The sequence below is a fragment of the Salmo salar genome, chromosome ssa01, assembly GCF_905237065.1.
Source record: "Salmo salar chromosome ssa01, Ssal_v3.1, whole genome shotgun sequence".
NCBI lineage: Eukaryota > Metazoa > Chordata > Actinopteri > Salmoniformes > Salmonidae > Salmo > Salmo salar.
Window position 1 is genome coordinate 16771806 of NC_059442.1, and position 144179 is coordinate 16915984.

The 144179-nt window shown below is 45.4% G+C and overlaps 3 protein-coding genes across 19 annotated transcripts; 1 reads left to right on the plus strand and 2 right to left on the minus strand.

Moving 5' to 3' along the window:
* Nucleotides 1-10974: 10974 nt before the first annotated feature.
* Nucleotides 10975-13944, minus strand: LOC106569215 (E3 ubiquitin-protein ligase TRIM35-like). The gene is made up of 5 exons (XM_045694353.1): nucleotides 13939-13944; nucleotides 12128-12358; nucleotides 12018-12040; nucleotides 11808-11926; nucleotides 10975-11588 (listed from the first exon to the last, which is right to left on the minus strand). Exons 1-5 carry the CDS (start codon nucleotides 13942-13944, stop codon nucleotides 11431-11433), a joined length of 537 nt encoding a protein of 178 aa, XP_045550309.1. The 3' UTR covers nucleotides 10975-11430.
* Nucleotides 13945-22897: 8953 nt separating this feature from the next.
* On the plus strand, nucleotides 22898-106727 carry LOC106567792 (kinesin-like protein KIF13B). Of its 10 annotated transcripts, none has more exons than XM_014138060.2 (40): nucleotides 22898-23086; nucleotides 23693-24053; nucleotides 38948-39041; nucleotides 59861-59873; nucleotides 61476-61536; nucleotides 62130-62222; nucleotides 62364-62544; nucleotides 64346-64433; nucleotides 65003-65137; nucleotides 71615-71727; nucleotides 71898-72009; nucleotides 72244-72456; nucleotides 79045-79155; nucleotides 79364-79498; nucleotides 79594-79724; nucleotides 80272-80358; nucleotides 80583-80776; nucleotides 81041-81320; nucleotides 81435-81597; nucleotides 81746-81892; nucleotides 82262-82411; nucleotides 83663-83788; nucleotides 83978-84151; nucleotides 84499-84671; nucleotides 86268-86400; nucleotides 88808-88957; nucleotides 89529-89558; nucleotides 89820-89919; nucleotides 90448-90574; nucleotides 90694-90749; nucleotides 92343-92467; nucleotides 92757-93032; nucleotides 93308-93460; nucleotides 93729-93806; nucleotides 93928-93981; nucleotides 94114-94228; nucleotides 95689-95822; nucleotides 99045-99107; nucleotides 99540-100246; nucleotides 101731-106727. In XM_014138060.2, exons 2-40 carry the CDS (start codon nucleotides 23984-23986, stop codon nucleotides 101732-101734), a joined length of 5349 nt encoding a protein of 1782 aa, XP_013993535.1. In that variant the 5' UTR covers nucleotides 22898-23086; nucleotides 23693-23983; the 3' UTR covers nucleotides 101735-106727. The 10 variants fall into 10 exon arrangements, with proteins under 10 accessions (XP_013993535.1, XP_013993046.1, XP_013993468.1 ...); XM_014137571.2 differs by having other exon boundaries at nucleotides 99540-100236; XM_014137993.2 differs by having other exon boundaries at nucleotides 95722-95822; nucleotides 99540-100236.
* Nucleotides 106728-110617: 3890 nt separating this feature from the next.
* LOC106568224 (homeobox-containing protein 1) lies at nucleotides 110618-133649 on the minus strand. 8 transcript variants are annotated; one of them, XM_014138491.2, is made up of 10 exons: nucleotides 130982-131136; nucleotides 126573-127133; nucleotides 120320-120405; nucleotides 119933-120043; nucleotides 117928-118084; nucleotides 117074-117156; nucleotides 114881-114976; nucleotides 114391-114485; nucleotides 111709-111792; nucleotides 110618-111264 (listed from the first exon to the last, which is right to left on the minus strand). In XM_014138491.2, the coding sequence occupies exons 2-10, from the start codon at nucleotides 127130-127132 to the stop codon at nucleotides 110896-110898; spliced, it is 1641 nt and encodes a 546-aa protein (XP_013993966.1). In that variant the 5' UTR covers nucleotide 127133; nucleotides 130982-131136; the 3' UTR covers nucleotides 110618-110895. The 8 variants fall into 8 exon arrangements, with proteins under 8 accessions (XP_013993966.1, XP_013994048.1, XP_013994270.1 ...); XM_014138573.2 differs by lacking the exon at nucleotides 130982-131136 and adding an exon at nucleotides 132661-132960 and having other exon boundaries at nucleotides 110619-111264; XM_014138795.2 differs by lacking the exon at nucleotides 130982-131136 and adding an exon at nucleotides 133343-133649 and having other exon boundaries at nucleotides 110622-111264; nucleotides 114391-114482.
* Between the last annotated feature and the right edge of the window lie 10530 nt (nucleotides 133650-144179).

Consider the following 144179-nt stretch of genomic DNA (forward strand, 5'->3'; position numbering starts at 1 on the left):
TGATTGCGAGGGTCAAATACTTATTTCCCTCATTAAAATGCAAATCAATTTATAACATTTTTGACATGCGTTTTTCTGGATTTTTTGGTTGTTATTCTGTCTCTCACTGTTCAAATAAACCTACCATTACAATTATAGACTGATCATTTCTTTGTCAATGGGCAAACGTACAAAATCAGCAGGGGATCAAATACTTTTTCCCCTCAGTGTACAGTGCCAGCTGTCAGAGTCAGATACATGCTTATTGCTGAGAACAGTCCCATACCTTTGGGGCTGTACAACTTATTCAACAAGCTGGCAAACTAGCTACCATAGGGATATTCAAACAAGCTTACACTAGGCTGCTAGCTGGAGCAAGTTTAGTCAACTGATCGCACATTGCTTGCTGTAGTAGCCAGTGAGTCATAGCTACCGAGAGCGGAGTGATTTTAATAATTAGGAACTAGTGTTAGGCGGATGAGAAAAATCAACAACATAAGAATCCCTACAAGACAGATTGGTTGAGGGAAGAGCTTTGCGTAAGAGTGACGCCATCTGACGTGAGACAATGATGGAACCCGGTGTTTGCTTTACACTGCTCTTCCCCACCCTATATAGGCTAATTTGTCCAACTGTAAACTCCCATCTGTGCAGGAGTGATAAGTCACCTCTAAGCCTCCTGTCCTCATTTAAGTCACTTTCAGGAATCCTCCTGAAAGAAGAGAAGAAGTCCTGATTTGGAGGCTGTTATCACTGCTTTAATGCAAACACCAATTTAGGTCTGGTTGGTTGGCAGCACAACAGTGGGTGTCTGCAGTAGAGTGCAGCAGAGCGGTGAATTGCAAAGCTTGAGAGCTAAAGTGTGTTATAATGATGATTAAATAATTATCCACCTCAGGCCTTCTCTAGGCTAAACAGAACTGCTGGGTTGCAGAGCTGAGGTACTCCAACGATGAGGAAAATAATGTTCATTCACAGAAGAAGGAAAGACATTTCGTTACTGACAGTGAGACTTTCTGCTTGGTGTGCTGCTCCTTCGTTCTATATTGTGTCAGCAGGGTAAAACTTAGAGACAACGATCGCTAAAAGACAACAGAAATCAATGCTAACAGTTCTGAAGTTTGTGTGTGCGCATGTGTTGGAAGAGGACAGTTGTGTGTTGCGTTGGCTGCTCGGTGGGAGGTGTAGGTTGACTAGTGGAAAAGGCCAACCCTCTCTCTTGTCTCTCAGGACAAAATGTCACAGGTGTGATTAATTTAAAAGGTGCCCAAGTGTGTTATCTTCCCATCTTCCACTAGCCATTGCAGAAGCCCAAAAGGTTAGTGTCCCTGCCCCTTCCTCCCTCACCCAGACATTTCCCATCTATTCCTGTCTCAACGACCCACTCTCCATTAGGTTAATGGTGCCTTGCTGACGGCGGCCATATTTCTGGTCAGCTAAAGGCAACCGAAAAGAGTGATAGCAGGAAGGTGATGAATAGGCACTGTACAGGGATTCTATAAGAATCTACAAATCAACAGTCTTCTTCTGTGATGTAACAATGGTTACATAGTAGTGGTGACCTGAGCTAGTTAATCCCCCTTGAAACAAGTTGTAATGAGGATATGCAATGAGTGTACAAAACATTAAGGACACCTACTCTTTCCATGACATATGCTGACCAGGTGAATCCAGGGGAAAGCTCTGATCCCTTATTGATGTCACTTGTTCAATCCACTTCAATCCGTGTAGATGAAGGGGAACAGACAGGTTAAAGAAATATTTTTAAGCCTTGAGACAATTGAGACAAATCAAATCAAATGTAATCAAATCAAATGTTATTGGTCACATACACATGGTTAACAGATGTTATTGCGAGTGTAGCAAAATGCTTATGTTTCTAGATCCGACAGTGCAGCAGTATCTAACAGGTAATATCTAACAATCCCACAACAAAACCTAATACACACAATCTAGTAAAGGACTTGGATGAGAATATATAAGTATAAAATATATGAATGAGCAGTGACAGGACAGCTAAGATGCAATAGATAGTAAAGAATAGATAGCGAAGGATACAGTATAGAGTATATACATATGAGATGAGTAATGCGAGATATGTAAACATTCTTAAAGTGACTAGTGGTCCATTTATTAAAGTGGCCAATGATATCAAGTCTGTAGGTAGGCAGCCGCCTCTCTGTGCTAGTGGTGGCAGTTTAACAATCTGATGGCCTTGAGACAGAAGCTTGAGATAGACATGGATTGTGTATGTGTGCCATTCAGAGGGTGAATGGGCAAGACAAAAGATTTAAGTGCCTTTGAACGGGGTACAGTAGTAGGTGCCAGGCGCATCGGTTTATGTCAAGAACTGCAGCGCTGCTGGGTTTTTCACGCTCAACAATTTCACCTGTGTATCAAGAATGGTCCACCACCCAAAGGACATCCAGCCAACTTGATGCAACTGTGGGATGCACTGGAGTCAACATGGGCCCGCATCCCTGTGGAACGCTTCAACAGTCCATTGAACCCTTGTAGTGTCCATGCCCCGACAAATGGAGGCTGTTCTGAGGGCAAAAGAGGGGCTGCAACTCAATATTATGAAGGTGTCGTTGATGTTTTGTGCACTAAGTGTATATTTCTGAACACATTCTAGTTGACATGTCACCTTTCCTGAGACTTAGAGATACTTAAATTATTACATTTTCTGAGTATAAACTTATCAAATGTGAACTATCCCTTTAAGTCAACTGTTGCCACGACAACCACAACAGCCCAGCTTTTTTGGGTCAGAGGTATCAAACCGTCTTCTTGAAGTGCGAATAGACTACTACTGTGAGCATCGTATCGAATCCATGAACAAGTTGATACACGTTTCAACAGCAGGACTGAAATGAAGATCCTCAGAATGGCATCCTCCCAGTGAGCACAAGACCATCAAATGTATATTTTTCTCATATGGCTATCTAGGCATGACCTAGAGAGGATTTAGAGACATGCATCCTCATTTCAACGTTTCATGACCTCAAATTGATTTATATCGCTAAACATATAGAGTTTCCTCACGTCGACCTTGTTCCAGACGGTTGGGTTGGAGTGTGGTAAACCCAGTCTGCCTCTTATCTACCCCTTGATGGGAGCTTCCTTCATTTAAATATCTGACTCAGAAAAAGAAAACGCTATGATTTGCTTTGCACAATTGAATTTGAATAATATTACCACCACTACATAGCCTTGAACTACAGAAATATGGCGTTTGATCTTGCTTATTACTCTGAGAATTATGATGCAAAGTTTCAGAGCCATTCTTTCCCCTGCGAAACACAGTCGGAAAATGTCTTCCTCAAAATGTTTCAAAGTAGAGACAGCAAACTGCTGAAAGGTAGCAAATGGAAAATAGATTGTGAATTGTACAATTACATGACTGCTATGACCACTGTTGCTTTTGTTGCCAGGGACGTTACAGTAAAACACCAATATGTCCTACCTTTCAATGAACCTAGGATAAATGGATAGATGGACAAAAGGGAGGATGAGGGGAAAGGGGCTACTGTTTTCTCCTAACTCACTGCTTTTCTCCGAACTCACAATAAGACATTGATCACAAAGCTATGTGAATCAGCCAAGCGGGAGATATTTTGTTGGACGATGACGTCTCAGTCAAACCCGATAACCTTCTCTTCCCATTTCCCACGTGGGACTGAGCTCAATGAGGGGAGAATGGTGCCATTAGTCCCACATACGTACACAAATCCCAGGAGTCATAGCACTGACGAGCCTGGCGTTCTAGCTCACGCCTTGCAATGTCCTTCGGAACTGGCCAGTGGGTAAAAAGAATCAGATGACTCCTCTCCTTCTCTCCACTCCTCTTCCCCTCTCCTCGAGGCAGGTCACACGTGACACAAGTCAGTATTCGACGGCCATCCATTTCTGAGGACGTTGGGAGATGATGTGGAAACCGGCCACTAGGGACAACAGTGAGCACTGTTACGTTCAAGTAGGATTTGGTTTTGCTAGGGTAATGTGGACAAGGATGGCAGAAGGCTGTAAGCATCTGCCTGTGGTTCCAAGGATTGCATGTTTGAATCCAGCAATAGACAGTTGTTTTTGATATTTTTGTTTTAAGCCTATCCCAAACCTTAACTCTTACCTTAACCATTCTGAGTTAATGCCTTAACTTAACCTTGGAATGATAGAGAGAAGTAACCAAACACTTGGAAATGTAATGTTTGGAACAACTTCAAAATTTGACGTTTTAGAAATATGGATGAACGTCTAATTCTGACGTGAGACTGTGAGAGCTCGAAGCTCTTCTTCTTTTCTCTCCTCTAATCTTCTCTTCACCTCTCGTCTCCTCTCCATTCCTCTTCTCCTCTCCTCTCCCATCCTCTCCTCTCCCATCCTCTCCTCTCCCATCCTCTCCTTTCCTGTTTCCCTCTTCTCTTCTCTCCATTCCTCCTCTCCTGTCTCTTCCTCTTCTCCTCTAATCCACTCTCCTCCTCTCTTAAACCTTGCTTTGTGGTTACCATCATCATAATTCTATAAGATAACACATTGGTAATTGACCAGCTGATGTGTGTGTACACTATAAAGCCAATCCATGAACTCTGGGTAAGGGTTTACTGCCTCCCTCATATTCTCTGTCATCATTACCACCTCACGGGCTCCCGTAGGGCTCGCACACAGACACACACAAAAGTCAGGATATAGAAATGTACCTATCCCCTTTATTACCAACCATTTGTCATCAGTAGCATTTGTTACACTGTGCCTTTTACAGAGCAGTAAATCATTGTGTATTTGATGCAGTGTGCAGGCCAGGATTGAAATGTAATTGGCTATTGCTTTTGCCAAATGAACAGAGAGAAGCCCATGAAGAAAACATTGCTATCTTGTTCGTTTGGGCCCCTCGTGGTTTTTACGCGGTAGATGTTCCGGGAAACATCGTCATGGCGATAACCAGTCTTCGTGCCCAGGCCTTGATTGGTTCTGTCATCTAATCATGTGACTTGTTCTCTTTCAGAATCTATAATGAGCCATTATAACCGACAGATCAGTGAGAGAGAGAAAAAGACTGAATAGCTGGGAGACCTTATGACATCACAGATCCCTCAGGCTGACTAATGGATCATCAGATCAGCCATTGTTGGGTTCTGCCTAGCAAGACGCTCTGGCCCTAAGTCCACCCCTGAAGGAGAAACGAAGAGTAAAAGAAGGGAAAGAGCAGAGGGAAGGAGATGAGGAGAAAGGGAAGGAGAGAAGCTTGGGATGAGAGGAGGGCATCAGCAGAAGAGGAGAAGAAGATGAGAAGAGAGGAGATGAGGGGGGGAAATAGAACAGGAGGAGAGGAGGTAAGCAGAGATAGAGGAGAAAAGTAAGAGATGAGAAGAGGAGACAGGGAAAGCCATGTATAAAGGGAGAGATGGAGACAAGAGGAGAGTTGAAGAAAGGAGGAAGAGAGTACAAGGAAGCAGGAAACGATAGAAGAGAAGACAGGCATAGAGCATCCCAAATCAACCCCAGCACTCAGACACGGGAAATGCGGAACACGCGATAACACGAGTGCCACCGAAAGAGTCCTCATAGTGATTTCGTGATTCCTATCACTTAATTAAACAACAAAGTACATTAATGCAATTAACTCTAACTTCCACTTTATGGGCCTACCAAATTATTAAAAGAGCAGAGTTAAGGAGCTTCGATCGAAAATACATGTTGAGGAAACTCATATCTGATTTAAGTTAATACGTTTAAGAGAGTACAAGGAAGGAACTTTAGGACAAGCTTCAAGTGATTTGCTAGTTGTTCATTTTTTGTTTGTTGAATCACAAGCTTAATGTAGTCATTGGTGCAAGCAATATGGGACCAAATAGGCCTACTAACCTTTAGACTACTTTAACAAACTTTAAGTGAATTTGTTCAAGTACATATGATTTCTTCAAATGAGGGGACTAGATACATAAAGTGCTTTTATGTCAAAATAGTAAAACAGATATGTATGAAAATTCCCTCAACTAAAAGGTGACATTTTGTACTATTGTGTCATAATGATAATTTGATCTCAAATCCAAAATGCTGGAGTATGGAGGTGCATTTTTTATTTTAGCTTCACTGTCCATACATGGTGAAGAATACGGCATCCATATTAGGAAATCATCACACAATCCTCCCTGGCGACTTCCTGATATCGACGCCGTAATCCTAGCATCGGTCATATGTCTCATTATAGCTATCAGTGCTAGCAGGGGATAGGGCGAGGGCGTTGTCGCAAGACATGCTACACCTGTCGACACACAGAGACACTTGTTGACACAGAACACCACCCTCTCATTTGGCCCAGCTAACCCCACTAATGGTGCACAGTTGGTGGGTGCAGAACGAGGGATGGGGAGAGGAGGAGAGGAGTGGAGGAGGAAGAAGAAGTGTGATAGAGGCCAGATTAGTCCCAGTAATCTGAAAAGGGAGGGTTAAACTCTGCTGCTCAGAGCTTGAGACAAATGTGCTTGATTTGATGAGCGCATTGGACCAAATTTGAACGATGGGTGAATTCTGTATGTACCCAGTATCTGTCAGTTTTCACACAGAAGAGAGAACAGGTCAGGGAAGAGAGGACATGAGAGAGGAAGGGGAGAAAGAAGAACAGGATGAGAGTAGAGGAGAAGAGAAACGTACAGAGGAGAGGAGAAATGTACAGGGGAGAGAAGAGAGAGTGGTAGGAAGAAGAGAGGGATGATGAAGAGGAAGGAAGGATGAAGAGCAGTAGGAAGAGATAATGGAGGGGGAAAGGAGAGCAGAGGAAGAAGGGAACGGAAAGGATAGAGACAGCCCTCTGATGATGGGTGGGGATTGGGGCTGGTAAGGGGGTTGGGGGAAAGGAAGGGGCACTAATTGGGGTCAGAAGCATTAGTTGTGGATTTGAAGAGGCGGCAGGAGGGCGAGGCCTGTCGGACAGAGCCGTCACAGTGAAAGGGATTGTGGGAAACTAGCCTTGAGGTCTGTCAGAGCTGTGATGAGAAAACGGACCCAAGGATAGCTGACTCAGACCAACAACTGTAGTTTAGCTACCGACTGGGTTTTATTATTCTCAAAAAAGGTAACGTAAACTTTACTTTATGTGTCTAGGACAGTGACACACACAGACACACACCAAACTATATCTCAGACTCACACAAACAATTATCTCTGTCAGACAGAGAGACATACACTCTCGGCACCACACACACACTCCCTCTCTCTCTCTCTGTCACACATACACGTTGTCCTTCCTTCCTGTCCTTATCGGAGCGACAGGAAGTGATTGCTCTCTTATCTCTGAGAGTTCCCTGAACAGCTGGATCGCTGTCCGTGTCCGGCTCCGCATGCACACACACACACACGCAGGCAGACGCAGGCACACACTCATACAGGCACACACAGGTTAGGAGGTACGAGGCCACACAGTGCCTGTGTGGAACAGCTTACCTGAGTTTGGCGAGCAGACAGAGTTTGATATGAAGTTTAATCCTCTTTATTCTCCAAGCGTGAAGATTACCGTGGGATGGCCGGGAGGGAGGAGGCAGGAGACTTACAGTACGTCACGACAAAACTGGAGTGGGGCGGCGTCCAGGAGAAACTTTCAAATTAACTACCAAGGGTGTTGTGGACTTTAGATTTCAACATTTGTAATGACATTTCACTATTCAAATAGTAGATAGTAAAAATAATACAATAATGGGTTTATTTCTATCGTTTATCTCTCTCTCCATCCCTCTCCCTCCTCTCTTGCTGTTCTCCCCCCTTCCTTTTCTCTCTCTCCCCCTCCATCTCTCTGTCAGAGCACGGCTCCAGTCTAAGTTGTGACGTGTGAGCAGGATTTGGCAGGCTGGCGAGTCGATTTGGCAGTCTAGCGAATCGATACGGAAGATCAATCGGATGTCAATACTGTCTTATCACTGTCTGTCTCATCCTACCACACACACACACACACACACACACACACACACACACACACACACACACACACACACTACCTCCTCTGACGGAAGTCATGTTGAGTGTCGCTCCTCCTCCCGATACCACAAACACACACACAGCCCCTAAAAATAAACGATCAATCTTGCTCCTTGATGCGTGGCTGGCTGGTAGACAAAAGGGGGAGAGGAGCAGGTGTCCTCTGCTTGTTCCTTAATGTTACCTGCCTACAATGATGGTGTACATGACAGAGTTACAATAATTATTCCCCTGTGTGTTTCCTCCTAAGACTGGTCAGGTTTACCTTCTGGTGTGAGACCTGAAACGAGGCCTCACGTTTTCTCAAGGAAGATAAAGGAACTTTCTCTTTTCGTTAAGTGTGTGTCCATAACGCTGACAGTGATCCTCCACTCACCTCCCTTTAACCCCACTGTTAGCTGCTGTATGAGACCAATACTGTATGTGCTGTTCAAAATACTGTCTGCATCCGAAATGGCACCCTATTCCCTAATATAGCGCACTACCTTTGATGAGAGGCCCATGGGCCCTGGTAAAAAAAATAGTGCACCATAGGGTATAGGGTGCCATTTCGGACACAAATACTGACTCATGCTGATTGTAACATCCTGCTAGGTCAGAGGTCACACTGTTACTATGGATACCTAATGTACAGTATGTCAAGGTTGCTCATCAAGATGGTTGAATTAACAGGTCGATTTGATAATCAGGACGTTGTGAATTTTCTTTATTAAACAAACTGGGTGACAATAGAGAGAATATAACAGCGTAATTATGATTTTATTCACCTCAGGATCATTTTATATTTATTATGCAAACTACAGACAGCGCATTATCACTTTGATATACTACATCCCACATAAAACAGTAGCCTATGTTCATTTTCAAAAATTGTGAATTTAATCTAATAAAGTGCAGCTTTCAGGAAAGTTAAATTGGTGATTGATGCATATTATTATGTAAAAATAAATAATCCCCAAATTACTATCCTTAGCTCCAGAAAACCAATTTTCCTGCTGGCGGGAAAGGAGACCTAGCCTGAGTACCAGTATCTTTAGCTAACATTCCACTCCTTGTCATTGCCAAAGAGACTGGCTTTTCAGCAATCTTATCCTTTAATATGCAACCGGATTTACGGCATAGTTGCTGATTGGAAATAACATTAATATTTTCCATGACAGTGTTATAGAACATGGGGTGCACAACATTTGGTAATATATGGAATTTCAAGAACAACAACAAACAATACTGTTACGACCTGCTGTGGTCATTCTCTTGTGAGATGGCAGTGTCAATGCAAGACCAATGGTCTTACCGTGCTTCTACATCTGCATTGCTTTCTGTTTGGGGTTTTAGGCTGGGTTTCTGTACAGCACTTCGTGACATCAGCTGTTGTAAGAAGGGATTTATAAATACATGTCATTGATTGGATTGAAGATGTTGTTCAAAGTGGCTAGAGAGGACTCCGTAATATGAGAGAGAAATAATGATACAGAAAATATGAGCCTACAAGATTCAAAGTTTGCTTCAGTTGCAACCAATTAAAGGGGCAATCTGCAGGTGCTACATACATTTTGTTCACTTATGAATTAATTAGATGTGACCATTGACTCTTGAAGAATATAACTTATAAATGCCTCATGAGCTTAGTTTAGCTGTTCTCATCGACGGGGCTGTAGTGGAGCAGGTTGAGAGCTTCAAGTTCCTTGGTGTCCACATCACCAACAAACTATCATTGTCCAAAACACACCAAGACAGTCATGAAGAGGGCAGGACAAAGCCTATTCCCCCTCAGGAGACTGAAAAGATTTGGCATGGGTCCTCAAAAAGTTCTACAGCTGCACCAGTTCTTATTCTTATTTTTAACTGCATTGTTGGTTTGGGGCTCGTAAGTAAACATTTCACTGTAACACCTGTTGTGTTCGGCGCATGTGACCAATACAATTTGATTTGAAATATTGATATAATACCCATCATATCGAAGTAAACTTGGAGTCACGCAATGATATGGTGTGTGGTCCTCCCACTATGACTCTGGAAAGCATGCAGTTTATTAGGCTACATCATAAGTTATGATGAACTTCACAGGGTGGTGAAAGTGCACGGTGATGAGCTTGATGCTCCTTTCCAATAAATATCCAGGGTTTTATTCTGATGACATGATGATTGATACTTGACTGCTGTTGACAAATAAAAAATATTCTCGCTCTTATTAATAATATTCCATCATGTAAACTAGCCTTACCCCACAGCCTACCTTCACAGTCTACCCCACACAGCCTACCTTCACAGTCTACCCCACACAGCCTACCCAACACAGCCTACCCACACTGTACCTGGATTTGATTTGAGCTGTTGGCTAGAGTGCACGTGCATTTTGTGTGCACTACGTCATCACACACTGATTTTTATCCTCAACAAGTCCGTTTGGTGGAACACACCACTGGTGGGAAAATGCACATATTTTCTTTAAGCAGATTTTAGGATAATTGCATGAACATCTGTCAGCAATTGGATGGAAACCTAGTTACTGACAGCAAGAGTCCTGCGACCCCCAGCACATATGACAAAATCAACAGTACAAAACCAAAGATATTCATCTGTTTTATGTTTTGATTTTGTGTTATCGTGCTGACTATAAACTTTTATACTAATTCGATGTGGTCAAAACGGCAGCTTGTGTAATGTGGACATGCTGTCCACATCATGGAAAGTAGTATAATATAGTAAAATAATTAGATATAGCAAAATAATGAAATATCTTAGTTTAGGATGATAGTAAATTAAACAAATTCACAGATTTTTACAATAATCACATATATTTGTTACTGGTTTAACCATTTAGAGAGGTTTCTCTTCTTATGCGCAATTTAACCAGGAGCTTAAGAAAGAGTTCCCATGATTTTCTTTACCTTTATTTAACTAGGCAAGTGAGTTAAGAACAAATTCTTATTTTCAATGACGGCCTAGGAACAGTGGGTTAACTGCCTTGTTCAGGGGCAGAACGACAGATTTGTACCTTGTCAGCTCGTGGATTCAAACTTGCAACCTTTCGGTTGCTAGCCAGCCCAATGCTCTAACCACTAGGCTACCCTGCCGTCCCAAATGACTGTGTAGAAGCCCATTCATTCGCCCTCCCTACTCTAGTTGTGCTGTTCCACTGTTACGGAGGTTTTCACTGGTAAGACTCTTAGTGAATGTGAGAAAGTAGACCAATTAAAGTAGAAGAACAGAAAGACTCTTTCAGTGAAAGTGTGTGTTGATGTGTGTAGGTGTGTGTTGTTATCAGGGTCAGAGAATGACAGCTTTCCTCTGTCCCTGTCCAGTTGTACTCTCACCCTCTGAGGAGCTCTCTGTTTCAGTGTGAATAGGGTGGGGGACGAATATGGCATGTATCCAGCATTACACCACTGTTTTCCACACATTCTAACCCAGTGGCCATGTCCTTTCCTGGAGACAGATTCTGGGGCCACACCTACAACAAAGAATTGACTATCTCCAACCTCAATGACCTTGTCCTGAGCCCAGGGCAAGGTCAGATTTATCAAACCTCTCTGGGTTGTCAGGTAACTTCTGTGTCACTCCAATGCATCTCATACTGGTCAGATCATCAGAGAGGAGGAGACCTGGGTGACCAGTGTTGGGGTCCAGAATCATAGGACCTAAAGAGAGAACGGAAACACAGTATGACTAAAACAAGGACATTTCATATGATGTTTATTTTTTAATAACTACTTTTATGCTATGATTAACATAATACATTGCATATTTTTCAATACAATTATAGATGTACATATCCATGACTGTCTAGTTCTGTTTGTTTATTTGGTATAAATATATAATCATCCATTTTATTTGTATAATCACAACACAATACTCACTGTACTGAACAATTTCCTGCATCTTCTCCCAGACTCTGAACTTCAGGTTGCCCAGGTGTTTGGCCACATCTATCAGCGCTCCTGAGACCAGCTGTGGATCTGGCAGTGTGCACTTGGCTCTGGAAGAACATTGAAGACTCAGTGCTGTTGTGAGGTTGGGTTCAGATTCAGAATCACAGAGAAGAGAGACACAGGAGGGAGATTACTTACCTTTTCACCGTGGCTGTGTAGTTCTGCAGAAGGATAGAGGTTTGTCAATGTTATATCAATCAATTTATCAGACAATCATGTCTACAAAGGACAAATATGTTGGTTCTTACTTGTAGAAATGAGATGTCTTCAGCTCCCAGCTCCTCCTGTATGGCTCGGATTGTGTCTGAAAGGCATGATATCTCTTTACTCATCTCCTCAATCTTCTTCTTCATCCGATGACTCTTCTGCTCCACTTCCTCCCTCATAGCAGCTATCCTGGCTGCCTCTTCCTCTTGTAGCAACTGGTGAAGCTTCTCAAACTCCTTCTTAACTTGCTTTTCTGTAGTCTGGGCCTGGCTCTGGATACAGTGAGAGGAATACGTGGGCAACTGTTTATCCACACACTTGGTGAATTAAATATATACAAAATATTGCATACTAGCAGCATTCAGTAGTCTTACCTTTTTGTGGTCTGCTGTTCTATCACATGTTAATTTAACTATGTGTCATAGGCGTCGAAAGGGACAGACCAAGGCGCAGCGGGTATAGTGTTCATCTTTCTTCTTTATTTTAGAGAACACTCAAAATAAACAGACGACGAAACAGTTCCATAAGGCACGCAGGCTATACAGAAAACACCCACCCACAAAACCACAGGAAAAACAGGCTGCCTAAGTATGGCTTCCAATCAGAGACAACGAAAGACACCTGCCTCTGATTGGAAGCCATACCTGGCCACACATAGAAAAAGAAACATAGAAATAGAAAACTAGAACCAAAATCCCCTAGAACCAAAAAACCCCAAAACACACAAAACAAACACCCCCTGCCATGCCCTGACCATACTACAATTACAAATGACCCCTTTACTGGTGAGGATGTGACACTATGTTAAAGATCTTTAGCTTCTCTTGTAAGGGTTGCAGTGCAGTCTTGAGTTCCTCCTGCAACAAAATAACACAGTGCTTAGCTTAACCATCCTGCGGGGCACCACCGATCCTATAGAGGTTAATGTCAGGGGTGCATATTAACACAGTCCACAAGGTTGTTAGTCCTTCCGATTTTGTTTCTGCATGACACTGATTAATTAATGAAATCAATAGGCTACCTAGGAAATCAATAGCCTTCCAAGACAGGTGTTGTGCACCCCCGGTCTGTATCTGGATAGTGTGGAGTAGCAGGGCTACGTTTTACAACTTCGGATCAGGTGATCTATTTCGTAGATTCAAGTGGCATTTGTTTACTATTCTGACACTGATTTAGCTCGTTTATATTTTTACTTAAATCCACACAATAGGAAACTTACACAGCAGGCTGAACCACCACTGACTATAGGTACAGGATCACGTGGATTTCATTTCTAACACACCCAGTTTGTAGATCAGTATACCAGATTATATTGGTCCTTTTATAAACTGGGTGGTTGGAGCCCTGAATGCTGATTGGCTGACATCCGTGGTATTTCAGACTGTATACCACGGGTATGACAAAAACATTTTTTTTACTGCTCTAATTATGTTGGTAACCAGTTTATAATAACAATAAGGCACCTCGGTGGTTTGTGATATATGGCCAATATACCACGGCTAAGGGATGTATCCAGTCACTCTGTGTTGCGTTGTGCATAAGAACAGCCCTTAGCCGTGGTATATTGGCCATATACCACACCCCCTCATGGCTTATTGCTTAAATAAATCCTCATATAGGTCCATATATGTCCTTATATTCGTTTCTTATATAACCTCATATACATTTACATTTACGTCATTTAGCTCTTATCCAGAGCGACTTACAGTTGTGAATGCATACATTTCATACTTTTTTTTTTTGTACTGGCACCCCGTGGGAATCGAACCCACAACCCTGGCGTTGCACACACCATGCTGGCGTTGCAAACACCATGCTCTACCAACTGAGCCACAGTATACCCTCAGTATACCCTCATTCTGAATGATTAGGTATGTCTTCACAGTTACTTTCTCACCTTATAATCCTGTGCAGCTTCATCTATGGGACAGAAGGTGTGTTTTGATGATCTTCTGCAAATAGGACATTCCTGAGTTTCCTTTCCTTTCCAGCATTGTTGCAGACAGGATTTACAGAAGCTGTGGCTACACGACAGGAGCACAGGATCCAGGAAGATGTCACAGCACACAGGACAAGAGAGATCCTCCTCTAGTAGAGACGATCTGGAAGCCATTTTCTCTGTCTGTAATGGCTTCTGAGGTTATTTCAAATCTACTTTCACAATACAATGATCCTACCTAGACTAGTCTACACCACCACAATACAATGATCTTACCTAGACTAGACTACACCACCACAATACAATGATCTTACCTAGACTAGACTACACCACAATACAATGATCCTACCTAGACTAGCCTACAACACAATGATCCTACCTAGACTAGCCTACAACACAATGATCCTACCTAGACTAGCCTACAACACAACGATCCTACCTAGACTAGCCTACAACACAACGATCCTACCTAGACTAGCCTACAACACCACAGCACAATGATCCTACCTAGACTAGCCTACAACACAATGATCCTACCTAGACTAGCCTACAACACAACGATCCTACCTAGACTAGCCTACAACACCACAGCACAATGATCCTACCTAGACTAGTCTACAACACAATGATCCTACCTAGACTAGCCTACAACACAATGATCCTACCTAGACTAGCCTACAACACAATGAATCCTACCTAGACTAGCCTACAACACAATGATCCTACCTAGACTAGCCTACAACACAATGATCCTACCTAGACTAGCCTACAACACCACAGCACAATGATCCTACCTAGACTAGCCTACAACAACACAATACAATAAGCCTACCTAGACTAGTCTACACCACCACAATACAATGATCCTACCTAGACTAGACTACAACACAATGATCCTACCTAGACTAGCCTACAACACAATGATCCTCCCTAGACTAGACTACAACACAATGAGCCTACCTAGACTAGACCACACCACAACACAATGATCCTACCTAGACTAGACTACAACACAATGATCCTACCTAGACTAGCCAACAACACAACACAATGATCCTACCTAGACTAGACTACAACACAATGATCCTACCTAGACTAGACCACACCACAACACAATGATCCTACCTAGATTAGCCAACAACACAACACAATGATCCTACCTAGACTAGACCACACCACAACACAATGATCCTACCTAGATTAGCCAACAACACAACACAATGATCCTACCTAGACTAGACTACAACACAACACAATGAGCCTACCTAGACTAGCCAACAACACAACACAATGATCCTACCTAGACTAGACTACAACACAATGATCCTACCTAGACTAGACTACAACACAATGATCCTACCTAGACTAGACTACAACACAACAATCCTACCTAGACTAGACTACAACACAATGATCCTACCTAGACTAGACTACAACAACAACTGAGTACAGAATTCTACTCTAGGCTGCAGGGGAAATGTCATGTGAATAACGGTGCAAAAGACCTGTGATAAGTGATTTGAATGTTTCAGTCCATTTAGATCAGTTGTGGGTCTACTCTCGTCAGTTTATAGGGTCTAGAAAGACACAGTAGCAGGCCAGTCTGGCTGTATTTTTTACTTCTGATAATGAGATTTGCTGTCTGTTGCAGATCACCATTCTCCCAAGTCGTCCTATAATAATGTGGCCACATATGCTCCCGGCAAAAAATATATATTTGACAACCCCACCAGTAAATTTCGAGGGAGGGATGTAGGCTTATTTTCTGTTTGTGGAGATTGATTGTGCAGTTGAAAATGCAAACCATGATGTTGAAGTGCCCAAATGTCACATGCGTCGAAAGGGACAGACCAAGGCGTGGCGTGTTGAGTGCTCATCTTCTTTTATTATGAGAGAACACTTAAACAAAATAAACAAATGACAAACGACAGTTCCGTAAGGTACTAACTATATGAAAAACAACCACCCACAAAACCCAAAGGAAAACAGGCTGCCTAAGTATGGCTTCCAATCGGAGACAACGAAAGACACCTGCCTCTGATTGGAAACCATACTCGGCCAAACCTGGAAAACAAAACATAGAAAATGAAAACTAGGACACATTCCCCTGGAAACAAACAAATCCAAAACACACAAAACAACCCCCCTGCCACGCCCTGACCATTCTACTATGGCAAATTACCCTTTTACCTGGTCAGGACGTGACACCAAAGTCGGTATGCTTTGCTTATTGGTTGTGTGGTGTATTGGCACAAAAACCTGCTGGTGGAACAATTGTTGCATATACAGTATTTTATATAATTATAAATATAGCATAAAAATATTGAAAATCCGATTTCTACCAAGCTGATGATTGTCTGCCACCGGCTCTGATCATAGTGTAATGAAACAGGCAGTGAGAGTGATGGTTGGTGAACCCTCAACCTTCTGGCCTGCATCCCTGCGCCACAAAAGCATGCTGAAGTAGCAAAGTCGATATCCACGTTTATAAACACAGGGTCGCTAAAGTTATTGTTATCTGTGGTCGCAAACATGATTTTGAGTTAATTCTATGAGTATGAGGGGGAGGGTGTGCATTGTGTTACAGTAAAAGGTTGGGTCATTTGAAAGTATTTGCAACGGGGGTGCAATTTTTTTCTGACACCTCAATACCATGAATCATACTATCTATCTAGCTAGTCATTTAGCATTAATTGTAACTATGTTCCAGCAAGGCTGGCTGGATGGATGGAGGGAAGGAAGGTTGAAAGGAGGGGAGGGAGGCATGAATAAATGTAGATAGTGATGGAGGGAGATGGAAAGACAGAGGGAGGGCAAGGTAGGAAGACAGAAAGAAAAAAAGACAGACAGAAATAGGAAATAAAGACCTACACGCACGCACACACTCGTTCTTTGTCAAGTGTCTCTGCACATAGACAATCATCACCGTATATACAAGCTCTCACGTTAACACTTCTCAGTCTGACATATGCCGTACATTACCTACAGTACAACACAACTTCATTCTTCCATTACGCTCAAGGGTCTCCCAGGACAACATCCAGATAATGCCTAATTAGTTTGATCATTACTAATATTTAATTTATTTATTTTCACTCAATGCACGATTTGTTGGCTAATGATCGTCACTCACTTTGAAAATTCTCCAGTCACTGTTGTGCTATTACAGATTATAGTGCAGTATTGGATTGAGAATTCTTTATAGGGCAAAAGCACTGTTTTGAATGACACAATGACACTGAAGTGAGGAAGAGACGGTGAGCAGCGTAGAGAGGTTTGAAGAGGGTGAATGGAGGAAAGGATAAGACAACACAGTTACTGTAGAGAGAGCAAACCATCCACGGCCAGGATCAAACTAATGTAACACTCGCAAACACAAAAAAACAGATATTTTCAAGGAGATTTTCTCCACTTTTTTCCGTCTCAGCCATCACCAAACATGTAGGATATTAGCCACTGAAGTAACTGAAAAAATGGCATAGTTTTTTTTCTTCTTTCATATTGAAATGAAATGGAGTTGCAATCAGAAGTTGGGCAATGAGGTTGGATGGAGCGATATGGCCTGAAGATGAAGGGATGGAAATAGGGGATGATGGAGAAAAGGGGAAGAGAGGTTGCCATCCAAGCTTTACATATAGAGGATTAGGAACTGTATCTCTTCCACATATGGATGGCATCTGTGTGCTGTTGTTCAATATGAGTTACCCTGACACAATGTAGAGTGCTTTTGAGACCATATATATACACTCACTCTATCACCTACAGCATACAATAAACACACACACACACACACACACACACACACACACACACACACACACACACACACACACACACACACACACACACACACACTCACTCTCTCTCTCTCTCTCTCTTTTGAATCTTCCTTCATTGTGGGAAGATGAGCATTCACCTCCAGACTCTAAAGGCTTCTGCCTCCAAAACACTAATCTTCTATTTGGACACAGCATGTTGGGCCTGCGTGACTCACTCTGACACACACACACTTGCTCGCTGGCATGCATAGATACATATGCTAGCTCACTTGCAGACACACACACACACACACTTCTGTAATTGCAGTGGAACAAAGTAGCAAAGTAGCATTACACTGCCCGAATGAGATTGTGAAATCCTCCTTGAAATTATGCTGACTTAAAAACCTCTCCCCTCTCTCCTCTCCATTTCCATTTCAGAGCCACAAATAGACTGCGGTTTCTATTTACTTCTCAGGGGTTAATCAAACCATTGACCCGGTTACTTACCACCAATTACAAACCTGGTCTTCAAGGCCAACTCGCTATGTAATTCTCTATTGATCTGAAGGTGCATCAGTTGAGGTTGAATAGTTATTAAGATGGAGAAAGTGGTTCTGCATTCACTGCTATTGGGTCATGCTGCGGGGACAAAGAGAGCTAAAGAAAAACAGATTCACATAAGGAAGAACCAAGCCAAGCTATACTGGCCTGGTTACGCATCCGCCATAGTTGCTGGAACCGTACTGTGCTGAAAACATACAACATTAAACCTTTCACCTGCGCGTTACCCACTGGGAGATATCATGCTGTGGGTGAAGAAATAGTTACATTTGAGTCTGATTTGTAGCTGAGTTTTGAGTGATATTGAAATCTCCGTCTGGCACCCATGTAACTGTCCTTGCTCTCTGGACCGCCAAAGGAAAGACAAGGGTCATTCTTAAAATCAATCAACACCGCCCCTTTCTATGCCCAGCTTACACACACGCACATCCCCTGCCATGCTTCGGTCTGATTAGTGGCCGGAACAATTACTCTAATCATGTATCTTAATGAAGCAGCTGATAAGGAGAGACCACATTGGTCATCTTAATCCAGGAGACCTTCGCCTACGCACAATATCAGCTGCCATCATCCCACATGCGTGCACTGACGCAGACGGGCGCTCGTACGGGCACACCGACGGGCACACACACAGGCATCGAGAGACAGAGAAGAGGTAAACAGAGAGAGAGAGGTAGAATGAGAAAGAGAGGTAGAGGGCCTGAGTGGAAAGGAGACCAGATTCAAAACCCCTCAGTGCTGCTCACATCACAGCCTCTCCAACCAAGGTCCTGCCAGGGAGTCATGGATACCACCGGCTATCCAGAGTGCTACAACAGCCATAACATTTACATTAAATTAGCCAGCTTCAAAGACACTGTCAGAGTCTGTACACACAACATCTGTAAACACACACACACACACACACACAAATGCGAGAGACATTTCATGCGTCTAATCTCTAAACAATGACGCTAATATTTTTAGATTTCTTAATTCCATTATTTAACGTTATAGATTTGTGTGTATTGTTAGATATTACTGCACTGTTGGAGCTAGGAACACAAGCATTTCGCTACACCCGCAATAACATCTGCTAAATATGTGTATGCGACCAATAACATTTGATTTGATTTGAGGTAACTGTGGTAACTGATTTTTGGGTAATTTTGCAAGAAAGAGGGAGATGAACCCTTGAAGCACTGCAGCTACACAAAGCCACTTTAGGTCTATGTTAGTCGAGTTTCACAGACCAACTTTCTATGGCAGAAAGTTGGTCTTTGGTTCAAATTTTTTTTGAGTCATAAGCAGTGCAGGAGAGGATGGAGACACCTCACTGCAATAACACACACACACACACACACACACACACACACACACACACACACACACACACACACACACACACACACACACACACACACACACACACACACAAAGAGAGAGAGACGATGCTTGACATTTCAGAGAGACATAAACTCAGCAAAAAAAGAAACGTCCTCTCACTGTCAACTGCATTTATTTTCAGCAAACTTAACATGTGTAAATATTTGTATGAACATAACAAGATTCAACAACTGAGACATAAACTGAACAAGTTCCACAGACATGTGACTAACAGAAATGGAATAATGTGTCCCTGAACAAAGGGGGGGTCAAAATCAAAAGTAACAGTCAGTATCTGGTGTGGCCACCAGCTGCATTAAGTATTGCAGTGCATCTCCTCCTCATGGACTGCAACAGATTTGCCAGTTCTTGCTGTGAGATGTTACCGCACTCTTCCACCAAGGCACCTGCAAGTTCCCGGACATTTCTGGGGGGAATGGCCCTAGCCCTCACCCTCCAATCCAACAGGTTCCAGATGTGCTCAATGGGATTGAGATCCGAGCTCTTCGCTGGCCATGGCAGGACACTGACATTCCTGTTTTGCAATGACAACAAGCTCAGTCCGATGATGCTGTGACACACCATCCCAGACCATGACGGATCCTCCACCTCCAAATCCATCCCGCTCCAGAGTACAAGCCTCGGTGTAACACTCATTCCTTTGACGATAAACGCGAATCCGACCATCACCCCTGGTGAGACAAAACCACGACTCGTCAGTGAACAATTTTTTTTGCTAGTCCTGTCTGGTCCATCGACGGTGGGTTTGTGCCCATAGGTGACGTTGTTGCCGGTGATGTCTGGTGAGGACCTGCCTTACAAGAGGCCTACAAGCCCTCAGTCCGGCCTCTCTCAGCCTATTGTGGAGAGACTGAGCACTGATGGAGGGATTGTGAGGTGTGAAGTGCGGATGTACCGATCCTGTGCAGGTGTTGTTACACGTGGTCTGCCACTGCGAGGACGATCAGCTGTCCGTCCTGTCTCCCTGTAGTGCTGTCTTAGGCATCTCACAGTACGGATATTGCAATTTATTGCCCTGGCCACATCTGCAGTCCTCATGCCGCCTTGCAGCATGCCTAAGTCACGTTCACGCAGATGAGCAGGGAGCCTGGGCATCTTTCTTTTGGTGTTTTTCAGTCAGTAGAAAGGCCTCTTTAGTGTCCTAAGTTTTCATAACTGTGACCTTAATTGCCTACCGTCTGTGAATGAATGAACAGGTGCATGTTCATTCATTGTTTATGGTTCATTGAACAAGCATGGGGAACAGTGTTTAAACCCTTTACAATGAAGATCTGTGAAGTTATTTGGGTTTTTACGAATACAGGATCCTGAAAAAGGGAAGTTTCTTTTTTTTCTGAGTTTATGTTAAAGAAAGTAGAGCTACTTGTCCCAACCCATGTTGTTTGCAGACCTGAAGAGACAAGCTTCCGCCATTGCTTCCACAGTTCCTTCAAATATGTTCCTTCAAATATATCAACACTGAAGGGGAAAGAAAGAGCAAGAGGAGTTTTCTAAACATGTAGGTGATCATGATCCAAGAATTCTAATCTTTGCAAGATTATGGGGATCCACTAATTGGTTATGGGTGTGTCTAGCACTTTCACACAAACATTTAATTTGAACTATGAGATGAATGACAGCAATAGTTTTCTCTGAAGATGAGAGGAAAAGAATAGCCCTGTTCTGAGTCTGGTAGCATGGCTCCCTCTAGTGCAGTCCAGGGTAGATGCACTGCATCTTCTACTAACTAGTGGAACCAAATGCATTTGGAGAAAAGAGGACACAAGAAATTAAGGAAATACAATTGAGATTCACCGAGTCTGATTCTCAACCTTACATGTGCACTTGTTAACTTCCCCCCATGGAGTGAATTGACAGACTTTCCACTCCAATCTATTCCTTTAAAATGCGTGAAGGGGTGCATACCAGGGTTGAGCTCAATTCAAACCTTAGTGCTTAGAATAGCCCATTTGTTTTCCTTGATCATTCATTTCAAGAGTTTATCCTGAAAATCAATTGTTACAACAATATTTTATATGCATGTAGGCCTATATAACGAAATGTTTTATGTTTTATGTACAATATGTATATTTCTATACACTACACCTAATATGGAAGAGGTATTTGAATTTAATTGAATTTCACAAAATTCAATTATATTTCATTTCATTCAAATTCGAATTGCAATTCTGTATTATGTTTACTACTTCAATTCAAATTCAAGAATATAATTGGAATTTATGGGGCATTCTCAATTCAAAATTGAGTTGAGCCCAACCCTGGTGCTTACTTCACTATACGGCTATCACCAGCAAGTGTTGCCATATCACTGTAAAAATCCCTTCTACTGTATAAACATAAGCAGCAGTTGTCCCATGTCCCCTTCCTTGTTTTGAAACTATTTCTTTAGTTTGCATAGATCTCTTTATCACTGACCCATGCAGGTCAACTACCCAGTTGCATAAGGTGCCAGCAGTCACACCATGTGGTTAACATTGAACCAGGAAGCACCAAAGACCTGCAGAACAGGGCCCTTGAAAATATGACCTTTTGGACCCTGACATATGTTTGCATTGATGAATTATAGGCGTGTTGTAAGGGATGATCCTTCTTTTATAGGCCAGTTGACTCAGTCACAAGTAGGGTGCCAACTAGTTATAATAAATGATTAACTCTGGCGGTCATGGAATTGTGTTTTATGATTGACAGAGAAATGGTGACAACACTGCTTTGTTGGCAGCCAGCTAGCACTGACTGACATTCATCAAATTAAACAGTACAGTAGATGAGGAATGTGGTGGTCAAACACACAACATTATACCTACGATCAACAATGGGCAACATGTAGGCCTAGCCTATTGTAAACAAATCCATTGTAAGCCTAAATAGGTTTGTGTGGCCTACCAACACAAAACCTTACATATGTTTGACCTTATCATTATGGCCAGGGAGTCTGTCGGCCTTTCTTTCTACAATGTTCTTCAACGTTGCACTTTTAAATATAATGTATTTCACGTAAGAAAAACATTTAATTTATTTCAAGTGACAGATAACTAATCATGATACGACTGTTTTCGAAGACAAAAATCACGTTTCTTTCTGCAATGTTAATGCAGTGAAACTTTTGCTCAAGATTTGTTACCGACCTTCCCTACCGGAAGGGGCGGGCAGGAGGTTATCCCCGGTTTCTTTTTGTTATCCTTGGGTTGAGAGCTCGCGGACAGAATCGTCGGAATAGAACACGGTGCTGAGACAGAGAGCTGTTCGGCAAACAGGTGGAAACATTGGCGAAGACAACGGAGACATTCATCTCAAACCACTTCTCCGTTCCGAAGAAGAGTGTAATTTAAAACATGGAACAGTGTCGTTAGCCGGTAGATTGAGCCCTAGCACTTTCTTGTACCTACATCGCGAAGTTGAGTCCCTCGACCCAGCCCGTTAGCTGTTTGGCTAGCCCGTTAGCATTGCATTATTAGCTATGTAGCTCGCTAACTAGCTCATTTTTGTCAGCCAAGGGGCTCGGTCGCAAAGCAAATATATTTCGTTGTTTGCATATGGAAACTGTCATGGTATAAACTATTCAGTTATTAGGTATGCTTGTTGGGTGTGTCCTTTAATCAATAGTTGCTGTCATTCTGTTTGAAGACAGAAAATAGTTTTTTCCGAGGGCAAGATGTCACAGGGTTAAATTAGTGTATCAAAACTAACGATCATTTCGCTTGGTTAGCTCATAGCCAAGGTAACCATGAATATGCAATTTTACGCGTTAGCCGATGAACTATTAATTGAAATTGTTTAGCTGAGTTTTTAACGCTAACAGGTGAATGCCAAATGCATGTCTACATCGCAAAAACAACCGGCATTAGCGACTTAGTTTGCTGCACCAGCTAACGTGTGGACTCTTGTCTTGTGTGAAACTCATCATAGATATTACTTGTTTTCAGCATTTATTGACGTATTTTCTGGATTTTATTTTACAGATTAAACCCCTCGGGACATGCATGATCTGGAGAATAGCTGTTTATTGAAGATTTGCTGAAGGAGATAATTCCCTCCTGGTAGCAAGCCATTGTGTGATGATGGAAAATGCAATATATGAGGACGAACCTTTGTAACTAACTTAGCTGGCTGACCAGGCAGTTGGCACCACATATCAAGGATTCTGGATGATTCTTCGACTGGAGTCCATTGGGGATCATTTATCTTTTGGAGAGGTCCTGTAACTTATCGCCGAGACAGTCGCATTGTCTGTCCGTCTGACAGTGGACACAATGGGGGAGACCAGTCTGAACGACTCTAATGTGAAGGTCGCAGTCCGTGTTCGTCCTATGAACAGGAGAGGTGAGTAGCATTTTCTGGCTTATCGCTAAATTGATGACTTAACACTCGGCTCAGTTGTTGTGAAACGGGCCTAAAATCCACGATACTAAATGGTTTTGGACACCCTGGCCCATAATACACAAACTAGCTGCCTATTCAAGAAGTTAATGTGATCGGCCTGAACATGTGTAGTCACCATTTCATAACATAAGCCGCTATAATAAATGCACAGTGACGTGCCTCCAGTTAATGAATCTGTGCGCGCGCACTGAAATGATTCTTACAATTATAATTCGGGCTATGAATGCCGCTCAGGGGAAGGAAATGACATTTTAGCCGTGTGCCTAGTGGAATTTAGCCGTGGGAGAACATAACTGGAAGAACAGGAGTCTATTGACGCGGAAAATACTGAGTGTAGCTACAATGTAGCGGACCATGTCACGTGCCCTTTCACAGAGTGTAGAAATCGGTCACAAGACGGGGGAACTCGCTCTGGTAGCCTCCAACCAAAGCGGTTTAGCATGCAACGAAACAAGACCAGGGCAGTATCAGTATGTATCCATTCAGACAGTTATATCCCAAAGTACTCGTGTCCTTGTCCATTTTGATAGTAGCCCACTGTCTACGAATGAGTTGGATTCCCTCCAAAACAGATCATCGACTGAAGCCTCTTCTTTGAAGATAAACTGTAATAGATTTGCTAATAACCATATAAATCAGAACATAACATAATTTTCTCTTTCACACTGTTGATGGAACCTTAAGTTTGGTTTATACGTCACTGACATCTCAATGTGTCCCCTGTGTTTTGGCAAGGCATCATATTTCTCTTTCAACCTTGGCGCGTGTGTGTGTGTGTGTGTGTGTGTGTGTGTGTGTGTGTGTGTGTGTGTGTGTGTGTGTGTGTGTGTGTGTGTGTGTGTGTGTGTGTGTGTGTGTGTGTGTGTGTGTGTGTGTGTGTGTGTGTGTGTGTGTGTGTGTGTGTGTGTCAGTCAGTCGGAGCTAGCTGGTCTCTGGCTGTGCTGGACAAAGGCAGGAAGGGAGTCAGTTTGAAAGGACTATTTGCTAGCTTTGCATAACTGACCATGTTCCCATGGCGGTAGAGGAGTTATTGAGAGGCTAGGCCTTCGAAGAACAGCCTCATCGGCTCCATCCCAGTCACAGCATAGACATGGCTTTTCCATTTCCACACTGATGTCATGCCCATTGTGCCACCAACCAAGCCCAGTGTTTCACTTACCGCATGGAAGAAAGCAAAAGTGCCAGTGGAACATTTGCTGGTACTGGAGAGAATCTGGTGAAAGATGAGATGAATACTCATCATTGCATTTTACCTCAGATATTCTTTTTCTATTTCCTTTGAGAAAAGGAAGATCTCAATGTTATTCCTGAAAGTCATTGAACAGTCATAACTGGTTATAACATGATTAGCAGGTGTATGAACACACACTGATCCGTACTACCAGTGAACTCTGTGTGGTCTTAACGTAGCCTTTGCTTAGAGCTGACGCGCACACAAACTAGGGCTGTGACGGTAATGGCATTTTGGATGGCGTTAGTGGAATGAATATAACGGGCGTCCCCATTCAAGTTAATGATGGCATAATGGGTAGACTGGCGGCCATTGCGAGGAGGTTGAAACGGGAAGTGCACCATAAATATGTGCTGTGATTTCTTGATTCAACTCGACTGACATTGCAAAAAATACATTCCATTGCATGAGCCAAATCAGTTAACACCATTTGAAATAGGGCTGGGTGGTATAGCTTATTTTACGATATATCATTATTGATGCACGAACCCATTTGGGTTTTTACTTTACCTTCTATAACAGTATTTGAATGTTTGTTAAATGTGACACGCCGTGTGTAATGTCAATTGTATAGTTTACTCTGCTACTTGAGTCATCTCTATCTGTATATGCTGCTTTCCACACAGACCTTTCCCCTGCCACTCAAGGAGCACGTTTGTTATTCCTCGACCATGAGACACTTGTGTTCAGTCTGCATGGTCAATGCAGCACATGCAACAATTTTCTTGACAAAAATGCTGTTTTCATTTTGCTTCTTAACCTGTTGGGGATGGGGGCAGTATTTGCACGGCCGGATAAAAAACGTACCCGATTTAATCTGGTTACTACTCCTGCCCAGTAACTAGAATATGCATATAATTGTTTGATTTGGATATAAAACACCCTAAAGTTTCTAAAACTGTTTGAATGGTGTCTGTGTGTATAACAGAACTCATTTGGCAGGCCAAAACCTGAGAAGATTCCAAACAGGAAGCGCTCTCTCTGACCATTTCATGGCCTTCTTGATCATCTCTAACCAAAACAGGGGATCTCTGGCATGACGTGACATTTTCTAACGCTCCCATAGGCTCTCAGAAGGCGCCAGAAAGATGAATGGTGGCTTTGCAGGCCCTGGCTGAAAAACATTAGCGCATTTTGTAAGTGGTCGATCTGAGAACAATGAGACTGGAGGCGCGTGCACGAGCCGACACCATGTTTACTTTCTCTCTCTTTGAACGAAAACAACGACTCCCGGTCGGAATATTATCGCTTTTTTACGAGAAAAATAGCATAAAAATTGATTTTAAACAGCGGTTGACATGCTTCGAAGTACGGTAATGGAATATTTAGACATTTTTTGTCACGAAACGCATCGGGCGCGTCACCCTTCTTTATCCATCGGATAGTGTCTTGAACGCACTAACAAAACGCCGCTATTTGGATATAACTATGGATTATTTGGAACCAAACCAACATTTGTTATTGAAGTAGAAGTCCTGGGAGTGCATTCTGACGAAGACAGCAAAGGTAATCAAACTTTTCTAATAGTAAATCGGAGTTTGGTGAGTACCACACTTGGTGGGTGTCAAAATAGCTAGCCTGTGATGGCCGGGCTATCTACTCAGAATATTGCAAAATGTGCTTTCACCGAAAAGCTATTTTAAAATCGGACATAGCGAATGCATAAAGGAGTTCTGCATCTATAATTCTTAAAATAATTATGTTTTTTGTGAACGTTTATCGTGAGTAATTTAGTAAATTCACCGGAAGTGTTCGGTGGGAATGCTAGTCACATGTTAATGTAAAAAGCTGGTTTTTGATATAAATATGAACTTGATTGAACAAAACATGCATGTATTGTATAACATAATGTCCTAGGATTGTCATCTGATGAAGATCATCAAAGGTTAGTGCTGCATTTAGCTGTGGTTTGGGTTTATGTGACATTATATGCTAGCTTGAAAAATGGGTGTCTGATTATTTCTGGCTGGGTACTCTGCTGACATAATCTAATGTTTTGCTTTCGTTGTAAAGCCTTTTTGAAATCGGACAGTGTGGTTAGATTAACGAGAGTCTTGTCTTTAAAATGGTGTAAAATAGTCATATGTTTGAGAAGTTGAAGTAATAGCATTTCTAAGGTATTTGAATATCGTGCCACGGGATTACACTGGCTGTTAAGCAAGCCTCCCACCTAGCCCATAGAGGTTAAATAAATACAAAACTGGATTTTCTTCATCCTCCTGATTCAGAATATATAGTTTTCCTAGTCATGGCCCGCTTGTGTGAGGTCTATTGAAGACTGAAAGCCGTGGAATTTTCTCCACCCGCCCGATTCAGAATATATCATCTTCATAGGTATGGCTTGCTTGGTTCAATAGCGAATGACGAGAGAAGCCGAACATCCACTATAAAACTCATTTTACATAGGTCAAGCAAGTTTGCTTAGCGGTCCTGTTTGCGCTTCACTTTTTAACCAAAATTATTCCGATTGCGACTTAAGTTATATTCGCAAGCCTTAGATATATAGCTCAAACGTTGAAATGTCTAATAATATATTGTAGATTAACACATTTTAAGTTACACTCCGTCATTTAATTAGCAATTGCTGCTTCCTAAACCCGGAAGTAACATTTTTTTGTAAAAGGAAAAAATAGCAACATACGCTGCATCTGAGAAAAATATAAAAAATGATTTTTGTACAAACATTTCATATTAAACAAAATGTAATTTTTACAAAATTATGCTGATGGACATTCAGGACCGGCAATAACTGTATACCATACTCATTAATTTACCTGCGGTAGGTCTGTACCTCAAGATTTCCTCCTTTCCAGTAGTGGATGGGGTGTCTTCACTCTTCTCAAAATGAATCAATCACGGGTCTTTTTGTCATGGCTACCCATGTGTTTCCATGGAAATATGTTTATTTGGAAAGTAATACATATTTTTTTAAAGCATTCATGATTTGCATAAATATAATATACTAACTATTACTCTTATGAAATATATGATATGAAATGGTATTACATTTGGTGAAGAGCACATTATGACTTGTTTACAACTCAACTCAAAGTTTAGGACTTGAGACTTACTTGTAAAACAATGACTTGGTCCCACCTCTGCTAATCGCTAGTTAGCTGGCTAGCTAGCTAATAAATGTACTGAGTCAGAGCAAACGTAACTAGCTATACAGCCTGATAATACCAGGGATGGTGCTACCTAAATCGGCATGTTTGTGCAGCAGTATCTTCTAAATCAAAGAGGAATACGCAAAGCATAAATATGTTAGCTACATGAATTAGCTAAGAGAGAACTTTAAATGTTAGGCAACACTGACAACAATAACGCTTCCCTGATATTTTCATTCGTTGTAATGTCAAGCAACACTGTATTTTAAGTTCGCACTATTAAATTCTAACTATAGAAATAGAAGAAATTGAGGAAAATGCAGAATTTTTGGGGGGGGTGTTTAAGTTGAACTGAACACACCTGATTCGAATCAAAGCCTGATGAGTTGATCATTTTAGTCATCTCTGTAGTGCTAGGGATGAAACAAAAATGTGTTCCCTGGACCAGGATTGAGAACCGCTGGGTTATATGCATGATCCAATATTTTAACATAATTTAACCAATATGTTATTGGGCTCATTTCTGGAGGTGAAAATTATATTTTAGATGGTGTCAGCATAATTTTATTTTAAGTCATTTTGGAGTAGAATTTCCTTTTTAAAAGTCACCAGGATTGAGCTTCTCGGTCCTTCTACATAAAAATTCCTCGCTTACAGTTTCACATGCTTTGTAAACAACAGTGAAATACTTAGTGAAATTCTTATTTACGAGCCCTTCCCGACAGTGCACCAACAATGCAGAGCGAAAAAAAAGAGATCTATAGAAAAATAATAACACAAGGAATAAATACAAAATGAGTAACGATATTTTGGTTATATACACAGGGTACCAGTCGATGTGCAGGGGTACGAGGTAATTGAGGTAGATTCAGTGCAAATGGATTAAATAAATAGTCTCATAAATCTACACACACACTATCCCATAATGACAAAGTGAAAACAAGTTTAGACATTTTTGCAAATGTATTAAAAATACAAAATAGAAATGCCTTTACCTAAATATTCAGACCCTTTGCTATGAGACTCAATTGAGATCAGGTGCATCCTGTTTCCATTGATCATCCTTGAGCTGTTTCTACAACTTGATTGGATTCCACCTGTGGTAAATTCAATTGATTGGACATGATTTGTAAAGGCACATACCTGTCAATATAAGTTCCACAGTTGACAGTGCATGTCAGAGCAAAAACCAAGCCAAGGTTGAAGGAATTGTCCATAGAGCTCAGAGAGGCACAGATCTAGGGAAGGGTATCAAAACATTTCTGCAGCTTTGAAGGTCCCCTAGAACACAGTGGCCATCATTCTTAAATGGAAGAAGTTTGGAACCACCAAGACTCTTCCTAGAGCTGACCGCCTAGCCAAACTGAGCAATCAGGGGAGAAGAGCCTTGGTCAGGGACTGGGAGACTAGTCAGGATCGTGGGAAAGATGAACGGAGCAAAGTACAGAGAGATAAAAACTTGCTCCAGAGCGCTCAGGACTTCAGACTGGGGTGAAGGTTCACCTTCCAACAGGACAATGACCCTAAGCACAAAGCCAAAACAATGCAGAAGTGGCTTTGGGAAAAGTCTCAATGTCCAGCCAGACCCCGAGCTTGAACCTGATCAAACATCTCTGGAGAGACCTGAAAATAGCTGTGCAGCTACACTCCCCAATGGGAGAAGCTCCCCAAATACAGGTGTGCCAAACTTGTAGTGTCATACCCAAGAAGACTTGAGGCTTTTCCTTCACTCCGCGGTCCAACTCATCCCAAACCATCTCAATTGGGTTGAGGTCGGGTGATTGTGGAGGCCAAGTCATCTGATGAAGCACTCATCACTGTCCTTGGTCAAATATCCCTTACACAGCCTGAAGGTGTTTTGGGTCATTCTCCTGTTGAAAAACAAATGATAGTCCCACTAAGCACAAACCAGATGGGATGGCGTATCGCTGCAGAATGCTGTGGTAGCCATGCTGGTTAAGTGTGCCTTGAATTCTAAATAAATCACAAGCAGTGTCACCAGCAAAGCACCATCACACCACCTCCTCCATGCTTCATGGTGGGAACCACACATGCGATGATCATCCGTTCACCTACTCTGCGTCTCACAAAGACACGGTGGTTGGAACCAAAAATCTTCAATTTGGACTCATCAGACCAAAGGACAGATTTCCACCGATCTCTAATGTCCATTTCTCGTGTTGGCCCAAGCAAGTCTTCTTATTATTGGTGTCCTTTAGTATTGGTTTCTTTCTAGCAATTCGACCATGAAGGCCTGATTCACGCAGTCTCCTCTGAACAGTTGATGTTGTGATGTCTGTTACTTGAACTCTGTGAAGCATTTATTTGGGCTGTAATTTCTGAGGCTGGTAACTCTAATGAACTTATCCTCTGCAGCAGAGGTAACTCTGGGTCTTCCTTTTTTGTGGCGATCATCAGGAGAGCCAGTTTCATCATTGCGCTTGATGGTGTTTGCGACTGCACTTGACAAAACTTTAAAAGTTTTTGAAATGTTACGTGTTGACCTTAATGTGCTTATTTGAGCTGTTCTTGCCATAATATGGACTTGGTCTTTTACCAAATAGGGCTATCTTCTGTATACCACCCCTACCTTGTCACAACACAACTGATTGGCTCAAACACATTTAAGAAGGAAATAAGTTAATTTGTGTAACTTAACAAGATACACCTGTTAATTGAAATGCATTCCAGGTGACTACCTCATGAAGTTGGTTGATCACATCACACCAGAGAAGCTTTAGCCATTCAAACTTCCCCGCCAGTTCGTTGTGAACACAAGAGTAAGGTGTTTCTTTCCTCAAATATGTCATTGTCTAATTTGCATAAATATTGTGATTGGATGACAGCTGTGAGGATTATCGAATCAGAATGAAATCCTCTGTCCAAACTTTTGACTGCGACTGTATATTACCCTTAGTACTGTACATTTTATTTTTTATCAGACAGCCCTTATTGTGGTTGAAATGGAATGTGTATGGGTGTGTTTATTAGAGGTCGACTGATTTAATCGGAATGGCCGATTTTTAATTAGGGCCGATTTCAAGTTTTCATAACAATCGGTATTTTTGGACACCGATTTGCCGATGTACATTAAAAAAAAAAGGTTTGTTAAAAAAAAACTTGATTTATAAAAAATGTTGCACCTTTATTTCACTGGGCAAGTAATTAAGAACACATTCTTATTTTCAATGACGGCCTAGGAACGGTGGGTTAACTGCCTTGTTTAGGGGCAGAACAGGACAGATTTTGACCTTGTCAGCTCGGGGATTCAAACTTGCAACCTTACGGTTAACTAGTCCAACGCTCTAACCACCTGCCTTACATTGCACTCCACGAGGAGCCTGCCTGTTACGCGAATGCATTAAGAAGCCAAGGTAAGTTGCTAGCTAGCATTAAACGTATCTTATAAAAAACAATCAATCAATCATAATCACTAGTTAACTACACATGGTTGATATTACTAGTTTATTTAGCCTGTCCTGCGTTGCATATAATCGACTGTCATTGCTCCAACATGTACCTAACCATAAACATCAATGCTTTTTCTTAAAATCAATACACAGAAGTATATATTTTTAAACCTGCATATTTAGCTAAAAGAAATCCAGGTTAGCAGGCAATATTAACCAGGTGAAATTGTGTCACTTCTCTTGCGTTCATTGCACGCAGAGTCAGGGTATATGCAACAGTTTGGGCCGCCTGGCTCGTGGCGAACTAATTTGCCAGAATTTTACGTAATTATCACATAACATTGAAGGTTGTGCAATGTAACAGGAATATTTAGACTTATGGATGCCACCCGTTAGATAAAATACGGAACGGTTACGTATTAAATGTTTTGTTTTCGAGATGATAGTTTCCGCATTCGAACATATTAATGACCTAAGGCTCGTATTTCTGTGTGGTTATTATAATTAAGTCTATGATTTGATAGAGCAGTCTGACTTAGCGGTGGTAGGCACCAGCAGGCTCGTAAGCATTAATTCAAACAGCACTTTCGTGCGTTTTGCCAGCAGCTCTTCGCAATGCCTCAAGCATTGCGCTGTTTATGACTTCAAGCCCATCAACTCCCAAGATTAGGCTGGTGTAACTGATGTGAAATGGCTAGCTATTTAGCGGGGTGCGCGCTAATAGCGTTTCAAACGTCACTCGCTCTGAGACTTGGAGTAGTTGTTCCCCTTGCTCTGCATGGGTAACGCTGCTTCGAGGGTGGCTGTTGTCGATGTGTTCCTGGTTCGAGTGCAGGTAGGAGCGAGGAGAGGGACGGAAGCTATACTGTTACACTGGCAATACTAAAGTGCCTATAAGAACATCCAATAGTCAAAGGTATATGAAATACAAATCGTATAGAGAGAAATAGTCCTATAATAACTACAACCTAAAACTTCTTACCTGGGAATATTGAAGACTCATGTTAAAAGGAACCACCAGCTTTCATATGTTCTCATGTTCTGAGCAAGGCACTTAAACGTTAGCTTTCTTACATGGCACATATTGCACTTTTACTTTCTTCTCCAACACTTTGTTTTTGCATTATTTAAACCAAATTGAACATGTTTCATTATTTATTTGAGGCCAAATTGATTTTATTGATGTATTGTATTAAGTTAAAATAAGTGTTCATTCAGTATTGTTGTAATTGTCATTATTACATTGGTCCTCCAATAATCGGTATCGGCGTTGAACAATCATAATCGGTCGACCTCTAGTGTTTATAGCCTAGCTGTGAATTTGTTTTTGTGTGTTTCTGTCTATGGTAAAACATTTCTGAATTGTCAATATTAGACCCCACAGGCCAAGAGGAAACAAGGGGTGTTGAAAATGATTTACTTTTTGAAATATTACTGCCATGTGACTAAGAATACAGTGAGGAATCATTTTCTACATAGTCAAGTACAGATTAAATCTAGGCTACGTCATAATATGGTAAAAGTGTGCTAATTTTTAATTGTTATTTTACCAGGTAAGTTGACTGAGAACACGTTCTCATTTACAGCAACAACCTGGGGAATAGTTACAGGGGAGAGGAGGGGGATGAATGAGCCAATTGTAAGCTGGGGATGATTAGGTGACCGTGATGGTATGAGGGACAGCTTGGGAATTTAGCCAGGACACCGGGGTTAACACCCCTACTCTTACGATAAGTGCCATGGGATCTTTAATGACCTCGAGAGTCAGGACACCCGTTTAACATCCCATCCAAAAGACGACACAGGGCAGTGTCCCCAATCACTGCCCTGGGGCATTGGGATATTTTTTAGACCGGAGGAAAGAGTGCCTCCTACTGGCCCTCCAACACCACTTCCAGCAGCATCTGGTCTCCCATCCAGGGACTGACCAGGACCAACCCTGCTTAGCTTCAGAAGCAAGCCAGCAGTGGGATGCAGGGTGGCAATTGAAATGAGGAAGCTGAATGTGGAAAGGGATTATTCGGCCTCTAGATGCACCGCTAGGCTACACCATGTACTAACTGACAGGGCCTTAGCCAAAATCATTGTGCATTCAATGTGGCCGTAGAACAGTTTGGGAGTTCAGCAAAGGATATCATGGGATCTCTTTTATTTAATGGGATTTCTTTTTATTCTCTTTCCAGTTTGGCTAAAGTAACATTATTTCTACATGGTCATTGATCAGGTATGTTTCTTGTGGGAATTGAATTCGCAAACTTGGTTTTTGCGACAGTCAGCAACATCTTCCAATCAAGTAAGTAGTACTGAGCCATTTGGCTGAGCCTGAGTGGTGCAAGTGATAGCTGTTGTCTCCAAGGCCAAGTAGTGAGTCATGGTTTGGCATCAGAGGGTCAGGGTCAAAGTGTGGTTGAGTCAATGTCCCACATCACATGAGGTATTTGTGTGAGGAGGAGTAATGGTTTCAGACACTTTGTTCTACAGTTATTGATTGAGTTACAGCTCAACTCTCAAGAGAAAAGGCAACAAGCCAGGGCCTAGGCTACCCAGCACCGGCCACCAATCACTTAACAAAGGTTTCTGCCAAGACTAAATAGCCTCTTTGTACATAGCATATACAGTGCATTCGGAAAGTATTCAGACCTCTTGACTTTTTCCACATTTTGTTACGTTGCAGCCTTATTCTAAAACGGATTAAATCGTTTTTTCTCCTCGTCAATTTACACACAATACCCCATAATGACAAAGCAAAAATATTTTTTTTATAAACTTTTGCTAATTTTATAACCCTGGTTAAATCACATTTACATAATTATTCTGACACTTCACTTCAGTACTTTGTTGAAGCACCTTTGACGGCGATTACAGCGTTGAGTCTTCTTTGGTATTTGGGGAGTTTCGACCTATGGGACTCCCAATCATGGCCCGTTGTGATACAGCCTGGAATCTAACCAGGTCCTGTAGTGACGCCTCTAGCACTGAGATGCAGTGCATTAGACCGCTGCGCCACTCGGGAGCAGCGGTGGGTTATGTAATTAATATTAGAATACTACTAATAATAATATATGGGTAAATCCATTTTAATTCAATCACTTTTTGACATCACCCCTTTCTGATTTGAATTAAATCTTCCATGCATATTTGCCCATTGTAGAAGTGCTCAGAAAGGGTCTTTTTGCACCTGAATGACAAAACATTTGAGATAAAGGTGCTCAACGTTGACCCATTTTGCATACCCCACCATACCACGAAAACATGGTAAAAAAAATTTCCCATGAAAATAGTATCTTTTTTACTTTTAACCATCCATTGTCTAAAAATGTGAACTCAGATTTTATTCATATTCGAATATGTTATAGCTTAGACCCTATTTTACATCATCTAAGGTTTTTTGTGCTGTGCCCACAATCGGTTGAGACACAACATGCTCTTGAATACGTATGTCATGATTTGTCTGATAATTTAACTTTCAAATGGTACCACATATGGTTGATGGTCCACACATCGGAGAATGTTGACTAGAATGGGAATATCTGTTTTAAGTTATACTGTCAATCCTCCATAGGAAACATATTGATAGCATATAAATATTAGAATAGAATAGACATTACTATTTAAGTTGACATTCACCATTTGGTGGACCGGATGTCATCTTTCTGGTAGTAATTAGCATTTAACATTTCAATTTCAATGGTGTACCAGCTAAATTGCATTGGTCTGAATGGATAGGTTTGTTCTATGAATTATATTTCTATGAAATGACACCCACCCAATATTCAAGTTAATGTCACATGCACAAATACAATGAAATGCCTTACTTGCAAGCTCTCACCCCAACAATGCAGTAATCAATAACAATGTAATACTAAAAAAACAAGGGAGACCAAAATCACACAAGATATCGAAATAAGAAGAACACTAAGTAAGCATACTATATACAGAGTTAGTTCCGGTATCATATTTACAATGTGCAGGTATACTAGATAGAGGTAGATATGTACATGGGTAAGGTGAATAGGCACCAGGATATAGAGTGCATTCGGAAAGTATTCAGAACCAATTACTTTTTCCACATTTTTGTTACAGTACAGCCTTAATTAATTTTAGAATACATCAGTTTTTCCTCATCAATCTACACACTATCACATAATGACAAAGCAAAAACTGCTTTTTTGAAATTTTTGCAAATGTATTAAAAATCTAAAACTGAAATCACATTTACATACAGTACCAGTAGTCAAAAGTTTGGACACCTACTCATTCCAGGGTATTTCTTTATTTTCACTATTTTCTACATTGTAGAATAATAGTGAATACATCAAAACTATGAAATAACACATATGGAATCATGTAGTAACCCAAAAAATGTTTAAACAAATCAAAATGTATTTTATATTTGAGATTCTTCAATGTAGCCACCCTTTGCCTTGATGACAGCTTTGCACACTCTTGGCATTCTCTCAACCAGCTTCATGAGGTAGTCACCTGGAATGCATTGTTAATTTGTGGAATTTCTTTACTTAAAGCATTTGAGCTAATCAGTTGTGTTATGACAAGGTAGGGGTGGTATGCAGAAGATGGCCCTATTTGGTAAAAGACAAAGTCCATATTATGTGAAGAACAGCTCAAATAAGCAAAGAGAAATGATAGTCTATTACTTTAAGACATTAAGGTCAGTCAATCCGGAAAATTTCAAGAACTTTGAAAGTTTCTTCAGGTGCAGTCGCAAAAACCATCAAGCGCAATGTTGAAACTCTTTCTCATGAGAACCGCCACAGGAAAGGAAGACCCAGAATTACTTCTGCTGCAGAGGATAAGTTCATTAGAGTTACCAGCCTCAGAAATTGCAGCCCAAATAAATGTGTCTGTTACTTGAAGTCTGGGAAGCATCTCAATATCAACTGTTCAGAGGAGACTGTGTGAATCAGGCCTTCATGGTCGAATTGCTGCAAAGAAACCACTACTAAAGGACACCAATAAGAAGAGACTTGTTTGTGCCAAGAAACATGAGCAATGGACATTAGCCTGGTGGAAATCTGTCCTTTTGTTCTGATGATTCCAAATTTGAGATTTTTGTTTCCAACGGCTGTGTCTTTGTGAGACGTAGAGTATGATCTCCGTATGTGTGATTCCCACCATGAAGCATGGAGGATGAGGTGTGATGGTGCTTTGCTGGTGATTTATTTAGAATTCAAGGCACACTTAACCAGCATGGCTACCAAAACATTCTGCAGCGATACACCATCCCATCTGGTTTGCGCTTAATTATTATTTATTTTTTAACCTTTATTTAACCTCTCTAGGGTATGTGGGACGAAATCGTCCCACCTCCTCAACAGCCAGTGGAATCCCGTGGGGCGTTATTCAAATATCTTAGAAATGCTATTACTTCAATTTCTCAAACATATGACTCTTTTACACCATTTTAAAGACAAGACTCTCGTTAATCTAACCACACTGTCCGATTTCAAAAAGGCTTTACAACGAAAGCAAAACATTAGATTATGTCAGCAGAGTACCCAGCCAGAAATAATCAGACACCCATTTTTCAAGCTAGCATATAATGTCACATAAACCCAAACCACAGCTAAATGCAGCACTAACCTTTGATGATCTTCATCAGATGACACTTCTAGGACATTATGTTATACAATACATGCAAGTTTTGTTCAATCAAGTTCATATTTATATCAAAAAACAGCTTTTTACATTAGCATGTGACGTTCAGAACTAGCATACCCACCGCAAACTTCCGGTGAATTTACTAAATTACTCACGATAAACGTTCACAAAAAACATAATTATTTTAAGAATTATAGATACGGAACTCCTTTATGCAATCGCTATGTCCGATTTTAAAATAGCTTTTCGGCAAAAGCACATTTTGCAATATTCTGAGTAGATAGCCCAGCCATCACGGGCTAGCTAATTTGACACCCACCAAGTTTGGCCCTCACCAAAATCAGATTTACTATTACAAAAGTTTGATTACCTTTTGTTGTCTTCGTCAGAATGCACTCCCAGGACTGCTACTTCAATAACAAATGTTGGTTTGGTCCAAAATAATCCATCGTTATATCCGAATAGCGGCGTTTTGTTCGTGCGTTCCAGAAACTATCCGAAATGGTAAATCAGGGTCGCGCGCATGGCGCATTTCGTGAAATATTCCATTACCGTACTTCGAAGCATGTCAACCGCTGTTTAAAATCCATTTTTATTTAATTTATCTAGTAAAAAAGCGATAATATTCCGACCGGGAATCTCCTTTTCGGTAAACAGAGGAAAAAACACAAAGACGGGGGCGGCCAGTGCACGCGCCTAAGCCCACAGTCCCTTGATCGGCCACTTGAGAAAGGCGATAATGTGTTTCAGCCTGGGGCTGGAATGACGACATTCAGGTTTTTCCCGGGCTCTGAGAGCCTATGGAAGACGTAGGAAGTGTCACGTTAGAGCAGAGATCCTTTGTAATGGATAGAGATGGCAAAGAAGTTCAAGAAATGGTCAGACAGGGTACTTCCTGTACAGAATCTTCTCAGGTTTTGGCCTGCCATATGAGTTCTGTTATACTCACAGACACCATTCAAACAGTTTTAGAAACTTTGGAGTGTTTTCTATCAAAAGCTAATAATTATTTGCATATTCTAGTTTCTGGGCAGGACTAATAATCAGATTAAATCGGGTACGTTTTTTATCCAGCCGTGAAAATACTGCCCCCTAGCCATAACAGGTTAAGTTGGGGACAGACCTAATGGAAGGTTTTATTTTAAGTCATAGGAGATGCTGTCAAAAAGTGATTAAATTCAAATGCCATTCAGAAGACGCTTTTATCCGAAGTGACTTAGTCATGTGTGCATACATTTTTTGCACGAGTGGCCCTGGGAATCGAACCCACAATTCTGCCGTTGCAGTCACCATGCTCTACCAACTGAGCCATTCATGTCCACAATGTAATCAGTAAACAGTGTATGGTTATTCTCCTTTCTAGTCACATGATGATGTGCCCGCATGATGAAGTACCTACCTTGCAATTGGAGGTTGTTCTGAATGTTTGTACAGTACTCTGAACCTTTTCCCTTCTCTCCCTCACAGAAAAGGACCTGAACACAAAATGTATTGTGGATATGGAAGGCAACCAGACCATCCTGCATCCAGGCGGAGGAAACCTGGGCAAAGGAGACTCCAGGTTGGTGTGTGTGTGTGTGTGTGTGTGTGTGTGTGTGTGTGTGTGTGTGCGCGTGCCCACCCACCCACCCACCCATGGGACTCATTTTTCTCCGGCTGACCGTGCTTCTACACCTGCATTGCTTGCTGTTTGGGGTTTTAGGCTGGGTTTCTGTACAGCACTTTGACATATCAGCTGATGTAAGAAGGGCTATATAAATACATTTGATTTGATTTTCAGTTGTTGAGAGTGGGAGTCCAGTGATTTGGAGAGTGTCACATGACTGTTTGCGTGTCGACAGTCTGCCTGTATCACCTGCTGAGTGCACAATGATTTGGGTCAGGAAGATGGGTTGAGCAGGTCTATGTGTGAGAGCTTGTGTGTGTGTCACTCGATGGCCCATTCCTCTCTCTCCCAGGCTGCCTGCTGCTCCTCTCCTCATTCTGTCTGTGTTGGGGCATAACTCTCCTCCGGCTGACTTCTTCTCTGTTTCTCAACCCTTCCGTTGCCCCGACAATGTGGGGGGAGGTCACACAGGGGTCAATACCAGGCGACCACGGGACCCCCTTTTACTTTTAGAGAAGCTAGGGAGCGAGGGACATAAAATAAAAAAAGGGAAGAGAGAGCGAAAGAAGAAGCACACGTTTGCTTTAGCATCTGTTGGCCCTAAAGATCCTCTACTGGCTTTTATGGGGTTAAACAAGGGATGCGCTATCATTTCTCTCTTTCTCTTCCTTCTTTTCTTTCTGTCTTTCTTTCCATCTGGGAGACAATGGGGCGAGAGGTGGTGGGGTGGATGGGGGGGTGACAAACAGGTTTCAAACTTGGAGAAAGACTGAGCCGGCTGCTCCCCATCACACTCCAGACACTTAAACGGTGGAGCTGGGTTCATGTTGTGGGACCTGCTGCTGAGACTCATCCTGGGATGGAGAGATGAATGCTAAAGAGAGGCCCTCCTCACTCACTCCTATAGAGCCTCTACTGACTCTCATGGCACCAGATGCCTTCCTATGGCCCCAGTTCACACGACTGTCTGCAGTATACACAGCTCAGTGTTGTGCCCAGTATCTTTGCTTTATTTAGGACAGAGGCACCTCTCCCACTCCCATAGGCTTTCATTGCCATAGGGCCCCAGATGCCTCCTATGGCCCAAGTTCACATGACTGCAGTATGAGTGGATCTGTGTCTGTGGTGGTGGAGGGGAAGTCCCACTCCCCATGAGCAGACAGCGCTTCCACTGGAGTTCTCTGTCAGACGACGTAGGCCTAACCCAATCTGTATCCCTCCACACCCCTGTCCTTTTTCCTGCTCCCAGCATGTGGAGGGTGGGACGTTGTTACCTGTCTAACTGATCTGTCTCCATTGTGACTAGTGGAACATTGAACTTTCAATGTTTTGTCTCTGCTCCAATGTCTTAAAGTTAATGGTGTTTTTCTCCCCTGTAGCAATAGTTACAAACAGGGATAGCCCTCTCTGTTAATCAATCAAATGTATTTATAAATCGCTTCTTACATCAGCTGATATCTCAAAGTGCTGTACAGAAACCCAGCCTAAAACCCCAAACAGCAAACAACGTAGAAGCACGGTGGCTAGGAAAAACTCCCTAGAAAGACATGAACCTGGGAAGAAACCTAGAGGAACCAGGAACCAGTGGCCAGTCCTCTTCTGGCTGTGCTGGATGGAGATTAAGAGTACATGGCCATTAAGACCAGACTGTTCTTCAAGATGTTCATAGATGACCAGCAGGGTCAAATAATAATCACAGTGGTTGTAGAGGGAGCAACAGGTCAGCACCTCAGGAGTAAATGTCAGTTGGCTTTTCATAGCTGAGCATTCAGAGGTGGAGACAGCAGGTGCGGTAGAGAGAGGGGCATCTGGGACAAGGTAGCACGTCCGGTGAACAGGCCAGGGTTCCATAGCCGCAGGCAGAACAGTTGAAACTGGAGCAGCTTCTGTGTTGCCTGATCTGGTGTCTTGTGATTCATGGGTGGAAAATGATCATGATAATTTAGGTAATATGTAGGTTAGGGTAAAGTGACTATGAAAATGATCATGATCATTTAGGTAATATGTAGGTAGGGGTAAAGTGACTATGAAAATGATCATGATCATTTAGGTAATATGTAGGTTGGGGTAAAGTGACTATGAAAATGATCATGATCATTTAGGTAATATGTAGGTAGGGGTAAAGTGACTATGAAAATGATCATGATCATTTAGGTAATATGTAGGTAGGGGTAAAGTGACTATGAAAATGATCATGATCATTTAGGTAATATGTTGGTAGGGGTAAAGTGACTATGAAAATGATCATGATCATTTAGGTAATATGTAGGTAGGGGTAAAGTGACTATGAAAATGATCATGATCATTTAGGTAATATGTAGGTAGGGGTAAAGTGACTATGAAAATGATCATGATCATTTAGGTAATATGTAGGTAGGGGTAAAGTGACTATGAAAATGATCATGATCATTTAGGTAATATGTAGGTTAGGGGTAAAGTGACTATGAAAATGATCATGATCATTTAGGTAATATGTAGGTTAGGGTAAAGTGACTATGAAAATGATCATGATCATTTAGGTAATATGTAGGTAGGGGTAAAGTGACTATGAAAATGATCATGATCATTTAGGTAATATGTAGGTAGGGGTAAAGTGACTATGAAAATGATCATGATCATTTAGGTAATATGTAGGTAGGGGTAAAGTGACTATGAAAATGATCATGATCATTTAGGTAATATGTAGGTAGGGGTAAAGTGACTATGAAAATGATCATGATCATTTAGGTAATATGTAGGTAGGGGTAAAGTGACTATGAAAATGATCATGATCATTTAGGTAATATGTTGGTAGGGGTAAAGTGACTATGAAAATGATCATGATCATTTAGGTAATATGTAGGTAGGGGTAAAGTGACTATGAAAATGATCATGATCATTTAGGTAATATGTAGGTAGGGGTAAAGTGACTATGAAAATGATCATGATCATTTAGGTAATATGTAGGTAGGGGTAAAGTGACTATGAAAATGATCATGATCATTTAGGTAATATGTAGGTAGGGGTAAAGTGACTATGAAAATGATCATGATCATTTAGGTAATATGTAGGTAGGGGTAAAGTGACTATGAAAATGATCATGATCATTTAGGTAATATGTAGGTAGGGGTAAAGTGACTATGAAAATGATCATGATCATTTAGGTAATATGTAGGTAGGGGTAAAGTGACTATGAAAATGATCATGATCATTTAGGTAATATGTAGGTAGGGGTAAAGTGACTATGAAAATGATCATGATCATTTAGGTAATATGTAGGTAGGGGTAAAGTGACTATGAAAATGATCATGATCATTTAGGTAATATGTAGGTAGGGGTAAAGTGACTATGAAAATGATCATGATCATTTAGGTAATATGTAGGTAGGGGTAAAGTGACTATGAAAATGATCATGATCATTTAGGTAATATGTAGGTAGGGGTAAAGTGACTATGAAAATGATCATGATCATTTAGGTAATATGTAGGTAGGGGTAAAGTGACTATGAAAATGATCATGATCATTTAGGTAATATGTAGGTAGGGGTAAAGTGACTATGAAAATGATCATGATCATGTAGGTAATATGTAGGTAGGGGTAAAGTGACTATGAAAATGATCATGATCATTTAGGTAATATGTAGGTAGGGGTAAAGTGACTATGAAAATGATCATGATCATTTAGGTAATATGTAGGTAGGGGTAAAGTGACTATGTATAGATAATTGTAAAAAAAAAAAAGGGGGAGGATCAATGCAAATAATCCGGGTAGCCATTTGATTAGCTGTTCAGCAGTTTTATGGCTTAGAGGTAGAAGCTGTTAAGAAGCCTTTTGGACCTAGACCTGGCGCTCCGGTATCGATTGCTGTGTGGTAGTAGACAGAACAGTCTATGACTTGGGGGACTGGATTCTTTGGCAATTTTTAGGGCCTTCCTCTGACACCGCCTGGTATAGAGGTCCTGGATGGCAGGAAGCTTGGCCCCAGTGACGTACTGGGCCATACGCACTACCCTCTGTAGCGCCTTGCCGAGCAGTTGCCATACCAGCCGGTGATGCAACCAGTCAGGATGCTCTTGACGGTGCAGCTGTATCATAGACCATGATAGTTTGTTGCAGCTTGAAGCTCACAACCTGCTCCACTACAGCCCCGTTGATGAGGATGGGGGTGTGCTCGGCCTTTGAGGTCACTATGGTGTTGAACACTGAGCTGTAGTCAATGAACAGCATTCTCACATAGGTGTTCCTTTTGTCCAGGTGGGAAAGGGCAGTGTTGAGTGCAATCGAGATTGCATCATCTGTGGATCTGTTGGGACGGTATGCAAATTGGAGTGGTCACCAGTTTGCATCCCTGTATTTAGGTCAATAGTACACTAAGAGCACAGGGGAGGGTGTCCCCTACCCCATCCTCCCTAACCCTTACTGGGTAATAGGCTGTATCCCAGGCTGAACCTTGTCCCTCTCCATACTCACCCTCCCCATGCCTTCCGCAACCATGGCATGCACAGTCACAGGAGAGGGGAGTGAGCGGCCAGCGTGCATCCACGCGGAAACTTATTTTTTTAAGTGACTGCAATCGTAACAGAGAGAACCAGAGAACGAGGGAGGACAGGCTGGCGGGCGGGCACTCAGTCTCCTGACTGCCTCCCTCTCTCCTCTCATTGGCTGGTGGGCCGTGTCGCGCGATGTGTAACTGGGTTATGGGGTGCGGGACGGGGACCCTCACAGCACTCTGGAGTCTGAAATCCCCCCCCCCCCAACCCAGTGCTGCATCTCGGCCCCTGACTCGCTGTGACAGCTGTCAGTGTGGCGACCGTCAACCTCTGAGTGGGTTATGGCTGGGGGGCGGGAGGGTTCTCCTCTTCTTTACAGTGAAACTGGGCAAGAAAGACATCCAGTAACAATGCATTGGCGAGGGTTGGTTACATTGAGCTGTGCTGTTGGCGAGGGTTGGTTAGATTGAGCTGTGCTGTCGGCGAGGGTTGGTTAGATTGAGCTGTGCTGTCGGCGAGGGTTGGTTAGATTGAGCTGTGCTGTCGGCGAGGGTTGGTTAGATTGAGCTGTGCTGTCGGCGAGGGTTGGTTAGATTGAGCTGTGCTGTCGGCGAGGGTTGGTTAGATTGAGCTGTGCTGTTGGCGAGGGTTGGTTAGATTGAGCTGTGCTGTTGGCGAGGGTTGGTTAGATTGAGCTGTGCTGTCGGCGAGGGTTGGTTAGATTGAGCTGTGCTGTCGGCGAGGGTTGGTTACATTGAGCTGTGCTGTCGGCGAGGGTTGGTTACATTGAGCTGTGCTGTTGGCGAGGGTTGGTTACATTGAGCTGTGCTGTTGGCGAGGGTTGGTTAGATTGAGCTGTGCTGTCGGCGAGGGTTGGTTACATTGAGCTGTGCTGTCGGCGAGGGTTGGTTAGATTGAGCTGTGCTGTCGGCGAGGGTTGGTTAGATTGAGCTGTGCTGTTGGCGAGGGTTGGTTAGATTGAGCTGTGCTGTTGGCGAGGGTTGGTTACATTGAGCTGTGCTGTTGGCGAGGGTTGGTTACATTGAGCTGTGCTGTCGGCGAGGGTTGGTTACATTGAGCTGTGCTGTCGGCGAGGGTTGGTTACATTGAGCTGTGCTGTGGGGCTGCAGGGTTTATACTGACTCACTGCACTATACAGTGTACACTAAGTTCTTGGGAAGAAATTGGGGGAAATTATGGGCTGGGGGGTTTTGTGTGTGTGTGTACGAGACACTGCCCCTGGTCTGGGAGAGATGAGTATGATGGGAAAAGCCAGAGATAAAAGGAAGGGGGGCGGTGGAAGGATAGAAGAGACAGACGCATTGTGATGGAAGGATAGAAGAGACAGAGGCATCGTGATGGAAGGATAGACATGTTCAAAGCCTCTATGGGCCTAGTCCTAACTAGAGGGTAAATCACACGGCCTATCTACTCTCTGTATTGGAGAATGGCACAAAAGTTTGACTTACTGGGGTGATATGCTATGTAGGCCAATATGTCCGTTCTATGTAGCCTACTGTCAGTTGGAGCTATTAGGGAAATAGGCTATGTAGGCTTATGTCAGTTCTATGTAGCTTAGTGTCAGTGAAATGACATAGGGCAATTCCACTATAACGGAGTGATGTTGAGACTCAGATTTTTCACTTTCAAATGTATGTAAAACAAAAACCAATGATTGCGAAGTTAAACAAAACATACAACTTATTGGAATTGTCCCGTGTCAGATACCTGCCAGAGTTTTGGATGTTTTTAAAGAGCTGAAGAAGTGCAGCTGAGGCATTTTCAAAGAATGTGCATGGATAAAGGGAAACAGGTGTGTGTCTGTCTGTCTATGTTGGGCATATCACAAAGTGAAATGTATTAGTTGGTGAAATATTTGCGTGTGCCTCTGAGTGTATGGGTTTTTCCTTGTTGTGTGTGTGTGTCTCTCGTCTATGCCTTCGGGTTGTTTTGCCTGTAGTGCTCATCTTATGAGTCTGATTCCGTCCTGTCTGGTTTGACAGGTATCATGGAGGGATGAGTGAAATGGAGGACAAGAAAGGGCTAGAGGCTGATGTTATGGGGGAGGAGAGGATGACCAGGGGAGAGAGGAGTGGGCTGAGTGTACAAAACATTAAGTACTATGCTCTTTCCTTGACAGACTAAATGAAAGCTATGATCCCTTCTTGATGTCACTTGTTCCATCCACTTCAATCAGTGTAGATGAAGGGGAGGAGACAGGTTAAATAATGTTGTTTTATTTTTAAGCCTTGAGACAATTGAGACATGGATTGTGTGCCATTCAGAGGGTGAATGGGCAAGACAACAGATGTGTCTTTGAACGGGGTATGGTTTGTGTCAAGAACCACAACGCTGCTGGGTTTTTCACGCGCAACAGTTTCCCATGTATATCAAGAATGGTTCACCACCCAAAGGACATCCAGCCATCTTGACACAACTGTAGGAAGCATTGGAGTCAACATGGGCCAGCATCCCTGTGGAAGGCTTTCGACACCTTGTAGAGTCCATGCTCCAACGAATTGAGTCTGTTCTTGGGGGGGTGTTCTAATAGTTTTTTTTCAGAGTATTGAGCCTGCAAGTGCAATGTGTTTTACAGGGGCAGACACAGTGAGGGGGAAAAAAGTATTTGATCCCCTGCTGATTTTGTACGTTTGCCCACTGACAAAGAAATGATCAATCAGTCTATAATTTTAATGGTAGGTTTATTTGAACAGTGAGAGACAGTATACAACAAAAAATTCCAGAAAAACGCATGTCAAAAATGTTATAAAATGATTTCCATTTTAATGAGGGAAATAAGTATTTGACCCCTCTGCAAAACATGACTTAGTACTTGGTGGCAAAACCCTTGTTGGCAATCAGAGGTCAGACGTTTCTTGTAGTTGGCCACCAGGTTTGCACACATCTCAGGAGGGATTTTGTCCCACTCCTCTTTTCAGATCTTCTCCAAGTCATTAAGGTTTCGAGGCTGACGTTTGGCAACTCGAACCTTCAGCTCCCTCCACAGATTTTCTATGGGATTAAGGTCTGGAGACTGGCTAGGCCACTCCAGGACCTTAATGTGCTTCTTCTTGAGCCACTCCTTTGTTGCCTTGGCCGTGTGTTTTGGGTCATTGTCATGCTGGAATACCCATCCACGACCCATTTTCAATGCCCTGGCTGAGGGAAGGAGGTTCTCACCCAAGATTTGACGGTACTGGGCCCCGTCCATCGTCCCTTTGATGCGGTGAAGTTGTCCTGTCCCCTTAGCAGAAAAACACCCCCAAAGCATAATGTTTCCACCTCCATGTTTGACGGTGGGGATGGTGTTCTTGGGGTCATAGGCAGCATTCCTCCTCCAAACACGGCGAGTTGAGTTGATGCCAAAGAGCTCCATTTTGGTCTCATTAGACCACAACACATTCACCCAGTTGTCCTCTGAATCATTCAGATGTTCATTGGCAAACTTCAGACGGGCATGTATATGTGCTTTCTTGAGCAGGGGGACCTTGCGGGCGCTGCAGGATTTCAGTCCTTCACGGCGTAGTGTGTTACCAATTGTTTTCTTGGTGACTATGGTCCCAGCTGCCTTGAGATCATTGACAAGATCCTCCCGTGTAGTTCTGAGCTGATTCCTCACCGTTCTCATGATCATTGCAACTCCACGAGGTGAGATCTTGCATGGAGCCCCAGGCCGAGGGATATTGACAGTTCTTTTGTGTTTCTTCCATTTGGGAATAATCACACCAGCTGTTGTCACCTTCTCACCAAGCTGCTTGGCGATGGTCTTGTAGCCCATTCCAGCCTTGTGTAGGTCTACAATCTTGTCCCTGACATCCTTGGAGAGCTCTTTGGTCTTGGCCATGGTGGAGAGTTTGGAATCTGATTGATTGATTGCTTCTGTGGACAGGTGTCTTTTATACAGGTAACAAACTGAGATTAGGAGCACTCCCTTTAAGAGTGTGCGCCTAATCTCAGCTCGTTACCTGTATAAAAGACACCTGGGAGCCAGAAATCTTTCTGATTGAGAGGGGGTCAAATACTTATTTCCCCCATTTAAAATGCAAATCAATTTATAACATTTTTGACATGTGTTTTTTTTGTTATTGTGTCTCTCACTGTTTAAATAAACCTACCATTAAAATTATATATTGATCATTTCTTTGTCAGTGGGCAAACATACAAAATCAGCATGGGATCAAATACTTTTTTCCCTCACTGTAGTAGTACGGCGCACTGGAGTGAATTAGGATGAAGTGCCTTGCTCAAGGGCACGTAGACTGATTTTTCTCGTCGATTCGGGTATTCGATCCAGCAACCTTTCGGTCACTGGCCCAACACTCTAAATGCTAGGCAAGGGAAGAAATGGAGTAGAAAAAGAGGTAGAGGGCAGAAGGAGGGAGGATTGACAAAGCACTTGTGAATGAGAATGATGATTTGATGCTGCTGAACACTAGAGCTAGCAGAAACTGTACATGTGATGTTAGTTCCCACTAGAACTAGCCTATGCTAGATTGGGTTTGGCTGCAGTTGATCAGAGCCCTTCAGATATACTGCATTTAATCTCATAAGCCTAATGAAGAAATTACATATTTTTGACAGCCACCCCCAAAAAATGTTGAGGTGGTAGTGCAGCCCTTTTGGATTGGATTAGGTTAGTGAGAAATTCATGACTCTTCCGATGGTTTAGATGGACAGATGTGGTAACAGGACTATCACCACCTAGAGGGTTACATTCCACTCCCATCTCTTCCTCCCCTAGGCTGTCTCGGTGGTATGTAGCCAGGCCTATATAAGCTGTGCGTGCTTGTGTGGGTGAGTTAGTGTGCACTAGAGGTCGACCGATTTATGATTTTTCAACGCCGATACCGATTATTGGAGGACCAAAAACCCGATACCGATTAATCTGCCTATTTATTTGTAATAATGACAATTACAACAATACTGAATGAACATTTATTTTAACTAAAAATAATACATCAATAAAATCAAGAGAAGTGACACAATTTCACCTTGTTAATATTGCCTGCTAACCTGGATTTCTTTTAGCTAAATATGCAGGTTTAAAAAAATATACTTCTGTGTATTGATTTTAAGAAAGGCATTGATGATTATGGTTAGGTATAGTCATGCAACGATTGTGCTTTTTTCGCAAATGTGCTTTTGTTAAATCATCCCCCGTTTGGTGAAGTTGGCTGTCTTTGTTAGGAAGAAATAGTCTTCACACAGTTCGCAACGAGCCAGGCGGCCCAAACTGCTGCATATACCCTGACTCTGTTTGCAAGAGAAGTGAGACATTTTCCCTAGTTCAAAGAAATTCATGTTAGCAGGCAATATTAACTAAATATGCAGGTTTAAAAATATATACTTGTGTATTGATTTTAAGAAAGGCATTGATGTTTATGGTTAGGTACACGTTGGAGCAACGACAGTCCTTTTTCGCGAATGCGCACCACATCGATCATATACAATGCAGGACACGCTAGATAACCTAGTAATATCATCAACCATGTGTAGTTAACTAGTGATTATGATTGATTGTTTTTTATAAGATACGTTTAATGCTAGCTAGCAACTTACCTTGGCTTCTTACTGCATTGGCGTAAAAGGCAGGCTCCTCGTGGAGTGCAATGTAAGGCAGGTGGTTAGTGTTGGACTAGTTAACCGTAAGGTTGCAAGATTGAATCCCCGAGCTGACAAGGTAAAAATCTGTCGTTCTGCCCCAGAACAAGGCAGTTAACCCACCGTTCCTAGGCCGTCATTGAAAATAAGAATGTGTTTTTAACTGACTTGCCTAGTTAAATAAAGGTGTAAAAAGAAATTGGCCAAATCGGTGTCCAAAAATAACGATTTCCGATTGTTATGAAAACTTGAAATCGTCCCTAATTAATCGGCCATTCCGATTAATCGGTCGACCTCTAGTGTGCACACGTGTGCTGGGAAATGCCAGAGCAGCAGCTGCTGTTATAGCAGAGCTCCGTCCCATATTGAGGATAAACGCTCCCAAACAGTTTTACAGGGACTCTGCAACAGGAGATCATCTATTGTCCGGAATGATAGTAAACAAAGCAGCACGTCACAGGAGAGTGGAGAGGATTCCCCCTGCCTCCATTAGTCAATGCTTGTCTTCACTGGGACCACTCCAGGGTTTGGGTTAATTGGGGCATGAACTGAACTTAACAGCCTGGCCAATAAACTCCCAAAGAATCTAAGTGAGGTCTGAGGCACAGCCCACTAGATAGAGGGAAGTTGTCTGGCTAGAGGACACTAGATTTAACTCTACAGGCTGGGAATGGTAGGTTCTGTTCTGACTCCACAATCCTCTGTTTTTAGTGTTGAGTTTGATTGAATGTCCAATTTGTAAGCCACTTTCCTTCAGGAATCTTCTAGGAAAGGATCTGGGAAGTTAGAGTCGTTTGCTTATATCTCGCCTACCTGGTTGTCCCCGCTCTGCCAATGGGAGTGAACAAACACAGTCACACAATATTGCACTGGTACACACACACACACACACACACACACACACACACACACACACACCGTCTGATGGTCTGGATAACTATTTACAATGAGTTTCCAGCCTGTATCAGACAACCTTTTCCCCAGCCCACATATCATGATTCATAAGGCCCACATGTTTTATGGGTGCAGTCGGCGTGCCTGGCGGGCATGCTTCTAAGCTGTCTTTTACTCTCACTACCCAGACAGGTTGAGACAGCATACCGGTCTGCTGATGCTGTAACCGCATGCTGTAGCCAGGCCCCAGTGGGGAATAGGAATACCAGGGGATGTGGAGAGCAAGCTGTGGGGCGAGGTTGGTGGGAAGAGGACTGGGAAGCAGCTGCCAATTACTACCACTCCCCTACCGACCATCCTTCCTTCACCCACACCTTCCCTCCCTCCCTGGCTGTCAGAGAGCTAAGCCTGGGGTATCTCACTGTCCGTGGCAGGACTTGTCAGCTCAACACTGTGGTCTGCGCCCCAAATGGCACCCTTTTTCCTATATAGTGTTCCCTATGGGCCCTGGTCAAAAGTAGTGGACTAAATAGGGAATAAGGTTCCATTTGGGACCCCAGCCTAGTGCCAGGTGGAATCTGCACAGTTGTTTTCCTATGTTAGCACAGCTGAAAACTGTTGTCCTGATTAAAGAAGCAATAAAACTGGCCTTCTTTAGACTAGTTGAGTATCTAGAGCTCCTTGAAATGGCAGCTCTAGCCTTTAGCTCAGTGCGGATGTTGCCTGTAATCCATGGCTTCTGGTTGGGGTATGTACGTATGGTCACTGTGGGGACGACGTCATCGATACACTTATTGATAAAGCCAATGACTGATGTGGTGTACTCCTCAATGCCATCGGAGGAATCCTGGAATGTATTCCAGTCTGTTCTAGCAAAATAGTCCTGTAGCTTAGCATCTGCTTCATCTGACCACTTTTTTATTGATCTAGTCACTGGTGCTTCCTGCTTTAATTTTTGCTTGTAAGCAGGAATCAGGAGGATAGAATTATGGTCTGATTTGCCAAATGGAGGGCGAGGGAGAGCTTTGTATGCATCTCTGTGTGTGGAGTAAAGGTGGTCCAGGTTTTTTACCCACTGGTTGCACAATTAACATATTGATTAGAAATTTGGTAAAACAGATTTTAAGTTTCCCTGCATTAAAGTTCCCTGCTACTAGGCGCGCCGCCTCTGGGTGAGCGTTTCCTTGTTTGCTTATGGCGGAATACAGCTCATTCAATGCTGTCTTAGCACCACAGTCAGAGGCTGGCACTATGTAAACAGCTATGAAAAATACAGATAGTGTGATCTACAGCTTATCATGAGATGCAATAGCGCAAGACTTCATTAGATATCGTGCACCAGCTCTTACTTACAAAAATACATAGTCCGCCGCCCCTTGTCTTACCAGACGCCGCTGTTCTATCCTGCTGGTACAGCGTATAACCAGCCAGCTGTATGTTGATATTGTCGGCGTTCAGCCACGACTCCATGAAGCATAAGATATTGCAGTTTTGAATGTCTCGTTGGTAGTTTAATCTTGCGCATAGGTCATCGATTTTATTCTTCGAAGATTGCACGTTTGCTAGCAGAATGGAAAGAAGTGGGGGTTTATTTGATCGCCTACGAATTCTCAAAAGTCAGCCTGCCCTCTGGCCCCTTTATTCTCTGCCTCCTCTTCACGCAAATCACGGGGATCTGGGCCTGTTCCCGAGAAAGCAGTATATCGTTCACTTCGGGCTCGTCAGACTCGTTAAAGGAAAAAAAGGATTCTGCCAGTCCGTGGTGAGTAATTGCAGTCCTGATGTCCAGAAGTTATTTTCGGCCATAAGAGATGGTAGCGGCAACATTATGTACAAAATAAACAAACAAAAAACACAATCGGTTGGGGACAAGTAAAACGTCTGCCTTCTCCGGAGTCATTTTTGTGGTCAGCCCCAGGGTTTTCAAATTAAGTCTCTGCATAGAATCCATCTGACAGTAGTAGTCATTTAATGTTTCCCCTACTTAACCATCCATATAGCTGTGGTGGTCCACCTCTCTCTGGCCATGTGTCTCTGGCCATGTAATGGTGTTGTGATAGGGTCTGATAATAACAGTGCCATGGACTAGAGGGAGCAGTCAGTGATAGGACAAGGGCAAAGTAACTGTTGCTACATTGTTTTGGAAGGGAGTTGGCTGGGGTGTGTGTGAGAACATGTAGCAATCTGCTCGCTCTCTCTCTCTCTCACTCATTCACACCCTTCCTTCTGATTCAGCAGTCGGCAACGTAGGCCTGAGGTCGCAGGCAGGGCTGTAAAAAGTGAGTACATGTTTAATCAGCCAATAATCCCTTATAGGCCTTGGGCTAGTCTATTACAGCTACCGCCACACCCCTAGCATCAAACAACTGTCTCTGTGAGATGAGTTCTTATCTCCTATTGAGAATGGCCTATGTGCCAGACAGATTTTTATCCAACATGCAAGCTAAACTATTGTATCCTCTGCCAATTGCCTGCTACAATGAGTGTGTCCGCATATCATCCGATAGCTGCACTGAGCTTGAACCTGAGCGCTGATTTGGCTATGCTGGTTCCAGTCACTAATGCCTGATTGGCTATGCTGGTTCCAGTCACTAAAGCCTGATTGGCTATGCTGGTTCCAGTCACTAAAGCCTGATTGGCTATGCTGGTTCCAGTCACTAATGCCTGATTGGCTATGCTGGTTCCAGTCACTAATGCCTGATTGGCTATGCTGGTTCCAGTCACTAAAGCCTGATTGGCTATGCTGGTTCCAGTCACTAATGCCTGATTGGCTATGCTGGTTCCAGTCACTAATGCCTGATTGGCTATGCTGGTTCCAGTCACTAAAGCCTGATTGGCTATGCTGGTTCCAGTCACTAAAGCCTGATTGGCTATGCTGGTTCCAGTCACTAATGCCTGATTGGCTATGCTGGTTCCAGTCACTAAAGCCTGATTGGCTATGCTGGTTCCAGTCACTAATGCCTGATTGGCTATGCTGGTTCCAGTCACTAATGCCTGATTGGCTATGCTGGTTCCAGTCACTAAAGCCTGATTGGCTATGCTGGTTCCAGTCACTAAAGCCTGATTGGCTATGCTGGTTCCAGTCACTAAAGCCTGATTGGCTATGCTGGTTCCAGTCACTAAAGCCTGATTGGCTATGCTGGTTCCAGTCACTAAAGCCTGATTGGCTATGCTGGTTCCAGTCACTAAAGCCTGATTTGGCTATGCTGGTTCCAGTCACTAAAGCCTGATTGGCTATGCTGGTTCCAGTCACTAAAGCCTGATTGGCTATGCTGGTTCCAGTCACTAAAGCCTGATTGGCTATGCTGGTTCCAGTCACTAAAGCCTGATTGGCTATGCTGGTTCCAGTCACTAAAGCCTGATTGGCTATGCTGGTTCCAGTCACTAAAGCCTGATTTGGGTATGCCCACCACCCGGCTCTGTCTGCCTCTGGGCCGGAGACATGGAGGCCTGGTCCGCACCCACTGACGTGCTAGCTAATACACAGCCCATGTTTATTGTGGTCATGGTGAATGTCTCTAGTATGATGTGCAGAAAGCAGACGTAACATCTATTATTAGACTCCTGTACTAATGGATAGTCAGTGTGTGGGGCCTTTAAAGAACACACAAAATGTCTGAAAGTGCTTGTAAATGCGTGTCTCTTCTACAATGCATTGTAGAAACTGAGTGTCTCCTTGTCTCTCTCCCACTGCCTGTGAGTTAGTGTGTTAGTATATAATATTACTGTTGGTCATTGGGTTCATGCAGTGCTGTGCAAAGCTTCTTCCCAGCCATGGGGTAGATAAGGGAGTACTCAGGCATTTTACTAGGGGTGTAAGATTCACTGATACACCGGTCCCTGATTTTTGTTTAAGATGCAGTGCATTCGGAAGGATTCAGCCCCCTTGACTTTTTACACATTTTGTTACAGCCTTTTTCTAAAATGGTTAAATTCTAAATTCTCATCAATCTACACGCAATACCCCATAATGACAAAGCAAAAACAGGTTTTTAGAAATGTTTGGGAACTTATAAAAATAAAATGTTAATATCACATTTCCATAAGTATTCAGACCCTGCCTCAGTACTTTGTTGAAGCACCTTTGGCAGTGATTACAGCCTCAAGTCTTCTTGGGTATGACGCTACAAGCTTGGCACACCTTTATTTGGCAAGTTTCTCCCTTTCTCTGCAGGTCCTCTCAAGCTCTGTCAGGTTTAGCACACCACACATAGCTGCACAGCTATTTTTTTTAAATATATTTATTTTTCTACCCCTTTTTTCTCCCCAATTTTGTGGTATCAAATTGGTAGTAGTTAGTCTTGTCTCATCGCTGCAACTCCCGTACGGACTCGGGAGAGGCAAAGGTCGTGAGCCATGCGTCCTCCGAAACACAACCCAACCAAGCCGCACTGCTTCTTGACACAATGCCCACTTAACCTGGAAGCCAGCCGCACCAATGTGTTGGAGGAAACACCGTACACCTGGCGACCTGGTCAGCGTGCACTGTGCCCGGCCCGACACAGGAGTCGCTAGTGCGCGATGAGACAAGGATATCCCTGCCGGCCAAACCCTCCCTAACCCGGACGACGCTGGACCAATTGTGCTCCGCCCCATGGGCCTCCCGGTCGCGGCCGGCTGCGACAGAGCCTGGGCTCGAACCCAGAATCTCTGGTGGCACAGCTAGCACTGTTATGCAGTGCCTTAGACCACTGCGCCACCCGGGAGGCCATGCACAGCTGTTTTCAGTTCCCTCCAGAGATGTTCGATTAGGTTCAAGCCCGGGCTCTGGCTGGGCCACTCAAGGACATTGGGACTTGTCCCGAAGCCACTACTGCGTTGTCTTCGCTGTGTTTTAAGGTTTGTAGTCCTGTTGGAAGGTGAACCTTTGACCCAGTCTGAGGTCCTGAGTGCTCTGGTGCAGGTTTTCATCAAGGATCTCTCTGTAGTTTGCTCTGTTCATCTTTCCCTCGATCCTGACCAGTCCCTGCCACTGAAAAACATCCCCATAGCATGATGTTGCCACCATCATGCTTCACTGTAGGGATTGTGCCAGGTTTCCTCCAGATGTGACGCTTGGCACGAGAGAGTTCAATCTTGGTTTCATCAGACCGATTTTATCTTATTTCTCATGGTCTGAGAGTCCTTTAGGTTTCTTTTGGCAAACTCCAAGCGGTCTGTCATGTGCCTTTTACTGAGGAGTGGCTTCCGTCTGGCCACTCTACCGTAAAGGCCTGATTGGTGGAGTGCTGCAGAGATGGTTGTCCTTCTGGAAGGTTCTCCCATCTCCACAGAGTAACTCTGGAGCTTTATCAGAGTGACTTGCGTTCTTGGCCACCTCCCTGACCAAGGCCCTTCTCCCCCGTGTGCTCAGTTTGGCTGGGCGGCCAGCTCTAGGAAGAGTCTTGGTGGTTCCAAACTTACTCCATTTAAGAATGATGGAGGCCACTGTGTTCTTGGGGACCTTCAATGCTGCAGAAATGTTTTGGTACCCTTCTCCAGATCTGTGCCTCGATACAATCCTGTCTCTGAGCTCTACGGACAATTCCTTTGGCCTCATGGTTTTTGCTCTGACATGCACTGTCAACTGTGGGACCCTATATAGACAGGTGTGCCTTTCCAATCAATTGAATTTACCACAGGTGGACTCCAATCAAGTTGTAGAAACATCTTAATGATGATCAATGGAAACAGGATGAATTTGAGCTCAATTTTGAGTCTCATAGCAAAGTGTCTGAATACTTATGTAAATAAGTTATTTTTATTTTAAATAAATACATTTTTACTTTGTTATTGTGGTTAGATTGAGGGGGGAAAAACAACTGAATACATTTTAGAGTAAGGCTGTAACGTAACAATGTGCAAAAAGGGAAGGGGGTCTGAATACATTCCAAGTGCATCAGACATCAAACCGATCCAAATGTAACATGCGTCGGTCAGAAAATCAAAAAATCTAATGTTACGAATTGCCGGTTCCCAAATTAGTTTAGCTCATATTACATTCTTTTTAACTTCCGAATGACCATCTTTTATGACACGATGCGTCCTCTCCTTCATTGTTAAACTGCATATAACTGTGTTGACTGTCATTGATATAAGTCATTTAGCATGCCGAACAAACCCAGGCAATATCAGTAGCCTTGTCAAAGTGCGCTGTGTCCAGCTTCGCACACTGGTCATCAGCAGGAAGAGGACTGTTCCTGATCTTGCACACCTGCGCGGCAACTTCAGCATTCAAATGCTAAAATGTTTTATGTGATATTAGGCTGTATTAGTTTATTGACAACCTATGTTACGTGCTAGGTTATGATCTATGTGCTGTTGGAAACATATATTTTTTTTTACTGGAATAAAAGTAAGCTACTGGAGAGAACTCTCATCTGGCTATACCTGCTAAGCGGAGCTTAACCAAATATTTTATTGTTCAGGTTCACCATCAGCAATAGTTTTGGTAGTTTTGATTTAATCAGTGTATCTGGTCGTTTTTAGATATACTGGATAAAGTTGATAATTTCATAACGAGGACAGCAATCACTTTTGCGAGGCACACTGCATGGCTGTAGCGAGAGATCTAAACAGTCAAAACAATTAGATTTTGAGATGGCACAAAATTGTGCTATATATTCATTGGTTATTTCATAGCTAATTTGTAAACTATAAATATTGACTCATTAATGGCTCAAACACTTAATCTGTTAATATGACAAGTTAATTAGTGGGTGGTGGTTTGCCCTGACTCATTTGGTAGTGGGGTGGTAGATTCCTATTCTCCCTTATTGCTCAGCTCAGGTGCCTACATAGTACATACACCATAGACATACATAATTTACGCACACACACACACACACACACACACACACACACACACACAGAGAAGTCAGCTCAGACAGATCCAGCTCAGAGAGGCCCAGCTCATTAGCTCCATCAGCAGCAAATTTTAATGCAGAATGGAAATTGAATGTGTTTATGCAACAAATAATACTGCATCAAAAGGGAATCGTGTCAATTTATTCTGTAATAAACCGAATCATTTCAAACTAAAACATATCCTTCCTGTATTGGATCGGAGCCCATGTATCTAAATACAGTTGAAGTCAGAAGTTTACGTACACCTTAGCCAAATACATTAAACTCAGTTTTTCACAATTCCTGACATTTAATCCTAGTAAAAATGCCCTGTTTTAGGTCAGTTAGGAACACCACTTTATTTTAAGAATGTGAAATGTCAGAATAATAGTAGAAAGAATGATTTATTTCAGCTTTTATTTCTTTCATCACAATCCCAGTGGGTCAGAAGTGTACATACACTCAATTAGTATTTGGTAGCATTGCCTTTAAATTGTTTAACTTGGGTCAAACGTTTTGGGTAGCCTTCCACAAGCTTCCCACAATAAGTTGGGTGAAATTGTGTCCCATTCCTCCTGACAGAGCTGGTGTAACTGAGTAAGGTTTGTAGGCCTCCTTGCTCGCACACGCTTTTTCAGTTCTGCCCACAAATGTTCTATAGGTTTGAGTTCAGGGCTTTGTGATGGCCACTCAATACCTTGACTTTGTTGTCCTTAGGCCATTTTGCCACAACTTTGGAAGTATGCTTGGGGTCATTGTCCATTTGGAAGACCCATTTGCGACCAAGCTTTAACTTCCTGACTGATGTCTTGAGATGTTGCTTCAATATATCCACATAATTTCCCTTTCTCATGATGCTATCTATTTTGTGAAGTGCACCTGTCCCTCCTGCAGCAAAGCACCCCCACTACATGATGCTGCCACCCCCGTGCTTCACGTTGGGATGGTGTTCTTCGGCTTGCAAGCCTCCCCTTTTTCCTCCAAACATAACGATGGTCATTATGGCCAAACAGTTCTATTTTTGTTTCATCAGACCAGAGGACATTTCTCCAAAAAGTACGATCATTGTCCCCATGTGCATTTGCAAACTGTAGTCTGGCTTTGTTTATGGCGGTTTTGGAGCAGTGGCTTCTTCCTTGCTGAGAGGCCTTTCAGGTTATGTCGATTTTAGGACTCGTTTTACTGTGGATATAGTTACTTTTGTACCTGTTTCCTCCAGCATCTTCACAAGGTCCTTTGCTGCTGTTCTGGGATTTATTTGCACTTTTTGCACCAAAGTACGTTCATCTCTAGGAGACAGAACGCGTCTCCTTCCTGAGCGGTATGACGGCTGCGTGGTCCCATGGTGTTTATACTTGCGTACTGTTGTTTGTACAGATGAACATGGTACCTTCAGGCGTTTGGAAATTGTTCCCAAGAATCAACCAGACTTGTGGAGGTCTACACTTTTTTTGTTGTTGAGGTCTTGGCTGATTTCTTTTGATTTTCCAATGATGTCAAGCAAAGAGACACTGAGTTTGAAGGTAGGCCTTGAAATACATCCACAGATACACCTCCAATTGACTCAAATGATGTCAATTAGCCTATCAGAAGCTTCTAAAGCCATGACATAATTTTCTGGAAACTTCTGGCCCACTGGAATTGTGATACAGTGAAATAATCTGTCTGTAAACAATTGTTGGAAAAAGTGTATTTAAACGTCCAACTTCCAACTGTACGTATAGCATCATCTTGAAAGGGAAAGATACAAATCCTTTATTTATTTGGCTGCTCTGTTCGACTCTCCCTCTGTCATTCTGTGAGTTTGTCTTTTACTCTCTTCCTCATTCCCCCCATCATAATTACACCAACAATCACCAAAAAGCAGATGACTTGAAGCACACTGAAACTAACATTGAAAAACAACCTAGCGTGTAAACAAATAATGTAACTAGCCAAGAAACACGATGACAAAGTCACACTTTAGTAGCCAAATGCTCTGTGTGACCACCTGCAAATGTGGCTGGTGAAATAGACATTCTTACCCGCCAATGACGACAAAATGTACCCGCATTTGGCATTTAATATCCCACCCTGGTTGAGAAACATTGAAACATTGTCGTAAACATCTCCAGACCTTGGCACCCACAGGACTGAACATTTTAGAGAGCGAGAGAAAGAGTGTCAGACTGAGAGAAATGGAGAGAAAGAGAGCAGGAAGTTTGAGTGGAAGCAAGCCTACATTCTTATGAATAGGCATCTTGATTCAAGTTAGCTCTATTGCCTGTGCTGCATCCTGTTTGTTGGGAGATGTGTTTTTTTTTTGTTCCTCATTTATCAGGAATGGCGGATTTGCAGACCTCTGACAGAATGAATACTGTGTATTTTCTGATCTGTAGGCCTGTCATTGAGACAGCCCTGTAGTCTTTATTTTCTTCCCTTGTTATCAAGTGCCGATCACATGATTGATAATAGGATGTAATCTCTTTCACCAGTCTGATAGACCATATTGTGCTCATAAACTGTGTAGCCTACTTCAAGTAAAATGGTTATTGACAGACAGGCTAACAATCTTGTGATCTTTGGTTATTATTGATGGATATTAATCTGTCATATTCACCAATGTGTATCCATGACGCAGTGACAGACTTTTTTACTATTTTTACCAGTCTTAGAAAATCCTGTTAGTGTGATTGTCTCTCTGGGTGTACACTACAGTACATCAAAATGTCCTGGTGTGTATTCACTAGGAACCAGACAGAAGCAAACAGAACTAAACAGGGAGGGACCTACCTGAATTTGACCAATAGAAACTCTTGGTTTTGTTGCAAAGAGTGTTCCTGTTTGCAAACGTTTGCTATGGTGTGCACTAATGATATATCACCACTGGTGTTGCTTTACACCACTGGTGTTTGTTTACATTGGTGTCTGAGATATGATCCTTCTCTCTCTCTCTACCCATGTAACCATCCTTTGACCTCTTAACGCCTGTGTGAACTTCCTCAGGAGTCAGACCAAGGTAAGTACATTATTACTGATTTGTGTTAATGCTTGGTTGTCAATGCTGTTAATGGTCTCTGTGTTGACACACTAGCTACTTTGTGGAGCTGTGCTTATATAGCAATCATTGTACTTGTACAGTCGTGGCCAAAAGTTTTGAGAATTACACAAATATTAATTTTCACAAAGTTTGCTGCTTCAGTGTCTTTAGATATTTTTGTCAGATGTTACTATGGAATACTGAAGTATAATTACACGCATTTCAGTAGTGTCAGGCTTTTATTGACAATTACATGAAATTGATGCAAAGAGTCTATTTGCAGTGTTGACCCTTCTTTTTCAAGACCTCTGCAATCTGCCCTGGCATGCTGTCAATTAACTTCTGGGCCACATCCTGACTGATTCTTGCATAATCAATGCTTGGAGTTTGTCAGAATTTGTGGGTTTTTGTTTGTCCCACCCGCCTCTTGAGGATTGACCACAAGTTCTCAATGGGATTAAGGTCTGGAGAGTTTCCTGGCCATGGACCCAAAATATCGATGTTTTGTTCCCCGAGCCACTTAGTTATCACTTTTGCCTTATGGCAAAGTGCTTCATCATGCTGGAAAAGGCATTGTTCGTCACAAAACTGTTCCTGGATGGTTGGGAGAAGTTGCTCTCCGGAGGATGTGTTGGTACCATTCTTTATTCATGCCTGTGTTCTTAGGTAAAATTGTGAGTGAGCCCACTCCCTTGGCTGAGAAGCAACCCCACACATGAATGGTCTCAGGATGCTTTACTGTTGGCATGACACAGGACTGATGGTAGCACTCACCTTGTCTTCTCCGGACAAGCTTTTTTCCGGATGCCCCAAACAATCAGAACAGGGATTCATCAGAGAAAATGACTTTACCCCAGTCCTCAGCAGTCCAATCCCTGTACCTTTTGCAGAATATCAGTCTGTCCCTGATGTTTTTCCTCTTACTGGCAGCAATATCCTTGCCTGTGAAGCCCTTTTTGTGTAAAGCAATGATGACGGCACGTGTTTCCTTGCAGGTAACCATGATTGACAGAGGAAGAACAATGATTCCAAGCACCACCCTCCTTTTGAAGCTTCCAGTCTGTTATTCGAACTCAATCAGCATGACAGAGTGATCTCCAGCCTTGTCTTCGTTAACACACCTGTGTTAACGAGAGACTCACTGACATGTCAGCTGGTCCTTTTGTGGCAGGGCTGAAATGCAGTGGAAATGTTTTTTGGGGATTCAGTTCATTTGCATGGCAAAGAGGGACATTGCAATTCATCTGATCACTCTTCATACATTCTGGAGTATATGCAAATTGCCATCATACAAACTGAGGCAGCAGACTTTGTGAAAATTAATAATTGTGTCATTCTCAATTTTTGGCCACGACTGTATATTGACATGTTCAAAAACTGTTAGGCTAATTTGTATGCCATGTTTATCACTGCCTGTGCTCAACAAGAACCACCCAACGGGGAAAAACTGTTAGAAATAATAATGTCATAATGTCATTTTAACTGATCATTTCAAAGTGTTTTGCCCGCTGGATTACAGCTGTTATAAATGTGTTGTAAACTATTTAGTTTCATTGTGTCCTCGGTCTCTCGTCCCCTCAGACCTTCGCCTATGACTACTGTTTCTGGTCCATGGACGAGTCGGAAAAGGACAAGTTTGCGGGTCAGTTTTTGTTTCCACATTCAGTTGCCAAACGTTATCGAACGTTGCAGGTAGAAATGCCACAAATAGTCGACACTATTCCTTGTTTTACATGACGGCCTACAGAGGCTTATTTGTTCTATGTAACATATTTCTATCTCAGTGTTCCCTTAACAGTGCGTCCTGTTGAACGCACCCCAGCTATAGGTCTGTCCAGGTGGTTTTCAGGTATTTTCAGAAGTTTTTTTTCTTTCTCTACAGTGACTAAGGATCCCACCTGAATGTTCTTTGATGTTTACTTGCTTGGATGGATCTCTAGGTGTTTGGCTTAATTTAAATGTCAAATATTCCTGTCAGACCTGCTAGTCATCCACCTCTTTGTGCTGTAGGCCAAAACCCAACTAGGGCCTATGCTGTTTCTCACACTGTTCATGTATACAGTCTGAAGGTCCTATATGAATTAACACTTGTTACACATGCATAACGGGTCCATTATCTTGTAATTGTGTTAGTGTGCTCCAGATGATTTCTAAATCATCCCGAAGGGGATCAGTCAAGTCACATTGTAGGGTTTTATATTGTATTGTGTAATGTTGCCTGGTGGTTGTCTCCAGGTCAGGACGTGGTGTTCCAGTGCCTTGGGGAGAGTCTTTTGCACAACGCCTTCCAGGGTTACAACGCCTGCATCTTCGCCTACGGACAGACAGGCATGTTATGACACTACTAACTGGCCTCATATTGTTAGAATGGAATGGAGTTTTACAGTTTCAAGTTTAAAACAGGTTGAAGTTCATTGGTTGTCTCCTAACGGCTGCTCTCATCCATTGGCTGCGTGTGTGTCCCTCCAGGTTCGGGAAAGTCGTACACCATGATGGGTTCTGTGGACTCTCCAGGTCTGATCCCACGGCTCTGCAGCTCTCTGTTTGACCGCACCCTGCAGGAGCAGAGGGAGGGGGAAGGCTTCACCATAGAGGTCTCCTACATGGAGATATACAACGAGAAGGTCCGCGACCTCCTCGACCCCAAAGGGTACGTATGACCCTGAATATTGACCTTTAACATGCTTCCTCTCTTCCTTGAAGTCTAGTCACTGATCTAACACAATTAGATTGGTATAAGCAGTGGTTCAATGACATAGCTTTCGCCTATCAGTGATTACAGTCTGAGGAAGCAAGTACATCATTTCCAAACATGTTTCAGAACTGGGCCTCAGTGCTTTCGCACACGCTTGCCTGTTCAGAGCTCCTATGGCACCCCGCTTGACCCCAAAGGTTATGCCCCGTCACCTCTGTTAAAGCAACCTATAGAATAACAGGCTCTACATGGTCCAGCCATATGGAGTCAGCCTACCACGCTACACAGGATGATGTAGAGCCTGTAGCTCTATATGGAGTCAGCCTGCCACGCTACACAGGATGATGTAGAGCCTGTAGCTCTATATGGAGTCAGTCTGCCACGCTACACAGGATGATGTAGAGCCTGTAGCTCTATATGGAGTCAGCCTGCCACGCTACACAGGATGATGTTGAGCCTTGACTCCATATGGAGCTACAGGCTCAACATCATCATGTGAGCGTGGCAGACTGACTCCATATAGAGCCACGTCTGCCACGCTACACAGGATGATGTAGAGCCTGTAGCTCTATATGGAGTCAGTCTGCCACGCTACACAGGATGATGTAGAGCCTGTAGCTCTATATGGAGTCAGTCTGCCACGCTACACAGGATGATGTAGAGCCTGTAGCTCTATATGGAGTCAGTCTGCCACGCTACACAGGATGATGTAGAGCCTGTAGCTCTATATGGAGTCAGCCTGCCACGCTACACAGGATGATGTAGAGCCTGTAGCTCTATATGGAGTCAGTCTGCCACGCTACACAGGATGATGTAGAGCCTGTAGCTCTATATGGAGTCAGCCTGCCACGCTACACAGGATGATGTAGAGCCTGTAGCTCTATATGGAGTCAGTCTGCCACGCTACACAGGATGATGTTGAGCCTGTAGCTCTATATGGAGTCAGTCTGCCACGCTACACAGGATGATGTAGAGCCTGTAGCTCTATATGGAGTCAGCCTGCCACGCTGCACAGGATGATGTAGAGCCTGTAGCTCTATATGGAGTCAGTCTGCCACGCTACACAGGATGATGTTGAGCCTGTAGCTCTATATGGAGTTAGTCTGCCACGCTACACAGGATGATGTAGAGCCTGTAGCTCTATATGGAGTATTGATCTGGCTATTGCACATTCTATTTGGAGAACTGTTACTTATACACAGAATGTCAGCAAGTGTAGAGCAGGGATGGGCAACTTTGATGGGGGTGGAGGCCACAAACAAAATTGAACTGGTGAGGGGCCGCAGTGGCTTGTGGGTCTGCGTATCTATACCACCCACCCACCACTTTGCGAGCAAAACGTTTTAGCAGCACCCCCCTGTGACAGTGAAGATAAAAATAAATTCTGTTTTAAAGTTCATTTCCTGCCATTCTGCGCATTTTACAATGGGGCGTAGAGAAAACGGTGCTGTTTTAAAGCAAGTTTGATGCAATTCTACACATTTTGACATATGGTGGAGGCAGACGTTTGCAGTTAAGTAATTGGACCATGCTTACACCTAGTTTAGACAGCTGGCCACTAGACTCTTACCAATCTAAAACAATGTTTACTGACATGGGCTAATTGAGTGGCTGCTGATGCACGACCCTGGCGTAGTGGGATACATCTCAAATAAAATACTATTTCAGATGATTAAAAAAAGTTTTTGGATAGAACATGGAAGCATGATGACTGTTTGTTTTTGTAGTTAACCACATTGATATGTGTCCCCCCCAGGAGCAGGCAGGCTCTTAGAGTGAGGGAGCACAAGGTGTTGGGGCCGTACGTGGACGGCCTGTCACGCCTGGCTGTAGCCAGCTACAAGGTACACTACACCACTATCATCACTAGTAGAATGACTACTGATATGACCATGCTACTGATGATTTCACCTTTATTCTAGATTCCTAAACAACAGAATTGATATGATGGTAAATAAATGATGTTCATGTTCATGTTCTGGGTTGGTGTGTAGAGGAGAGCGTAGAGGGGTGTGGTAGCTGAGAGCTCTGTTAGATGAGCCATGTCAAAAAGAGTTAACCACACACACTTATTTAATCAACACACTGACTTGAAGGCTGACTACACACACACACACACTCTCACTTCACACTCCCTGGAATCAAGGCTTACCGTGGCTAATGACTTTGACAGCTGTTCACATATCGGTGGTAAGTTACTATTTAGCCCTGCTCAAGAGGGTTGCTTTTTCTGGAGAAAAGTATGTATTTATCTCTCTCTTCCTTCCTCTCTCTCTTCTTCCCTCCAACCCTATCTCCATCCCCCCATCTCATGCCTTCTGTCCCCTGTTCCTCTTCTTCTTCCCTCCCACTGGCCTTCCATCCTTGTCCCCTCTCTCCATCCATCCCCCCCTCTCTCCTATCTTTTCTCTAGGATATTGAGTCTCTGATGTCGGAGGGGAATAAGTCTCGTACGGTGGCTGCCACCAACATGAACGAGGAGAGTAGCAGATCTCACGCTGTCTTCAACATCATCCTCACACACACACTCAAAGACCTGCAGTCTGGGGTAAGACACACACACACACACACTCTCTCCAACTGATTGTTACGCAACGGTCAATCCAACCTCTCCCCCATAACATCTTAGTCGACTGCTGTAATGTTTTGTGACTACTGCATCTTCGTCATATCACTCTGTCTCCCTCTAGTTCTAAAGCACTGTTGAACCAGGTCACTGAGGGTAGTAGTGTCCCAGAGAGACTGTCTGTCCTGTCAGCCAGCCCTAGTTCCTACTGTTCAGGAACTAGCTAGTGATGTCAGCCTCCAGGAAACCTGTAAATAAGTAATGAAGTGCTCTCTCTGTCTGTCTTGATGTCAGCTGATCTGCTGTGTTAGCCTGCTCCTGTTTTATCCACGCCTGGTTGGTCATCCAGCCCTGGGACTGTATGTTTGTGTGTGTGTTGCGAGCTTGTGTCTGTGCGTGTCACCTGATCACCCAACCCTGGTCTCCCTGCATTATATCGGAAGCACACAGGGTGAATAATGCATGAGTGGAACAGTTGATTCTAGTTGAAGGGGAAAAAAGGCTGGAACAGTTGATTCCAGTTCAGGTAAAAGGAAAAAAAAAGCCTGGAACAGTTGATTCCAGTTCAGGTAAAAAGAAAGGCTGGAACAGTTGATTACAGTTCAGGTAAAAAGAAAGGCTGGAACAGTTGATTCCAGTTCAGGTAAAAAGAAAGGCTGGAACAGTTGATTACAGTTCAGGTAAAAAGAAAGGCTGGAACAGTTGATTCCAGTTCAGGTAAAAAGAAAGGCTGGAACAGTTGATTACAGTTCAGGTAAAAAGAAAGGCTGGAACAGTTGATTACAGTTCAGGTTAAAAGAAAGGCTGGAACAGTTGATTACAGTTCAGGTAAAAAGAAAGGCTGGAACAGTTGATTACAGTTCAGGTTAAAAGAAAGGCTGGAACAGTTGATTACAGTTCAGGTTAAAAGAAAGGCTGGAACAGTTGATTACAGTTCAGGTTAAAAGAAAGGCTGGAACAGTTGATTACAGTTCAGGTAAAAAGAAAGGCTGGAACAGTTGATTACAGTTCAGGTAAAAAGAAAGGCTGGAACAGTTGATTACAGTTCAGGTAAAAGAAAGCCTGGAACAGTTGATTACAGTTCAGGTAAAAAGAAAGGCTGGAACAGTTGATTACAGTTCAGGTAAAAAGAAAGGCTGGAACAGTTGATTACAGTTCAGGTAAAAAGAAAGGCTGGAACAGTTGATTACAGTTCAGGTAAAAAGAAAGCCTGGAACAGTTGATTACAGTTCAGGTAAAAAGAAAGGCTGGAACAGTTGATTACAGTTCAGGTAAAAGAAAGGCTGGAACAGTTGATTACAGTTCAGGTAAAAAGAAAGGCTGGAACAGTTGATTACAGTTCAGGTAAAAAGAAAGGCTGGAACAGTTGATTACAGTTCAGGTAAAAAGAAAGGCTGGAACAGTTGATTACAGTTCAGGTAAAAAGAAAGGCTGGAACAGTTGATTCTAGTTTGGGTCAAATAAGGCTCAATTAAGGCTGGAACAGACACGTGAACCTATATTATCCCCATAAGGACAGTTATGTTATTATCCACATCAGTATTTCAAAAAAGCTAATTCAAATTAAACACATTTCAGAATGTTTGGGAACACTCTTCCTAACGAATGTAATGCAGGCAGTTCATCTAACGAAGGGATGGCCCGCTGTAGGCCCGCTGTAGGCCCGCTGTAGGCCCGCTGTAGGCCCGCTGTAGGCCCGCTGTAGGCCCGCAGATCAATTACCCCCAAAAAACTCAGTCGGGTCTCAACTTACCTTTGAGAGTTAGAATAGTAGAATGTACAAGGTGCAATGTAGAAATGTGGTTGTGCATCAACAGTTTTTCTCTCATGTCGGTCAATTAGCATTTTTTCTGTCTGTCTGAACTCAGCAAAAAAAGAAACGTCCCTTTTTCAGGACCCTGTCATTCAAAGATAATTCGTAAAAATCCAAATAACTTCACAGATCTTCATTGTAAAAGGTTTGAACACTGTTTCCCATGCTTGTTCAATGAACCATAAACAATTAATGAACATGCACCTGTGGAGCGGTCGTTAAGACACTAACAGCTTACAAACGGTAGGCAATTAAGGTCACAGTTGTGGAAATTTAGGACACTAAAGAGATCTTTCTACCAACTCTAAAAAACACCAAAAGAAAGATGCCCAGGGTCCCTGCTCATCTGCGTGAACATGCCTTAGCCATGCTGCAAGGAGGCATGAGGACTGCAGATGTGGCCAGGGCAATAAATTGCAATGTCCCTACTGTGAGACGCCTAAGAAGACAGGGCTACAGGACGGACAGCTGATCGTCCTCGCAGTGGCAGACCACGTGTAACAACACCTGCACAGGATCTGTACATCTGAACATCACACCTGCAGGACAGGTACAGGATGGCAACAACAACTGCCCTAGTTACACCAGGAACTCACAATCCCTCTATCAGTGCTCAGACTGTCCGCAATAGGCTGAGAGGCTGGACTGAGGGCTTGTAGGCCTGTTGTAAGGCAGGTCCTCACCAGACATCACCGGCAACAATGTTGCCTATGGGCACAAACCCACCGTCACTGGACCAGACAGGACTGGCAAAAAGTGCTCTTCACTGACGAGTCGCGGTTTTGTTTCACCGGGGGTGATGGTCGGATTCACGTTTATCGTCAAAGGAATGAGCGTTACACCGAGGCCTGGACTCTGGAGCGGGATGGATTGGAGGTGGAGGGTCCGTCATGGTCTGGGACGGTGTGTCACAGCGTCCTCGGACTGACCTTGTTGTCATTGTAGGCAATCTCAACGCTGCGCGTTACAGGGAAGACGTCATCCTCCCTCATGTGGTACCCTTCCTGCAGGCTCATCCTGACATGACCCTCCAGCATGACAATGCCACCAGCTATACTGCTCGTTCTGTGCGTGATTTCCTGCAAGACAGGAATGTCAGTGTTCTGCCATGGCCAGCGAAGAGCCCGGATCTCAATCCCATTGAGCACGTCTGGGACCTGTTGGATCGGAGGGTGAGGGCTAGGGCCATTCCCCCCAGAAATGTCTGGGAACTTGCAGGTGCCTTGGTGGAATAGTGGGGTAACATCTCACAGCAAGAACTGGCAAATCTGGTGCAGTCCATGAGGAGATGCACTGCAGTACTTAATGCAGCTGGTGGCCACACCAGATACTGACTGTTACTTTTGATTTTGACCCCTTTTTGTTCAGGGACACATTATTCCATTTCTGTTAGTCACATGTCTGTGGAACTTGTTCAGTTTGTCTCAGTTGTTGAATCTTGTTATGTTCATACAAATATTTACACATTTAGTAATCATGGTTGAATTACCGACTGGATGACCCCCATCGATTTGTTAGTCAGTCACTCAGATGTATTAAAAACTGCAAACATTGCTCTCTAACCCCATATGTGTAGAATTGCAACAAACTTGCTTTAAAACTGATACATTTTCTCTACACATTTTCTCTACTCTCTGGCAAAATGTTTACAATTGCAGGAAATGAAGTAAAAATTATCTTGATGTGGGTGGTGCTTAGGGCCCCCAAAACCCTAGGGCCAGCTCTGACTGCATGTGTGGTATGGATGTCGGTAGCCGACCCCTTAAACAGTTTGATACCTTGTTGTGTTGCTGAACGCAGCCCCAGGTGCACCTGTGGTGGAATGGAAACAGAGTTAAATATAGTCTGAGTCTGATCATTTAAACTGATGCATAAATAAAGGCTGTCTGCCTCAGTGTGTGTGTACACACACACACACACACACACACACACACACACACACACACACACACAGTGAGATAAAGAGCAAGAGCGTCTTTGGGCCTCCTATTTCTGCTGAGGTTCACTTGGCTTTATCCTCCCTTTACTAATCTCCATGGAAACTCAGTCCTATGCAAATTCACAGGGGCCTGGTGACAGAGAGTAATCTGAATGTCTCTGAGATGTTGCTTTGGGAGTGCACATTAACTAAACCGTAGGCAAATACTAGGGACAAATCCTGCAAGATTGTTACTCAACTAGATGACCTAAGAGTTTAAAATATACTGAATTCCACATTTAATGAGCCAAATACTTCAAATCATTTTTGACTCAGGTCCACCCTGTTTTATGCTTTTTTTCCCTCTCCTCCTCCCTCGCTCTTCTCTCTCTCCTCGCTCTCTCTGGGGACAAGGGCAGTCTTTGTTTTCACAACTCACTGTAATCTCTGCCCGCTCTATTCCCACTCAGCACGACGCCGGACGTAACACACACACACACACACCATAATGCACACCCCCCCCTCTGCCCCCGCTGTCCTTTGTCTCTCTACCCCCACCCCCATCTCTTTCTATCATTTCTTGCTCAAATCATTCACTCACCCCGTCTCTCTCTTTCTATATATTTAGCGTAAATTCTCACGCGTACATTCTTTCCTTCCACTACTGCATTTGTGCATTTTCTCTGTTCTTCCTCTCTTACACGATCTCTCCTTCCTCCTCTCATCCCTCCCTACCTCCCTACTCTCTCATCCCCTCCCTACTCTCTCATCCCCTCCCTACTCTCTCATCCCCTCCCTACTCTCTCATCCCCTCCCTACTCTCTCATCCCCTCCCTACTCTCTCATCCCCTCCCTACTCTCTCATCCCCTCCCTACTCTCTCATCCCCTCCCTACTCTCTCATCCCTCTCTACCTACCCTACTCTTTCATTTCGTCCCTACCTCCCCTTCTCTCTCTCGCCCCTACCTCTCCTTCTCTCTCTCGCCCCTACCTCTCCTTCTCTCTCTCGCCCCTACCTCTCCTTCTCTCTCTCGCCCCTACCTCCCCTTCTCTCTCTCTCGCCCCTACCTCCCCTTCTCTCTCTCTCGCCCCTACCTCCCCTTCTCTCTCTCTCGCCCCTACCTCCCCTTCTCTCTCTCTCGCCCCTACCTCCCCTTCTCTCTCTCTCGCCCCTACCTCCCCTTCTCTCTCTCTCGCCCCTACCTCCCCTTCTCTCTCTCGCCCCTACCTCCCCTTCTCTCTCTCTCGCCCCTACCTCCCCTTCTCTCTCTCTCGCCCCTACCTCCCCTTCTCTCTCTCTCGCCCCTACCTCCCCTTCTCTCTCTCTCGCCCCTACTTCCCCTTCTCTCTCTCTCGCCCCTTCTCTCTCTCTCTCGCCCCTACCTCCCCGACTCTCTCTCTCTGCCCCTACCTCCCCGACTCTCTCTCTCTCGCCCCTACCTCCCCGACTCTCTCTCTCTCGCCCCTACCTCCCCGACTCTCTCTCTCGCCCCTCTCTCTCTCTCGCCCCTCTCTCTCTCTCTCGCCCCTTCTCTCTCTCTCTCGCCCCTACCTCCTCTACTCTCTCTCTCTCGTCCCTACCTCCCCTACTCTCTTGCTCTCGTCCCTACTTCTCCTCTCGCTCTCGTCCCCACTTCCCCTACTCTTATCTCCATTATCTCTCCGTCTCCCAGTCAAGCTCCAGTCCTTAATGCACACACCTTATTTAAGATAAGGACACACACACACACACACACACACACACACACACACACACACACACACACACACACACACACAGTGAGTGAAGCTCCACCCCTGCAGCTAACATTGTAAATCACAAAGAACAATTGTTACTCCAGCCTCTCTCCAGCTCGCTTTCTCTCTCACACGCTGTCGCACGCTCTCTTGTTCTCTCTCTTTCTCACTCTCTCTCTCCTCGCTCTCGTACGCGCTCTTTCTTGCTCATTTTATCTCTTAATCGCATGCGCGCTTTCTCTCTCCTCTTTCCCTCTCCTCGCACTCTCGTTCCCTCTCCTCGCACTCTCGTTCCCTCTCCTCGCACTCTCGCTCCCTCTCCTTGCACTCTCGCTCCCTCTCCTTGCACTCTCGCTCCCTCTCCTTGCACTCTCGCTCCCTCTCCTTGCACTCTCGCTCCCTCTCCTTGCACTCTCGCTCCCTCTCCTTGCACTCTCGCTCCCTCTCCTCGCACTCTCGCTCCCTCTCTTCGCACTCTCGCTCTCTCTCTCCTCGCACTCTCGCTCTCTCTCTCCTCGCACTCTCGCTCTCTCTCTCCTCGCACTCTCGCTCTCTCTCTCCTCGCACTCTCGCTCTCTCTCTCCTCGCACTCTCGCTCTCTCTCTCCTCGCACTCTCGCTCTCTCTCTCTCCTCGCACTCTCGCTCTCTCTCTCTGCCTCGCTGTGTGTGGCTTTTGGCCTCTGTTCTCCATAGGAATACCTGGTTAATGAATCCTTTCATATATATATATCATCCTTCCTGGACCTTTATGTTAGAGCAGGGAGACATGATGGGTGTATCCTGCATGGAAATGACTGGGATGAGATGGGAAATCTTTGACTGAAACAGATGCATGTGTTTGCATTCCGGAGGTTTATGCAATGTGCAGGATTGGAGTCATTTTAACAGTTTAAAATGAAGGATGTTATCAAAAATCTAATCTACCAAGATGACTTTCTATCCGCTCTCCCCTTCCTCGTATCTCTCTCTCTCGCCTCTCCCCCTCTGTAGACGAGTGGTGAGAAGGTGAGTAAGCTGAGTCTGGTAGACCTGGCTGGCAGTGAGAGAGCAGCTAAGACTGGCGCTACTGGAGAGAGGATGAAGGAGGGGAGCAACATCAACAAGTATGTTACCAAGCACTTTGATAACGCACCCGCACCTCAATGAGACCACAACACACACACACACACACACACACACAGCACCAAGTGTTCTAGTTCCCCTTTTAAACAAAGATGAACACTTAGCAAATATGCCACCTGTTATGATAGTGGGTTGTTGTGTCTCTCTGCAGGTCTCTGACTACTCTAGGCCTGGTCATATCTGCTCTGGCAGAACAGGGATGTGGGAAAAACAAGACCAAATTTGTCCCTTACAGAGACTCTGTGCTAACATGGCTTCTAAAGGTAAGAGACACACATTTTGTATTTTTCCCTGCTCTTACTATAACATCTCTGGTCCTCCCTCTCGCTCCGCTCAACATGAGAGGGATGGAGGCTTATCTTCCTGTTTCCTTTAGAGATTTGAACGCTTCTGTCCCTACAATCATTTGAAGATTTGGTTCTGACGACCTTGTATCTTCCTCTTTCATTCCCTCTCTCTCACTAACACTCTCCTCTCTCTCTCTTCCTCGTGTCCAGGACAGCCTGGGCGGTAACAGCCGCACGGCCATGGTGGCCACGGTGAGCCCAGCAGCAGACAACTACGACGAGACGCTGTCCACGCTGCGCTACGCCGACCGGGCCAAGAGCATCGTCAACCACGCCGTCGTCAACGAGGACCCCAACGCACGCATCATCAGGGAGCTCCGAGAGGAAGTGGAGAAACTACGGGACCAGCTAACACAGGCAGAGGTAGGGGGGAGAAACTACTGGACCAGCTGGTAGAGGTGGTGGGGGGAGAAAAGGAAGGAGGGGGAGAAACTACTGGACCAGCTGGTAGAGGTGGTGGGGGGAGAAAAGGAAGGAGGGGGAGAAACTACTGGACCAGCTGGTAGAGGTGGGGGGGAGAGAAGGAAAAGAGGGGGAGAAACTACTGGACCAGCTGGTAGAGGTGGTGGGGGAGAAAAGGAAGGAGGGGGAGAAACTACTGGACCAGCTGGTAGAGGTGGGGGGGAGAAAAGGAAGGAGGGGGAGAAACTACTGGACCAGCTGGTAGAGGTGGTGGGGAGAGAAGGAAGGAGGGGGAGAAACTACTGGACCAGCTGGTAGAGGTGGTGGGGGAGAAAAGGAAGGAGGGGGAGAAACTACTGGACCAGCTGGTAGAGGTGGGGGGGGAGAGAAGGAAGGAGGGGGAGAAACTACTGGACCAGCTGGTAGAGGTGGTGGGGGGAGAAAAGGAAGGAGGGGGAGAAACTACTGGACCAGCTGGTAGAGGTGGTGGGAGAGAAGGAAGGAGGGGGAGAAACTACTGGACCAGCTGGTAGAGGTGGGGGAGAAAAGGAAGGAGGGGGAGAAACTACTGGACCAGCTGGTAGAGGTGGTGGGAGAGAAGGAAGGAGGGGGAGAAACTACTGGACCAGCTGGTAGAGGTGGTGGGGGGAGAAAAGGAAGGAGGGGGAGAAACTACTGGACCAGCTGGTAGAGGTGGGGGGGAGAAAAGGAAGGAGGGGGAGAAACTACTGGACCAGCTGGTAGAGGTGGTGGGGGAGAAAAGGAAGGAGGGGGAGAAACTACTGGACCAGCTGGTAGAGGTGGTGGGGGAGAAAAGGAAGGAGGGGGAGAAACTACTGGACCAGCTGGTAGAGGTGGTGGGGGGAGAAAAGGAAGGAGGGGGAGAAACTACTGGACCAGCTGGTAGAGGTGGGGGGGAGAAAAGGAAGGAGGGGGAGAAACTACTGGACCAGCTGGTAGAGGTGGTGGGGGGAGAAAAGGAAGGAGGGGGAGAAACTACTGGACCAGCTGGTAGAGGTGGGGGGGGAGAGAAGGAAGGAGGGGGAGAAACTACTGGACCAGCTGGTAGAGGTGGTGGGAGAGAAGGAAGGAGGGGGAGAAACTACTGGACCAGCTGGTAGAGGTGGTGGGGGGAGAAAAGGAAGGAGGGGGAGAAACTACTGGACCAGCTGGTAGAGGTGGTGGGGGGAGAAAAGGAAGGAGGGGGAGAAACTACTGGACCAGCTGGTAGAGGTGGGGGGAGAAAAGGAAGGAGGGGGAGAAACTACGGGACCAGCTGGTAGAGGTGGGGGGGGAGAATAGGAAGGAGAGAGAGAAACTACTGGACCAGCTGGTAGAGTTGGGGGGGAAAGGAAGGAGGGGGAGAAACTACTGGACCAGCTGGTAGAGGTGGGGGGAGAAAATGAAGGAGGGGGAGAAACTACTGGACCAGCTGGTAGAGGTGGTGGGGGGAGAAAAGGAAGGAGGGGGAGAAACTACTGGACCAGCTGGTAGAGGTGGGGGGGAGAGAAGGAAGGAGGGGGAGAAACTACTGGACCAGCTGGTAGAGGTGGGGGGGAGAGAAGGAAGGAGGGGGAGAAACTACTGGACCAGCTGGTAGAGGTGGTGGGGGGAGAAAAGGAAGGAGGGGGAGAAACTACTGGACCAGCTGGTAGAGGTGGTGGGGGGAGAAAAGGAAGGAGGGGGAGAAACTACTGGACCAGCTGGTAGAGGTGGGGGGGAGAGAAGGAAAAGAGGGGGAGAAACTACTGGACCAGCTGGTAGAGGTGGTGGGGGGAGAAAAGGAAGGAGGGGGAGAAACTACTGGACCAGCTGGTAGAGGTGGGGGGGAGAAAAGGAAGGAGGGGGAGAAACTACTGGACCAGCTGGTAGAGGTGGTGGGGAGAGAAGGAAGGAGGGGGAGAAACTACTGGACCAGCTGGTAGAGGTGGTGGGGGGAGAAAAGGAAGGAGGGGGAGAAACTACTGGACCAGCTGGTAGAGGTGGTGGGGGGAGAAAAGGAAGGAGGGGGAGAAACTACTGGACCAGCTGGTAGAGGTGGGGGGGGAGAGAAGGAAGGAGGGGGAGAAACTACTGGACCAGCTGGTAGAGGTGGTGGGGGAGAAAAGGAAGGAGGGGGAGAAACTACTGGACCAGCTGGTAGAGGTGGGGGGGAGAAAAGGAAGGAGGGGGAGAAACTACTGGACCAGCTGGTAGAGGTGGTGGGGGGGAGAAAAGGAAGGAGGGGGAGAAACTACTGGACCAGCTGGTAGAGGTGGGGGGGAGAAAAGGAAGGAGGGGGAGAAACTACTGGACCAGCTGGTAGAGGTGGGGGGGAGAAAAGGAAGGAGGGGGAGAAACTACTGGACCAGCTGGTAGAGGTGGGGGGAGAAAAGGAAGGAGGGGGAGAAACTACTGGACCAGCTGGTAGAGGTGGTGGGGGAGAAAAGGAAGGAGGGGGAGAAACTACTGGACCAGCTGGTAGAGGTGGGGGGGGAGAAGGAAGGAGGGGGAGAAACTACTGGACCAGCTGGTAGAGGTGGTGGGGGGGAGAAAAGGAAGGAGGGGGAGAAACTACTGGACCAGCTGGTAGAGGTGGTGGGGGAGAGAAGGAAGGAGGGGGAGAAACTACTGGACCAGCTGGTAGAGGTGGTGGGGGGAGAAAAGGAAGGAGGGGGAGAAACTACTGGACCAGCTGGTAGAGGTGGGGGGGAGAAAAGGAAGGAGGGGGAGAAACTACTGGACCAGCTGGTAGAGGTGGGGGGGAGAAAAGGAAGGAGGGGGAGAAACTACTGGACCAGCTGGTAGAGGTGGTGGGGAGAAAAGGAAGGAGGGGGAGAAACTACTGGACCAGCTGGTAGAGGTGGTGGGGGGAGAAAAGGAAGGAGGGGGAGAAACTACTGGACCAGCTGGTAGAGGTGGGGGGGGAGAGAAGGAAGGAGGGGGAGAAACTACTGGACCAGCTGGTAGAGGTGGTGGGGGGAGAAAAGGAAGGAGGGGGAGAAACTACTGGACCAGCTGGTAGAGGTGGTGGGGGGAGAGAAGGAAGGAGGGGGAGAAACTACTGGACCAGCTGGTAGAGGTGGTGGGGGGAGAAAAGGAAGGAGGGGGAGAAACTACTGGACCAGCTGGTAGAGGTGGTGGGGGAGAAAAGGAAGGAGGGGGAGAAACTACTGGACCAGCTGGTAGAGGTGGGGGAGAAAAGGAAGGAGGGGGAGAAACTACTGGACCAGCTGGTAGAGGTGGTGGGGGAGAAAAGGAAGGAGGGGGAGAAACTACTGGACCAGCTGGTAGAGGTGGTAGGGGAGAAACTACTGGACCAGCTGGTAGAGGTGGGGGGGGAGAAAAGGAAGGAGGGGGAGAAACTACTGGACCAGCTGGTAGAGGTGGTGGGGGGGAGAGAAGGAAGGAGGGGGAGAAACTACGGGACCAGCTGGTAGAGGTGGTGGGGGGAGAAAATGAAGGAGGGGGAGAAACTACTGGACCAGCTGGTAGAGGTGGTGGGGGGAGAAAAGGAAGGAGGGGGAGAAACTACTGGACCAGCTGGTAGAGGTGGGGGGAGAAACTACGGGACCAGCTGGTAGAGGTGGTGGGGGGGAGAAAAGGAAGGAGTGGGAGAAACTACTGGACCAGCTGGTAGAGGTGGTGGGGGAGAAAAGGAAGGAGGGGGAGAAACTACTGGACCAGCTGGTAGAGGTGGTGGGGGGAGAAAAGGAAGGAGGGGGAGAAACTACTGGACCAGCTGGTAGAGGTGGTGGGGGGGAGAAAAGGAAGGAGGGGGAGAAACTACTGGACCAGCTGGTAGAGGTGGTGGGGGGAGAAAAGGAAGGAGGGGGAGAAACTACTGGACCAGCTGGTAGAGGTGGTGGGGGGGAGAAAAGGAAGGAGGGGGAGAAACTACTGGACCAGCTGGTAGAGGTGGGGGGGGAGAAAAGGAAGGAGGGGGAGAAACTACTGGACCAGCTGGTAGAGGTGGGGGGGAGAGAAGGAAGGAGGGGGAGAAACTACTGGACCAGCTGGTAGAGGTGGTGGGGGGGAGAAAAGGAAGGAGGGGGAGAAACTACTGGACCAGCTGGTAGAGGTGGTGGGGGGAGAAAAGGAAGGAGGGGGAGAAACTACTGGACCAGCTGGTAGAGGTGGGGGGGAGAAAAGGAAGGAGGGGGAGAAACTACTGGACCAGCTGGTAGAGGTGGTGGGGGGAGAAAAGGAAGGAGGGGGAGAAACTACTGGACCAGCTGGTAGAGGTGGTGGGGGGGAGAAAAGGAAGGAGGGGGAGAAACTACGGGACCAGCTGGTAGAGGTGGGGGGGGAGAATAGGAAGGAGGGGGAGAAACTACTGGACCAGCTGGTAGAGTTGGGGGGGGAAAGGAAGGAGGGGGAGAAACTACTGGACCAGCTGGTAGAGGTGGGGGGAGAAAATGAAGGAGGGGGAGAAACTACTGGACCAGCTGGTAGAGGTGGTGGGGGGAGAAAAGGAAGGAGGGGGAGAAACTACTGGACCAGCTGGTAGAGGTGGGGGGGGAGAAAAGGAAGGAGGGGGAGAAACTACTGGACCAGCTGGTAGAGGTGGGGGGGAGAGAAGGAAGGAGGGGGAGAAACTACTGGACCAGCTGGTAGAGGTGGTGGGGGGAGAAAAGGAAGGAGGGGGAGAAACTACTGGACCAGCTGGTAGAGGTGGTGGGGGGAGAAAAGGAAGGAGGGGGAGAAACTACTGGACCAGCTGGTAGAGGTGGGGGGGGAGAGAAGGAAAGAGGGGGAGAAACTACTGGACCAGCTGGTAGAGGTGGTGGGGGGAGAAAAGGAAGGAGGGGGAGAAACTACTGGACCAGCTGGTAGAGGTGGGGGGGAGAAAAGGAAGGAGGGGGAGAAACTACTGGACCAGCTGGTAGAGGTGGTGGGGGGGAGAAAAGGAAGGAGGGGGAGAAACTACTGGACCAGCTGGTAGAGGTGGTGGGGGAGAAAAGGAAGGAGGGGGAGAAACTACGGGACCAGCTGGTAGAGGTGGTGGGGGGAGAGAAGGAAGGAGGGGGAGAAACTACTGGACCAGCTGGTAGAGGTGGGGGGGAGAAAAGGAAGGAGGGGGTGAAACTACGGGACCAGCTGGTAGAGGTGGTGGGGGAGAAAAGGAAGGAGGGGGAGAAACTATGTGACCAGCTGGTAGAGGTGGGGGGAGAAAAGGAAGGAGGGGGAGAAACTACTGGACCAGCTGGTAGAGGTGGGGGGGGAGAAAAGGAAGGAGGGGGAGAAACTACTGGACCAGCTGGTAGAGGTGGTGGGGGAGAGAAGGAAGGAGGGGGAGAAACTACTGGACCAGCTGGTAGAGGTGGGGGAGAAAAGGAAGGGGGGAGAAACTACTGGACCAGCTGGTAGAGGTGGTGGGGGGAGAAAAGGAAGGAGGGGGAGAAACTACTGGACCAGCTGGTAGAGGTGGTGGGGGGGAGAAAAGGAAGGAGGGGGAGAAACTACTGGACCAGCTGGTAGAGGTGGGGGGAGAAAAGGAAGGAGGGGGAGAAACTACTGGACCAGCTGGTAGAGGTGGGGGGAGAAAAGGAAGGAGGGGGAGAAACTACTGGACCAGCTGGTAGAGGTGGTGGGGGGAGAAAAGGAAGGAGGGGGAGAAACTACTGGACCAGCTGGTAGAGGTGGGGGGAGAAAAGGAAGGAGGGGGAGAAACTACTGGACCAGCTGGTAGAGGTGGTGGGGGGAGAAAAGGAAGGAGGGGGAGAAACTACTGGACCAGCTGGTAGAGGTGGTGGGGGAGAAAAGGAAGGAGGGGGAGAAACTACTGGACCAGCTGGTAGAGGTGGTGGGGGGAGAAAAGGAAGGAGGGGGAGAAACTACTGGACCAGCTGGTAGAGGTGGGGGGGGAGAGAAGGAAGGAGGGGGAGAAACTACTGGACCAGCTGGTAGAGGTGGTGGGGGGGAGAGAAGGAAGGAGGGGGAGAAACTACTGGACCAGCTGGTTGAGGTGGGGGGAGAAAAGGAAGGAGGGGGAGAAACTACTTGACCAGCTGGTAGAGGTGGGGGGAGAGAAGGAAGGAGGGGGAGAAACTACTGGACCAGCTGGTAGAGGTGGTGGGGGGAGAAAAGGAAGGAGGGGGAGAAACTACTGGACCAGCTGGTAGAGGTGGTGGGGGGAGAAAAGGAAGGAGGGGGAGAAACTACGGGACCAGCTGGTAGAGGTGGTGGGGGGGAGGAAAGGAAGGAGGGGGAGAAACTACTGGACCAGCTTGACACAGGCAGAGTTGGGGGGAGAAAGGGGGAGGTAGAGAGGGGTAGAGAAAGAGGGGGAAGAGGGAGATCAACTGACAGTCCAGGGTAAGGATGGATGGTGGAGAAAGAGCCTGGCTATACCAGCTGGCAAATCTGGTCACGTTAAGGTTGCGTTGTGGTCGTATAAGGATGTTTTTTTTGCATCCAGAAAACAATGTCTTCATCTGATTGTAGCAGGTACCTGTTGGTTGTAATTTGGTTGTATGAAGCCTTTTTAACCAGAACATCGGTGAAATGGACTTCTACATATTTCCTGCTTGTAGAGATGGAAAGAGTGTTTTCTTGTCTCCTATCCAGTCTATGAAGGCCCCAGAGCTGAAGGAGAGGCTGGAGGAGTCTGAAAAACTCATCCAGGAGATGACCGTGACCTGGGAGGAGAAGCTACGCAAGACGGAGGAGATCGCACAGGTACACAACACACCTTTGTACATTCTGTCCTGGGTTGTGTTCATTAGGCACGAAATAGAAGACAACCGTCTGAAACGGGGAGTTTCTGAAATTGTCCAATAAGAAATGCTTTATTTCATTTTCTGTTGCACACCGTTTTGAAAAGTGTGCCCTAATTAACTGGAGTCTGGAGGCTGGATCAATAGTTCCTCTGTTGTATGGCCTGTAGGAGCGGCAGAAACAGTTGGAGTCCCTGGGCATCTCTCTGCAGTCGTCTGGCATCAGAGTGGGAGAAGACAAGTGTTTTCTAGTCAACCTCAACGCTGACCCCGCTCTCAACGAACTGCTGGTCTACTACCTGAAGGTACGCGCACACACAATGGTGCATGCACGTATGCTTACACACACACACACACCATTGTAACATTGTGTGTGATCATGTGTTGTTGTGTACTGTAGGAGCACACTAAGGTTGGTTCAGCAGACTCCCAGGACATTCAGCTGTGTGGGATGGGTATTCAGGCTGAACACTGCATCATAGACATCACAGCTGACCAACGGGTGGTCCTCACTCCTCACAGGAACTCAAGGTACGTATAGAACACTACTCTTCGTCTCCATCATCACAATTCCCAGTGGGGCAAAACTAGGTCAAATAGCGTCTCTACAACCAACAGGTTGAAATCTGGTTGTAAAAAATGTCATATTTTGCCCGCTGGCACCTCGCACCCCACAAGGAGTCACGGTTCACCAGCTTAGTCATCATCTCAACGTCCACATCATCAGGATGATGATCCTGGTCAGCCCACTGTGACTCCTCACCTCATGACTTCCCTGCTTCCAGATAAGGATGATGTCATGTTGCCTTTAGGCCCTTAGGGATTACATGGCCTGCTTGCAGAGGAGGCTGGTGGGGGGAGATATAGGAGGACGCGCTGATTGTAATGGCTGGAAAGGAATCAAACTCATCAAACATCTGTTTTTATGCCATTACAATGAGCCCTATAGCTTCTCCCACCAGCCACTGCCTGCTTGAAGGAGCTAACTGTATGGTAATCTTCTTGTGGTTTAATTTATTGATGTTACAGAACGTGTGTTCTTAAGCGTTCATGTTTTTATGATGTGGTTATGTTACAGAACGTGTGTGAACGGCTCTCCTTGCACCAGCCCTCAGCAGCTCCACCATGGAGACCGCATCCTGTGGGGAAACAACCACTTCTTCAGGTGTGTGCACACGTGTGTGTCTTGTGACAGTTCTGACAATACTGCAAATCACAATGTCTCCCTCAGCTACTTGTGCTGGTTTGAAAACAATTCATCTGTTATACTGGATATTCACCGTATTACTGAAACCCCTGGATCGTTCTCTCTCCCTCGCATCTCTCTCCCTCCTCTCCCTTTCTCTCCCCCCTCCTTCTCTCTCCCCTTTCCTCCTCTCTTCCCCACAGGATCAACCTGCCTAAGTGGCGGTCGCGGGGTGGTGGTGAGGAAGAGGAGGGTGAGGGAGGCCTGATGAAGAACAGTAGCAGTAGTGAACAGCTGGAAGGCGACGGAGACACCAACAGTGAGGTTTCCTCCGAGGTCTCCTTCTCCTACGAGTTCGCCCAGACAGAGGTCATGATGAAGGCCCTGGGCAACAACGGTGAGCACACACACACACACACACACACACACACACACACACACACACACACACAGGTCCTTACAAACAACGACGAGAGGGATGTGTATTAAGGAGAGGGAAAGGAGGAAGGGAGAACTAATGTGCCCTTCAGAAACAAATAACATGTTGAGAATCACTGATTGACTGCAACTTCTGTCCATCACACCGCATATGAATCACGATTGATTGCTTATCCGGATCCCCCGTCCTTGATTGGCTCTCGTCCCTGTCCGTCACCTTCAGACCCCATGCAGGCAGTGCTCCAGTCTCTAGAGAGGCAGCACGAGGAGGAGAAGCGCTCGGCACTGGAGAGACAAAGGCTGATGTATGAACAGGAGCTGCAACAGCTGAGACGACGGCTGCACCCGGACAGACCGTCTGTAGGACAGACAGGCATGGCCCCCAGCCAATCACAGGGCCAGGCTGACAGGCCGGGACAGCCCCACTACCGCAGCCTGGAGAGACTCAGCATGTCCAACTCACCCAGCGCACAGAGCAGGCTGAAGCAGTGGAGCGAGGAGAGGTGAGAGGGAGGGTGTGGAACACAGGGTTGGGGAGATGGGCTGTATGTGTGGCTGGGGGTGGATGGTGTGTGTGTACAGTTTGAATGAGATGTTGACGATGATTCCCCCCTCAGAGAGGCGGTGTTGACCCGGAGCCTACGTAAGCTGAGGGAGCAGATAGTGAGAGCTAACCTGCTGGTGCAGGAGGCTGGCTTCATAGCAGAGGAGCTGGACAAACGCACCGAGTACAGAGTCACCTTGCAGATACCTGCTGCTAACCTCAATGCCAACCGCAAGGTACACACGAGTATTAGCATGCTCACACACACACACACACACACACACACCTGGTGCAGTGTGTCGCTTCTCTATTTCTCTCTCTCTCTCTCTCACATAGAGACACACACCCTTACCACCTGTGTCCTCCCTCCCTCCCTCCTCGCAGCGTGATGCAGTGCTCAGTGAGCCTGCGGTGCAGGTGAGGCGTAAGGGGAAAGGGAAGCAGATCTGGGCTCTGGAGAAGATGGAGAACAGACTGGTGGACATGAGAGAACTGTACCAGGAATGGAAGGAGTACGACGATGACAACCCAGTGAGTGTGGGTGAATGGGTGTGTATGGTAACCTGTCCAACCAGTGTCGCTGTTGGAGTGTGGTGCTGTGAACTTGGACTACAACGAAGATGACAAATCATTGTTTTTGAGAGTCTAGTCCATTCAGATGTACACAAACGCCATGTAAGGTGGTGCTAGCAAGCATGCTAGGTATCAACAGCCAATCGACTAGGGTCTGGAAGCCTATAGTGAGCTTCGATTGGTTAATCGATTGGCTTTATCGTGGAGTATTTGCTTGAAACGCCCGATTTTGAAAATGAATGGAATCCCACATCTTCAGTTAAAACGTACTGTAAGGGCTCCATGTAGGATCTCATCACATTTCTCTTCTCTCTCCCTCCTCTCCAGGTGATGCGTTCCTACTTTAAGCGTGCCGACCCATTCTTTGATGAGCAGGAGAACCACAGTCTGATCGGCGTAGCCAATGTCTTCCTGTCCTGTCTGTTCTATGACGTCAAGCTGCAATACGCAGTACCCATCATCAATCAGAAGGGGGAGGTAAAGTCGTATTCATTAGAGACACAGCGTAGCAGAACTTTTTTGAAATGGAATTTAAAAAAAGAAGCATTTCCTATTGGAGAAGTTCAGGTAGTTCCTCCCTGTTTGTCTGTTTTATTCTGTTAGTCGCCAAATGAACACAACCCTGTTTCTCAACCAGTGATATCCAATAGGGCTGGGCGATATAGCCAAAGTATCATATCATATATATGGTATTTTTCAAATTGTTGATGGTATTTTATGTTTTTGATTAATAAAAGTTGTACATTTACTTAATGAGTAGAACTTTTGGAAACATGGAAATATAATGTTTATAATAATTCTATAGTTAGAGTATAAATAATAGTGGGCACTTTGAATACGCTGTTTGAAAAAGCCATGGATGAGTTATTGTGACAGGGTCGAAACCAAAGTGATGTTCAGTGTTTCCTAGGGGACCCTATAATCTTTGGCTACATTAAATCTGTATTCATATAGCCAACATATTCATGCTTAGCCTATTCCTCTTTGATTTAGAAGATACTGTTGCACAAACAACGTGTTGATTTAAGCCTCCACCAGCGCTGGTATCAGGCTGTATTAGCTAGCTACGTTTGCTCTGACTCACTACTTTTATCAGCTAGCCAGTTAACTACTGATTAGCATTAGTGGCTAACACGATTTAGCTCAACTTGCTAAGAAAAGTCAAACTAGCTGTTTGCAGATGTAAGAAACACAAATTAGCATTGTAGTTATAGAACGCTTGTGGATTAATATTAAGATCAAAGTGGAAACAACATCGTTGTCATCAACATGTGCTGCATGGACCACGCTGACTGACGGAAGTGTCTAGCGGTCAAGCAACATGTGCTCCTTGAGTGACAGGGTGGGACTAGGAGGGAGAGGGGGAGGGAGGGAGGGAGGGAGGGAGAGAGCTCAAGTAGCGGAGTAAACTATCACATTTAACAAACATTCAAATACCGTTATAGAAGGTAAAGTAAGAACCTGTCCGTGCATCAAAACAGGTATATAGTAAAATACAGTATACCGCCCAGGCCTAATGTCCAACTTGTTCCAACCCAGCACTGATAAAACTAATCGTCATCTAGATTGACGACTGTCCTGAGTCGATTGTTTGGATGAACGAGGTGTCTTGGTGATGTGCTGAAATGAAAACCTCACGTTGTCGCTATGTGATGATGCAGCAGAGAATGATGCAGCAGAGAATGAATCGTCTTATGATGTTTCATCCAGGCGTTGGTTGTCTTGTAGGTGGTTGGGAGGTTACACGTGGAGGTGGTGAGAGTTGCGGGGGGGTTTGAGGACAGCATGGCTGGCGGAGAGGACAATGAGACCAGCCCCGACGGAGAGGTGCAGGAGAGGAAACTGGTCTGCATGGTGAGTCCGTTTTGAACACTCATAGAATACACACATACACAGGAAAGTCATTTGTTTTATGTAGTTCTTCTGGAATGCCAAGCAATATAGTTTGCTTGTTCTCTTTCAAATCATATTTAATCATATCCTCCCTATCTTCCTCTCTCTCCTCCTCCCTTTCTCTCTCCCTCTCTCCCTCTCTCTCTCCAGATCAAGATTCTTCAGGCAACAGGTCTCCCCCAGTACCTTTCCAACTTTGTCTTCTGCCAATACTCGTTCTGGGACCAGGCGGAGCCTGTAATCGTGGCCCCAGAGGTGGATCCCTCTGCCTCGTCCCCAAGCAGCAAGGACCCTCACTGCATGGTGGTCTTTGACAGCTGCAAGGTCAGACATCCAATTCAATTTAAAATGCTTTACTGGCATATTAGCATGGTAAAAGTACTTGTATTGTAAAAGCAACAATGTTAAAAAATCCAGCAGGATATAAAATAAATGCACATCTCAGTCATGTTGCAGATAGCTCTAATAGCCCAGGATGAATCAGGGTTAACTAGTGGTGAGCACAGTGTTCAGTCTAGTTTAACCAGGCTATGTATTAGGACCCTTCCTATCTTCTTAGTCTTCTTACTGTGTGTTTATGCTCTGTTTTCTGCTAATTCACCTCTTGGTTTTTTATGCTCTTCTTTCTGCCCTTTCTAATTCTGTTTCTCTCTCCGTCTCTCCCCCTATAGGAGATGGGTGTGTCTGTAACAGAGGAGTTTCTAGAGTATCTGACAGAGGGGGCTGTGGCCATGGAGGTGTACGGACACAGACAGGCTGCCGCCGGACAGGCTGACTCCGGCAGGAACCCTGCCTTCTGGGACCTCAGCATCATACAAGCCAAGACACGCACGCTACGGGACAGGTAAACGCGCACGCACTCACGCTACGGGACAGGTAAACGCGCACGCACTCACGCTACGGGACAGGTAAACGCGCACGCACTCACACTACGGGACAGGTAAACGCGCACGCACTCACGCTACGGGACAGGTAAACGCGCACGCACTCACGCTACGGGACAGGTAAACGCGCACTCACTCACGCTACGGGACAGGTAAACGCGCACGCACTCACGCTACGGGACAGGTAAACGCGCACGCACTCACGCTACGGGACAGGTAAACGCGCACGCACTCACGCTACGGGACAGGTAAACGCGCACGCACTCACGCTACGGGACAGGTTTACGCGCACGCACGCCACGGGACAGGTTAACGCGCACGCACGCCACGGGACAGGTTAACGCGTACGCACGCCACGGGACAGGTAAACGCGCACGCACGCCACGGGACAGGTAAACGCGCACGCACGCCACGGGACAGGTAAACGCGCACGCACGCCACGGGACAGGTAAACGCGCACGCACGCCACGGGACAGGTAAACGCGCACGCACGCCACGGGACAGGTAAACGCGCACGCACGCCACGGGACAGGTAAACGCGCACGCACGCCACGGGACAGGTAAACGCGCACGCACGCCACGGGACAGGTAAACGCGCACGCACGCCACGGGACAGGTAAACGCGCACGCACGCCACGGGACAGGTAAGCGCGCACGCACGCACGCTACGGGACAGGTAAGCGCGCACGCACGCACGCTACGGGACAGGTAAACGCACCCTACGGGACAGGTAAACGCGCGCGCACCCTACGGGACAGGTAAAGCGTACCCTACGGGACAGGTAAACGCGTGTGCGCACCCTACGGGACAGGTAAACGCGTGTGCGCACCCTACGGGACAGGTAAACGCGTGTGCGCACCCTACGGGACAGGTAAACGCACCCTACGGGACAGATAAACGTACCCTACGGGACAGGTAAACGCGTGTGCGCACCCTACGGGACAGGTAAACGCGCGCGCACCCTACGGGACAGGTAAACGCACCCCTACGGGACAGGTAAACGCGCGCGCACCCTACGGGACAGGTAAACGCACCCCTACGGGACAGGTAAACGCACCCCTACGGGACAGGTAAACGTACCCTACGGGACAGGTAAACGCACCCTACGGGACAGGTAAACGCGTGTGCGCACCCTACGGGACAGGTAAACGCGTGTGCGCACCCTACGGGACAGGTAAACGCGCGCGCGCACCCTACGGGACAGGTAAACGCGCGCGCACCCTACGGGACAGGTAAACGCACCCTACGGGACAGGTAAACGCACCCTACGGGACAGGTAAACGCACCCTACGGGACAGGTAAACGCGCGCGCACCCTACGGGACAGGTAAACGCACCCTACGGGACAGGTAAACGTACCCTACGGGACAGGTAAACGCGTGTGCGCACCCTACGGGACAGGTAAACGCGTGTGCGCACCCTACGGGACAGGTAAACGCACCCTACGGGACAGGTACACACAGCAGAAGTTGACACTGACACACATGCCAGAGGTTCCAGTTCCACATGAAAGCAACCTTCTAAATTCCATATTGGTGTTGTCTGTCTCCCCCACAGGTGGAGCGAGGTAACACGTCGTCTGGAGATGTGGATCCAGGTGTTGGAGATCAACGAGAACGGAGACTTCATGCCTGTGGAGGTCATACCTGCCAGAGACGTACGCACAGGAGGTATATTCCAACTGCGACAGGTAGGTGTTACACGCTACGGGACAGCGTCTGTCTGTCTTTTTCATGTTTTAATCAGGAATTCCAAATTGTCCTTTACCTCAGAATGAAAAAGACAATCCAATACATATTTACACCAGGAACACAACAATACACACATTAGAATCAATGAGAAGAAAAAGCGTCAAGTCCACCAACTGAATTGTTGATTGGGTCAGTAAGAGGAGGAAGGCCCAGCTGTTTTCACCACTAATGTTCTATTTTGTGTTGATTCCTCCTCAGGGCCAGTCCTCAGGGCCAGTCCCAAAGACATGTCTAATCTGTTGTTCCCTCTATCCCCCCCCAGGGCCAGTCCTCAGGGCCAGTCCCAAAGACATGTCTAATCTGTTGTTCCCTCTATCCCCCCAGGGCCAGTCCTCAGGGCCAGTCCCAAAGACATGTCTAATCTGTTGTTCCCTCTATCCCCCCAGGGCCAGTCCTCAGGGCCAGTCCCAAAGACATGTCTAATCTGTTGTTCCCTCTATCCCCCCCCCAGGGCCAGTCCTCAGGGCCAGTCCCAAAGACATGTCTAATCTGTTGTTCCCTCTATCCCCCCCCCAGGGCCAGTCCTCAGGGCCAGTCCCAAAGACATGTCTAATCTGTTGTTCCCTCTATCCCCCCCAGGGCCAGTCCTCAGGGCCAGTCCCAAAGACATGTCTAATCTGTTGTTCCCTCTATCCCCCCCAGGGCCAGTCCTCAAGGCCAGTCCCAAAGACATGTCTAATCTGTTGTTCCCTCTATCCCCCCCCAGGGCCAGTCCTCAGGGCCAGTCCCAAAGACATGTCTAATCTGTTGTTCCCTCTATCCCCCCCCAGGGCCAGTCCTCAGGGCCAGTCCCAAAGACATGTCTAATCTGTTGTTCCCTCTATCCCCCCCAGGGCCAGTCCTCAGGGCCAGTCCCAAAGACATGTCTAATCTGTTGTTCCCTCTATCCCCCCCAGGGCCAGTCCTCAGGGCCAGTCCCAAAGACATGTCTAATCTGTTGTTCCCTCTATCCCCCCCCAGGGCCAGTCCTCAGGGCCAGTCCCAAAGACATGTCTAATCTGTTGTTCCCTCTATCCCCCCCCAGGGCCAGTCCTCAGGGCCAGTCCCAAAGACATGTCTAATCTGTTGTTCCCTCTATCCCCCCCCAGGGCCAGTCCTCAGGGCCAGTCCCAAAGACATGTCTAATCTGTTGTTCCCTCTATCCCCCCAGGGCCAGTCCTCAGGGCCAGTCCCAAAGACATGTCTAATCTGTTGTTCCCTCTATCCCCCCCCCAGGGCCAGTCCTCAGGGCCAGTCCCAAAGACATGTCTAATCTGTTGTTCCCTCTATCCCCCCAGGGCCAGTCCCAAAGACATGTCTAATCTGTTGTTCCCTCTATCCCCCCCAGGGCCAGTCCCAAAGACATGTCTAATCTGTTGTTCCCTCTATCCCCCCCCAGGGCCAGTCCTCAGGGCCAGTCCCAAAGACATGTCTAATCTGTTGTTCCCTCTATCCCCCCCCAGGGCCAGTCCTCAGGGCCAGTCCCAAAGACATGTCTAATCTGTTGTTCCCTCTATCCCCCCCCAGGGCCAGTCCCAAAGACATGTCTAATCTGTTGTTCCCTCTATCCCCCCCCCAGGGCCAGTCCTCAGGGCCAGTCCCAAAGACATGTCTAATCTGTTGTTCCCTCTATCCCCCCCAGGGCCAGTCCTCAGGGCCAGTCCCAAAGACATGTCTAATCTGTTGTTCCCTCTATCCCCCCCAGGGCCAGTCCTCAGGGCCAGTCCCAAAGACATGTCTAATCTGTTGTTACCTCTTTCCCCCCCAGGGACAGTCCTCAGGGCCAGTCCCAAAGACATGTCTAATCTGTTGTTCCCTCTATCCCCCCCCCAGGGCCAGTCCTCAGGGCCAGTCCCAAAGACATGTCTAATCTGTTGTTCCCTCTATCCCCCCCAGGGCCAGTCCTCAGGGCCAGTCCCAAAGACATGTCTAATCTGTTGTTCCCTCTATCCCCCCCAGGGCCAGTCCCAAAGACATGTCTAATCTGTTGTTCCCTCTATCCCCCCCCAGGGCCAGTCCCAAAGACATGTCTAATCTGTTGTTCCCTCTATCCCCCCCAGGGCCAGTCCCAAAGACATGTCTAATCTGTTGTTCCCTCTACCCCCCCCAGGGCCAGTCCTCAGGGCCAGTCCCAAAGACATGTCTAATCTGTTGTTCCCTCTATCCCCCCCCAGGGCCAGTCCTCAGGGCCAGTCCCAAAGACATGTCTAATCTGTTGTTCCCTCTATCCCCCCCAGGGCCAGTCCTCAGGGCCAGTCCCAAAGACATGTCTAATCTGTTGTTCCCTCTATCCCCCCCCCAGGGCCAGTCCTCAAGGCCAGTCCCAAAGACATGTCTAATCTGTTGTTCCCTCTATCCCCCCCCCAGGGCCAGTCCAGACGTCTGCAGGTGGAGGTGAAGTCTGTGCAGGACAGTGGGACGATGCCGCTGATAGCAGAGGTGCTGCTGGCCGTGTCTGTGGGCTGTGTGGAGATCAGACAGACACGCCAGGCCAAGGCCAACAACGAACCCGTACAGGTAACACACACGGACACATACCTATGCAGATTCAGTGCATTCAGAAAGTATTCAGACCCCTGGACTTTTTCCACATTTTGTTACGTTACAACCTTATTCTAAAATGGATGAAGGAAAAAAACAATTTAATCAAACTACACACAATACCCCATAATGACAACGCAAAAACAGGTTTTTATTTTAACTAATGTATTAAAAATGAAAAACTGATATCACATTTCCATAAGTATTCAGACCCTTTACTCAGCACTTTGTTGAAGCACCTTTGGCAGTGATTACAGCCTCAAGTCTTCTTGGGTATGACGCTACAAGCTTGGCACACCTGTATTTGGAGGGTTTCTCCCATTCTCTGCAGGTCCTCTCAAGCTCTGTCAGGTGTGTAGATTGATGAGGAAAACATTTAATCCATTTTAGAATAAGACTGTAACGTAACATTGTGAAAAGGAAGGTGTCTGAATACTTTCCGAATGCTCTGTACATTACTATGCAGGAAGATGGCAATGGCTGTGAATGCCATTTACGATATGTCTGTTCTGGACTAATACAATTGTGTATTTTGTTTGTCTCACAGATGGAGGGGGATGAGATGGACAGCTATCAGGTAAACACTTTTCACTGTCTTGTCTCGACTGAAATATCTCTTTCATATATCCCCGCTGTATCTGATCAAATCAGACGACTCCAATGAAGAGGATGCTACAATGCATGTGCCTGTTTCTGTGGATCTGTGATGGATTGGTCATGTCTGTCTTGTTTTTTTGTGTGATTGTTTTGACCGGTTTCCCTCCTGCACTCGCTCCGGTTGATTGGTCCTGTTATTCTCGCTCTGATTGGTCGTCGGTGTGTGCGTTCTGTCCAATAGGAGCGTGATCTGGAGCGTCTGCGTCGTCAGTGGTTGACGGCTCTCACCAAGAGACAGGAGTACCTGGACCAACACCTCCAGACCCTGGTCAGCAAGCCAGGTAACTAACACACACACACACACACACACACACACACTGCAGTCAGTGTGTAGTGGAGGAACGAGGAAGTATAACTGCCTTTACTGGAGTAGCGTTTGGGCAGCAGGTCAAAAGGCACAGCAAATGAGGGAGAGGAAGTGGTGGCAGGAAACAGATTCCTCTGGTTAGGGAAGGTAGTCATGTTCTGATTGCTTACACATCTGGGTGAACATCTGGGTGAACATCTGGGTGAACATCTGGGTGAACATCTGGGTGAACATCTGGGTGAACATCTGGGTGAACATCTGGGTGAACATCTGGGTGAACATCTGGGTGAACATCTGGGTGAACATCTGGGTGAACATCTGGGTGAACATCTGGGTGAACATCTGGGTGAACATCTGGGTGAACGTCTGGGTGAACATCTGGGTGAACATCTGGGTGAACATCTGGGTGAACATCTGGGTGAACATCTGGGTGAACGTCTGGGTGAACGTCTGTGTGGAATTGAGGAAGATAGACTTTGACATTGTTGTGCTCCCTCTACAGAGAAGACAGAGGATGACGTGGAGAGGGAGGCCCAGCTGTTGGAATGGCGCCTGACACTGACCGAGGAGAGGAACGCCGTCATGGTGCCTTCAGCTGGGAGCGGCATCCCTGGAGCTCCTGCAGAGTGGTGAGAGACCAGAGAGTGTGTGTGGGAGAGTTGGTTCTAAACTTTAATGTAAAATGATATTTTTTTCTATATATAAATATTGTTCAGGAAGGGAATCTTGTGTACATTTTTGTCTTTAGGGTCCCTCTACCTGGAATGGAGGCCCATACCCCTGTTCTTTTCCTGGACCTCAGTGGTAAGTTTTCCTTGTTGAGTGTTATAATATCTCTGACTGGTTTAGTGACAAGTCATTTATTAAAATCCTCACTTTCACGCTTAACTCAAGTTTTTCTCTTCTCTCTCACCTCCCCCTCTCTCTCTTCCCCATCTCTCTCTTCCTCATCCTTGTCATCTCTCTCACCTCCCCCTCTCTCTCTTCCCCATCCTCGTCATCTCTCTCACCCCCCCCTCTCTCTCTCACCTCCCCCTCTCTCTCTTCCTCATCCTTGTCATCTCTCTCACCTCCCCCTCTCTCTTCCCCATCCTCGTCATCTCTCTCACCCCCCCTCTCTCTCTCACCCCCCCCTCTCTCTCTCACCTCCCCTCTCTCTCTCACCTCCCCCTCTCTCTCACCTCCCCCTCTCTCTCTTCCCCATCCTCGTCATCTCTCTCACCCCCCCTCTCTCTCACCCCCCTCTCTCTCTCCACCTCCCCCCTCTCTCTCACCTCCCCTCTCTCTCTTCCCCATCCTCGTCATCTCTCTCACCCCCCCCTCTCTCTCTCACCTCCCCCCTCTCTCTCACCTCCCCTCTCTCTCTTCCCCATCCTCGTCATCTCTCTCACCCCCCCTCTCTCTCTCACCTCCCCCTCTCTCTCACCTCCCCCTCTCTCTCTTCCCCATCCTCGTCATCTCTCTCACCCCCCCTCTCTCTCACCTCCCCCTCTCTCTCTTCCTCATCCTTGTCTTCTCTCTCACCTCCCCCTCTCTCTCTTCCCATCCTCGTCATCTCTCTCACCCCCCCTCTCTCTCACCTCCCCCTCTCTCTCTTCCTCATCCTTGTCTTCTCTCTCACCTCCCCCTCTCTCTCTTCCCATCCTCGTCATCTCTCTCACCCCCCCCTCTCTCTCACCTCCCCCTCTCTCTCTTCCTCATCCTTGTCTTCTCTCTCACCTCCCCTCTCTCTCTTCCCATCCTCGTCATCTCTCTCACCCCCCCTCTCTCTCACCTCCCCTCTCTCTCCACCTCCCCCCCTCTCTCTCACCTCCCCTCTCTCTCTTCCCCATCCTCGTCATCTCTCTCACCCCCCCTCTCTCTCACCCCCCTCTCTCTCTCACCTCCCCCCCTCTCTCTCACCTCCCCTCTCTCTCTTCCCCATCCTCGTCATCTCTCTCACCCCCCCTCTCTCTCTCACCTCCCCCTCTCTCTCACCTCCCCCTCTCTCTCTTCCCCATCCTCGTCATCTCTCTCACCCCCCCCTCTCTCTCACCTCCCCCTCTCTCTCTTCCTCATCCTTGTCTTCTCTCTCACCTCCCCCTCTCTCTCTTCCCATCCTCGTCATCTCTCTCACCCCCCTCTCTCTCACCTCCCCCTCTCTCTCTTCCTCATCCTTGTCTTCTCTCTCACCTCCCCCTCTCTCTTCCCCATCCTCGTCATCTCTCTCACCCCCCCTCTCTCTCACCTCCCCCTCTCTCTCTTCCTCATCCTTGTCATCTCTCTCACCCCCCCCTCTCTCTCTCCCCCATCCTTGTCATCTCTCTCACCTCCCCCTCTCTCTCTCCCATCCTCGTCATCTCTCTCACCTCCCCCTCTCTCTCTCCCCCATCCTCGTCATCTCTCTCTCCTCTCCAGCGGATGACTTCAGTTCCCAGGATGCTTTGGAGGTCCCGGAGGCTGGAGGTTGGGACGCCACTCTGAGCGGAGAGGACGAGGAAGAATTCTTCGACCTGCAGATCGTCAAACATTATGATGAAGAGGTGAGCTCCAGGGGTCCTTTTCATCAGGGCACGGCGTAGCAAAACACTTTGCAATGGAAACCCAAAACCTAATCCCCCCACCCTTATTTCACCAATATGGTCCCTTGCAAAATTCCGTTAACGTTCCCAATATTTCCAGATTTTCTACAAATTGGAACATTACTGGAATCAGCAGGAAATCTGAAATCCATTAACTAGGATATCTGGAAAACCTGGGAATTTTTGGGAAAGTTACTGGAATTTTGCGTCCTTAATGAACACGAGCCTGTATCCCCACCCCTTCCACTAGGTAAAAGCTGAGGCATCGTGGGACTCCACAGTGCACCAGTGTCCCCAGCTGAGCCGCGGTGGAGCGTGCCCGGAGCAGAGGGTTTATCTGACGGTGCGCTGCGTGGTGCAGCTCAGCCACCCGGCAGACATGCAGCTGGTGCTGAGGAAACGGATCTGTGTCAACCTGAACCCCGGCAGACAGGGCTTCGCTCAGAACTTCCTGAAGAGGATGTCCACGCGCTCCACCATCCCCGGCTGTGGGGTCACCTTCGAGGTGGTCTCCAACATCCCCGGGGTGAGGGTGTGACGGGAGGGAAATCACTCTTTTTGGTAGTGATTTACTACAACCCCTGTAGCTCTCGACTGTCTGTCTGTCCTCTCCTCACGTCCTCTCCTTCGTTGCACTGATATGAAGAAGGTGAAATGCCAACCTAATGATACCCTTGGCGCCACTTATTGTTTTCATCTGTCAAGTAGTGTTTTCCAACCAGTGCATATGAAGGGAAGAGATTTTTTTGCAATTGAGATCGAGTCTGTCTTTTTGTCAGCTCTACTAACTCTCTCTCTCAGGATGCCCAGGGTTCAGAGGACAGGGAGATGTTAGCTCGTCTAGCCGCCAGCGCAGAGAACCCCAAGTCGGCCGACAACGAGGCGGCCATAGAGAAATACCTCCGCAGTGTCCTGGCTGTGGAGAACATCCTCACTCTGGACCGACTACGACAGGTCACTACATACCACACTAGGACTATCTACAGCAGTGTTTCCCAAACTCGGTCCAAGGTGTGCTCATTTAGTGTTTTGTCCCAAGACTACACAGCTGATTAAACTAATCGAAGGCTGATGATGAGTTGGTTATTGGAAAAAGCTGTGTAGTGCTAGGACAAAAAACTACATGTGAACCCCTTGGGGTCACCAGGAAACGCTGTTCACATGCTTAACACACATTTGTATTAATGGTACTGTTGCTTATTTCGTGTGTGTGTGTGTGCAGGAAGTGGCGGTGAAGGAGCACCTGGCAGGCAAAGGGAAGGGTAACAGACGCAGTCTCAGCTCCCCCAGTGTCCACAGGGTAAATGGCACATCTTCTGTTGGGGTATTACTGGGTCCTATTGATTTATTGAATAGTTTTAAGCCAATGAGGTCATGACATTAGTCTTTTTTTCCTCCCTCTCTCTCCTTGTCGTCTTCAGCTGTCTGGCAGCAGACAGGACCTGTCCTCTGACTGCAATCTGGACGACAACAAGGTCAGTACAACCCTGTTGAAGCTGTGTAACTGTTAATACTCAAACTGAACAACCCCACATGCCAAAGTACACAGATCATTCCTCTCATCTTTAACCTCCCTCTGCTGTTCTTTTCTGTCTTCTCTGCGCCAGACTCGCTGGGAGAGCCAGCAGGACATCATGACCTCGCCCCAGTTTAGCCACACCCTGCCTCGCCCCTCCTCCTCTCCCCCTAATACTCCCCCACAGATCCAGGACCCAGAGCAAGGTAAGAGCCTGACTCCTCCTCTCCTCTCCCCCTACTACTCCCCCACAGAACCAGATCCAGGACCCAGAGCAAGGTAAGAGCCTGACTCCTCCTCTCCCCTCCCCCTACTACTCCCCCACAGAACCAGATCCAGGACCCAGAGCAAGGTAAGAGCCTGACTCCTCCTCTCCCCTCCCCTACTACTCCCCCACAGAACCAGATCCAGGACCCAGAGCAAGGTAAGAGCCTGACTCCTCCTCTCCCCTCCCCTACTACTCCCCCACAGAACCAGATCCAGGACCCGGAGCAAGGTAAGAGCCTGACTCCTCTCCCCTCCCCCTACTACTCCCCGACAGAACCAGATCCAGGACCCAGAGCAAGGTAAGAGCCTGACTCCTCCCCTCCCCCTACTACTCCCCCACAGAACCAGATCCAGGACCCAGAGCAAGGTAAGAGCCTGACTCCTCCTCTCCTCTCCCTACTACTCCCCCACAGAACCAGATCCAGGACCCAGAGCAAGGTAAGAGCCTGACTCCTCCTCTCCCCTCCCCTACTACTCCCCCACAGAACCAGATCCAGGACCCAGAGCAAGGTAAGAGCCTGACTCCTCCTCTCCCCTCCCCCTACTACTCCCCGACAGAACCAGATCCAGGACCCAGAGCAAGGTAAGAGCCTGACTCCTCCTCTCCCCTCCCCCTACTACTCCCCGACAGAACCAGATCCAGGACCCGGAGCAAGGTAAGAGCCTGACTCCTCCTCTCCTCTCCCCCTGCTCCATTGCTCTCTCTACCTTTCTCCCCCTGAGACTGCTGTACTAACCTGGCCTTGCTGACTGGCTGACTCTACCTCAGCCTCCTCTCTCTCCCCTCTCTCTACCTCAGTCTCCTCTCTCTCCCCTCTCTCTACCTCAGTCTCCTCTCTCTCCCCTCTCTCTACCTGTCTCCTCTCTCTCCCCTCTCTCTACCTCTCTCCCCTCTCTCTCCTCCTGTCATCTGTCTTTTCTGTGCAGTAGACCTTTGGTTCTGTCTGTCGTGTCTACTAGTGTTGTCTCGTTTCTCAACCGTTTTAAGTGTGTTACATACAGTAGTCATATTGTCTGTTTTTTCTTTCTTTGATCTCACTTTCTCAGTAGTGATGTCATTGTAATGAATGTGAGTGTGGCCAATGACAGTTAATCATTCAGATTAATTTGCAGTCTTTTATGATTATAATCCAGAGATTATAATATGTTATCACATGCTAAAATCATGTTTATTTGATTATTTTCAGTTATTTTAATCAATTCTTTGTCTTGTCTCTCTGACCTGGTCCAGCCATTTTCTTCATTGTGTGTCTTTTTTCAATGTCATTTCCTCTCATACTTCCCCTACCTTCCAATCCTCCTCACCATCCTCTTTTCCTCTTCATCTTTTATTCCTGCTGCTCCTCATCTTTTCTTCCTCCTCCCTTTCCTCCTCCTCTCTCACCGGTTCTCCCCTCAGGTCGTTCAGGGCTTGCTGCCTCTTATCTTTCAGTCAAAGCCCTGGTGCCGCAGATGCCCAAGCTGCTCAAGTCCCTGTTCCCTGCCCGCGAGGACAAGAAGGAGCCCTTACGCCCCTCGCCCCACTCTCTACAGGTAGGATGCACATACCCCAGTGACCTTTTGACCTTGGTTAAAATAAGTCATTCCTTTTTTTTATCTTGTAACCCCATTGAATCCTTTCCCATTTTCTTGTGATACACCAAATAAACCAAACCCTGTTTCTAGCCACAACACCAGTCAGTAACTGGGAGCCCAGAGAAACTGGATGGTCGATGTGAGTCTATAATCCACTATAGTTCACCGTCTCCCCATCCTCTGCCTCAAACCATTGCTGTAATCCATGCCTTATTTTCAGTGTAGCCTGTATTTCCATTTTTATTTTGTCCATCAGGCCTTTTACCAAGTGCTGCTATCACAATGAGACCCATCATCATCTGCATTTGAGCAGAGGAAAGTGGAGATGGGATTTAGGGCATTCAGAGGAAGTCCCATCTAGACCAGTGAATGTTACTCAGCTTCCAGATGAAACACACTTGTATAATATGCTTTTAGACAAACCCCTCTCAGAAGACAGACTGGGGATAGAGCGGTTTAGTGCTATTATTAAGCAATAAGGACCGAGGGGGTGAGGTACAGTGCCTTCGGAAAGTATTCAGACCCTTTGACTTTCTCCACATTTTGTTACATTACAGCCTTATTCTAAAATGTATTTTTTCCTCCCTCATCAATCTACACACAATACCCCGTAATGGCAAAGCAAACCAGGTTTTAAGAAATTAAATCACATTTACTTAAGTATTCAGACCCTTTACTCAGTACTTTGTTGAAGCACCTTTGGCAGTGATTACAGCCTCTAGCCTTGGGTATGACGCTACAAGCTTGGCACACCATTCTTCTCTCCAGATCCTCTGAAGTTCTGTCAGGTTGGATTGGGAGTGTTGCTGTACAGCTATTTTCAGGTCTCCAGAGATGTTTGATCAGGTTCAAGTCTGGGCTCTGGCTGGGCCACTCAAGGACATTCAGAGATTTGTCCTGAAGCCAGTCCTGCTTTGTCTTGGCTGTGTGCTTAGGGTCGTTGTCCTGTTGGAAGGTGAACCTTCATCCCAGTCTGAGGTCCTGAGCACATTTTCATCAAGGATCTCTCTGTACTTTGCTCTGTTTATATTTGCCTCGACCCTAACTACTCTCCCAGTCCCTGCCGCTGAAAAACATCCCCACAGCATGATGCTGCCACCACCATGCTTCACCATAGGAATGGTGCCAGGTTTCCTCCAGATGTGATGCTTGGCATTCAGGCAAAAAAGTTCAATCTTGGTTTCATCAGACCAGAGAATCTTGTTTCTCATGGTCTGAGAGTCCTTTAGCTGCCTTTTGGCAAACTCAAAGTGGGCTGTCATGTGCCTTTTACTGAGGAATGGCTTCTGTCCGGCCACTCTACTATACATGCCTGATTGGTGGAGTGCTGCAGAGATGGTTGTCCTTCTGGAAGGTTCTCCCATCTCCACAGAGGAACTGTAGAGCTCTGTCAGTGACCATCGGGTTATTGGTCACCTCCCTGACCAAGGCCTTTCTTCCTGATTGCTCAGTTTGGCCGGTGGCCAGCTCAAGAAAAAGTATTGGTGGTTCCAAACTTCTTCCATTTAAGAATGATGGAGGCCACTGTTCTTGGGGACCTTCAATGCTGCAGAAATGTTTTGGTACCCTTCCCTAGATCTGTGCCTCGACATAATCCTGTCTCGGAGCTCTATGGACAATTCCTTTGACCTCATGGCTTGGTTTTTGCTCTGACATGCACTGTTAACTGTGGGACCTTATATAGACAGGTGTGTGCCGCCAATCAATTGAATTTACCACAGGTGGACTTAATCAAGTTGTAGAAACATCTCAAGGATGAAACGGGATGCACCTGAGCTCAATTTCGATTCTCATAGCAAATGGTCTGAATACTTATGTAAATATGGTATTTCCGTTTTTTTAATATACATTAACAAACATTTCTGAACTGTTTTCACTTTGTCATTATGGGGTATTGTGTGTAGATTGATCAGGGGGGAAAACGATTGAATCCATTTTAGAAGAAGGCTGTAAGGTAATGTTGTGAAAATTCTTACACAAGGTCACTCAAAGTTGATCTTAAATGAATCATTGTTTGTCAGTGTGCTGGAGAGCGTCTGTCCACCACAATGCACCATAGTACACGTCAATCAGGAGCTCTGCCGGGGCAGTCCCAGCAGTTATGTACGGCTATACACAGACAAGTTATATTTGCATGATTTAGCATCATTAATTCATCATTACCGTTTTGTTTCATTAATGTGACCGACCAATACTGGTTCATAACATGTGACAGACCAATACCTCACGAGGCTTCTTCTCTCTAAGCTAAGACCTTGAAACTGAGATATCTGTAGTTCGTTCTCAAAACAAGGTCTGGACGTACTGCCACATTGTCTGGGCGTACTGCCACATTGTCTGGGCGTACTGCCACATTGTCTGGGCGTACTGCCACATTGTCTGGGCGTACTGCCAAATTGCAGCTACTGATAGTGAGGATTTGTTCAGTCAGTCACTTGCATGAACACAGAAATTGGTTATAAGAAAAGCACAAACATTAAAATTCCTATTACAGTAACAAAATGTGGAAAAAGGGAAGGGGTCTGAATACTTTCCGAATGCACGGCTAAAAGTAAAACAATTTGGGGGTGGTTTTTAGGCCATATCGCCCAGCCCAAACCAGCCGGTGGACATTTTGACTGTTTCTACATGTAGAATCGATTTGCACACATTTTTTCAAATTAAGGGCCGGCACTCTTTTCAGAGGTGCTGAGTGCTCTCGGCGTGTCCAAGCCTTCAGGTAAAGGAAGAACAAAAAACTGACAGGGCCTTTCCCCCAATCTATCTCCTTAATGCTCACTGCCTGTTTTTGGTTTGACTCTCAACCTTCCAATCTCAGGGCAGACACTCAAACCACATGCCACTGAGTTAGTTATGGCCATATATAATGAAGTCAAAAGTCGCTGAACACTGGATGTAGGTTATACTAAGCTTGCTATTTAATTTCCATAAATACGATATCTTTAGTAATACCACCATCTGTTTGTCATTAAAGATAGATAATTCCACTATGGATTTAGAAAGAAATGTTGGGGATTAAAACCATTTTTGTCAAGAGCTGAATATAATCAACTGAGCTTTTGAATGTTTACATTAACTTGTAAAGTTATGGACAATGTGAGACAATACTCATGTATTTCAGTGAATAATTGAAAATTCAATCATTTGAACAATAATTGTGTTTCTCTCTCTTCCTGGCAGCACATGCCTCGTATCATCATGCAGACGACGGGGCCTGAAGACAGCAGGATCCGGATAGAATCGGTAAGAACCCTCTGTCAGTCTGTCATCTCTTTTCAACTCTCCTCCTGCCTGCTCCCCCTTGTTCAATGTTCCCTATGAGCGCAAGATGTTAAAAATATGTTTAAAAAGACGTCCTTTCAACTTCTTGTGGTCACTGGGAGTTGTAGTTTGTTAGAGATCAGTCTAGTTGTAGTTGATTAGTTGAAATCAGTTAGTTTAGAACAACTCTCCAGGCTGAGACAGTGTATTGACTGTAATATGAAGCTATGGTTGGTAGTAAGCTAGGGGATCTGAGGATCTCGTGATGATAATGATGAAGATGGTGGTGATGATCATTATGATATTGATAATTGTGTTGGCATCATGATGTCCTGGTTTGCTCCAGTCAGTCTTAAGTTTGTTGGAGTTCTTAAATTCCTGTTGTGGTGTGATTGCCGCGATTCCTCCCCGTAGGTTGCTAAGGTAGGGAGGACCGCCCTTATCCCGGCCCTGACCAATGACAGGTGGTCAGAGTCCACCGAAGCCCCTCTTCCTGTTCTGTCCTCCCAGCATGACTATTCCCTCAGCCCCATCAGCGAGGCCTCCAGCGGCTACTTCTCCACTAGTGTTTCCACGGCAACCCTGACCGAGGCTTCAGCCAGCGCTGCTGGTGACCACCCTGCCACCCCCCTCCGCCCCTCCTCCTCCCTCACCCTCCTAGATGCAGGGGTGGGTCTAAAGGGGATTGATGCTCCTGAAACTACGTTACCCAGAACCCAGCAGCAGCAGCGAGCTGAACGGAACGGTGTTACTGCTGCCTCTCCTCAGTATGACAACAAAATGGCCACCACAGGTCCCGGGTACAGCGTCACCACAGGCAACAAGCCCTTCTCCATACAGAGGGTGTCGGCGTCGGACCTGAAGTCGTTCCAGCAGCGCATCCTGGGGGAGGAAGTGGAGGCGAGAGGAGGAGGAAGACAAGGGAGTCTGGAGAGACTGGAAATCGTCCTGGACGATGAGGATGGCGGCTGCGACTACGTGCTACCTGATTGGCTGAGAGAGGGGGTGTGCGTGACGGTGGGAGCCAATAAGGGCGGGACAGTGCGCTACGTGGGCAACACTGAGTTCGCCGAGGGCGTGTGGGTCGGGGTGGAGCTTGACTCGCCCTCAGGTGTGTTTGTGTATGTGTGTTTACTGTTCACACAGAATTGCATGACTCAACATAATGACACTAGAAGAAATGTAACTCTAAGCAAATAGCCTGAAAATAACAAATCTAGAGGGCCTTGTCCACATGTACATGAGAATCATCAGAGCAGGCAATGCTTAGTTTAGGAAATTCAAAGTACCGTAAATTCCGGACTATAAGCCGCAACTTTTTTCCCACGCTTTGAACCTCGCGGCTTAAACAATGACGCGGCTAATATATGGATTTTTCCCGCTTTCAATTTTTTTTTTTTTCAAAAAAACACATTCTGTGACGTGATCAGTTTTTTGGCGGCATGAAGCTTTCATTAGACCAATGAAATTGCCGAACGGGTTAAGGTCAAACAACTTTTTTGTTTACTGTCTAGATTAAATGGAGCGCTCTCAAACTTCCCATCATTCTGATTACAGTAGTCATTTTGTCACCCTCATCATGGCAAAGACACGGAGAAATGCATATGATGCAGCTTTCAAGTTGAAGGCGATTGATCTGGCTGTTGGAAAAGGAAATAGAGCTGCTGCACGGGAGCTTGGTCTTAATGAGTCGATGATAAGACGTTGGAAACAGCAGCGTGAGGAATTGACTCAGTGCAAAAAGACAACTAAAGCTTACTGCTAATTTTTTATTTTTTGTTACAAGCCGTGTTTCGTTAAAGCCCATTTATTTTTGTTACAAGCCGTGTTTCGTTAAAGCCTATTTATTTTTGTTACAACCCGTGTTTCGTTAAAGCCTATTTATTTTTGTTACAAGCCGTGTTTCGTTAAAGCCTATTTATTTTTGTTACAAGCCGTGTTTCGTTAAAGCCTATTTATTTTTGTTACAACCCGTGTTTCGTTAAAGCCTATTTATTTTTGTTACAACCCGTGTTTCGTTAAAGCCTATTTATTTTTGTTACAAGCAGTGTTTCGTTAAAGCCTATTTATTTTTGTTACAAGCAGTGTTTCGTTAAAGCCTATTTATTTTTGTTACAACCCGTGTTTCGTTAAAGCCCATTTATTTTTGTTACAAGCCGTGTTTCGTTAAAGCCCATTTATTTTTGTTACAAGCCGTGTTTCGTTAAAGCCTATTTATTTTTGTTACAAGCCGTGTTTCGTTAAAGCCTATTTATTTTTGTTACAAGCCGTGTTTCGTTAAAGCCTATTTATTTTTGTTACAAGCCGTGTTTCGTTAAAGCCTATTTATTTTTTGTTACAAGCCGTGTTTCGTTAAAGCCTATTTATTTTTGTTACAAGCCGTGTTTCGTTAAAGCCTGTGTAAAGTTCATTTGTTTCAATGTACCGGTAGGCACCTGCGGCTTATAGACATGTGCGGCTTATTTATGTTCAAAATATATATATTTTTTTAATTCAGTGAGTGCGGCTTATATTCAGGTGCGCTTAATAGTCCGGAAATTACGGTACTAAACCAACTCTCTTCCTTGTCTACCCCTCACCCCTTTCTCTTATTCTCTCTCTACAGGTAAGAACGACGGCTCCGTAGGCGGGCGCCACTACTTCCGCTGTAATCCTGGTTACGGTGTCCTGGTGCGTCCCGACCGGGTTCTCCGACGGGAGCGTTCCACCAAACGGAACCCGGAGAACCGGCGCAGTGGTGAGTTCTACCAGCCCGTTCTGCGGGGAGAGTCCACTAACAGGAGAGGGGAGAACCGCAAGTCCTGGAGCAGCTGAACTGGAGAGAAACAGGCCTGGCTGGGAGAGACCATTATTCTACACATCCCTCTGGCTCGGATCAACTACAAAACCCACACATCCTGTTTCTAAGCCTCCGTCTCGCTTAGCACCCTCTCTCTCAATCTCCCCCTAACTATGCAATACTACTGCATCTAATAGAAAGGGTCCCTGTCCTATGCCCACCCATAGCTATGGAGCAGTACCTTAGTGCTCTGGGTTAGATCTGTCTGGGTTCATTTCAATGGGGAAGACCTTTACCCAACAAGCCCCTGTTGTCTCCCCATCTGAACACAGCACTGGTGGTGCTGCCTGTGGTATGGATTGGGCACAGGCCCTGAGTGGTTCCACAGCACCTGAAGTAGTCTACAGAGTGTTGCTGTCTGTATGAAGTGACCCACAGGGTGGCCAATAGGAACTGTTTCTCCTCGGGCCAAGGTTCAGGTTCTGAAGTGATGACATCACTTTCTCTGACGTCATCAAACTCTGGTCACACTTCGAGAATCCTTCTGAAAGAATGAGACTACTATTCCACCGGACTCTGTCCGGAACGCCCCTCTTTTTTCAATGGAACTGTCCATTTTACCCCCCCATTTTTGAATGGAACTGTCCCTTTTAACTAAATGATATTATCAGTCCTTTTTGTGGACTGACATTAACAGTTACTATGTCTGTTTCCCTGTGTGAAGTCATTCATCTGAAATGATCGATTCTTCCAGAATGTGCCTTCGAGTTTTTTTCTTTGTTATATTTCTTAGTGGTTTTATTCGACACATTTCTCCCTCTGTTGAGCTTTGACGAGAATGCCTTGTGTAAGGTGATCTCAGGGACTGCAGAGTGGACATGGACGTACCTGTGAGAAGATTTGTGTGTGTGTGCCTGTGTTTTAAAAGTTGGGCCCTTGAAGCTGAATTTAACCATGGCAATTTACAGTATAGGCTGGGAGAAAATTGATCCCTGTGCGTGTGTGTGTGTGCACGTCTGTGTGTGTGCATGTTTCCGGCTGATCTGAAAGATGAAGCTCCGTCGTTATGACGACGTGGTTTGTGCAAAAGTAATAGCTGTTGGTTTTAAATTGTACGTTGAGAAGTCAGCTGAAGGATGGTTCCACTATGAGAAGCCCAGGGAGCAAAATTGGTTGAAATTGCTTTTCTTAATGTCTTTTTAACATCAAGTGCTCACTGGGAGATTTTGCACGGTGACTGACTGTGGTGATGTGTGTTAGCAGAATGGTTGTCTTTGGTTGTAGAACTGTTTGAGGAAGTATCGGTGGTATGTATGGTGTATGCTGAACAGCTGGTCTTGTGTGTATGTAGGATGGAAGGTAGGATCTGGTATGTTTTATGCTGGTCATTTGATTTGTGTTTGGGGGATAAAGATCTCTATGCATACATTCACCATTTGTGTGAAGATACAGATCTGTAATAGGGTCTATCATTTACATACTGAGTCAATGGCTTTGGGAGATGAAAGAATGCAAGGTTGTGGGAGCATTGTTTTACAAGTTATTTCGTTTGAAACTATGGAATTTTATTTAAAATGTTAATTGATCCCTGAAGTTCTTACACAATGTAGTGAATCTCATTTTTATTAGACATTTGAAGTTAATACTTAAAGGGGCAATCTGCAGTTCAAACAACAACAAAGTGGTGTCCCCGCCACAGTTTTGGTAAATAGGAATGGTACTGGAGAAATGTAACCGCTCTCAGATTATCATTAATTTAAACATCCAAAAATGGATGTAACAACTGCAGATTGCCTCTTTTTGAAATTCCATTGAATAGAAATGTAAAGTGTGTATTCTCACGTAGTGAGCGGAGGTAGAAACTGTAAGGAGATGCAGAATGGGTTTTAACACTAGTCCATCCAGCAGGCTGAAACATGAAGGATCTGAAAGCTAAACCCCGTCACTCCAACGCTATGACATTTCGTTTGACTCTTTATCATCTGATTTAAGAGAAGCCTAAATTTGCATTGTTATATATATTTTAATGGTTGTACATATGCCTTTATCATGTGAAATAGATAAAGCCTTCTAAATTGTACTGAAAAAAATTGTTGCTTGCACAAGTGATTTTATGAGAAATGGTGCGGCTATAGCCACTGTTATATAACTGTATATGGATTCGATCATTGACATTCTAGTTCCTTTTGGGAATTGATCTTGATTCTTGATTTGTGGTAATAGGAGGGGAACTGTGTGTGTGTGTGTGTGAACATGCGGTGTTGTAATGAAGAGTGAGAGAGCAGGTGGCGTATCAGATAGATTTGGCCTTGTCTTCACACCTCTCTGCACAGAGACTGAAGAGTGTTTTGAGATCACTTCAGGCTTATCTATTTCTTTATTTCCGTGCCTCGTTTTTTTCTCTGTCTCATATCAGGAAGTAGCTCTGATTCAAACACATTTCATTATTAAGTAACTTATCGGGAATTTCACATTGCTGGTGGAGTCTTCGCTTCTGACTCAAAATAGTTGCAGTGAGGCCGGGATTCAATCTGTTCACACTTTGTCAGCTATGCACCTTTTAAAGGCAATGTTCCCGCATTTGCGGAAACCGTCCTCATTTCTGTAAAAATTCATCAATTTTTAATTTGTTTGTAATTTAGCAGACGCTCTTAACCAGTGCGACTTACAGTAGTGCATCCATTTTTATACTGAAAAGCAGGTACACGTGTACCTGAATGCTGTGTAACGGCAGGAAGAGGAAGTCATTCGTCATACATGCATCCTCTGGCTTTCATTTCAATAGGCGTCATCATGGACTTTATATTTGACCATATATGGATGTGACTGTTTGCGCTCAGAACCACATCAGGGGTGTATTCACTAGGAACCAGAAGCAAACGAAACAAAGCGGGGAGGGACCTACCTGAATTGGTCCAATAGAAACTCTTGTGTGGAGTAAATGGAAAACCACTTTTTGCTACGGTCTGCAACTAATGAATACACCCTTGTATTCTATTGAGTTTGACCCTTAGACTGTCTATACCTGATTAAGGATCCGTCTATACAGTTACCCTTTCATCATTCCACAGAAAGCATGTTCTGTTTTTTTATCAAGTGCTACTGTGAGCATATATTTTTAAAGGCCCAAGGACACAGATGCAACAAATCGTTATGGGGGAAATAATATTTCAAGAGTATGCATTTCCTGTATATCTTTGGCAACCCTGGTCCAGAGCTCAGAGCAATATAACACCTGCCTTTATGTGGCCTTCAGTCTACAAGTCAGTCAGTCTGTCCCCCTCTGAGGTTTTTAGTTATTAAACCCAGTCTGGCAATGCGAGACTCAATAACTGCAAACCTTTAAATTGTAAGACTTTCTTCACACTACATCAGACCCACTGCCACATAGAACCATGGGAGCTCACGTTAGTAGAGGATACTAGCACAGACATCAACTAGAGCAGAGAATCTTTACCCCAACACAGACATCAACTAGAGCAGAGAATCTTTACCCCAACACAGATGTCAACTAGAGCAGAGAATCTTTACCCCAACACAATGTCAACTAGAGCAGAGAATCTTTACCCCAACACAATGTCAACTAGAGCAGAGAATCTTTACCCCAACACAGACATCAACTAGAGCAGAGAATCTTTACCCCAACACAGACATCAACTAGAGCAGAGAATCTTTACCCCAACACAGACATCAACTAGAGCAGAGAATCTTTACCCCAACACAGACATCAACTAGAGCAGAGAATCTTTACCCCAACACAGATGTCAACTAGAGCAGAGAATCTTTACCCCAACACAGATGTCAACTAGAGCAGAGAATCTTTACCCCAACACAGACGTCAACTAGAGCAGAGAATCTTTACCCCAACACAGACGTCAACTAGAGCAGAGAATCTTTACCCCAACACAGACATCAACTAGAGCAGAGAATCTTTACCCCAACACAGACATCAACTAGAGCAGAGAATCTTTACCCCAACACAATGTCAACTAGAGCAGAGAATCTTTACCCCAACACAGACATCAACTAGAGCAGAGAATCTTTACCCCAACACAGACATCAACTAGAGCAGAGAATCTTTACCCCAACACAGACATCAACTAGAGCAGAGAATCTTTACCCCAACACAGACGTCAACTAGAGCAGAGAATCTTTACCCCAACACAGACATCAACTAGAGCAGAGAATCTTTACCCCAACACAGATGTCAACTAGAGCAGAGAATCTTTACCCCAACACAGACATCAACTAGAGCAGAGAATCTTTACCCCAACACAACATCAACTAGAGCAGAGAATCTTTACCCCAACACAACATCAACTAGAGCAGAGAATCTTTACCCCCACTCAGCAGCCACGCTCCATTTCTGTCCAATACTAAAGGGGTTTGAGCTGGAGGAAGGGACAGAAATGGAATTGGGCCCGATCTTCAGACCATTTGTACAACGGTTTCGTCATGAAATGGCACCCTACTCCCCATATAGTGCACTTTTTAATAGTGTGTAGAGAAGAGGGTTCCAATTTGGACATAACGAATCACTTGAGACCAGCTCTGGTTTGTGCCTTGTCCTGGAGTTATAATCAATCATTTGCGTATCTGATTGTGTTGTCATGAAGTGTATTTGAGTGAGCGAATGCGTTTAGGCTTGACTATGTATATATTTGCATATTAAGACTTAACAATCTGAGCGCAAGTTTGGGTTTTAATTTAATTGTTCTGTGTAATTCTATGCTGAAATCCAAAGAATAATAATGCATTTGTCTTTTTTAATCGCCTGGACAATAATCTCTCTGTAAAGGAAAGAATAAAAAAAAATGAATTGATATAATTTCTACCGTCTGCAGTTATTTTATGGATAACGCTGGGTAATCTTCCAGAAGCCACGCATTCGAGTTAAATGTGCAGCTCAAGTTCAAGATTTGAACCAGTTGATACACATTTTGTGAAATCATGCAGCTCGATTTCAGTTGCTCAACAAAACCACACATTGTTCATCAATCATTCTTTATTCTCTAGTAGGTACAGTAAACAAATGAGAATGTAACAAAGGCATAGTTTTCTACATATTCATTACAGAACAGTCTACTGTCCAAAAAAGGCACTAAATTCTGAAGTAGGAGAACAGGACTCATTTAACACTCATACATAATGTGAATACAAGGACTGGCGATATCCGTTCCTTCGGAACGTCAAAGGCAAAGCACCTCCCACACAGGTTAAAGTTCATTGAGTAGCACTCTTGAGCAAATGCAACCTTTTCACCTGGTTTAATATGCAGAGATTTGACTGATACGTCAAAGTGTACGCTACTTAATATGGCATTAAGTGTCGAGAGACTAGTAAAGACCTCAGAAACCTGAAGGAAGAAGCTTTGCCTTTGAGTGATGCAATACAAAACACACAAGGCAGATTGTGCCTATATCAAATGGAAAACGAACACAAAACATGATATAAAAAATAAAAAGCATTTCATGAATCTAATATACATTCCTGTTTGGCAGAATTTTACACATGGAAGTAAAACTGAAATCTCTTATCTTGTAAGATACATATTTGATTAGAACAAAGCACTAGGTCAGTGGCTAGCAGAACCTCTGGTTCTGAAGCAGCAGAAACTGTCCTCGGGTCAGCTTGGCTGTTATTCAATACATACTGGATGACTTAAAGGGACAGTTCACCCCAAACAATGTTAGTTGAATCTTGCATGCGCGCTGGTCAGCCAACAGTGTCACGAGAGACATTTGTCAATACTTTAGAAGTTGTCTAACGATAAGCAGGGGGCATCACTCCAATCGTTGTGTAGATCTGGCAATGAGAAAGTTTCCAAATCGTTTGGGATTGAGGTCTACAGATGTAATCATTATAGGACCTACACAACTAAACCAGTCAACTTGAATTTCAAGGTGAACTACCCCTGTAAATGTTAAATCAAAGTTGTTCATCTATATAACTTATTTCACATTAAAAGCAGTGACCTGGGAGTTGAGGGGAATTAGCTAATAGGGAAGGGGTGATGGGGGGGAAGGTGTTTAAAACACCAAATTACCCCTAACCCTTGAACATGTGTCAGCCAGCAGATCAGTCTTCCTTCCTCCTATTGCCTGCCTGGTCTGTCAATCACTCAGGATGACCAATAAGCTACGAGGGGAGGAAACTGAAGCGCCATGTAGTTTCTCCCATAAAGTGTCTTTAAAATACAATCTAAAAGTAAGTATCTTAGATAACAGCTTGTGTGTAGAACACGTCATGGCATATAAAGCAGATAGAAAAATAAGTGCTTGCGTTACTCCCAGTACCAATAGGGACATTTATAATGCACCCTTGATTGGCAATCTTTTAAAAGCGTAAATAATTTCCTTTCAACTGGGGAACATGATTATAACATCAGTCGATTGCCTTAAATTAAGGTTAAAAGCTAAAAACAAATGCTTTGGGTACAGCTACAATATGCTTATAGTTACCCCCATGACAAGCACATACAAGGCCCATCTCACTAGCGAGCATGATTCTATCTATTCCCTTCATTATTAACAATTTAGGGGCAGTTTTTTATAGCATCATTCGTAAGCAATAATATAATGAATATCTGATCTCACTGGCTTTAAACCTAACCAGTTTAGGTAGTGCTACAACAAGGAAATACATGTTAGGGAATATATAAGCTTCTCCAGAGGCCTGTTGAAAACCCTCACCACTTCCCGTCTCCCTTATACTGCGAAGTTGGAGGTGGGAGACAAAGAGAGAGTGATGACAGGCATAGGGAGTGAGGGCGATGAGAGAGTAAGAGAATCAAAGTGTGCAGAGCACCTTGGGGAGAAGGTGCCAAGGCAGGGGTCCTCCATGCTCAGAGGGAGGTGTGCAGGGTTCCATAATAAACTATTCTGAATCTTTAGACCCACACAGACAAGAGCATATACCATACATACACCCACACCTTCAGGACCAGACTTGCCAACGCAATTCCTCCAGAACAGTCGAAAAGGGGTACTAGGGGGTAACGAGGTATAGCTATTTGGGGATAGGGGTGGAGGTAGAACCAGGCCTCCCAACACCTCTAGAACAGTCTAAAAGGGTTTACTAGGGTGGTAGAGGTATTATGGAGGGGATGGGGTGGAGGTAGGACCCGTGGGGCAAAATTAGTTTGACACTCCTGATTTACAGCATAACATTCCAATAAGCTCTACTTGCACCATGACAAACAATGTTTTCATACTCCACTATAACCTCATCCCCATGTACACTCTCACAGTCACGTATACACTACCATTCAAACGTTTGGGGTCACTGAGAAATGTCCTTATTGTTGAAAGAAAAGCACATTTTTTGCCCATTTAAAATAACATCAAATTGATCAGAAATACAGTGTAGACATTGTTAATGATGGAAATGACTATTGTAACTGGAAACGGCAGATTTTTTATGAAATATCTACATGGGCGTACAGAGGCTCATTATCAGCAACCATCACTTGTGTTAGCTAATCCAAGATTATAATTTGATAAGGCTAATTGATCATTAGAAAACCCTTTTGCAATTATGTTAGCACAGCTGAAAACTGTGGTCCTGATTAAAGAAGCAATAAAACTGTCCATCTGTAGACCAGTTGAGTATCTGGAGTATCAGCATTTGTGGGTTCAATTACAGGCTCAAAATGGCCAGGAACAAAGCACTTCTGAAACTCGTCAGTCTATTCTTGTTCTGAGAAATGAAGGCTATTCCATTCAAGAAATTGCCAAGAAACTGAAGATCTCATACAACGCTGTGTACTACTCCCTTCACAGAACAGAGCAAACTGTCTCTAACCAGAATAGAAAGAGTGGGAGGCCCCGGTGCACAACTGAGCAAGAGGACAAGTTCATTAGAGTGTCTAGTTTGCGAAACAGACGCCTCACAAGTCCTCAACTGGCATCTTCATTAAATAGTACCCACAAAACACCAGTCTCAACGTCAACAGTGAAGAGGCGACTCCGGGATGCTGGCCTTCTAGGCAGAGTTGCAAAGGAAAAGCCATATCTCAGACTGGCCAATAAAAATAAAAGATTAAGATGGGCAAAAGAACACAGACACTGGACAGAGGAACTCTGCCTAGAAGGCCAGCATCCCGGAGTCGCCTCTTCACTGTTGATGTTGAGACTGGTGTTTTGTGGGTACTATTTAATGAAGTTTCCAGTTGAGGACTTGTGAGGCGTCAGTTTCTCAAACTAGACACTCTAATGTAATTGTCCTCTTGCTCAGTTGTGTATCGGGGCCTCCTAATCCTCATTCTATTCTGTTTAGAGCCAGTTTGCGCTGTTCTGTGAAGGGAGTAATACACAGCATTGTACGAGATCTTCAGTTTTTTTGCAATTTCTCTCATGGAATAGACTGACGATTTTCAGAAGAAAGTTATTTGTTTCTGGCCATTTTGAGCCTGTAATCGAACCCATAAATGCTGATGTTTCAGATACTCAACTAGTCTAAAGAAGGCCAGCTGTATTGCTTCTTTAATCAGGACCACAGTTTTCAGCTGTGCTAACATAATTGCAAAAGGGTTTTCTAATGAACAATTAGCCTTATCAAATTATAATCTTGGATTAGCTAACACAAGTGATGGTTGCTGATACTGGGCCTCTGTACACCTATGTAGATATTCCATTAAAATCAGCCGTTTCCAGGTACAATAGTCATTTACAACATTAACAATGTCTACACTGTATTTCTGATCAATCTGATGTTATTTTAATGGACTTTTTTTTTTTTTTTCTTTCAAAAACAAGGACATTTCTAAGTGGCCCCAAAATTTTAAACGGTAGTATACACTCCCTCTTTCTCACTGTGACGCACACACACACACACACACACACACACACACACACACACACCTTTCACTCCCTCTTTCTTACTGTGATGTACACACACACCTTTCCCTCCTCCTTTCATACGGTCATGTATACCTTTCCCTCTCATCCCTCCCTCTCATCCCTCCCACCCATCCAGTCTCCCCCCCACCCTCTAGTTGGGCTCCACCACCTCGGTCTTGATGTCACTGCCTGTCCCGCCCAGGGCCAATCCTCCCCCCGCCTGCGTGGCCAGGGCGAGGATGCTATGATTGACGGCCGCCATCTCCACTGCGAGAGTGATGGGGTCCTGGTGCTCCAGGGCATTGCTGTGATTGGTGGAGGAGTCGTCCTGGAGGGAGGGGGGGGAGGGGGCAGACCAGGACACACCTGTCAGTCTGGATCCTTCCGTCCCTGCCCCCTGAGCGAGACCCGCTCCCGAGAGCAAGGAGCGGCAAATCAGAGAGCTGGCCCTCTGGGCGGCCAAGCCCCCCCTGCCCGAGCCGGGCCAAGCCGCCAGCCAGCTTGGCAGCAGGGTGGGCACCTGCAACCGCAAGAGGGGGAAGAGTCATGGGTCATGTTTACACATCTGTGGTCTTCTACCCGCCGACACAGACAAGTGAGCAGCGCATTTGCCTAGCAGAACCACAAATCAGTTCACAGAGCACATCTGGGTTTGAGGCCCCTGACCTACACTGACCTGAAAGACAGGGATAGCTAAAGCAAAGTCTAACAGGTTGATTTCCACTGTCCTGTATTTTCAGATGGAGAATCTGCTTGAGATGCACCCTTGTTCGGTTACGGAAGACAACTGGTTCGCATAGTCAAACGCATGCAAACAAATGATAAGAATTTGTTTTCCCCTCCACTTGCTGGTTAGCTACCCGTCTAACAGATTTGGTATAGAGAAAAAATTCTGTACCAAACATGGAGTACAGTAGGAATATGTAAACCATTATACAATAGGAGTTGTAACAGGATACAGTACCTGTGTGGGAGAGGACAGGTCTCGTCGACTGAGACTGAAAGGTCTGGTCACAGCTCTCTTCTCAAACAGAGGAACCTCACAGCCCTGTAGGTAAACAAAGAGGAGGCTGAGACTGAAAGGTCTGGTCACAGCTCTCTTCTCAAACAGAGGAACCTCACAGCCCTGTAGGTAAACAAAGAGGAGGCTGAGACTGAAAGGTCTGGTCACAGCTCTCTTCTCAAACAGAGGAACCTCACAGCCCTGTAGGTAAACAAAGAGGAGGCTGAGACTGAAAGGTCTGGTCACAGCTCTCTTCTCAAACAGAGGAACCTCACAGCCCTGTAGGTAAACAAAGAGGAGGCTGAGACTGAAAGGTCTGGTCACAGCTCTCTTCTCAAACAGAGGAACCTCACAGCCCTGTAGGTAAACAAAGAGGAGGCTGAGACTGAAAGGTCTGGTCACAGCTCTCTTCTCAAACAGAGGAACCTCACAGCCCTGTAGGTAAACAAAGAGGAGGCTGAGACTGAAAGGTCTGGTCACAGCTCTCTTCTCAAACAGAGGAACCTCACAGCCCTGTAGGTAAACAAAGAGGAGGCTGAGACTGAAAGGTCTGGTCACAGCTCTCTTCTCAAACAGAGGAACCTCACAGCCCTGTAGGTAAACAAAGAGGAGGCTGAGACTGAAAGGTCTGGTCACAGCTCTCTTCTCAAACAGAGGAACCTCACAGCCCTGTAGGTAAACAAAGAGGAGGCTGAGACTGAAAGGTCTGGTCACAGCTCTCTTCTCAAACAGAGGAACCTCACAGCCCTGTAGGTAAACAAAGAGGAGGCTGAGACTGAAAGGTCTGGTCACAGCTCTCTTCTCAAACAGAGGAACCTCACAGCCCTGTAGGTAAACAAAGAGGAGGCTGAGACTGAAAGGTCTGGTCACAGCTCTCTTCTCAAACAGAGGAACCTCACAGCCCTGTAGGTAAACAAAGAGGAGGCTGAGACTGAAAGGTCTGGTCACAGCTCTCTTCTCAAACAGAGGAACCTCACAGCCCTGTAGGTAAACAAAGAGGAGGCTGAGACTGAAAGGTCTGGTCACAGCTCTCTTCTCAAACAGAGGAACCTCACAGCCCTGTAGGTAAACAAAGAGGAGGCTGAGACTGAAAGGTCTGGTCACAGCTCTCTTCTCAAACAGAGGAACCTCACAGCCCTGTAGGTAAACAAAGAGGAGGCTGAGACTGAAAGGTCTGGTCACAGCTCTCTTCTCAAACAGAGGAACCTCACAGCCCTGTAGGTAAACAAAGAGGAGGCTGAGACTGAAAGGTCTGGTCACAGCTCTCTTCTCAAACAGAGGAACCTCACAGCCCTGTAGGTAAACAAAGAGGAGGCTGAGACTGAAAGGTCTGGTCACAGCTCTCTTCTCAAACAGAGGAACCTCACAGCCCTGTAGGTAAACAAAGAGGAGGCTGAGACTGAAAGGTCTGGTCACAGCTCTCTTCTCAAACAGAGGAACCTCACAGCCCTGTAGGTAAACAAAGAGGAGGCTGAGACTGAAAGGTCTGGTCACAGCTCTCTTCTCAAACAGAGGAACCTCACAGCCCTGTAGGTAAACAAAGAGGAGGCTGAGACTGAAAGGTCTGGTCACAGCTCTCTTCTCAAACAGAGGAACCTCACAGCCCTGTAGGTAAACAAAGAGGAGGCTGAGACTGAAAGGTCTGGTCACAGCTCTCTTCTCAAACAGAGGAACCTCACAGCCCTGTAGGTAAACAAAGAGGAGGCTGAGACTGAAAGGTCTGGTCACAGCTCTCTTCTCAAACAGAGGAACCTCACAGCCCTGTAGGTAAACAAAGAGGAGGCTGAGACTGAAAGGTCTGGTCACAGCTCTCTTCTCAAACAGAGGAACCTCACAGCCCTGTAGGTAAACAAAGAGGAGGCTGAGACTGAAAGGTCTGGTCACAGCTCTCTTCTCAAACAGAGGAACCTCACAGCCCTGTAGGTAAACAAAGAGGAGGCTGAGACTGAAAGGTCTGGTCACAGCTCTCTTCTCAAACAGAGGAACCTCACAGCCCTGTAGGTAAACAAAGAGGAGGCTGAGACTGAAAGGTCTGGTCACAGCTCTCTTCTCAAACAGAGGAACCTCTCAGCCCTGTAGGTAAACAAAGAGGAGGCTGAGACTGAAAGGTCTGGTCACAGCTCTCTTCTCAAACAGAGGAACCTCACAGCCCTGTAGGTAAACAAAGAGGAGGCTGAGACTGAAAGGTCTGGTCACAGCTCTCTTCTCAAACAGAGGAACCTCACAGCCCTGTAGGTAAACAAAGAGGAGGCTGAGACTGAAAGGTCTGGTCACAGCTCTCTTCTCAAACAGAGGAACCTCACAGCCCTGTAGGTAAACAAAGAGGAGGCTGAGACTGAAAGGTCTGGTCACAGCTCTCTTCTCAAACAGAGGAACCTCACAGCCCTGTAGGTAAACAAAGAGGAGGCTGAGACTGAAAGGTCTGGTCACAGCTCTCTTCTCAAACAGAGGAACCTCACAGCCCTGTAGGTAAACTAAGAGGCAAGGTGTTAAACCACGCCCCTTGGCTACAACATACAACACAAACTGGGAGAGACCATTTCACTTTCTCAGGGGTGATCCATCATGTGTATCATAGACCACCTGTCAGATACAACAAAGTGCATGGGTTCTGGACCACTCCACTTTCTTACGGGTGGTTACCTGGTCAGAGAAGTCATTCCCGTCGATTTCGTCGCTGTTGGAGTGTCCTCCAGGGCTCTGGACTTCGATCCCATGGCTCTCCAGGATTGCTGCTTCTTCGGAAAAAAAACAGACCTGATCATAACATATCTGATATCTACCACGGACACAGACACACAGGCTCTCTACCACGGACACCGACACACAGGCTCTCTACCACGGACACCGACACACAGGCTCTCTACCACGGACACCGACACACAGGCTCTCTACCACGGACACCGACACACAGACTCTCTACCACGGACACCGACACTCAGGCTCTCTACCACGGACACCGACACACAGGCTCTCTACCACGGACACCGACACACAGGCTCTCTACCACGGACACCGACACACAGGCTCTCTACCACGGACACTGACACACTGACTCTCTACCACACGCACTGACACACACATTCTCTACCACACACACAGATACACACCCCGAGGGGGTCGTAAACGTTACCTATGTTGGCACGTCTCTTGATCTCTTTGCGGCGGTTGGCGAACCAGTTGTAGACCTTCAGAGACGTGACCTTCTCCAGATCAGACAGCTTCTTCCCTGCACTCACAAACACATTCTGTGTTGTAAGTGTATTTACTCAATATACAGTGCTTTCAGAAAGTATTCATACCCCTTGACTTTTTCCACTTTGTTGTGTTACAGCCTGAATTTTGTGTCTACACACAATACCTCAATGTCAAAGTGGATTTATGTTTTTAGAAATGTTTACAAATTAATAAAAAATGTAAAGCTGAAATGTCTAGAGTCAGTAAGTATTTTGAGAGTCAACCCTTTTGTAATGGCAAGCCTAAATAAGTTCAGGAGTAAAAATGCGCTTAACAAGTCACATATACTGTACAAAAATATAAACACAAATTGCAACGATTTTACTGAGTTACAGTTCATAAGGAAATAAGTCAATTGAAATAAATGTGTTAGGCCCTAATCTATGGATTTCTCATGACTGGGGAGCCAGGCCCAGCCAATCAGAATGAGTTTTTCCCCACAAAAGGCCTTTATTACAGACAGAAATATTCCTCAGTTTCATCAGCTGCCCGGGTGGCAGGTCTCAGACGATCCCACAGATGAAGAAGCCGGATGTGGAGGTCCTGGGCTGGAGTGGTTACACGTGGTCTGCGGTTGTGAGGCCGGTTGGACGTACTGCCAAATTCTCTAAAAGGACGTTGGAAGCAGCTTATGGTAGAGAAATTAACTTGCAATTATCTGCAATCAGCATGCCAATTGCACATTCCCTCAAAACTTGAGACATCTGTGGCATTGTGTTGTGTGACAAAACTGAACATTTTAGTGTGGTCTTTTATTGTCCCCAGTACAAGGTGCACCTGTGTAATGATCATGCAGTTGAATCATCTTTTTGATATGGCACACCTGTCAGGTGGATGAATTATGTCGGCAAAGGAGAAACGCTCACTCACAGGGATGTAAACAAATTTGCGTCCCACATTTTTGTGCGTATGGAAAAATGTGATCTGTAATTTCAGCTGGTTTATATTTTTGTTCAGTATACTTCAGATGAGTAGGCAACACTAACCAATAAGCCATCCCTCCTGTAGGTGTCTAGGCCAACACTTCTGTTCTGCAGAATGAACGAGTCCTGCGTTTCAACTGGCCACCACCAATCAGCAGCGTTTTTGGTGAATCACCTGTCACCTGCACATTAAGAGTGGAAGCCTTTTCTGTTCACATAGTTAAACTCGCTTTTACGGCGATGTGGGTGCCGTCTATTGCTCTGTTCGTATTCGGGAACCCATTGATGGCAAAGAAACCCCTCTTGACTTCAACCTGTTGTGTGATAGTGTATGGAAATTGTATGTTACTGTTCGTCTTGCTGATGACTGACTCCAAAACATTGGCTCGTCGAGGGCTGTGAGATTCCGATCAGCAAGCTGCTGCTGACATGTTGTTTTTTGTCTCTAAAAACACGCTCTCTGCGAAATGCAGCTTGTGCCAAATCTTCCAACAGAGCAAGATCTCAGGATTTAATAGTATTTCAACAATTTCACACATGCCTTGAATTTAACACATTACTGTAGACCTATTTTATATAGATTATAATGGTAACGATGTGGTCAAATTATACAGCTTATATACTGTCAAAATATGTTACATGAATTCACAATGAAATCGAAAATGATTTAATTATTACTCTCACAATTTCAACATATATTTTCCCCATTCTGCGCTTGACAAGCAGTTTCCTTATTCCACCACTTGGCACTGTGCCTACTCATGGTCATGGCTGTGCCTACATTTACGCACACTCTCAAGCAAACAATCATATTGATAAATCTTACACTTTTTGTGGAAATGATCCCAAGGTTTAAGCTCAGATTTGTGGCTACGCATGATTGATAAATGAGGCCCCAGAAAGACTCAGCTGTAATCGCTGCCAAAGGTGATTCTAACATGTATTTACTCACAGGGTTGAATACTTATCTAATCAAGGTAGTGTTATATTTCCATGAATAAAAAATTGCATTAAATTGTATTTTGTGTAGATAGTTGACACAAAATTACAATTAAATCCATTTTAATCTTACTTTGTAAAAAAATATTGGGGGAAAAAGTAAAGGAGTTTGCATACTTTCTGAAGGCACTGTCCTTTCTCTCAAATTCCCTCCTGCTAGTTCTCACCTGGCTTCTGGATGACAGCGTTGCAGGCGTTAGCGATCTCCTCTCTTTTAGCTTCATCAGGGTACTGGTTCTCATTGAAGTAACTGGAAGAGAAAACACAAATAACCACAACACTATTTACTAGGCAATATTCACTTTGTTCCAAATGTAACGGAAGCTTCTTTCCCTTATCTAGCACAAGAACACGTCCCATCTGCCTCCCTTTCAACCTTTCCCTCCTCCTCCTCAACTCTTTCCCCATCACCACTCCCTCTCTCCTCAACTCTTTCCCCATCACCCCTCCCTCTCTCCTCCTCACCTCTTTCCCCATCACCCCTCCCTCTCTCCTCCTCAACTCTTTCCCCATCACCCCTCCCTCTCTCCTCCTCAACTCTTTCCCCATCACCCCTCCCTCTCTCCTCAACTCTTTCCCCATCACCACTCCCTCTCTCCTCCTCAACTCTTTCCCCAGCACCCCTCCCTCTCTCCTCCTCAACTCTTTCCCCATCACCACTCCCTCTCTCCTCCTCAACTCTTTCCCCATCACCCCTCACTCTCTCCTCCTCAACTCTTTCCCCATCACAGCCCACCTCTCTCCTCTCATCTTTCCCCATCACCCTCCCCCCCTCCTCACCTCTTTCCCCATCACCCCTCATTCTCTCCTCCTCACCTCTCCATCACGCATCTTTCCCCCTCCTCAACTCTTTCCCCATCACCCCTCCCTCTCTCCTCCTCACCTCTCCATCACCCCTCCCTCTCTCCTCCTCACCTCTCCATCACAGACAGACATTCTTTCCTCCTCCTCAACTCTTTCCCCATCACCCCTCCCTCGCTCCTCCTCACCTCTCCATCACCCCTCCCTCTCTCCTCCTCACCTCTCCATCACAGACAGACATTCTTTCCTCCAGGTAAAGCGACTGCCTCTGCGCAGACGGAAGCTCCCGGGGGTGGAGCTTATAGGGGGTGGAGTCTGCCGCAACTCCACCCCGTCCTCCAGAGCTATGGGGGCGGGTCGCATCGTCAGAGTTGCACCTGGAGACACAACCATGATGTAACCATGGAAATACAACCATGATGTAACTAGCCATGGGTGTATTTAGTGAGGTGAAACGTTCAGAATGTTTGAAATCTATTTGGAAAAGGCTGTGATTTTCATTGTTGATGAGTACATTTATGATGATTCAGCACCCTATTGTATAGAAGAACAATAACTTTAGAGTGTTATATTGGCTGTGTGGCGACTATAAAAGAACCTGGACTGTGGACAGTAATTCACAGTGAACCCCCTCTGAAGCCTCATCAAATGTAGTGCGTGTGTGTGTGTGTGTGTGTGTGTGTGTGTGTGTGTGTGTGTGTGCCTGGACAGAAATATGGGTTCGTTTACAGTATGTAGTGAGTGTTTGTGTTTCTGGCATAGCACCACAGAGCATTAAGCTAATGAACAAGGAAAGCTGCTGGATGGCTGTGACACACACACACAGCCAGGGAAAGGTGGGTTGGGAATGTGATTGTTTACATATAAATATGTAACTCATGTGACGATCTATGGATGTTTTTGCTTGTGCTTGAGACTAGAACCTACATGTATTACTTCCTGACTGCAAATCTATGACTCACATCTAGGCATGTTTTGTTTTTTAATTGTAACTAAAATAATAAACTACAATAATATGTTATCCATCTAGATCAATGCAGGCTTTAAAATCGGGGCCTGGAGTTCCACACCACTGCTGTTTCTTCCCCTCTAATCAGGGACTGATAAAGACCTTTAAGTGGACTATTGGGCCAATCAGTGGCATTGATCAACCAATCAATCAATGACTAGGGAGAAAGAAGAACAACCTGCAGTACAGCAGGGCTGGAAGCCCGGATGTAAATACTCTGCTGTATGTAGCACTGTACACACTTACAGTAATTGTCTATAGGTGCTGTGACATACACAGTCCACCAGGGCGCGCCACTACACCCTCCCCTCAACACAGACACAGAGGCCGGTGTGATTTCACAAGTTTGCTTTTTATTAAAAATCTGTTTTTCACCATGGTCATATACAGTCAGACACCAGTACTCTTTTAGGCCTAGCTATAGTCATCATAATAATGTATTCAATGAGGTTTATACAGCGCTTAAAGCACTTTACATTTCTACTCAATTGTAGTAGCAACATCGTAGCTATACAACTACAAATACTACTAATAAACACCTGCCACTAATGAGCATTTGAATATTTGTGGCTGTGATAGCTTATTGGCTGCTGCACCCAGAGGGCAGGGAGGGACACAGGAAATGGGAAGTGACACATTTGGACACAGGATGGAGTCAGACACACAATGGGGTTGTGGGGGCAGAAACAGGTTGTAGGGGAGTTTGAAAGGTGCTGTAAAAGGATTTGGGGCAGGACAAATACTGACTGGAACAGTTTGGGGGAAGGACTTTAATACTGCGGAGAAGCTATGTCCATTGAAACAGAGGGGGCGCAAGAGGGCATATGGGTAGTGTAGTCACATGTAGTGACAACAAACAAAGACAGATTTGGCATTAGTGCCCCCTAGAAAAGTGCATTACATTGGGCCAAAGTAACAGTTTAGGGATACATAGCGAGGATTTGGAAGGGCAATCATTACTTTCCAGCCCTAGAATGTCAAGAAATAGTCAATGGACTCACCCATCAGTTGTCATCGTATAACCCCTTCTGCCCTCTCTAGTTTGTGCAGAATCAGAGTGTCTAATAGTGGATGGAACGGGTGGAACAACTGAAGAGGGACTGGACAGACGGGAGGAGGCTGGAGGTGGGGGGGCTGAGGAGGGGGTCTGCCAACGGGTGGAGGACGTGGAGGTGGTGGTGGGACTGGGCATGCGGGTGGTGGTGGTGGGCATTACCAGGGGTGGTCTTCTCCAGCTGGTACCAGCGGTAGAAGGCCCTCTTCTTCTGTTCGCTAAGGTCCGAGCCCTGCTGCAGCAGCCAGTGGGAGATACGACTCTGACTGATGCCTGGAGGAAGGCGGGGAGGTGGGGAGGGGGGGGACAGAAAGAGACCGAGAGAGAAAAATATGGGGGAGGGAAAGGGAGGAAGAGCACAGAAAGCAAGATTTATTAACTAGCCAATGCATATACAGTGGATGAAGTACTTGCTATGTGTCATTCAAGCCACACCAACACTCCTAGAAATCATGATGACAACTCTGTTTTAAGTGTACACCAAAGTGAGCACAGTTCCACTCCAACATAGTGTAGTGTGCTGTATTAGCCACTAGGAAGCATACTGACCTGTGACCTGAGCCACCACAGCCTGAGAGATGCGCCTGTTCCCCAAGAACGCCTTGATCTCCTCCTTGATTATGGCACTGTCCCTTCTGGAGGGAGAGAGAGAGAAAGAGTGAGAGTGCGAGAAAGAGTGAGAGAGCGAGCGAGAGAGAGAAAGAGTGAGAGAGCGGGAGAGCGAAAGAGAGCGAGAGAAAAAAATAGAAAAAGAGCATAGAAAAGAGAACATTGTTCCCTTTACTATGAAGCTAGAGATAGGATGGTGTAAGGAAAAGAGAGGACTGTGGAAAGACGGAGAGGAAATGAGAAAATGAAGATAAGCCATGAAGAGCGGGAGACTGGAAAGTACAATTGAGTTGGATAGGAAGGAAAGACTGAATAAAAAAATAAGGAAATATAAGGGGCTGAGAGAAAGCAAGGAGAATAGTGGTAAGTGCAGAGAAAATGAGTGTATGCCAAGGTTATTATAGTTGTCATTTTGTTTTAATATACTCCTTCGAGACTGTTGGAAAAGCATTCCGCATGAAGCTGGTTGAGAGAATGCCAAGATTGACAGCTTTGAACAAAGGCAAAGGGTAGCTACTTTGAAGAATCTAAAATATATTTTTGTTTTTTGGTTACTACATGATGCTATGTGTGTTATTCCATAGTTTATGTCTTCACTATTATTCTAAAATGTAGAAAATAGTAAAAATAAAGAAAAACCCTTGAATGAGTAGTAAACTTGACTGATACTGTATATAATTATTTTGTTATTATTATTATTAGTTTGTTAGATAAAACTTTAGACTTTTTAGATTTACTCTTATTTACACTGAATAAGAGTAAATGGGGGGCTGGCTTACTTTTTTTTGGCAGACTTACTTCGAAAACAGCTACTGCAGCATTTATTTTACTATAAATATGATCATACTTGACTATTTTTATTCCAATTGTGTAATTAAATAAAGTATCAGTCAAGTTTACTACTCATGAAACATTCGAATGTTTCATGACCTCAAATAAAAGATCCCGTAATTTTCCATACGCACAAAAAGCGTCTCTCAAATTTTGTGCACTAATTTGTTTACATCCCTGTTAGTGAGCATTTCTCCTTTGCCAAGATAATCCATCCACCCACCTAACAGGTGTGGCATATCAAGAAGCTGATTAAACAGCATGATCATTACACAAGTGCACCTTGTGCTGGGGGACAGTAAAATGCCACTAAAATGTGCAGTTTTGTCACACAACACAATGCCACAGATGTCTCAAGTTGAGGGAGCATGCAATTGGAATGCTGACTGCAGGAATGTTCACCAGAGCTGTTGCCAGAGAATGTAATGTTAATTTCTCTACCATAAGCCGCATCCATAATTTTAGAGAATTTGTCAGTTTGTCCAACAGGTCTCACAACCACACCAGCCCAGCACCTCCTCATCCGGCTTCTTCACCTGCAGGATCGTCTGAGACCAGCCACCCGGACAGCTGATGAAACTGTGGGTTTGCACAACCAAATAATTTCTGCACAAACTGTCAGAAACCGTCTCAGGGAAGCTCATCTGTATGTTCGTCGTCCTCACCAGGGTCTTGACCTAACAGCAGTTTGGCGTCGTAACCGACTTCAGTAGGCAAATGCTCACCTTCGATGGCGGTGGTGTTATGGTATGGGCAGGCATAAGCTACAGACAACGAACACAATTGGAATAAAAATAGTCAAGTATGATCATATTTATAGTAAAATAAATGCTGCAGTAGCTGTTTTCGAAGTAAGTCTGCCGTTTTGTTTCATAGCTGGTAAAATATTCCCACAAAGTCAAAGAACTACGAATCCTATATAGCCTATCCCAACTCGCGCTGCAACACTGCCTGCCTGGGGGCTGTGTGCACGTGAAGAGCTGCGCACATGCATAAAAGTTGGTCTAATATACTTGTGTTTCTTGGCTATTTACATTGTTTTGTTCACACGCTAGGTTGTTTTCGATGTTTGAATTTCAACTGCCAGGGAAGAGATGACAATGCCTCTACTAGTCAGACTCAATCATGCTGACCACACCAGTCACGTGCGCGAGCGTTGCAAAATTAATTTACACACACGTTATTCAATCATTGCATCCACACTGCTCACGCGAGCCAACGAACGTCTGCGTTGCCAGGCGCTAAAATAGAAGTTGATTCTATTGTGGCGTAGAACACGCTGCAAGTCCTGCCTCTCCCATCTCCTCATTGGCTTTTAGAAGCATATACCCACGTGGGTGATTGAAAGATGAACTGAGGTCGGTTGTGGTGATACACCTTATTATGAAAGTTAGTTGCCAATCATCATATAAAGTCCAAAGACGAAAAAGCCTGGATGGAGGAGAGATGACTAGAAACGATTTGGTTGACCGTTTTGTATGTGAATTCATTGTCGGAGTAGAGGACCTTGTGCATTTCAGGTAAAATAACAACTCAATGTGTATATCACAGGACAAATTAGCTAGCAGCAGCTAGCAGCTAGCTAGCTAAATAGGATAAATTAGATGGCAACTGCAAGCTAGCTAAATTGCCATAAATGTTTAATGCTTTTCGACCTGTCCCGAAATGAATATAATTGGTTCTGTTTGATTTGATATTTCAACCTGCGTGTTCTGATCACGTTTGGTGTGAGGGGACAAAATACATTTGCACACGATGGCGGACGCACGCGCGCAAACATGACAGGAGTCGCGTTACTACGGTAACATCCCACCCTTAAAGGGGCAGGTGAATATTTTTGTCTCATCTGTGATATTTTGTTTAAGAGAGTCAGGTCACAAAAAATGTAATTCAACAATATACCACATTACTTCTTACTAGTAATATATATATATATTTTTTTAGAAACATTACAAAGCATGCTAATCAATTTTTTTGTGTTTTGTTGGTGTAATTTTAACATAAAACATTTTTAGTAGCAAAAATATTTCAGTGGCTGGTAGATTTTTAAATCTACCTGCCAGTGGCTGGTGGACCAAAAAGTAAATTTTAGGTCCTGTTTGGGATGTTCTGGATATACGTGTATGACAGTGTTCCAGTTCCCGCCAATATCCGGCAACTTCGCACAGCCATTGAAGAGGAGTGGGACAACATTCCATAGGCCACAATCAGCAGCCTGATCAACTCTATGCGAAGGAAATGTGTCGCGCTGCATGTGGCAAATTAAGTTCACCCCAGATACTGACTGGTTTTCTGATACAGGCCCCGACCTTTATATTTTTAAAGGTATCTGTGGCCAACAGATGCATATCTCTATTCCCAGTCATGTTTATTATTATTTGACCCTGCTGGCCATTTATGAACATTTGAACATCTTGGCCATGTTCTGTTATAATCTCCACCCGGCACAGCCAGAAGAGGACTGGCCACTCCTCAGAGCCTGGTTCCTCTCTAGGTTTCTTCCTAGGTTCTGGCCTTTCTAGGGAGTTTTGCCTTGCCACCGTGCTTCTACATCTGCATTGTTTGCTGTTTGGGGTTTTAGGCTGGGTTTCTGTACAGCACTTTGAGATATCAGCTGATGTAAGAAGGGCTTTATAAATACATTTGATTTGATGTGAATTTCATAGATTAGGGCCTAATGAATTAATTTAAATTGACTGATTTCATTACAGTATATGAACAGTAACTCAGTAAAATCTTTGAAATTGTTGCATTTATATTTTTGTTCAGTATAGTTTCAGTTCCATAAACACATTTCTATTTCCTGTTCATATGACTTAGTTTTAGTGTCAATGTTAGTTTCAGTGTTAGTGTTAGTTTCAGTGTTAGTGTTAGGGACAGACAGCAGCCAGGGAGGTGAGGAGCCATTTAGATGATGTAGGCGTATGGTGTGTTTTTTGTGATGTCACTTCTTGCCACTGGGGGGCACTAATACATAAGGTGATGGGCCAGGACCATAGACATAACATCTCTGCATCTGTGTCATGATGGTGTTTGTGAGAGCATGGGCAGTGCCATTGAGGCCTTCTCCATCTGAAAGTCAAATTCTCTTCTTCACAAGTAAAATTCATTGGCTGATCTCTCCTGATGAGCCGGCTGTCACGACTCCAACCCGGTCATCAGGAGGGATCAGCCAATGAAGCTGGAAGTTCTGAGTTGACTAAATAAAAATGGTGTAAGTCCTCAATGGAACTGCCATTGCTAACATTGGCTTTTGGCCAATAGAGGACTCCACACAACTCCATGGCCAGGACATAGTTTTGGTTAGGTTTAAACTGTAAATCAATCCTAACGTGACTTGGATTTATAGGTTTTGCAAGAAATATGTTGGAAGGAAACTCTTGCCCATGTTTACACCAATCCTATGTTGTTGTTTTTACTTTAGTAGATGTAAGAATCATCATGCATCTTTACCTGACAGAAAGAAAGGGGGAGAAAAAAAAAAATCGACTAATGAAGTCATGGCACATTTGACATGTTATGTTGATGTAATATTAAACATGTATCACTGACTAACCTCTTCCAACAGGGTTCATGAAAACAGCTGCAACAGCAGCAAAAACATAAGCATTAGAAATCTATCAGTTCACAGCCAGACAGCTTGTGTGTGTTTCTGTTCAACCAACCAATATTCTGGTTCAAAGTTCCAAAGAGGTGATCATTGGGTTTGTCAAGCCTGATGACAGTTGTCCACAGACAGAATATTCTCTCCATGAACACTTGGGATGCAGGGGCAGATACCAGATGCAGTGCCACAGAGCACAGCTTTCAATAACCAGCCATCCTTGCCTGCCAGAACTGGACAGGTGACTGTAAACATGCCCCCTCTTTACCTTTTCCAGGTATTTCAACACGTAATGCTCTGCCAGTCTGACCCTCCGGCTGGACAGTGACTCAGACACAATCTTCAATGAGGAAGCTATACTTCTGAAGCACTATGGTGGAGATGCTTGCTAGATTCATCATGTTGGCATCTTCCTGGGGTCCTGTCGCTCCACAGCTGTACCCTCTGATTTTCTGAAGTACAAAATACTCTGTTTGCCTCATCAGGGACTTCATCTCTGTTGAGCAAAGCGGCAGACACACACTTGGTCCATCAGGCAAGCTGCTCCAGGGGTTGGATGGAAGATATTCCCAGGAGTCAGTATGCATGTGAAGTGCTCACACAGTGACTTCAGGAGGACCTGTGACAACTGTTTTGCAACAGTAGTTGACTGCAAGTGTGCCTCAAGGTTGAGAAGGTACAGAACTAAATCAGACAGCTACTGGATGTCAGTTTGGATTTGCAAAAAGCTCCAGCAACTTCACAAGCTGTTGTAGCTTGGCCCAGTCACGCTCCGTGCTCGCCCTCAGATTTCTTCCCTGTTAGCTGGTGATGGCTAGTGATACACAGGCTAGGCCTATTTGAAACGTTGACATCTCCTGGCAGCATAAACCCATCAGATTCATAAGCTCAAACCCCACCCAGAAACAAAACTTTAGAAGAAAATAACATCATTTATGGTTGTGTGTGAATGTGACAAAAGACAGTGCGCGCGAGGGGGGGAGAGAGCGAGGGTGGGAGAGAGTGCACGCGAGGGGGGGAGAGCGAGAGCGAGGGGGAGAGCGAGAGCGAGGGGGAGAGCGAGGGGGGAGAGCGAGGGGGGAGAGCGAGAGCGGGAGAGCGAGGGGGAGAGCGAGAGCGAGGGAGGGAGCGAGGGCGGGAGAGCGAGGGCGGGAGCGGGAGAGCGAGGGCGGGAGAGCGAGGGCGGGAGAGCGAGAGCGAGGGTGGGAGAGCGAGAGCGAGGGTGGGAGAGCGAGAGCAATTCCCATAGATGTGACGTGTCTGTGAAAACACTGGAACTACACACACACAGTCTTTTCTTCTGTCTGTCGATACACTGCCTTCTCATTTACATTTATATTGATTCCTCTTCATGGAAAACGTGAGAGAATCAGAGGCAGCGCTGAGCTGCCAGAAATTCATTGGCATTTTTCTCTCCTTCCCTTTCATTTCATTTTCATCACTCTATCTAAATCAATACTGACTTTATCACTGCAAACAACACACAATACAAAAGAGCAGCAAAAAGGTTGACGGACAGGGCGTGTGTGTGTGTGTGTGTGTGTGACTGATGTGGTGCCTATGTTTAGTGACAGGTGTCACCTAATGCATTACTAAACTCTGGGCTCAGGGTCTAGTTCACTAGAAAACATTAAAAACCCCAAACAAAAATGAGGATTCTTATTAAGACAGGTTGAGGTGGTGTAAAATGTAGTTTGTTTGGTTCTCATGTTGTGCCTATTGATGTGTTCAGAAAAAACCCAGGCTCCTCCTCCTCACCTCAGGAGTTCCTCCACTTTGTCTTCCACGTCTAGTTCCTCCTCGCTGGCCTCAAACCCGTAGCCGCTCCCCGTCACGCCGCCACTCACAGCGCCTACATTGTCAGAAAACCGCGGTGGAGACAACTTCCCGTTCGTCATGGCAACCAGCTCGTCGCCACCACCAACCCCACGCCCGTTCTGCGCCACCACTGCCATAGCAACCGGGGCGGATACAACCGCCGGAGGGGGCGGTGACATATCATAGTCGTTGCTAGGCGACGGCGACAGGCCACTCCCGCCACTTCCACTCCCATTCCCCAGGTAACCAGTCTGTGTGGCGGTCGTGGACGTTGATGAGGACGCCGACGAAGACGTTGTATTAGTGTTGTAATTGGGCGTCGGTCCCTGATGGGTGGGCTGGGGATGCCGTCCGAACTTGTGTCCGTGCTGGTGATCCAGTCTGTCCAGGATGTCCAGGGCGTGGAGGAGCTCTGGCTTGGTCATCCCTGTCTTCCTCAGCCGCTGAAGCAGGTCAATCTGCTCGATGGTGAAACGAGGCTCGTCGGTATACCGAGACATCCTGGAGAGGGAGAGAGGAGGAGAGGAGGAGGGTTTAGATAGGATGAATGGAGAAAGGAGGAGAGAGGGACAAGACTGTGGATGATACATTCAGGGATTGATGAATGGTTGGAGAGATGGGGGCTGTTGCTGTATTGTATATAGCCCTGTCCAGAAAACTACTACCATCTCCCTTAGGCCCTGTCCAGAAAACTACTACCATCTCCCTTAGGCCCTGTCCAGAAAACTACTACCATCTCCCTTAGGCCCTGTCCAGAAAACTACTACCATCTCCCTTAGGCCCTGTCCAGAAAACTACTACCATCTCCCTTAGGCCCTGTCCAGAAAACTACTACCATCTCCCTTAGGCCCTGTCCAGAAAACTACTACCATCTCCCTTAGGCCCTGTCCAGAAAACTACTACCATCTCCCTTAGGCCCTGTCTAGAAACTATACTAGCTCCAGAAAACTACTACCATCTCCCTTAGGCCCTGCCAGGCTACTACCAACTGTCCAGAAAACTACTACCATCTCCCTTAGGCCCTGTCCAGAAAACTACTACCATCTCCCTTAGGCCCTGTCCAGAAAACTACTACCATCTCCCTTAGGCCCTGTCCAGAAAACTACTACCATCTCCTTAGGCCCTGCCTGGTATACATCCAGAAAACTACTACCATCCCCTTAGGCCCTGTCTGGTATACATCCAGAAAACTACTACCATCCCCTTAGGCCCTGTCTGGTATACATCCAGAAAACTACTACCATCCCCTTAGGCCCTGTCTGGTATACATCCAGAAAACTACTACCATCCCCTTAGGCCCTGTCTGGTATACATCCAGAAAACTACTACCATCCCCCTTAGGCCCTGTCTGGTATACATCCAGAAAACTACTACCATCTCCCTTAGGCCCTGTCTGGTATACATCCAGAAAACTACTACCATCCCCTTAGGCCCTGCCTGGTATACATCCAGAAAACTACTACCATCCCCTTAGGCCCTGTCTGGTATACATCCAGAAAACTACTACCATCCCCCTTAGGCCCTGCCTGGTATACATCCAGAAAACTACTACCATCCCCCTTAGGCCCTGCCTGGTATACATCCAGAAAACTCTCACAAAAAGACTACGCTGAGACACGTATGCACTCAGGAACAAACACCATACAGCTTACACACTTTATCACCTCATCGGCAGCATGCTTAGAGAAGACTGGTTCAGGAGCTGCAGCACAGACATTAAATGGATTACTATAGACAGACAGAGATAGTGTGAATGGGGGGAGGAGGGTGAGAGAGAGACAGACACAGAGAGACAGACAGAGATAGTGTGAATGGGGGAGGAGGGTGAGAGAGATGGAAATAGAAAGAGAGAGTGAACCTTATGTGTGAGAGAGAGAAAGAACTGACAGAAAACACATGCATAAGAGATAGAGAGAGAGAAGAAAGATTGAGAGGCGAAAGGGAGGGGGTTAAGAGAGAGTGTGACTTGGGAAAAACGCCAAGAAAAATCTCGGTCCCAAGCGGCCAACCTCCACATTTTCCCTTTAAAAGAGAGCGGGGATGAGTCATAGGACAGTGTATAGGATATCACTGACAGACAAGTACATACAGTAGTGTGCAAAACATACATACACAGCCAGGACACACACACACACAGGCTAGTGTCTAGACCTACTGAATGAAGGCTGGTGGAGAAGGACTAGACTTAGTCTTAATCCATATTACATAATAGTTACAAAGATAACTAACCCAAGATAGATCACAGCCTGTCGTTTCCAATGGGAGCAAATGAATCATAGTGGGAAGAACAAGCAAGGTGGGCAGAGCCAAGCACGAGCTAGCTAGATCCTGTTTGCTGCGTTCTAGCATGTATTCCCATATTTCCATTAGGGATTTCCTACTCTGTAGTGCGGGTGTGCAATAACTCAATTCACCCTTGCACACCTAAACTATGCCATTTTTAGAAACTTTCGCAAAGTGTAAAGTCTATAGAACTTAGTCCACTTTGTTTGTAATAGATTCTAGTTTTGGGAAAATAAAACTGCATTGAGATCAAATGCGTCATAGATGACATAATTTTCAAAATGTCAGCAAAAATCCATCTCGCTCCATACTCTCCCACTGCCAGCCACTGGGCTTCCCTCACCACCATATTTGGTAGTGAGTGAAATGCAAACCGGATTCTTTACATTTATACATCCGGTGAAACATCTGGCTCATTGTTCTATCTGTGCTAATGAGACCTGCATATAGCCTATATGTTATGTACAGCCTTATACAACGCCCCAACACCTACCCTACATGTTCTGCTCTAGCCCAGTACAAACACAACCGACAACTAATACATGAACTGGGCTAATCATCAAGGGCTTGACTAGTTGAATCAGGTGTGCCAGCTTGGTGTGGGCAGGAACAGAAAGAAGAAACCATGAGAAACAATTATAGTTAGTCAGTCTGCAATTCCCAAACCCTGGGCTGGAGTCAAGCTGCTACTCCTTGGTTCAGTAAAACAAGTTTCTCCACAAATCTTTAACTCCCTGACCTTCCTGTCTTCCTCTGGTGCAGAGTCTCTGTACTGCTGAGTTGACTAGCACTGGTCAATTATCTTTATAGATGTCTACTCAGCAGAAAGACCGGAGGGAGAGAGGGATGAAGGGCGGCATGAAGAGAGTGAGAAATCTATGCCCAATTGACTATGCCCTGAGAGCCTCATGGCTTTTAAAAAGTTTGTGTGTGTCAGAACACACTCAGCAGAAAAAACATTAAGTCTTACACATGCACTGAGCATGTTTGAGTCTGACTGAGTGACTTATACTACACAAGTAGATGCAACTATTAGCATATTACGATTGTGAAACCATAGATGCGGTACAGGTCAATGGAACTCAACCCAAACAATAGAAATGCATGGGGGAAAGATCCAGCATCTCCTCATTGCCCCACAGCAAAATGTGCCTACATTTAGGCTATTGTTTCTATGTGTATTTCACACCATGTTGAGGTAAAACATTTGAGTAGAATGCTTGTATGGATGTCAACCCCAACACATGTTCATGTCATCTTCACCAATCACCTGCATTGCAGTTAAAAAAACAACTTGGACTACCACCACAGATTTCTGTACGCTAGCTATGCTACCAGTTCATATGAACAGGAGGTAGCATTTAGCAGTCACTTCTTCTAAACCTGAAAAGTAACAACTGCTAAATGATATGCAGTGAAAATAGCCAAATATATCAAAATGGGACTTTAGTAGCCACATTGTCAGTCTGTTACAATACATCAATCATGACTGATTGTTAGATCAGATTGGTTGAACGTGTGCCAATCCGGCGTCCTTCTATCCCCCACGGTCTGCATTCCACTGACCTCTTTGCATCTATTGTACCATGTGTGTGCTGGAAACTGCAATGCCAAGGAAATTATAGTCCTCGGGAGCAAAATATCGTAGCCTGGTCCCAGATCTGTTTGTGCCATCATTCCAACTGTTTGGCATGACAAGGAGTTGAAAGGAGTGGCATGATAGAACAAACAGACTGGTACACAAGCTAAAAGAGCTTAGCCTGCAGCTACACATTTTTCCATGCCTAATAAACCATTCCAAGCTTGTAAACTGTTTAGTTGAATCGTTAGGACCCCTGGAAAAGAGTAGGTGCCAGGAAGATGTATTTAGCCAGATGTGGAAGGTAGCCACTAGCTAGTAGCTTCACAGCAAATGGCAAACTTTCCCTCACTCCCTGTGCCTAGAAACCTTTAGGGTTACCAGGTACCTGGTGAAATGTGGATACTGGGGTGTATTCATTATACACCACCTTCCAACAGTTTAGGAACCAACGGAAGCAAACAGAACGAAACAGGGAGAAACCTACCTGAATTTGTCCAATAGAAACTCTTGTTTTCGGTGCAAAACGTTTTCCGTTTGGAGTAAACGGTTTCTGTTGCAAAACAGAATCGGCGTAATGAAAAGGCCTACACCACTGGTGAATTTGGTGTCTGTCTGTGCTGTGGTTTTGTATTGCGAACACTGACTGCTAATCTAGTCTTGCAACACAGAGCCTACACAGGGAAATGCAATGGGTAACCCGAGTAATGATATACAAATTTGGACTAGAGGAAACATGTGCATGCTTAACTAGGGAGACTCAAACATTGACCAGAGTTGGAACAGTTTACTGTCATCCAAAGTAATTGGTTTAATCAATGGCAAGCAAACATTTGGTTGAAAAGTCAATCTTTAGCTTGTGGTTGTAGTTAAACCAACCTATTTCCCCTGTTATGGCTGCTTACTTTCAAAAGCTATAGTCAAATGCCTCAAAGTATGTGATGAGAGTGCATAATGTAAAAAATAGAATGTTTTATTTCAAAGGGGTATCAGTTTGGTATTAGGTGCGTGTCTAGATTAAAATTAAGTGGGGGCTTTCAACATGGTGACTCAAATGACAATCACGGTGAATCAACAGGGAAACGAACGCCCATGCATCATATGGCGTGGACGATCCACTCAATCGCACAATCTAATAACTCAAACACAGTCCAGACAGTTATGCAATGCAAAAACCATATGTATAACCTGTAGATAAACAGCAAGCTAACACCCCAGGGGTAAGAGTTGACAACTGTTTGCTAAGTGTTTGGGGACAGGAGGGGTGTTCAATCACAATCCAGCTCTAGCTTACTTAGCAAACCTTTGCAAATAGCTCTGTTTGACATGAACTATCTAATTAGTTGAGTATGGCATGGCTTGTGTTCAAAAATCATGTTGCTAGCTAGTGATCTAATTAGTTGAGTATGGCAGTATGGTTGTTCAATGACAAATAGCTACAGGGTAACGTTAATTACTAGCTTGTTAGTTAGCTTGGCAAATATATAAGCTAATGTTGTAGCCACAATGGAACAATGACACAGATATTTCACCGGATGTGTAAATGTGAAGCATCCGCTTGGCGTTTCCACTCACTACTAAATATGGTAGTGACAGGAAGCCCACTGTCCGGCTGTGGGAGAAGATGGATTTAGGCAGAAATTCTGCAAATGTTCTCATCAATGAATCATTTTATCTCAATACAGTTCTGTTCCCCAAACTAGAATCTGTTGGACCACGTTTTGTAGACTTTACCCTTAAAATGTTTTTTTTTTTTTTATCACATTGTTTAGAAGGACTGCAAAGGCAAATGTAGTTATTGCACACGCGAACTTCACAGAGAAAATATGCGGATACATGCTAGAACACATACATAGGATCTCACTAGCTCGTGCTTGGTTCTGCCCACTATGACTCATTTGGTCTTATTGGAAATGACAGGCTGTGGTCTATCTTGGTTTAGTTATACAAATCTTTGTTGTAGCTATGACATCTCGCTAGTTAGCTAACTAGTAATCTTTACAACCTCCATAGAGCAAGCAGACTTTTCCAACGACTTCATAAAAGCTGACCTGGCATTAGCTATAAAGTGACCACTAACAAAGTCCAATCTAACAATGGATAGAAGGCAGGCGGGAGAAGGTTTATTAAACGGAAGCAAACGGAACAAAACGGGGAGGGACTTACCTGAATTTGTCCAATATAAACTCTTGTTTTGCTCCGTTTGCTTCTTAAAAACAGTAAATGGCTTACTTAATGAATATGCACCACCATTCTAGCCAATGAGAGGACATATAATGCATGTGAACAGGAGATAGATAGATAGATAGATAGATAGATGCCTTTTCTTCTTCTTCATTGGCTGATTGCTCCTAACTCATAGGAATCCCCACCTAGTTGACTACTTTTAAAATGGTGAAAGCTCTCAATAGCAATGTCCATGCTAAAACGGGTTATATCCATGATGAGTCTGTCTCTATGACAACAGGCACAACTCCAATATAAAGTATCCCTCCCCCCCCAAATTACCGAAATGCCACATATCAGTACATTCGTAACAACCTAAACACTACGAAATGTCTATTATATTAAATAAGCCTCACGTAGCAAATTAGCAATTAAATGTTTTGTTGACCAAATTCGACACTCTCATTGACCTCCATAGACAAATTCTTTACTTCGTGGGCTTATTATCGTGGACAGATTTTGGGCGGAGTAAAACCTCTCGCTCCTCCTCTACCACTGACCAGCAACATTTAGCTAGCTATTAAAGTTAGCTTGCTGACTAGCATTGGGACCAGTGCCAATGACTGCGGGCGAGCCTGCAGAAATGCTAGTTATGCTAGCTAACCAGTCATGCAAGTCTTACCTTGATCTTAGAATCTAGGTCCCCCGTCCACCACAGCATTTAATAAACCGGTGTTTAGTTGGTCCTTGCGACAAGTCCTCTTCTATATCCCTGACACGGGAACAGACACCAGACGGTTTTCACAATGACAGCCGTCCTCTAGTCTGCTAATTTCATTTCGTGGCGAGATTGATGTGCCTTTGTCTGTCTGACAGTGGCCATATTGACATAGCAAGCGCGGTGAGGTTCCCTGGGATTCGTAGTTTTGGAAATTGCTGTTGCAGCAACGTCCCAGAAACATATGATCTTGAATGCACCCTTGATAAACGCTTTGTTTGTAAAGGTATATTTGATTGACTTTGACCGCCCCCTGGCGGACTTGTTGACTAATGAGGCAATCCAACTTTATCAGTGATAGAGAAGTTACTGCTTTCCAAAAAGTTGAGAAAGTTATTCACTAAATTAGACCACAATCAACTGCTTTATTATTAACGTGTTCTCATCGAGTTGTGTGTGTGTGTGCTTATGTGGTCCTGGTCTGGGAGAGAGAGAGACACGGTAGCTGAGTGCCTGTTTAGTCTGTGGTTAGGGAGATGGCAAGGGAAGGATTGGAGTCACAGACATGATGGAGGGTAAGAACCAATCACCCTTTCAAGCCTAACTTAACAGTAAGCTCTCTATAAGGGAAGAAGCAAAGTGTTAAAACAGACTTTCTCTGTTGGCCATGTTATTGTCTACCTACTCACTACAGGTAATACTGGAATACTGTGATCAGAGAAAACTCTATTCCATAGACACATTTCAATCTATCACCCTGTTGAAATCATCAACATTAAATTTATCGTATAGTAGTGATGTCATAAAGGAGGGGCGATCATCATAATTAGATTGGGGTGACATGTTGGATGCCCTTTATGACATCATAGCTCACTGTATTATTGTACAACAGTCCAATCAAACATTTTTACCACCACAACTCGCCTACCTCTTAGAGAGTAGTTGCTTTTTCAATTTGCTCAGCGACCAAACGGATTGAGAGATGCTTTAAAATGTTGTCTTTGTTAATTTGTTGGTGGCTTTCCACACTCTGGGCGGCAAGGATTTCAAGAGGCCCTGACGCCCCTATTGTCATATTTGGATCCCCATTAGCTTTTGCCGAAGCAGCAGCTATTCTTCCTGCAGCACACAAAAATATGAAACACGACAAGTAACAAAACACTGATACGCTTATAGACAAGAACAGTCACACACATATTTTATATAACAAAGTACTAACAATAATGTGTGTATTAGAGTGTGTATGTGTGTGTGTATAATTTCACAATACCTATTGTGCCATGAGATGTTGTTTTATAACTTTTCTAAAGGTAATTTTGCTGTTTGCTTGAGGAATTGGAGATGGATGGGAGTTACATGTGATTATGGCTCAGTATAACACTGCATTGCCGTGAATTCGTTTTGGACCTGGGGACTGTGGTGGCATGACTTGTGGGGTATGTATGGGTGTCTGAGTTATATATTATTTTGTTATGCAGAGAATCTGGAATTTTCATTGTAATATTTCTCATAAAAAAATTGAGGATAAGCAGTTAATATCTTGTCAACCCTCCGCCGACAGACATGGTTGCTCTGTTCTAGCTCTTATTCTAGGACTTGTTGTACGAGTAGGGATGTTGACCCTGGTATCCTGGCTAAATTCCCAATCTGGCCCTCATACCATCATGGCCACTTAATCATCCCCAGCTTCCAACTGGCAAATTCCTCTCCCCTGTAACTATTCCCCAGGTTGTTGCTGTAAATGAGAATGTATTCTCAGTCATCTTACCTGTCATCAAATACATTTGACTAACAATTACTGTATAAAAATGCACAATGTAATAATGTGTCAAATATGTAACTTGAAAACGCTGTATGTTAAAAGCACTCTGAGTATGAGTAACCTTGCCAACAGACAAAAAGAGCTGTGAATGGATCAGTGGTTTACCAATCAGAGCCTTGATGTGCTTGGCAACAGTAACAAGGCGTGATATGTAATAACATTCTCCCCCCCAAAAATGCCTCTTTGGGACTATCTGGCAACATCTTGACAACTGACACAGAAATATTTTAGCGATGTTCCCATAAAGCATGTCTAGAACATTATTATCTTACATTCTGAGAACATGGCAACCATGTTCTTTTTATGTTTGGTGGAACGTTGATGGAATATTCTCCTAACCATCAGAAAACTGGACACTAATGTTCTTCCAACATCCCATAAAACACATCTAGAACATTAATGTGGTATATTGAGAACATTGTAAGTTCTAGATACGTTCTGTTTGACATTAAGGGTATCACGTTTGAGGTATGACCCAGAAGCAGACAGAGTTGAAGAAACAAAAGTATATTCCTAACAGGGGCAGGCAAACGACAGGTCAAGGCAGGCAGGGGTCAATAATCTAGAGAACGTATAAAGGCTCCAGAACGGCAGGCAGTCTCAGGGTCAGGGCAGGCAGAACGGTCAAAACCGGGAAGGACTAGAAAACAGGAGCATGAAAACAGGCAGGAGCAGGGGAACAAACGCTGGTAGGTTTGATGAATAAGGGGGACCCAGGCGTCATAGGGGCGCCACCTGGCATCATACCTGGGCACATACCTGGTTGACCGGGGTGTCTGTGTTGGAAATCTGCGATGAGGCCTGGGCCCAGGATGTCCCTGGAGGGGACCCAGCACCTCTCCTCTGGGCCATAACCCTTCCAGTCAACCAGGTACTGGAACCCCCTTCCCCGATGTCGAACCTTCAGGAGACGCCTCACCATGTACACCAGTTGGCCGTCGTTGAGACGGGGAAGAGGTGTGGGCCTGGAAACAGAAGACAAAGGGCTGTGAGACATGGGTTTAACTCTGAACACATGAAAGGTGGGATGTATACGAAGGGTTCGGGGCAACAGAAGACGAACAGCAGAGGGGCTAATAATTTTGGAGATGGGAAACGGGACAATAAACCGGGGGGAGAGTTTGCGGGATTACACCCGGAGGGGCAGATCCCGGGTGTATAGCCATACCTTCTGCCCGAGACGATACCGGGGAGCCGGGGTCCGGTGGCAATCCGCTTGTCGTCGATACATGGAGGTGGTTTTGAAGAGGGCCGACTGAGCTTTCCTCCAGGTATGACGAGAGCGGCGGACAAACATCTGGGCAGAAGGTATGCCGACCTCTTCTTCCTGCTCGGGGAAGAGAGGGGGCTATTACCCCAGGGAACACTCAAATGGCGATAGGTCCGTGGCAGAGCAGGGAAGGGTGTTGCCGGCGTTTTCCACGCACACAAGTTGCTGGCTCCAGGTGGTGGGGTTGGCGGAGACCAGGCAGCGCAGAGTAGTCTCGAGGTCCTGGTTTGCTCGCTCCGACTAGCCGTTGGACTGGGGGTAGAACCCGGAGGACAGGCTTGCCGATGACCCAATGAGGGTGCAGAACACCTTCCAGAACCGGGACGAGAACTGAGGACCCCAGTTGGAGACCATGTCCACGGGCAGTCCATGGATCAGGAAGAAGTGCTGCACCATGAGCTGGGCCGTCTCCTTGTCAGAGGGTAGCTTCCAGAGAGGAATGAAATGGGCGGCCTTGGAAAAGCGATCCACCACAGTCAGGATGGCGGTGTTGCCATCAGACGGGGAAAGACTTGTGACAAAGTCCAGGGAAATGTGAGACCAGGGACGGTGAGGGGTTGGAGGAGACCAGGCAGCGCTTGCTGAGGAGTCTTGTTTTGTGCACAAAACGTGCAAGCGGGGACGAATGTGGAGATGTCAGGGACCATGGTAGGCAACCAAAAGCATTGTTGCAGAAAAGCCAAGGTCCGACAGGAGCCTGGGTGGCAGGCAAGTCTGGAGGAGTGGGCCCACTCCAAGACCGCGTCAGGCACGGGAATGCTGCGCCTCCCGAACCTGCTTCCCTATTCCCCAGCTGAGTGCCGTCGCCAGGCACGAGGTGGGAAGGAGGGTCTCAGGTTCTGGGGTAGTAGTCATGGGGCTATAGCGGCGTGACAGCGCATCTGGCTTGATGTTCATTGATCCCAGCCGGTAGGAGAGGGAGAAGTTGAACTGGGTGAACAGTAGGGCCCATCTAGCCTGCCTGGAATTGAGGGGCTTGGCAGTGTGGAGATATTCCAGTTTCTTGTGGTCAGTCCACACAATGAATGGATGTTCCGCCCCCTCCAGCCAATGCCTCCAACTCCTCGTGCCTTCCAATGGTGGCTCCTTGGGAGGAGATGGCATTGCGGAGCTGGGCCGAGTCTGCTGGGTCAGTCTGGGCCAGTTCGTACTATCACGTTTGAGGTATGACCCAGATGCAGACAGAGTTGAAGAAACAAAAGTTTATTCCTAACAACAGGGGCAGGCAAACGACAGGTCAAGGCAGGCAGGGGTCAATAATCCAGAGAATGAATAAAGGATCCAGAACGGCAGGCAGTCTCAGGGTCAGGGCAGGCAGAACGGTCAAAACCGGGAAGAACTAGAAAACAGGAGCAGGAAAACAGGAAGGAGCAGGGAAACAAACGCTGGTAGGTTTGACGAACAAAACAAAATGGCAACAGACAGAGAACACAGGTATAAATACACAGGGGATAATGGGGAAGATGGGCGACACCTGGAGGGAGGTGGAGACAATCAACAAAGACAGGCGAAACAGATCAAGGTGTGACAAAGGGAATGTTCTCCGAACTTTAACACCAAAACATGCTAAAAGGGTTATCAGAAGGTTTTTTCTACATAAAATAAATAAAGATAGATACAATTTTCCCCTAATTAACAGAAAACTGGACACTCAAACATTAGGGGAACATTACAGGTAAAATTACATAAACATTCTCTCTCCTTAGAATTGTTAGCTGGAGAGGTCTATCTAAATCTAATCTAATCTATTCCCCATGGTGTTCAGCACAGCTGGGTGACTTTATACAGTAAGCTCAGGATGGTGTAGAAGGAAGTCTCTGGTTCTCCCACCTCCCCATCTGTCCTGCTAGTGAGAGCTTTCTGTCAGCTATGGCACATTAACAGAGAGCTGCAGATTTTACCGCACAGGGTACCAGAGGTGTGGACTCGAGTCACATGACTTGGACTCGAGTCAGACTCGAGTCGCAAATATGATGACTTGCAACTCGACTTTGACTTTAACACCAATTACTCGTGACTTGACTTGGACTTGAGCCTTATGACTTGACCTGACTTGATACCCTCCCCAAGCCCAAATATAAAAAATTATGCTATTAAAAAAGTGTGCAGCGCATCAACTCTTCATTTAACGGATTACAGTTTGAATCGGACAGCAGCCAATCAAATTGTGCCAGCTGAGAAAAAGTATTTCTCATGGCTACCCATGTATTTCCATGGAAATATAACGTTTATTTGGAAAGTAATACATATATAGATATTTCTAAAAGCATTCATGATTTGCGTAAATGTAATATACTATTACTCTTGTTAAAAATATGAAACGGTATTACATTTGGTGAAGCGCACATTATGACTGTTTAGGACTCGAAACTCAAAGTTTAGGACTTGAGACTTGACTTGAGAGTTGGCTCGGACTTGCCTGTCTTGACTTGAGACTTGAGACTTACTTGTGACTTGCAAAACAATGACTTGGTCCCACCACTGCAGGGTACAGACAGACAATAAAGGGGATCTCCAGATCTCTCCCTCTCACTCTCTCGATACACACACATTCCATACTGCTGAAAGAGTGCAGACAAACAGTTTTTAATGGAACCATGCTTTAAAAGAAAATGTATGTGTAACTGACACAAAGTTAAATAAATGAAGTATTTCCAAATAAACAAGGTTACAAAGTCAGGCGTAGGGGCAAGGGCTGCCTGGGGCAGGCTGGGTTGAGATATGCAGGGGTAGGGGCTGGTTGGGCAGAAGCAGGGCTAAGGGCAGAGGCAGGCTGGGTTGAGGTATGCAGGGGTAGGGGCTGGTTGGGCAGAAGCAGGGCTAAGGGCAGAGGCAGGCTGGTGGAGGTATGCAGGGGTAGGGGCTGGTTGGGCAGAAGCAGGGCTAAGGGCAGAGGCAGGCTGGTGGAGGTGTGCAGGGGTAGGGGCTGGTTGGGCAGAAGCAGGGCTAAGGGCAGAGGCAGGGTGGGTGGAGGTGTGCATGGATCCACTGATGCTGACTGTAGCTCCATTGTGGTCCCTCCTGCTGTACGTCCCTGTTGCACAACAGACACCTACAGAAGGGAGGGACCACAGCACAGACAGATTTGATGATGTCCAAAATCACAAGTGAGTAGGCTACTTTCAGGAAAGTCTGCCTCTGCGGATTCAGCCTGGTCCTACCTATGGGGGTCCATGGGTGAGGATGGGAGGTTCTGGGGCATCCCAGGGCCATGCCTGGTGTGTGGGGGTTGGTGTCCCAATCAGAACTGCCCTGGGGTGGGTGGACCCTGGGCACTAGGCCCATCTATGAGGGACAACGGTTCAACCACCAATAAATCCAGTCAATCATAGTTGCATAATAAACTTTGGAATCGTTTATGTTAATTTTCCTTGAAAAGGGAAACAACTAATCATTGTAGTCAATATGGTCAAATTGAACACTGAGAAATAGCCTGCCTAGTGGTTAGAGCGTTGGATTAGTAACCGGAAGGTTGCTGGATCGAATCCCTGAGCTGACAAGGTAAAAATCTGTCGTTCTGCCCCTGAGCAAGGCAGTTAACCCACTGTTCCCCGGGCGCCGAAGACGTGAATGTCGATTAAGGCAGCCCCCCGCACCTCTATGATTCAGAGGGGTTTGGTTAAGACACATTTTAGTTGAATACATTCAGTTGGACAACTGACTAGGTACCCTCCTTTCCCTAAAATCATTATCACCTCAAACAGGCTCCTTGACATTGGTAGTAGCCAGGTTGTTCTATAAATTATTATATAGGATATATATAGGATATATACAGTACCAGTCTACATTGTAGAATAATAGTGAAGACATCAAAACTATGAAATAACACATATGGAATAATGCAATAGCCCAAAAAGTGTTAAACAAATCAAAATATATTTTAGATTCTTCAAAGTAGCCACCCTTTGCCTTGATGACAGCTTTGCACACTCTTGGCATTCTCTCAACCAGCTTCATGAGAAATGCTTTTCCAACAGTCTTGGAGTTCCCACATATGCTGAGCACTTGTTGGCTGCTTTTCCTTCCCTCTGCGGTCCAACTCATCTCAAACCATCTCGATTGGGTTGAGGTCAGGTGATTGTGGAGGCCAAGCCATCTGATGCAGCAAACCATCACTCTCCTTCTTGGTCAAATAGCCCCGCCACAGCCTGGAGGTGTGTTGGGTCATTGTCCTGTTGAAAAACAAATGATAGTCCCACTAAGTGCAAACCAGATGGGATGGTGTGTCGCTGCAGAATGCTGTGGTAGCCATGCTGGTTAAGTGTGCCTTGAATTCTAAATAAATCCCTGTGTCACCAGCAAAGCCCCCCACACCATCACACCTCCTCCTCCATGCTTCACAGTGGGAACCACACATGCAGAGATCATCCATTCACCTACTCTGTGTCTCACAAAGACACGGCAGTTGGAACCAAACATCTCACATTTGGACTCATCAGACCAAAGGACAGATTTCCACCGGTCTAATGTCCATTGCTCGTGTTTCTTGGCCCAAGCAAGTCTCTTCTTCTTATTGGTTTCTTTTAGTAGTGGTTTCTTTGCAGCAATTCAACCACGAAGGCCTGATTCAAGCAGTCTCCTCTGAACAGTGGATGTTGAGATGTGTCTGTTACTTGAACTCCGCAGCAAAGCTGTCATCAAGGCAAAGGGTGGCAACTTTGAAGAATCTCAAATATAAAATATATTTTGATTTGTTTAACTTTTTTGGGTGACAACATGATTCCATATGTGTTATGTCATAGTGATGATGTCTTCACTACTATTCTACAATGTAGAAAATAGTAAAAAATAAAGAAAAACCCTGGAATGAGTAGGTGTGTCCAAACTTTTGACTGGTACTGTATATCCATTCCTGAACCAAGGAATTACCTTCATGGCATACCAGTGTAATGGAGTTATCAGCATGATCATCGAGGCTGGCATCAGTTGGAGACCGGGCATTCGGCTGAGCTGGTCCGGAACAGGGAGCCTCTGAGCGCGGGCATAATAACCAATCTCACGGCTGTGCATTCTATGCTCGAGCAAAAGTCGTGAGAGCTGCGGCATGCAAGATGCGGACAAAAACTCAGTTTGAAAAAAAGAGAGTAAAGAATGTTTTTCCTGGAAAGAAGTGGCTTCTTTGCTGTCCTTCTTGACACCAGGCCATCCTCCAAAAGTCTTCGCCTCACTGTGCGTGCAGATGCACTCACACCTGCCTGCTGCCATTACTGAGCAAGCTCTGTACTGGTGGTGCCCCGATCCCGCAGCTGAATCAACTTTAGGAGATGGTCCTGGCGCTTGCTGGACTTTCTTGGGCTCCCTGAAGCCGTCTTCACAACAATTGAACCGCTCTCCTTGAAGTTCTTGATGATCCGATAAATAGTTGATTTAAGTGCAATCTTACTGGCAGCAATATCCTTGCCTGTGAAGGCCTTTTTGTGCAAAGCAATGATGACGGCACGTCTTTCCTTGCAGGTAACCATGGTTGACAGAGGAAGAACAATGATTCCAAGCACCACCCTCCTTTTGAAGCTTCCAGTTTGTTATTCAAACTCAATCAGCATAACAGAGTGATCTCCAGCCTTGTCCTCGTCAACACTCACACCTGTGTTAACGAGAGAATCACTGACATGATGTCAGCTGGTCCTTTTGTGGCAGGGCTGAAGTGCAGTGGAAATGTTTTTGGGGGATTCAGTTCATTTGCATGATGGCAAAGAGGGACTTTGCAATTAATTGCAATTCATCTGATCACTCTTCATAACATTCTGGAGTATATGCAAATTGCCATCATACAAACTGAGGCAGCAGACTTTGTGAAATCATTCTCAAAACTTTTGGCCACGACTGTACAGCTACAAGTAGAGAGTGAAGTTACAAACCGACTACACTAGATAAACAAGTTAAATGTTTTCCACACACACACAGTAACTACGTGTAGCCTGCTTGGACACAAGGTCATCACATTTCCCACACCTACATATATTTTAGTTTTTGTATTATAATTTTTCTTTATGCCAGCGACCGTCCCCACAGGAGGCCTTTTGCCTTTTGGTAGGCCGTCATTGTAAATGATAATGTGTTCTTAACTGACTTGCCTAGTTAAATAAAGCCTAGCTTGCAATACAAAAAAAGAGTATAGACATATGTTGTAATTAGCTATAATTATCTTTCAAGGCCTTATACTTCTTCGGAGTCAGGGGAGGTTTTGGAGCTGCTTTTAATGTGGGGAAGGCTTTTCCCTCCAGGGTCCTGGTGCTGAGGGTTGCTGAACCCCAGATGGAAGTTGATAATTGTTTCACAAACTTGGAATCTCTGATTTGCATAATTTATTTTCAACCATTTGGATGAAAACCCCCTCTCCAATATGAACCAATCAATCAAATGTATTTATAAAGCCCTTTTTACATCAGCATATGTCACAAAGTGCTATACAGAAACCCAGCCTAAACCCCCAAACATCAAGCAATGCAGATGTAGAAGCAATATGGATCTGGAAAACATAACCGTATAGGTTTAAACTACTTCAGTGAACATCATTTCATCAGGGACTTCATCAGGAGTATTTTTGGACCAAGAAGAAAGGACTGTCTCCCCTATTATTCTACAGGCAAACCAACATTAACTGAACACTTGTGCACCAGGTAAGTATTTTTACATGTAGTTTTGATTTACATTTGATTGAGTTGTCAACTAGCGTGAAATCAACAAAAAATATTTACCGCCATTGGAATTAGGTTAAAAGTTGGGTGAAAAAAATATTAAATGCCCTTACATTGATGACTTTTTGCAAATCCAACTAGTTTTCCACATTGATTCAATGTCATCACATACATTTTTGGGGTTGCAATGATGTGGAAACAACGTTGATTCAACCGTTTTTTGGCCAGCGGGCCTGTCCCTAGATTTGGATAATTATGACATTGTCTCCTGCACTATACCAAGTAATCCTACCCTCCTCTCCAAGACTAACCTGTACTATATATACCAGGTACTCCTACCCGTCCTCTCCAAGACTCACCTGTAGTATATACCAGGTAATCCTACCCTCCTCTCCAAGACTCACCTGTAGTATATACCAGGTAATCCTACCCTCCTCTCCAAGACTCACCTGTAGTATATACCAGGTAATCCTACCCCTCCTCTCCAAGACTCACCTGTAGTATATACCAGGTAATCCTACCCTCCTCTCCAAGACTCACCTGTAGTATATACCAGGTAAATCTTACCCCTCCTCTCCAAGACTCACCTGTAGTATATACCAGGTAAATCTTACCCCTCCTCTCCAAGACTCACCTGTAGTATATACCAGGTAATCCTACCCTCCTCTCCAAGACTCACCTGTAGTATATACCAGGTAAATCTTACCCCTCCAAGACTCACCTGTAGTATATACCAGGTAATCCTACCCTCCTCTCCAAGACTCACCTATAGTATATACCAGGTAATCCTACCCTCCTCTCCAAGACTCACTTGTATATACCAGGTAACCCTGCCCTCCTCTCCAAGACTCACCTGTAGTATATACCAGGTAATCCTACCCCTCCTCAAGACTCACCTGTACTGTATACCAGGTAATCCTACCCCTCCTCTCCAAGACTCACCTGTACTGTATACCAGGTAATCCTACCCCTCCTCTCCAAGACTCACCTGTACTGTATGCCATGTAATCCTACCCCTCCTCTCCAAGACTCACCTATAGTATATACCAAGTAATCCTACACCTCCTCCAA

Bases quoted from the DNA above. Each gene is read 5' to 3' on its own strand.
- LOC106568224 (XM_014138491.2), bottom strand. From the start codon at position 127,132: ATGTCTCGGTATACCGACGAGCCTCGTTTCACCATCGAGCAGATTGAC. The intron at 120,044-120,319 runs GTCAGTATGCTT...GCCTTCCTCCAG, and splicing joins TGTGGTGGCTCAGGTCACAG to GCATCAGTCAGAGTCGTATC. The intron at 114,486-114,880 runs GTAACGTTTACG...TTTTTTCCGAAG, and splicing joins CAAGAGACGTGCCAACATAG to AAGCAGCAATCCTGGAGAGC.
- LOC106567792 (XM_014137571.2), top strand. From the start codon at position 23,984: ATGGGGGAGACCAGTCTGAACGACTCTAATGTGAAGGTCGCAGTCCGT. The intron at 92,468-92,756 runs GTGAGCTCCAGG...CCCTTCCACTAG, and splicing joins TCAAACATTATGATGAAGAG to GTAAAAGCTGAGGCATCGTG. The intron at 99,108-99,539 runs GTAAGAACCCTC...TCCTCCCCGTAG, and splicing joins GCAGGATCCGGATAGAATCG to GTTGCTAAGGTAGGGAGGAC.
- LOC106569215 (XM_045694353.1), bottom strand. The intron at 12,041-12,127 runs GTAAGAACCAAC...ATCCTTCTGCAG, and splicing joins AAGACATCTCATTTCTACAA to AACTACACAGCCACGGTGAA. The intron at 11,927-12,017 runs GTAAGTAATCTC...ATGTTCTTCCAG, and splicing joins TACACAGCCACGGTGAAAAG to AGCCAAGTGCACACTGCCAG.